The 144,179-nt window shown below is 40.9% G+C and overlaps 6 protein-coding genes across 12 annotated transcripts in view; 4 read left to right on the top strand and 2 right to left on the bottom strand.

The window, feature by feature from the left end:
• The window catches only part of ogdha (oxoglutarate dehydrogenase a), a 28,416-nt gene extending 15,178 nt beyond the window's left edge, over positions 1-13,238 (bottom strand). Inside the window, exons 1-5 of one of the 3 annotated variants that reach the window (XM_058635368.1) lie at positions 13,141-13,238; positions 8,546-8,943; positions 6,068-6,259; positions 3,955-4,057; positions 641-685 (exon numbers count right to left, since the gene is read on the bottom strand). In XM_058635368.1, coding sequence (XP_058491351.1) covers positions 641-685; positions 3,955-4,057; positions 6,068-6,259; positions 8,546-8,785 — 580 coding nt within the window. In that variant the 5' untranslated portion in view covers positions 8,786-8,943; positions 13,141-13,238. Of the gene's footprint in view, positions 1-640; positions 686-3,954; positions 4,058-4,405; positions 4,500-6,067; positions 6,260-8,545; positions 8,944-13,140 lie in introns of all 3 variants that reach the window. The other 2 variants (XM_058635370.1, XM_058635369.1) reach the window with 2 other exon arrangements.
• A 30,014-nt stretch (positions 13,239-43,252) lies between these two features.
• LOC131464266 (protein FAM163B) lies at positions 43,253-49,606 on the top strand. The gene is made up of 3 exons (XM_058636668.1): positions 43,253-43,544; positions 46,353-46,468; positions 47,956-49,606. The coding sequence occupies exons 2-3, from the start codon at positions 46,376-46,378 to the stop codon at positions 48,397-48,399; spliced, it is 537 nt and encodes a 178-aa protein (XP_058492651.1). The 5' UTR covers positions 43,253-43,544; positions 46,353-46,375; the 3' UTR covers positions 48,400-49,606.
• A 1,653-nt stretch (positions 49,607-51,259) lies between these two features.
• Positions 51,260-80,729, bottom strand: adamtsl2 (ADAMTS-like 2). Its single transcript, XM_058635277.1, has 19 exons — positions 80,588-80,729; positions 68,723-68,841; positions 68,144-68,286; positions 67,773-67,848; positions 67,385-67,487; positions 66,161-66,306; positions 65,633-65,756; positions 65,455-65,535; positions 65,208-65,383; positions 64,174-64,477; positions 62,984-63,338; positions 61,925-62,028; positions 60,710-60,836; positions 60,382-60,595; positions 59,934-60,089; positions 56,764-56,934; positions 55,911-56,087; positions 55,197-55,341; positions 51,260-53,996 (listed from the first exon to the last, which is right to left on the bottom strand). The coding sequence occupies exons 2-19, from the start codon at positions 68,825-68,827 to the stop codon at positions 53,869-53,871; spliced, it is 2,835 nt and encodes a 944-aa protein (XP_058491260.1). The 5' UTR covers positions 68,828-68,841; positions 80,588-80,729; the 3' UTR covers positions 51,260-53,868.
• Positions 80,730-103,627: 22,898 nt separating this feature from the next.
• Positions 103,628-108,381, top strand: mymk (myomaker, myoblast fusion factor). 2 transcript variants are annotated; one of them, XR_009241147.1, is made up of 7 exons: positions 103,628-103,923; positions 104,617-104,731; positions 105,480-105,628; positions 105,774-105,890; positions 106,091-106,231; positions 107,256-107,579; positions 108,153-108,381. XR_009241147.1 is itself a non-coding variant. In XM_058636503.1 (6 exons), the coding sequence occupies exons 1-6, from the start codon at positions 103,789-103,791 to the stop codon at positions 107,448-107,450; spliced, it is 852 nt and encodes a 283-aa protein (XP_058492486.1). In that variant the 5' UTR covers positions 103,628-103,788; the 3' UTR covers positions 107,451-108,381. The 2 variants fall into 2 exon arrangements, 1 of the variants encoding a protein (XP_058492486.1); XM_058636503.1 differs by having other exon boundaries at positions 107,256-108,381.
• A 12,730-nt stretch (positions 108,382-121,111) lies between these two features.
• Positions 121,112-132,437, top strand: slc2a8 (solute carrier family 2 member 8). The gene is made up of 10 exons (XM_058637011.1): positions 121,112-121,472; positions 122,584-122,746; positions 123,085-123,291; positions 124,187-124,286; positions 127,269-127,480; positions 127,612-127,761; positions 128,596-128,704; positions 128,854-129,012; positions 130,680-130,825; positions 130,916-132,437. Exons 1-10 carry the CDS (start codon positions 121,393-121,395, stop codon positions 131,060-131,062), a joined length of 1,473 nt encoding a protein of 490 aa, XP_058492994.1. The 5' UTR covers positions 121,112-121,392; the 3' UTR covers positions 131,063-132,437.
• Positions 132,438-132,565: 128 nt separating this feature from the next.
• Positions 132,566-144,179, top strand: part of LOC131464149 (protein HIRA) — a 21,315-nt gene continuing 9,701 nt past the window's right edge. Inside the window, exons 1-17 of one of the 4 annotated variants that reach the window (XM_058636489.1) lie at positions 132,566-132,853; positions 134,227-134,289; positions 134,917-135,027; positions 135,207-135,297; positions 135,398-135,492; positions 136,276-136,371; positions 136,753-136,913; positions 137,040-137,207; positions 137,308-137,421; positions 137,597-137,667; positions 137,876-137,981; positions 140,340-140,561; positions 140,837-140,922; positions 140,998-141,204; positions 141,322-141,465; positions 141,540-141,756; positions 141,935-142,042. In XM_058636489.1, the coding sequence (XP_058492472.1) occupies positions 132,817-132,853; positions 134,227-134,289; positions 134,917-135,027; positions 135,207-135,297; positions 135,398-135,492; positions 136,276-136,371; positions 136,753-136,913; positions 137,040-137,207; positions 137,308-137,421; positions 137,597-137,667; positions 137,876-137,981; positions 140,340-140,561; positions 140,837-140,922; positions 140,998-141,204; positions 141,322-141,465; positions 141,540-141,756; positions 141,935-142,042 (2,097 nt within the window). In that variant the 5' untranslated portion in view covers positions 132,566-132,816. Of the gene's footprint in view, positions 132,854-134,226; positions 134,290-134,916; positions 135,028-135,206; positions 135,298-135,397; positions 135,493-136,275; positions 136,372-136,752; positions 136,914-137,039; positions 137,208-137,307; positions 137,422-137,596; positions 137,668-137,875; positions 137,982-140,339; positions 140,562-140,836; positions 140,923-140,997; positions 141,205-141,321; positions 141,466-141,536; positions 141,757-141,934; positions 142,043-144,179 lie in introns of all 4 variants that reach the window. The other 3 variants (XM_058636491.1, XM_058636490.1, XM_058636488.1) reach the window with 3 other exon arrangements.

Here is a 144,179-nt window from a genome sequence, read left to right as displayed (position 1 = left end):
TTTACCTCAGAGTTTGAATGTGTGATGAACACTCATCACACACACACACACACACACAGTGCTGCACCAGACACACGGTAGCAAATATAAACCAAGCTTCAGAGACCTACACTAGTTCACTAGGAAGAGCAGGACACTATCAACAGCTGGGAGCTAACAAAGCTGACTACACTGGCCACAACACACAAGAGACATTCAGAGGAAGAAGCAGCACTCTAATAAACAGCATAATAAATTAACACAAAAAACAATTGTCTTACAAACAAAACTTAACAGAAGGGAAAGAAAAATTATATTTTTTATTATATATTTTAGTGGGTTTCCTCTGATGCCTCCTGTGTATTGATGTCTTTTAGGGAAATGTTATCATACTTCTGAACTGTGTCAAACATCCCTCTCTAACCTCTCTCATCCTTCCAATGCTTAGACTTGGACAGGAACTCAGGAGGTAAGAGGTCAGAGGCGGATCCTGCTGCAACTATAATCGCTCTGCAGGCTGCAGCATCTGTTGCCCACCTCCTAGAGCTGCTGCAGATGATCCTGCGAACTAATGACAACACTACTACAAACTACTGGCTTCATAGCATTGTGCAGTGACACAACAGCAGAATTATTGTCATTGCTTCTCAGCTTGTCATACCTCCAACTGTTAGGACACTCAGCCTCTCCTTGAAAACCGCCACGTCTGGAGGGTCACCAGCAGGAAGGAGCAAAGGAGAGAGATACCTGGACACCATTAATTATCTATGGCCCATATAAATCCAACAAACAAGTCCAGTTTACAGAACTAACAGCTATAACAGAGCAAAACACCGGCCCCAGCATCTCAAAGTCTCCACCACCTTATAATTTATCATCAAGTCAACTACTTGGTTAGAAACAGTTTGAATGTGGCCGAAGGTGGTGGAGAAATACGGATGAAGTTAACACCATGCTGAGGTTACTTAGTCCTCAATAAAGAAGCAACACACAACGTTCTCCCAAACAGGAAGCCATTCTGCACAGGTCACCATTACTACAGCAAGGATGGAACTTAAGGTCTGTTCACATCAAATGTGACGCAAAGTTTTGCAATAAGAGAGCTTTTGTACAAAGTATAGTCCATTCATACAAACATATAAATGGACATGAAATTCATGTCAGTCTTGTCAGGCAACAAAAATCATGCAAGTCCAGCAGAAACTGAGCGAGGACCATCCGGTAAGTAATAAAAATGTGTGTGTCACTTGATTCAAGGTACTGGTCAGAATAACTATGAACATAGTAAGCTCAAGCATTAGCTACAGATGGTCCAGGGACCACAGTTAAGCACATAACTTGAACTGGAAAAAATATATAATTATTGGTGTGAAAACATTACACTGTTGGTTTTCCGCTTGTCGAAGCGGACTTCTTCCCTGCTTCAAAAAGCAGGAGTCCATGCAATAGCGCAACTTCATATGAGGCACCACACAGGACGTAACACTGTAGTCTGCTGCTGTAAATCTTTGCAGAAGTAGAAGGGGAGGTGACGTTAAGGGGGATGACCATATGGGGATAGCATCACATCTTGATGTGGACACTGGAGACTCATGTTAATACCACGTTCAAATGCATGTGGTAATGACTCAGATTTAAATGCTACTTAGTCATTAAAATTTTTGCCAATGTGTAGTGGGTATTTGTGCAGTCATACTGGTACTTGTGGTCCTGTAGGGGTGTAGTCATGCACACCAGTGTGACTCAACCTGTAGCTGCATCTTTAATTGTGACCAGAACATTTTGGAGGGGATTTTCCTGGACTGCCTTCAAGCTTTTATTTCACCATGCAAACTATGCTTATTTTCAGATGTGATTATTTTAACGTATTTTTATGACATAATATCTTGAACTGCTTGTTCTTGTTGGTGTGAGATGGAGATTTACGACCCTGTACTCGCATCTGAGATGCCTCCTGGGTCAGGGTTATGTGGATCAGGCATCCAAGATAATTTAGCTGGAAGTGTCTTCTTCTTTTACCACATCACATGTCAAACTCCTGGGTGGCGAATAAATCAATTAATGTAAAATACAATTTTTACTTGCTTCATAGCCAGTCTCTTTTCAAAAGACCCTCGCCTTTACAGTGTAGTAGAAAGAGAAAGGCATTAGTTTTATGATTATAATTGAGCCACAGTAAAAATTACATAATTTTTAGTCATACAGCCCAGCAATACCACTAGACATTGCTTCTATGTCGTCATTTTGTTATGCCGGCCTCCAGCGTGTCAGGGAAAAAACTGACACTGGTTCAGTGATTGGTTCATTCAGCTTTCATTTCATGCTTTTTGTGAGAGATATGCAGTCCCAATTGAAGCATTTTCAAGCCCTCGATCCAAGCATTTCAAACTTTGACAACATAATATGAAAATTCAATCACCCATATTAATCTTATACTTATAGGTGTCAGTGAGCCTTCATGTCTCAGGCTGGTTCTCTGCGCCTGGGGTGCTCAGTCAGCTATCACTTTGTGTGAGTACATCATACAACCACACTTAAAAAGAGACACAGTCTCAGCAGCAAGCAGCCAACAGAAGCAAACTGACAAACAGACAGCCATGGCTCAAAGCCAAGAGCTAAACCCGTCAGCAGACTAAAATCAATCAAATGTTACAAATGTCAGCGCAGCTACTTTTCTAATGCATGAACATCAAGGTTGACATGAAGCTAGCAGCTCATCAGTTGAGCTGTACAAATAGTGACCAACAATGATCACCATCACTGAGGCCTGTGGTACCTAATCAACCTCAAAACAGTACAACATATTTCATCAAGAATAATGTTTCAAGGTTTAAATTTAGGTTAAAGTCTTGTGACACCTGTTGGTGTTTTTCTTCGAAGGCAAATCTCATGTTCAGAGTCAAACCATTACATTGCAGTAGCACTGACTGTGAATTAATCCATCACTGGGACTTTGTTGTATAATAAAAACATTTTTCAATAATTGTGGGTGTTTTCGAAATCTCCATATTGGACTACACAATATGTTTAGATTATTTTTGACAGATTTTGCATCTCAACTGTCATTTTTACTTAAAACATGTTTTTCAAAGCATATAATTTTTTTTTTTTCTCTCAACAAACAGAACACTGCAAGAAACTGCAGTATTTTTAATTAATTGTGTAGCCATAATCCAACAATTCAGGTTAACCGTAAATGTTAAAAATCTGTGTACCCAAATTTAACGCTGTGATGTTGAGTTTATATATATAAAGTGTAAACAAATAACTCTGCTGCTATCAGCTGCTGTAAAAGACTCATCAATATCTATAGCTTCCTCTTTTTGAAACCGTTTTGCCAACCGTGTAAGAATGTACTGTATATCTTCAGTAGGAACCAAAGGCCTAAGAGCCATAGCCAGACATTACTGACTTTGTTAGCTTGGGTCTGAACATTAGATTTTTTGACAACAAAATTAAAATAGTAAACCAACACCAAATGTATGACAAGAACCAACCCTACTCCTTCCTGTCCTTTTAAAGCCAAGTAAGAAAAGAGGTTTTCAGGATAAATGTCAAAGGATATTTCATGGGACATTTCTATCCCTGATGGGAACTATTTTATGTTCAATCCAGCATACTGGATTCAGGTTCCCAAAGAAAAGGCAACTCCTGAAACTTTCATGTACAAAAGAAACAGGAAGATTTGTAATACCATTTCAGATTAATTCATCATCCATTAACTTGATATCATAGCTTCTGTTTCAGGTAAAGGCTTCAGCTTAATTTTAAGAAAAGGTCATTGAACAGAGCTAAGTTAAAAATATCTCCCAATACAACAAGGTTTGAGCTGCAAGACAGTTTCTGAAAAATTAAATGTCACCCGATTATTTGTCATTTTAAGAACAGGTGGACTGCGAGGCAGATATAAGGGAAACCAGGGAAACAAAAATAAAAATAAAATGACAGTGGTTTTCTGAGGGATTAGCACCTCACCCAGTTTATCCGAGGAAGTTATAATGTCAGTGGGGACACAGGAGTCCAGATCAGCGTCCATAATGCCGAGGGGGTCCAACTGGGCCACATGATGCCCTCGGATCTACAGAAGAGTAACAACAGTACAGAGCCACCCAGGACAGGAGAAGGAGGAAGAGCAAGAAGCATGACGTAACAAAATAAGCGAAAGGGAGTGGTGGAAGGATGTGGAGAGGTGGGTGCATGAGAACAGGCCGGAAAAAAATACAAAAAAATCAGGATCAAAATGGGATTTTGCATCAAAAAAAAGAAAGAAAACGAAGGCGCATCGGACAACAGCAGGGCGAGAGCATGAAAGAGAGGGAGAGGAAGACACAGAGAAGGAAAGAAGCGAAAAAGAGGGTGGGTGGGAGGAAGGGAAGAGCAAGATTAACACCACAGGCTTATGTTTGTTTGTTAGTTCTGTTCTCACCAACATCTTGGAAGCCGGTATTGACCGGAGAATCATCAAAATTCACACAGTTGATTCCCAGAGGATCCAAACGGGCATTATGATGCCCCATCACCTACACACACGCAGGCACATCAAGACACACATTCACCTGGTTATCATATCACAGACAGCTCTTACACCTGGAGACACCACTGCTGGCTGGATATCGAAGAAATTTGGAGGCCACTAATGTGATGTCTGGCTAATAAGTACGACCATTTAATAATCTTTATTGTTCCAATTATACATTTTAATAGCCTGTTACCCAGTAAATGTGAAAGACCTTCCTCCTTTGCAGCAGGTTGGAACTGAACAGCAACTTAAAATCAAGCCAATTCTGGTATGCACCAAAAAAGTTAACATCTAGGTAATGTGAAATTATTAATTATATTTTAACAATTGATCACAGGTGATGTAACACATGATGGTAACAAATGACCAAGCTTATATATAGTGTATATAACTTAGGGGTAGGTAACAATTTAATAACAATACAATTCATGATTTAACGTTCTACAAAATGCAACACAGACTTGTCTTTACCACATATGTTTTTCCTCAGATATATGAAAAGTTTTTCTCCTAAAGAAGTGGTTAATTAATGTAATTATACTATAAACCTTAACCAAAATGTCAATCATATTAAAAATGTGACCAGAGGGACTTAATCCTCAAGTTGAGAAACACTCATAGACTGTAAAAAAACAAACAAAAACACACATGTTACAGGGGGCTCTGCAGGAAAAACATCAAGAGTTACAGGATTAATCAACAGATAACTTTTTAGGGATTAGGAGCCAGAAAATATCACCAAATTATAAATGTTTTTCAGTTTTATAAATCAATTTTTAATTAAAAAAGCAGGATCAGTAATTCCAGGGTAAAGTTCTGAAAAAATGTAATTAAATTTATATTAAACTTTTGTCAATCATCCAGCAGTAGGCAATTGCATTGTTGTAACCTGCTCAATGGAAGCTTTCACTAAATGTAAACCATACACACACACCATAGGAATTTGATTATTTATGGCCTCTTTTGTCATTTCTGTCAATTGAGATTCAAATGAAAGCTCTGAGGTAACAAGCTAACAAAAAGCATCTGTCCATTTTGAATTTTTCAAACTGAAGGGAAGCTAACTAACTTGACTGTTTTATAGGCAATATGTATGGCGATTTGTGCAGGCACAGTGAGAAAAAAGGCAATCACATTGGGGAATGGAGTCATGGCTGTTTCAACTGATCTGACATTTCTGACATGTCAGAAATACACCATTTGTTCAGGCATTCCAGTCCAGCCTGTACAGCAATTGCCCAGCCTTAGTCACCTCACCCCACGTAGTGGCTGTGTGTGTGTGTGTGTCTGTTTGTTTGTTTGTGCTTCCAACTTGCACTTGCCAATATGACCAACAGAGGCTGCCAGATGCTTGTTGCGTGCATGGGGTGAAGTTTGCCATCTCTGATTGCCTTGTTTGTTCTGTGATGTTTCCTGCTCGACTTTTAAAATGTTTTTCACACTATGAGCTGCACAAACTACACTCCTACTTATCATTCTAAGGTGGAGACACCTAAAACCACAACTATCCGACTGAAGGGGCCACTTATACAACATCATTTTTAAGCGAGTCAGACTGTGTGCTTGTACCTGGTATGCCCTGATGAGGGACTGGACTGCCAGGTGATCTTCCACCAGCTTCTCCACATTGGGCTGAGCACCAACCAGAGAGGAGAGCTGTGGAGCGACAAGGCTCGATGATGCAGAGAGACCCAGAGGAGAGTGGTAGGCAGCACCAGGAGGAGCACCGGCATTAGCGTTACGGAAAAAGACATCCCATGACTGGAGCAGGAGGAGAACAGCATGGGCAGCAGGAGAAAGAGGAGTAATAAGAAGGGACAAGGGAAGGAGAGAGACAAAATAAAGAGATATATTAATAACCACTTGAATAAAATAAAACAGTAGACAAAAGCCAGAGGTTACTGGGTGTTGGTGGGATTTCTGACCAGTTGAAAAGAGGGCTGTGAGCTTCAACTCCAACAGCTTTGACATAGTACTGGGTGGTACTGTACATACATTTTCCATATACTGCAAGTACAATTTGTTTTTACATTTATTGAATCTTAACTTTCAAAAGTATCCTGAGCATAACCTGAAAAAGTAATGTGAGTTTCTGACAAACTGTGGCTCAATTGTAATCATAAAACTGAAGCCTTTGCTTTCTACTACGCTGTAAAGGTGCAGGTCTTTTGAAATGAGACGGGCTATGCCAATAAAAACTCAAGCCACGTAAAAACTATTTTTACATTAAATCGTTTTTTTTGTCATCTCTGTTAGTTCAACATGAATGATGTATGTGATGTCGTAAAATTGAGGTCCACAATGAAACTGAGCTGCAGTCTTGAAGAGGACACTCCCAGCTAAATTACCTTGGATGCTTGATCACATAGCCCTGACCCAAAACACAACATCTCAGATGCGAGTACAGGGGTCATTAACCTCCATCACACACAAACAAGAATAAACACAGCTCCACAATTATGTGTCGTAAAAAATACATTCATATAATCAGATAAAGTCTGCATGATGAATTGAAACTGCAACTGAACTCAATGTTTAGACAACAACTCTTGATATCATTTTCTCCCACTTGAAAGCAGCACAGGAAAAATGCTCTGGTAACAATTAAAGATGCAGCTACAGGATGAGTCACACTGGTGTGAGCATGACTATTCAGGACCACAAAAGTATGACTGCACAAATACAACTCAGTTCACCATTGGCAACATTTTTACTGTAATAAAAATGTCACTGTATTGTGTCATAAAGACACAATACGTGGTTCAGAAGTGATTTCTATCAACACAGACAAACCTCTGTATTTCAACACAACAGAATAGATGTTTATTTCTATGCTTGAAAATAGGGTTGAGTGATATCAGGAAATCATTCAATATGCAATAGCATTGTTGAATATTTAGATGAAGACAACTTAATTTCTTTTAATATGTATCGATATGCTCATATATGGGAAAAGAAATTCCCCATGATTAAGAGGAATTATAACCATAATAAAAACAACTTTAATAAATTAATATTAGTAATATACATATGTGAGCAATGCCAATTGGTAACCAACATTTTCTGTTCTTCCTTCTGGTCATGTGGTGTAGCGGTTTGTGTGTAACTGTGGACATAGCACCACAATTCGGGGAGCGTGTAGCTACAGACACGATGCTGCTGCTTGTGGATGACTACTTTTCAAATTCATCTAACAGTGCAGAAAATGGAAGTAAAATGAACATTTCTGATATCACAGATTCTGTCCTCTGGATGTAAACTACATTGAAAGGTGAAAAGCAAATGCACATCGTCTCCCGGTCAGTACCCACCAAGAGCTTATTACGTCGCGCACACCCCCTGGATTACACATGATGTACGGCATGGCAATCAACATCATCTGCCGCTACATGTGGCGATACGCAGACAGCCTTGTTGAGGCAACAGTGCCGTATGATAAAAAATCTAAACATTACAAAGACATAACTGAGGCAGTGACTTAACACAGAGCCAAGGACATGCTTCCAGTCAGCATAGTTGAGACGTTTGGTTTTAAAAAATCTCATGAACATGCTTGACATTACCATTTTCTTCTGTGTGGTCTGATTGATAACTTTAGTGATTTAAATAAGAGGAAAGTTTATGAGTATAGAATAAAAGTGTTATAGAAAAAAAAAAAGTTTTATAATTATTATTCATTTTTAATAGGTCATGAAAAATGTTTAATAACTATCGATATATAGGCAGCCACTGCGCAGCACCCGGGGAGCAATGGGGGTGTTGAGTACTTTGCTCAGGGGTACCCAAGCCCTGAGCAAGTTTCAAAAGATCAATAATATCAGTGGTCTATATATTTCCCCTACCATTAATACACTTGTTTGGTGTATGTCTTTAACATTTTTCTCATTAGATGCTTCTCAAAAGTAAAAATGGATTTACATTAATGGTAAAAACAGGCGTACATGTCAGCATTGGTCAATGCACCCTTGCTGTACCTCTCCACTGAGATGCTTTTGCATGGTGCAAACTGTTATGTAATTCTCCAATCAAGCAGTGGGCTGTACTCACCTTGTGAACACTCTTTGGGTTCTCCAGCCAGGCGTAATACATCTCCTCCACGTAGTTGGAGCTTGTCCCATTAAGGAATGGCTCAGAGGCCACTGGTGCCGAGTAGCACCTGATTGGCTGAAACGTCCTTGTGCCACCTATGGAGGCGACTGTGATAGGCCGTTGCTGGCCAACAGTCTGAGCCGCCTGAGAGGCAGTAAGCGGACGCAACCGCGCCGCACAAGTCCTTAAACGATGCATAAGCAGTCCTTAAAGTATCACACACACACGGAGGTGGTGGTCAGTCCGACAGGCCGGACGTTCCTCAATGTCAGAACCACAACAGGATAAAACTCCAATGAAGAGAGAGCCAGGACACAGAGGGATGAAGGAAAAATGTCTACTGAACCGTCTGTCCACTGAGAGAGAGAGAGAGAGAGAGAGAGAGAGAGAGAGAGAGAGAGAGAGAGAGAATATGTTAGAGAGGGAGTTAGAAAACAAGGCTGTTAGAAATAAACATTGAAAACTTGTCTAGAAGGTAGCCAAAATTTATATTTCTTCATGCGTATTTTTTTACAATGATCATTAGAGACAACAACAGAAACTGAGTCATACTGAAGATAAACGTTTATTTATGTCTGATGTTCATATTTAAACACAGGTAGAAATCCTAAAAATGCAATGGTTGCCGTTTTTCTGGTGCCACAGGTATCAAATGTGATTCTTCGAGGAGTGACAGGCAGATCAACAACCCTACAAATGTCCAACAAAAATTAATAAAAGAAGCAAATGGAAGAAAACCGATAACAACAGTAGTGTTTGAAAATGCAGCAATAGCTTAAGGCAGTACTTCTCAAATAGTCGGGCGAGGTGAGGTGTCGAGAGAGGCAGGGCGGGACAACTCAATAAATAAATCAGGTTCTGAAAAAACTGAAAAAAATTCTGACATCTCGGGGGGCATGACAGAAAATACTTGAGAACGACAGGCTTACGGGGTTTAAAGCAGCCTCACTAAATCATCAGCAGCCAAAGGAACTTACCCAACCTCACTCTTTGCTTAAGCCTTTAGAATATGGCTGAACGAGTTAATAAAAACAACCAAAATTATGATAAACACCAAAAAACACGCAGTAAAGTAAACACACCCAATCGCTCAGTACAGCTTAAGTGTTAACAGTTAACAACTGACCTGAACTTGGACTGTCACTTCAATCAAAAATCAAGTTTGAACAAATTTACATTACATGTCATTTAGCAGACGCTTTTATCCAAAAGTGACTTACAATGGAATTGAGTACAATCAGCCAGGGGTGGAGTCGAACATGCAACCATGATGTCTTTCGCACACAGGGTACCGTTCTTAACCAAAAAGCAAATGGCCCAACTTTATTTCTGATCTATATGGCTGCAGGACTAATTTTGAACAGATCATTACAGCTCAAAGATGAATTTTACAGCCCACGTTCTTAATATTATTAAACCTGAACATGTCAAAACATCTTAAGATGTTTGATGAGTCTTCAGAGAGACATCTCAGCAAAAAGACCAGACACCAAAAGCATTGCTCTGCTTGAGACAGAAACAGAAAAATGTATCAACGCGTCAGTGTAGCAAAGTCTTAAAAACAAGAGATGAGATTTCTGTGATGACCCAACTCATACAGCACTACAAGTAAAGTCAGGTGCTTTGAAAATTAAATGCATTAAAAGGTATTTATTTCTCAGTGAACTTCATCCAAAACATCATTATTTGCTGTCACTCCATCCACTTTAACCTATCTAAACAACACTAAATAAGACCAATAATCCTTTTACCAGCCATCTCCATTAATCATCATGTATGGAGTGATGCAGAACAAAATCTCATTTCTACCATGCTGGAAACTTAATTCGCGTATGTGCTGACTTCAGCCACCCCATCAATTCAGACCAGGATGAGGTGACAGCAACTGAAAGCCCAAGAGGAATACAACATCAGTTCAGACAAAGGAGGGAGAAGGAAAATTACAACATCAAGTGAAACAGATCACAGAAAACACTGGAATCATACAGGTTAAGAGGTTGGCCTGTAAACAGTAAACAGAGTTAATTTAGCCAGAATGTGCCACATAATTTGCTGTGTCACTTCTCCATGTGTTTTTTGTTTGTTTTTTCAGGAAAAGATGATGGATGAACCACTTCACTGGTACATTTAGGGTGAATTGAAATGACTGCAATAAGACGTCTGACTGATCAGACTGAAGATTCAAAGCATCTTAAGAGTCCCTCATCAGATGTAAAAATACTATACCTATAAATTGTAATATTACAATAATATATAATATAACCCTAACCCAAGCATTATAAAATAATAGAATGTATGGTTATCCTTAAAGCTTTAACTATACATGTATGGTCACAGCCCCAACGTTAAGTACATGTAAAGAAAAAGCAGAGTTTCTACTCTTTATGTTAAAAAATAGTGGCTGAGAGTCCTTAAATATCAATTGTAATACGGATCCAAACCCAAATTACGGCCGTATTTGGGCCGAGACCTGGTGACATTGCCCTGAAGAATAATGTTCATGGTGTACTGCACTTACGACCCTTTAGGCACACAGGATGAGCCTTGTAAAATTGAAGTTTATATCCGCCTATACACAGCAGATGTCCGAGAGAAGTAATGATCCACATAAAGCTAGAAAAGATAAGGCTCTGCGAATCAATTTGGAAGAAGTGGTCCCCCTTTTCAACTGTATTGGCGTATTTCCACCAGCTCGCCTCGCCACGGCACGGTTTAAGTAGCGTTTCCACTAGCATAGTACCTGGTACCAGGAACTATTTTCAGTATCTGCTCCGGGGAGGTTCCAAAAGCGTGCTGAGTAGGTAGTATGCGATGATTGGTCAGGCTGCTGACCACTGACTGACCAAAGTGCCGTCACAGGAAGAGACGTCCGACCGACACAGAACAGAACTGGACAGAAATCAAGCCGAACAGCACCGAACTAGATTAGTTAGCAGATCAGTTAAAACTACATGACAATCCTAAAAACTATTCTAAATGTAATCACAGGATATTGTATTGTACAGCTTCTTTTCAAGTGTGTGTAAAAAATATGGCTTGATGATGCCATAATTGGCTAAAAAAAACTGTAAATGTATAAAAATCCATATATCCTCATCCTCCGACTTTTTTTTTTTTTACCATTCACTTGTAACTTCTCTTGATCCTACACTGATGCCTTTGGTTTGCTAACTAGCCGAGATGTCTCTGTCCTGAAAATGTGTTTCACCCCAATGCAAAAACAAGCAGAAAAGCTCCGTCACTCCTTAAGAAGGGCACACTTGCACCAACAAACAAGCTATTTGATAAGAGAGCATTTAAATTATAATTCTGTACAAACACTGATTAACAGTGAAGTGCACCTTCTATGTGCCAACAACAGAGCCTGAGCAGAAAATCCCACAAAAAGTTAGTTGGCAACCACTTTATTGATTACATAATCAATATTGATAATTGTAATTATTTATTTGGGTTAAAAAAGTTTTTAGTATATTTTGTATCAATCCCAAAATTAAGTCTTCTAATGTGTACTACTGTAGTAACTAAACAAGACATTTTAAGAGTCGTTTAGCATTTTCTTCCATTTTAGAGACGAATTATTAATATGAAGTTAGGAGGAAATTTGCAGATAATTAAAAAAAATAGATTAAGCTTCAGTGCAGTTATGGTTACACCTGGAAGCCCCCGTTTATTGTGCAGCGAATTCGCCAAATATTACTATAACATTTCAGTGAACCCCTTTTCTCTGTCCCTGCAATAAGTGGCGTGTGCAACGAGGGTCAATGGGACTGAAGGGAACTCCTCAGAGAAACCAGGACTCTGTCGTCGATTCTTTGAAGTGTGGAGGGGCAGAGTAACCTGAGTCTTCACGTGTCTCCTCAGCTGTGGTTTCTGTGTTTTGACCTTGTTGAGTCTTTCCACTCCCAGGCTCCATTCGCCGTTCCTCTGCCCGCCCTACATCTTACTACCGGACCTACCGATTGGCTGAGTGAAAGAAACTCCGCCCAGAAAATGATCACCACGGGATTTAATTGGCCAATTCCATTGTCAGTCAACTTGTCCTTTCCCGAGTCATAAGTTCTCGAAAATTACTGCTTCATCAAAACATTGTAAAATTACCTCACGTGATTATATGATTGCTTGCTAATTTTAAACTATATGGTTAGGTTATATGCTATGCTACATAATAAGCCAACTAACTGAAACGCCTCCATTTACTCTATACAACTGTCGATATTAGCACGTTAAGCTAGTGGCTAAACGGGTGCTAAATAACTTCCCTTAAGACGAGCCACCTCAATAAACTACATTTAATCTGTTTCTTCAGTTGAGTGAGTCGTGATTTTCACTAAAAATGAACGGTTGTAGTAAGTGTAATGACAGATGACCTGGCTCACGCTACGTTTGGTGTGTTAGCTAACCCGCGACTAACATGCTAACACGTTCTTTCTTTCTCAAATTCCTCAAAATGTCTTTTTAAAAGGTTTGGCAAACAAGAGGCATATGCTGTATCGTTGTGGACGCGCAGAGCACAGCGTCTCCCTGCGGAGCTGCTTCAAATCCCGGTTACTGACCTCGAGAAAAGCGTGTCCTCCGCTCCCGACTCAGCCGGTGTGCCCTTCGTTCCTCCCGGTGAAAAGATGACAACCCGAGCGCATAGACTGGAAGGGAGGCCTGCCTGGAAGTGACGCTTTCCTGATGACGTCATGTCGTATTTTGTTGTTATTTTTAACGATTAAAATATAATTGTAGTAACACATACGATATAACACATACTTTTTTGAGGGGCTTCTGAATGGCTTCAATAATGGCTTAGCCCTCTCTATAAATGTAGTGATTTTACACAATTAATTAGAAAATGTACTACTACAACGAATAATAACAACGATATTATTAGTAGTAAAATTCGTATTATTGTTGTTAATATTATTGTTGTTATTATTATTATTACTATTATTAGTAGTAGTATTATTTTAACAATAATAATAACATTTAATATAAAATTGGATTCATGGTATTTTTACAATGTTATATTTAGTATTTAGTACATTTGTAGTGGCTTTAAAAAAAATGTACATCCGCCTCATCATTTCATGGGTACATACTTTCTGATAATAATCAAAGTATTAATGTATAATTAAATGTACTTATTAAAAATAATCCTGTAAACTGTGAAAACCTACGAAAAATGCACAGTATGGAAAATGTTTCTGTTAACTGTATGTTTATTTGACATCATCAAACTTAGTAATAAGTAAAAGTAAATGAAAGTAATAACAGGTAAACACATTTTAAATATTTATAGAGTTTTATTGTCCACAAATAACAGGGGTTTTATATATTATTGTAAAGAAAATAATGGAAAAAGGTACTTTTTAAATAATTGTACAAAAACAATTCCAGTGCATATTAATCGCGAAGTTTACAAATAAAGCTCACTATTATTATTATTATCATTATTGTTATTATATGAATATCACTCTTACATTGATAATGATAATATAATGATCATAAAATATTAAAATAAAGTCAGGCCAGAAAACCTCATGATCATATTATTAGGAACAATAACAATGTGTTAAAAGTAGTTTTATAACTGGTTTGAAACAACACCACACACACTTGTATGTCTCTCTCCCTGTGTGTGTCTCTCTCTCTCCCTGTGTTTGTCTCTCTCTCTCCCTGTGTTTGTCTCTCTCTCCCTGTGTGTGTGTCTCTCTCTCCCTGTGTGTGTCTCTCCCTCTCCCTGTGTCTCCCCCCTCTCGACCACCCACCACATCGACGATCCGCATCAGCTGTTTTTTTCTGTTGATCCGTGTAGTATCAGCCGCCACTGGTCTTATGTGACTGATTGTCTGTCACCTGACACTCTGATGAACTTTGGCTTTAGCTGCTCTTTAGTCTCTAAATAACTGCAGTCTCTTTTCTCAGGAGACTGCAGTTATGTTTCCTCAGCAGACCAGAACAAATGATCAACTCCACAGAGGAGGGGCGCTCAAACCTTTTGGGACCAAGGACCTCTTATTATTGGAGAAAATCTGCCAAGGATTCCCTTATAATCCTCACACAGATTAAAACATGGGGTGATAGGAGGAGTACACCCTGGACAGATCGCCAGTCCATCATAGGGCCACAAGAGACAAACAACCATCTATTCTCACACTCACACTTATGGTCAATTTAGAGAGTCCAATTTACCCCCATATTTTTTTAATCTTCATATTGCATGTTTTTGGACTGTGATAGTAAACCGAAGTTGTGTTTAATCAGCAGAATATACTGCAGTTACAGGTGAAATTTGTTTCAAGAACTTCTTGAAAAACATTTTTTATTGCCTATTTATTTTTCCTTACCTTTTTCTTAACATTGGAAACTCCTGATCAAACTCCAGTCCAGAGGGTGGCGGTAATGCTCCATATAAAATGGTTGCCGCCCAGATTGGTCCTGCTAGAGAGGTTATCATCTGTTCTGACTCTGCAGCTGCTCTGGAAGCCTTAAGAAGGGGGAAATCGAAGGCACGACCTGATATCGTTATTGACATCAGGGAATGAGCAGGTGGATCAGATTGCAAAACAGAGTTTGAGTAGAGAGGTATATGTCCATATATCCTGGGGGAGAGTGGAGTTGAGAGAAATAATTAAGAGGGCTTAACGAAGGAATGGCAGAAAGGGTGGGAAAAAGAAAGCAGGGGTAGACACTACTTCTCTTTACAACCTCAAGTCAAAAAAAGATGTACCTGCACTTTTCAGTCCTGTAGGGACTTAGTTGAGCTGTGTAGATTAAGACTGGGTCACTGTGTGCTAAATCACTATTTGTTTATTGTAGGAAAACAGGTGTCTGGTTTATGTGAGTGTGGGAGTCCTGTGACAGTAAAACATGTTTTTCTGGAGTGTAGAAAATACAGAACAGAAAGACAAACATTGCTTGACATACTGTTAGGACTTGGAGTACAGGCTTTTTCTGTCTTTTCTTAGCTTGGTCACTGTGGGAACCAAATTGATCTCAAAGGCAATTTTGCAATTCCTGCGCAATACAGGACTATATGTAAAAATCTAGTTCATCATCGGACCTGTGGAGGGCAGTAATACGCTAAACAGCGTCTAAACTGCCGGAATTGGTCCTGGGCGGGGAAATTCAACAGAAGAAGATCTTTGACCTGCTGTTGAGAATGCCTCTGAAGAAAAGTTCAGTTATTGTTTGCTCTATTGTTGGTTGTAAAAACCAATGCCAGACGGTTCACAAGCTCCCGTTCAATGGAGATTAAAGAGCTGAGTGGATATCTTTCATTTTCAATGGGAAAGTCCCCGCAGAATTTCCTAAACATCTCCATGTTTTTTGTTACCACTTCACAGTGGATTGTTACACAAACTACGGACAACATAAAGCAGGACTCAGCGCAAAACTGCATCTGAAGGACGGAGCAGGGCCGACAATCTGTGATGAACCCGAACCCGAAGACAGGATGGTAATAATAACAGTGTACCTCCACTGTCTTGTTGTTGTAAATATTAGCATTTTAGCTCAATAGCTTTAACCACAATTGTCAAAAGAATTGAGATCCATAGGAAGGAGCATTCACAAAGCAACACACAGGCCAGTTACAAAGTGAAGACTCCCTGTCTTGGAGGAAACACATGGTATTTATCTGTCTCAATGGGTCTGCTATCACCCTGCCATAAGGTGCAGACCCCCGCCTCTGTGGGTCTGTTATCACCTTGCCCTAAGTCGCAGACCCATTGTCTCTATTCACAAGTCACATCAAACAGTTCCTAAACAATCCAAAGGGTCAATGGTCACAGGTCACATCAAACGGTTGCATTGAACATTTGTCTTCATGCATTACGTGAGGTACATAATTCCCATAACAACAATATCTCTGCTTTAAATATCTCACATTTTTATTTTTGAAAACAGGAAGTCAGTACACGCTGTAGCCGTCTTCTATATCTGTGTGTTTACTGTAAATTCTGCAATACGGTGCACTTGAAATGTTGAAGTGGCTTGCTCGGAGTCGCACTGTACACGAATACACGAGCGAATGTCTGTAGAATGTCTGTCGAATGTCAAACTAACTTCACTGCAATGGTTACATAGACTAAAAGCTAATTGCTACACGAGTTGGAGGGAAGCCTGTGTGTTTGTTTTGATTTGTATGTGTGTGTCTGTGTCTCTGTGTGTCTCTGTTCCCGGTTATTGAAGATTGAATGACTTTATTCCTCCCCCAGGGGGGAAACACACAAGAATACGTGTACGCTCGCTAACCGCTGATTGCAGCGTGGGGGTATGGGAGTGTGTATTATTTGTTTATTATTTGTATTATTATTATTAGTGAGTAAACAATGTCTTTTCCAAATGTGTGTATTTAGTGATAAGTGATACTTGTGAATTACTTGTGAATTTTTCACAAGCAAGATCAACATTTCTGTTATCTTAACTAATTACAGTAGAATTAATACATTTATACTGGTATTTTATAAATATTTGTTGTTACTCAAGTGTCAGTTGCACTCAACAAGGTTGAAAAGATCCTGACCAACAAGAGGGTCATCAAGGATTTGGAGAGGTTGAACCACGACCAGACTTCTTGGGAGGAGTCCTTCCACAGCTTAGTCCCGCTTTTTGCTCCCAAAAAGGTGGTTTTTCCCTAAATTAGGTAATGCACAAATTAACTTTTTGGCATCACAACCAGTGGAACAAAATTAACAAACTAAATCGAATGAAGTACTGGCTCATTGATCTCATATTAATGCTCCAATTAACGCTGCGTTTGTGTGTGTAAAGGCGTCATTACCTCGTTTATGAATCCCTAAAGCTTCAGAACAAACAGTTCAGCCACTGCTGAGAAAATAGGGTTTTATTGTTTTCCTGGGCTCTGCGAAGCGGATCGGCACTTCCCTATGCTGATGATGTCATCAGAAAACCTCACCACTCCTCTCACCACCGTAGCGCCTCCTGGTGCGGGCACTAGTCCGGGCACATCCGGTTGTGTACATTCAACCGCAGAAGAAGAAGAACTACTCTCGTTGTAGCTGCTGAGATGCAGAGTATCCACCGTGCCAGAGGGGGAGCTGTGTATCTGAGAGCTGGCCTACCAATTACGTCACTTCCAGGTACCTGGCCAATCACAGGAAAGTGGGAAAGCTTTCGTTGGCTGGCCAATCACAACACAGTCCACGTTCTGGGGGTGTGATTTTGGTCTGAAACAGCGCGGCGTCAGTGAGGAGATATTTCGATCAGCTCGTTTGCAGCGACTAGGAGGTTTTTAACCATGAAAACAAGTTAATATATGTAAGTAGACCTCCATAACTAACATATGTGTGCGAAACATGCATTCGATGTTGGTGTTTTTAGCATTTGAGAAGCGAAGCTGTGGCTCTGAGAGGGGGCATATCAGTTAAGACATGCTCTCTGTAGCTGACCAATCACAAGATATTGAGTGTTCTGGGGATGTGGCTCTGAAAAAAAAACTTTATTACAGTTGGCAAATATAAAACAACGATTTAACTAAAATTGAAAAAAAATATAAAAAAAACCCCCCAAACAAAATAGTGTGTTACAAAACTAACTGAAACCAACAAAATTGTAGCAAAAATGTTCTTGGTTTACGTCATTGTTAATGTATTTCATACATGAAAACTTTGGGTTCATATGAAGTTTTTTTTTATGGTTGTATTTGTGACAGCCTTTAAAAAATAAAAAATAATTAATACAAACTAATTTGAAAAACAAAGTCTGCGAATCGAACCTATGACTTCCATACCGGATTGGTCGAGGCCCGGGTTAACAACGACCGCCATTGGTGCCGATAACCTACAGGGTAACAGTGGAAATTTGGCTACTGTGGGTCGAAGTCGAAGGAGGAGAGGAGGAAGGCGGGTTCAGAAACAGAGAGAAAAGAGGAAAGGCAAGAGTCTGGGACTGAGAGTAGGGACTTTGAATATTGGGACGATGACGGGAAAAGCTAGAGTTGATTGACATGATGCAGAGAAGGAAGGTGGATATACTGTGTGACCAGGTGGAAAGGTAGCAAGGCGAGAAGCTTAGGTGCAGGTTTTAAGTTGTACTACTATGGTATTGATAGGAAGAGAAATGGAGTAGGGGTTATCCTAAAGGAGGAGTTTGTTAGGAATGTCCTGGAAGTGAAAAGAGTGTCAGATAGACTGATGAGTGTGAAGCTTGAAATTGATGGTGTGATGTTAAATGTTGTTAGTGGCTATGCCCCACAGGTGGGATGTGAATTAGAGGAGAAGGAAACATTCTGGAGTGAGTTAGATGAAGTGATGCAGAATATAGAGTGGTAATTGGTGCAGACTTCAATGGACATGTTGGTGCAGAAGAAGGTGATGAAGAAGTGATGGGCAGGTTTGGTATCCAAGACAGGAACACAGCGGGACAGATGGTGCTAGACTTTGCAAAAAGGATGGAAATGGCTGTAGTGAATACTTTGGGTGACTTATAAGAGTGGAGGTAGGAGCACACAGGTAGACTACATCTTGTATAGAAGATGTAATCTGAAGGAGATCAGTGACTGTCCCACGTCACTCCCAGATGGATAGGATCAGGAATGAGTCAATCAGAGGAACAGTACATGTTAGATGTTTTGGAGATAAGGTCAGAGAGGCCAGAATGAGATGGTTTGGTCATGTACAGAGGAGGGATAGTGAGTATATTGGTAGAAGGATGCAGGGGTTGGAATGGATGTAGTGAAAAGAGAACATGAAGTTAGTTGGTGTGAGAGAGGGGGATACAGAGAACAGGGTGAGAAGGAGGAGGTTGATTCGCTGTGGCGACCCCTGAAGGGAGCAGCCGAAAGGAAAAGAAGAAGAAGAAGAAGAATTTGAAGAACAATGTAAAAACTACATCTCATGAAAAATCCAAAATTATTATAATCTTGCTCTGAAACTTCTCAGCCAACGGAGACAGACAGAGAGGAGCAGTAGACTTTCTTTTTCACAAAAACAGCTGATGTTTGTAAGAAGACTTCCATAAATCACATTTTTAGTTTGAAAAAGGCCATTAGACCACACCTTTAATATCTTATGTGTAAAGTTATAGCAGATGATTTGTGTTGGTATCGATCCATATACTGCCATGATGACCTGTAAGCTCAAAGTCAATTATTAAAAATCTACAATCCGCAAAAATATGAAGGCACAAGTTTATATTCAATTTTTGATCAGACTTTCATGTGTCACAAATGCAGTACATTTTGTACACATTGAACCCTCGTCATGTCCCAGATGATGTTCACATCCTTCCTTAAGTCCTTTCTTAAATTCTTGATTAATTGTTTCTGAGTAAAATTGATAGAAGTGACAAAGACTGGTTTTTACAAAAGTGGAAAAAGGTACAAACACAATGTCCTATTACTGTAAATTATTTTTATAAAAATGAGAACCACAAACAGATGTGTGTGACATCTGGCCTCATTTCACAGTGATTCCTTTCCTTGTTTCCTGCTTGTCTCCTCATATGGTGCGTTTCCCAACGGCTCAACACCTGGTACTTTAATACCTGCTCTGGTGAGGTTCCAAGCGAGCTGAGTAGGTACAATGCGTGACGTCGCCAGACTGCCAGCCACTGATTGGTCAGTGCAGTCACAGGAAGATACGTCCGACACAAAAATCAAGCCGTACAATGCCGAACTGTGGCTCTGTTAAAAACACCTAATCTTAAAAACGTGGGTTAATCTCCAACTACCAGAGAGGAGTGTATTTAGCGACAGCACTGCTGATCATGATCGGCATCACAAACACTGCCGGTGTATTTCAGTCCAGTGACTGTCAGTTTGTGAGTTTTTGCTCCGGTCATGGACGAAGTACTGAACAAATATTTTTAATTAACCGTTTTTAGTGATTTGGTTCAGTTACACTGAAAACAACTGAAAGTCACTAGTCACTTGTTTGTGTGTGTGTAGAAACACATAATCCAACCATAATAAACTTAGTTCTATGCCAAACATTTCCATGTTAGATATTTGGAAAATATGCAAATGTGCCAAGCTTAAAGATTTAGATTCACTAAGTTTAGTAAAAGTTTGATCTGGATTACATTTTTATGTGTTTTTAAGTTTGCAAATACTGCTGTAAATCTGGTTAAAGGTGATTTAAATAAACTCACACCATTTGTTTTGTCATTGTTTGGAGTTAAATGTGGCAATATATTGCTGTTAAATTCACGAGAGCAACTTTACAAACAGTGCTTTATAATTTAAAACACTTTTTTGCTGTATGTGGAAAGTGTGGCCAGACCAGTTTTTCTATGTGGGTTTATGAAGGTGATGAGAGAGAGGTGGTTATACAGTGAGAGTGTGGAGTAACCTTTGAGTCCCCGGGGAACGTCTGAACCCAGGATGTCCATTCAAAGGAGAGTTTGCTTGATGAGGTACTCAGACCAGAAGCTTCAGTGAAACTATGTCGACAAATACAAAAAACCTGAAATGACAAAATCAGAATGTAAATAGAAGCAAAACAGAAAAAACACAGACCAATTTCTTTATAAATTATAAATGATTAACCTGCTGATGTAAACAGAGGGATAATGATTCTGTAACAAAGGTGAGAAAGAGCACAAGTTTTCTTCTGTTGAAACCATAAAAAAGCACAATTGTTGTTACTTCACCCCACTGAGTGGGAGTCAAGTATTGATTTTGGTGGCTCTGTCTGTCTTGCTTACACTATGAGCAACAGAGGCTAGTGAGAATTTGTGATAGACACACATGTTGACCCTAACGTGGAATCGAACATACATCCTTCTGATCTGGAGGCAGACGCTCTACCATCGTGGCACAGAGTCTGTTGCACACACACGACAGAGGCTTGTTGCATGAATGGGGTGCAGTCTGCCATCTTTCATTGCCTTTGGTTGAAGTAGTGTAATTGTCCCTGATAAAATGAAGTGTCTGCACCTGCATCAGCACTTTACAAATCCACACAGAGTTTTCAGTGTGGCAGTGTTTGTTATGTTATGCTCTTGTAAGTCAGCAGGGGGCAGCAACACACTGGCAAATTAATCATAATGCTGCGTTTTGATACATACATGTGTGTCTTTTATTGTGTATCTACTCCTTTTATTGAAATGGATGTGACTGAGACTGTGGTAGGGCAGAGGGTGATCAACTAACTACAATTCAGCAGACATGTCCTTTTGGAGCCCTGCATGGGCCAACCCACGCTGAATGGGCCCACATTGGATTATGGCGTGTTTCCACTGGCTCTACTCGCCTCACCATGGCACGGTACTATGGGCCCGCCTCGCCTAGGCACAGCACAGTTTAGGTTGCATCTCCACTACAAAAAAGGTACCTACTCAACATGGGACATCTCTTCCTGTGACAGCACTCTTCCTGTGACAGCAGTCTGACAACGTCACGCATTACCTACTCAGCGCGCTTGGAACCTTGCCAGAGCAGGTACTAAAAAAGTACCTGGAACACCGCTGATCGCTGACCGGCATCACAAACCCTGCTGCTCTCCAGTTACTGTGTCAGACAGAGTCTGTGCTCTGGAGACACCTGACACAAGAATCAACCTGAACTGAACTGTAGACCATTTTAAAAGACAACAATCCTAAAAACGTGGGTTAAGCCATGGAAATGTCTAAAACAAACAAATACAAACAACTGCTTTAGAGTCACTAGTCACTCATTTGTATCCACTTTGGGCTCGCCTTGCCTCAGAACGGCACAACACTGTTGTGGTTGCATCTCCACAAAAAAAGTACCTACTCAACGTGGGCGGAATCATCACTGCACGGCTGCTAGAAACTGTGGTGACTTTGTTTTACACACAACACACAAAAGGGCCATTTTATTTCATTCTTCCTGACCGCCAGAGATGGTATGAAATACCTGGATATCCATCTAAGCACATGTGTGTAAAAGTCACGTGACCTGGGTGACGCAAGCGACCTGTATAAAGGAGGCTGGCACCCAGAGATCGTCTCCTTTTCATCTTCTCCCCTTTAGCGCACGGATTGTTGCTATTTTTTGTCGCCTACGCCAGTAGCCTCATAAACTCACTGGTTGGAGCTGCGAATTCGCCCTCCAGAGGCTGCGTAGCCGGCTCTCATCCCTGCTGTGCGGGTTTTCCAGGTGAGTATTGATTTCCCTCGCCAGCGGTGTGATTCATTCCCACTTAGCCTCTCCACTCAGCCCTGGTGACGAAGCACGGGTTTACTACAGTGTGCTGATGGAACTTTCCAACTGCTGCTGCCCGGTCTTGCGGAGATGCCTCCGCCTCTCTCACGGCCACGTCGCAGACTAGATACGCAACACGCGGTAATGTGGAAGGTGAGTGTTGCTGTTATTTATTTATTTTTTTGCTTGTCCGTAACTGAGTGTTCCCGCTCTGTTGTTATGTTGTTCACTTGTCTGAGCTGTGTTAGTAGCTCTGCGGTTGAAGCATCGTTCTCTTGCTGTGGCTGAGTGCTATCTTGCTCGTTGCTACAGCGTTAGTTTTGTTTTAACTGAGGGTTTTCTCGATCTGTTGTTACGGCATTAACTTTATTGCAGCTGGGTGTTTCTCGCCCTGCCGCTACGTTGCCAGCCTTGCAGTCGTCGGATTAGTCGGACTTGGACAGCCTCTGTTACTATGCTGACTGTTTGTACGTCCTGCATGGCTCCTCTTAGTCCAGAGGACGGCATGACAGATGCCCTTCATGTCTTGGCATTGAACACCTAAGGTTGGCACTAACTGAAGATGCTTGCATTAATTGCTCCTGCATGCCATTGGCAGAGAGGACTGCAATTAAACTTGACAGTAACTTTGCTGAGGCTGGGTCACCGCCTTCGGGGACACCAGCATATAATCCCCCTTCGGGCTCCAGGCGCCTGAAGCATGTACAGGAGGACGTTTCTGTCTCAAAGAAGAGACGAGAGGGTGCTGAACCCTTAGCTCTTAAAGTGGACACTTTGGCCTCTGAGTTTGCCCAGATTAGGGCCCTCCTTAACTTGCAGCCTGGTGGTCCTCCCACTGCTGGCTCTGCTGCCACAGTGCCACCACTCAGGAGCCAGTGTGAGAGCGATAGTCTGGCCTACCTGCATGATGATACTAGCCAGCATGATGAAGACCTGCTGTCAATTGCTGCTTCCGGGAAGGAGCTGGAGAATGTGACAGGACCAAGGGGAGGAGACCAGCGACAACACCACCTGGGGGAATTTCGCCCCCAGGAATTATAGAATAATATCGAAGGGCAACACAGATTCGTTGACACACAGGACAGAGAGCGGGTTGTATGTTACAAAATTGAATTTATTTTATTTAACAACATATAACGTTATCCTAACACAATAAAAACAATGCTTCCAAAGGCACAACCAATAATCAATATAAGAACAGGACTGGGGCTTACCACGGCGGCAGAAAATCAAAAAGGGAAAATCCAACACAACACCACCCGTGACACAACACACCAAACACGGACTCGTGAAAAGATACCACCACCAGGGAGTTGGGCATGTGTCGACCCACAGCACCTGTTAAACAAAAGAGAAAAAGGAACTAAATTACTAAAAAATAATACTGAGAAAGTGCATGCACAAACAAACCAACAAACAAATAACAACCAAACCCCAAATACATAAACACTTAAATCACAACATGACAAATATAACACATCTTGATTTACATCCAAAATAATCTAATAACAGAAAATTATAACCGCTAAACAAAAGTAAACAAAACCAACTAATAAAGATCAAGCAAACTCAACAAGAAATCCGAAAAAGAAAAAGACAAAACAAATACTATAATCAAGGAAAATAAACACTGGAAAACAATACACTGTATTAAATGGTGGTGCCTGCTGGAGCTATTAAAAACAGTAGGCCCGGCCAACAACAGTGAAAGGAATCGAAGGCGGCCCAGTGATTACTCCTACGGTCATAAACGGAGTAACGGCTGTACCAAGCCACATAATGAGCAGGTGGCTTTACATCCACTAGAAGCGACACGATCCTAGGCTAAAAACAGTCGGACCAAAACAGCAGTTCTGTTCCGGACGTGGCGGCCGATGACTGGCAAAACCCCGGGCACAGCTGGTGAACAGAGGTGCAGCCTCCAAGACAGCGGGAGACACAATCAGCCCAGCCCACCGCTTTTCTGTACAGCAGAACAAGACATCTCAAGTAACAGTTATGGTGTAAACAAACTAACAGCTGATTGACAACGAGCGGCTTACCTCACAGAGAGTACACTGTCACCCAGGAAGCCCCCGACACAGACTGCACAACAGATGTTCTTCAGGCTGTCTCAGAGAGAGTCTGGTTCACAAGCGTCGATCTGAAAGATGCTTATTTTCATGTGCCAATAGCACCCCACTACAGGCAGTCCCTTCATTTTGCCTTCGGGGGTCAGGCATACGAGTTTTGCGTGCTCCCATTCGGACTTTCACTTGCTCCTTGGATATTTACCAGGTGCATTGCAGCAGGACTTTCACCTCTGCAGAGCAGCGGTGTTCAGATCCTTCCTTACTTGTGTAGCAGCATGGATGTGCTCCATCTCATGCAGTATGACGGCCTTAATTTGAACACCAATGGTAGCTACGCATTGTAGGTGGACAGGACTATTAATGCGGCAGATTCTACCGTGTCTTGTTCTTTGCACTCCTGTACAACACGTCACTTCCGGTCGTGTTTGGCTCTCGAGCGGCTGGGCTTGCACGCCACCCTCAAGGTGCGCTGTCTCTTCAGCTTGCGGCTTACTATCTTTAATTATTCTGGGGAATTATATGTAAGTTAGTTTTAGTAGTATAATTTGCCCAGTCGTAATTCTTTGTTTGAAAAGTATCAAACTCAAAACGCAAGTAGCTTTGTGGGTGAATCTCGGGCACTGTTGCTATTATGCCGTTGGGATAAATGACTCTTGCGCCCAGCACAAATCTAAAATGGGTTGGTCTGAAGTAGCTACATTAGTCATAGTTTGTGGTTTGGGTGTAACGAGCAATAAACCAATCAGAGCGTCATCTCACATTCCCTTTAAATGCAGGGGCGCTTGTTCCTTGGCGGATTGCTATTATAATGGTTTCCTCATTAATCATTATCCACATGACATAAATGTAACACAGCCATACAGTAAACCAAAACAATGTAATGCAGCTTTGCAGGAAGAAGACCCTGAAAAATCCATGAGGTTGGAGACTGAGGAGGATGTAGGTGGGAGAAGAAGCTGGAGATGATGACTGAAAGAGGGGGAATCAATTTTATTTAGGTTCCTGAAAGTTATTGTACGTTTTGGTTTTGTGTAGGGAGATGGTAGGGGGAGTTTCATGTTGACTGCCTGATGGTCAGACACACCAGTGTCATATACATGGAACTCAGTGACTGCAAGGGAGTCGGTGATAACTTGGTCCAGGGTATGGCCTTTATTGTGGGTGGAGACATTGACATGTTGGGTGAGGTTGAGGCAGTCCAGTACTTCTTTGAATGCTGTGGCTAGTCGATTGGAGGGAGAGTCCATATGAATATTAAAATCACCAATAATCAAAATGTTTTTGTAGGATGTGCAGAGTGAAATGAAGAAATTGTGTATATCTATAATAAATGTTGGTTGGGATTTTGGAGGACGATAAATAAGAGCTATTGTTACATGAAGAGGGTGTTTGCATTTGAGTACCAGATTTTCAAAGGAACAGAAATTTGGGGAAGACAGAAGGCTCAATTCAATGTCACTGTGGTGTAAAACAGCGAGGCCACCACCCCGGCCAGTTGTACGGGCTTTGCTCAGGTAATTATACCCAGGGAGGCAAGCCTCATTTAGAGCTGAATAAACTTCAGGCTGCTGCCACGTTTCTGTGAGGCAGAGAATGCCCAGCCCCCCCACTCCAGGTTTTGCAGTGCGCTGGCTCATATCTGTGCTCGTAGTTGTCATGCTCTGATGACGTGCACCGTGGTGTTGCACGACGGGACGTTCAGCTGACCACAGGGATGTTATGGAGCTGTGGTCGCCAGGTGAGGACAGATTGAACCTGCGGCCAGACCCCCGGTGGATGTAACAGGGCCGACGAGGGAGTTCGAGGTGTCTGCGCGGATCCCTGCTGGTATGGTGACGCTGGAGTTCCATTGAGCTGCCAAACATGCCGGTGCTCGAGTTGCCGGTGTTAGCTGATGCTAACGTTAGCCAGGATCCTTGCCACCAACAGCGGTGGATGACGGTCAGACCAGCCAAGATGATCCAAACAGGAGAGGAGATGGTAGTCCACATGTGGGCCTTCGTTTGATGGCAGGATACATCCAAGAGCTGAATGGCTTTTGCTTCGTCTGGGCCCCCGGCTAATGCCAGAGCTGCTGTTAGCACATTCGCAGGGGTGCTGGGCTTGAAACCCCCTGTGCGGAGTCAGTCGCCCAAGGACACACAGTTCAAAGAAACAGCTCCACCATTGTGGAGACTGTCTGCACCGGCACACGGCAGGGACGATCCTGTCCCTCAGTGCAGAAATGCGAACAACAACAGCAGTTCTGTGCGGCTTGGGTGCAAAGAAGCGGCGAACAGTCAACGCCAGTGTCCTCTCCGCACCCATAGTAGTGGTGACCATGCACAGCCCTCAATTAGTTCTTCTTTTTAAATCTTTTCAACAGTTTATTTTCCGTTTGGATTTTTTATAAAAAAAAAATTCCGTTTGCTATTGATTTTTGTGTTTGACAAAATGTAAATAAAGAAATGTCACTCACTGAATCACAAGGTTATGAATGCATGGTGATATTTTTGCAATGTAGTCTAACATTAGACCGAGATTACTTTGCTTATCTCACTATAGATGACGCAGCTCTTCTGTCAAATAAGCTCTCCTCTCCCGTGCTGCTGCTGTGGTATTTGGGTTAAATGGCATCGGCACATGCAGTTCAACATCATGTCTCCTGAAGTCCTGTAGTATTTCCTCATTTATGTCATCAATACATCCACAATTCATGTTTGCAAAAATGGGAACGGCTTCCTTGTAGATGAGAGAACCAAAGTGGATGCACGTTGTGCACAGGCTACATTATGGCCAAGTGTGCGCCCTTAAAATAGCATCTGAATAAGCGCCACTGACTTTAGACTAGGTTTTTCCTGGTCTGTGGCGGAATTGTTTTTTGAAACAGCAAAATAGCACCAGGGAACGTTTGTGCCGGAACATGCCTCCTCTTTTCACTGAACCGCCCCCGGAGTGCAAGTTCATTCCCTAATTTAGGGTCCTGCGCTTGTAGAGGGAAAATTCCAATGTGCGTCGAAATAGGAATTGTACAAGCGCCAGTGTACAAAGTTAATTGCAAGATAGAGCCCCAAGTGTCTTAGGCCCATTTTCCATTTCTTTGACATCCTTGACATCCTAATTACCGAGCACACACATGCATGCACACACATCTGTTGGTCTGGAGTATCAGGGATGGTTCCATCCAAGGCAGGCGGTAGATGGTGTTGTGTTCCCAGAGAGGGTTCTGAAGGTCCTGTAGAGAGGGAGCCTTGGTCACTTCTTCTGGCAGCCGCCTTTGCTTCTTCTGCTAGGTTGTCGAGCCAGTTTTGTGCTTTGTCCTTGTGGAGCAGCTTGTTACGCTTGGCGTTAAGATGTCTTCGCTCCCTGTGGTTTTCTTCGAGGAGACAGATCACGTTTTTAACAGGGTTTTTATTGCCGATGCAGCTGTGCCGGGAAATAGCGAGAGCCCAGGGTGAGAGACAGTGAGTGGGGGGATACTGGCAGGAGCAGACTCACGATGGAGAATCGAGACAGGGAAAGGTTCCAACGGCCGAGATGTGTCGTGGGGAATCCGGAGCTCTCGGGGAAGCAGGAGGTGTGGCGACCTGAAGCAGAACAACAACGATGGTGAGAATTCCGGGAGTCAGAGTTTCAAAGATTAAAGCAGAAGTCATAGTTACCACTAGAAGAGCAAAAACAATCTGACGCTGGTGACTGAGACGGCAAAGGCTTAAGAAGGCTCCTGATGAGCAATCAGGAGCCAGGTGAGGATGAGCTGCCGCAGGTGTTGCTGATCACCAGCGTCATCAGTGTTAGTAGGTCAGCCACGCCTCCTGCAGAGAGGGGAGAGAGGGAGAGAGGGAGCAGCACGGAGGAAAATAACAAATAAGGATAATAGTGGTGGAGGAGAGTGGGATCGTGACAGTACCTCCCCCTCAACGGGCGCCTCCTGGCGCCAAGCCAGGTCTCCCAGGGTGGTCCCGGTGGAAGTCCCGCAGCAGGGTCTTGTCCAGGATGAAGCTGCGAGGAATCCAAGACCTTTCCTCTGGACCGTATCCCTCCCAGTCGACCAAGTATTGGTGGCCTCTACCTCGGCGGCGGATGTCAAGGATGCGACTGACCGTGTAGGTGTGGCCCCCGTCGACGACCCGGGGAGGAGGGGGGGGATTGGTCGGGGGAACCAGGTTGGACTCAGTGACAGGTTTGATCAGTGACACGTGGAAGGTGGGGTGAATGTTGAGAGCCCGGGGGAGCTTGAGACGGACGGCAGTGGGGTTTATGATTCGTTCGATGGGGAATGGACCAACGAAGCGGGGAGCCAGTTTCCGGGATACGACCTGAAGGGGAAGATCTTTGGAGGAGAGCCACACTTTTTGGCCTGGCTGATAGAGGGGGGCGGGGGTCTGGTGCCGGTTGGCCTGTCTCTAGGACTGTTGGGAGGAGCGTTGAAGGGCAGCCCGGACTTGTCTCCACACTGACTGGCAGCGGCGGAGATTAGCCTGAACAGAGGGGACAGCGATTTCCTCTTCTTGAAAGTTAAACGGGGGGTTGATATCCCAGGGAGGCCATGAATGGTGACATGCCGGTGGATGCTGACGTGAGGGAGTTGTGTGCATACTCGACCCAGGGCAAAAACGTGCTTCACGCAGCAGGGTGTCGTGCCGTTACGCAACGCAGTGCGCTCTCCAGACTCTGGTTGGCCCTTTCTGTTTGGCCATTTGACTGAGGGTGGTAGCCGGAGGACAAGCTAACGGATGCGCCCAGGGTGGTACAGAAGGCTTTCCAGACTTGTGATGTGAATTGGGGGCCACGGTCAGAGACAATGTCCTGGGGGCAGCCGTGAAGGCGAAAAACATGGGCCACAAGGAGGTCCCCCGTCTCGGTGGTAGAGGGAAGTTTGGTGAGGGGGATGAAGTGAACCGCTTTCGAGAACCGGTCTACGACTGTCAGGACTGTGGTGTTGTTCTGGGAGGGGGGGAGACCGGTGATGAAATCCACAGCTATGTGGGACCAGGGACGTCGTGGGATGGTCAGGGGGTTCAACAAGCCTGCGGGGGGCGGTTGGAGGACTTGCCCCGGGCACATATGGGGCAGGCAGACACAAATGATGTGACATCCTGAGACATGGTGGGCCACCAGAAGCGCTGTCTGAGGAACTGGAGGGTGCGTGCGGTTCCGGGATGGCAGGCGAGCTTGGAGGAGTGTCCCCACTGTAGAACCTCAGAGCGGACGGGGCTGGGCACAAAAAGTCGATTGGGGGGACCGCCTCCGGGGTCAGGCTCTGCCCGTTGAGCCCTCCGGACGCTCTCCTCTACCGGCCAGGAGGCCGCACCAACTATACAGGTGGGGGGGACAATGGGGTCGGGCTCAGAGCTGGGTGGTTCAGGGGAAAATTGACGGGACAGGGCGTCAGGGTTAGTATTGCGGGAGCCGGGGCGATAGGTGAGGGAAAAGGTAAACCTGCTCAAAAACAGTGCCCACCGTGCCTGCCGAGAATTGAGGCGCTTGGCGTTCCGGAGGTAGGCAAGGTTCTTGTGGTCGGTCCAGATGATGAAGGGTTGAGAGGACCCCTCCAGCCAGTGTCTCCACTCCTGCAGAGCCAAGACGATGGCCAACAGCTCACGGTTCCCTACGTCATAGTTGGCCTCTGCAGGTGATAGGCGGCGGCTGAAGAAAGCACAAGGGTGGAGTTTCTGGTCGGTGGAGCTCCGTTGGGACAGGACCGCTCCTACCCCGATATCAGAGGCGTCCACCTCAACTGTGAACTGGAGACTGGGATCCGGGTGAGACAGGATAGGGGCGGTGGTGAAGAGTTTCTTGAGCCTGACAAAAGCAGTCTCGGCCTCAGTTGTCCATGTGAATCCTTTAAGGGGGGAGGTGAGTCTAGTGAGTGGCTCCACCACCTTGCTATAGTCACGGATGAAACGGCGATAAAAGTTGGCGAAGCCAAGGAAACGCTGGAGCTGCTTACGAGTAGAGGGGGTGGGCCAGTCTCTTACAGCGCTGATCTTTGTGGGGTCAGGAGAGAGCTGGCCTCGCTCAACGATGAAACCCAGAAAGGGAACGGATGTGGTGTGGAAGGCGCACTTCTCAGCCTTCACAAACAGCCGGTTCTCCAGAAGGCGCTGGAGTACCAAACGGACATGCTGGACATGTTCCTCCTTCGTCTCAGAAAAAATGAGGATGTCGTCTAAGTAAAAAAAGAGGAACTTGTCCAGCATGTCACGCAGCACGTCGTTGACCAGGCTCTGGAAAACGGCAGGGGCGTTGGTCAGGCCGAAGGGCATTACCAGATATTCAAAGTGACCAATGGGGGTGTTGAATGCAGTCTTCCATTCGTCCCCCTCACGGATCCGGACCAAGTGGTAGGCATTGCGCAGGTCCAGTTTTGAGAAAATCCGTGCTTTATTGAGGGGAGTGAAAGCTGCATCGAGCAGGGGCAGGGCGTACTTATTTCTGACCGTTATTTCATTCAGTCCCCGGTAGTCGATGTAGGGCCTTAGGGAACCATCCTTCTTTTGGACAAAGAAAAATCCTGCTCCGACCGGGGATGATGATGGGCGGATGAGGCCGGCAGCTAAGGACTCGTGGATGTATTTTTCCATGCTTTCGCGCTCAGGGCGGGAGATGTTATAAAGGTGGCTGGAGGGGAGGGTAGCCCCGGGGAGCAGGTCGATGCCGCAGTCGTAGGGACGGTGGGGAGGCAGGGAGAGTGCGTGCTGTTTAGAAAACACTTCGCCCAAGTCATGATACTCACAGGGAACAGAAGTGAGATCTGGTGGTGCAGGGGGTGGCTCCGGACCCAAGGGAGAGACAGGGAGAGCGGAGTGGAGGCACTGGGAGTGACATGAGACGCTCCAGTTGGTGAGCTGGCATGTAGACCAGTTAAATTGGGGGTTGTGGCGAGCCAACCATGGTAAACACAGCACGGCAGAGGTAGAAGAGGACGGAATAAGAAATAATTGGATCTGTTTATGGTGGTTACCAGAAAGAATGAGAGTAATGGGCTGAGTTCGATGGGTAACTTTGGCCAGGGTTTTGCCGTCCAGGTCCAGGATGGTCTTTGGTTCAGGGAGGGGGACAATAGGGATCCTGGCTTGGTTGGCGATCTTCAGGTCGAGGAAGCAGTCATCTGCTCCGGAGTCAACGAGGAAGGAGAGAGGGAGAGACTGTTGACCCCACATCAGCTTGCCGGGGAGCGTGATCCGACTGGGTGTGGCACAGGAAAGGGCTCCGCTCACCAGCACTCCTGCGTGTGCTGGTGAGCTCAGTCTTTTGGTCGGGAGGGACAGGAGGTGATGTAATGGCTGGCCTGACCACAGTAAATACAAACTCTGGCGGTCAGCCTCTGTTGTCTCTCGGAGGGAGTCAGGCGAGCCCGGCCCAGCTGCATGGGTTCAGAGGAGTCGGTGTTGGGGACTGAGAGGAGTGAGGGACTGGGCCGATCGACGGGGGGTGTGCCTGGAGCGAGTGAATGTGAGAGGGATGGGAAGCGTCGAGCCTTGGCTCTTTCGCGGCGTCTTTCTCTGAGTCGATTATCTAAGCGAATAGTCAGCTCAATAAGAGTATCTAAATTTATCAAGTCATCGCGGGTTGCCAGTTCGTCCTTCAACTCCTCACATAAGCCCTGAATAAACACTCCCCGGAGTGCCATGTCGTTCCACCCAATCTCGGCTGCGCGGATACGGAAGATAATTGAGTAGTCGGCGACCAAACTGTTACCCTGACGAAGGCTCAGCAGTCGCGAGGCGGCGTCATTCCCATGGGGGGGATGATCAAATACCCTCCGGAGATCAGACGTAAAAGTATCGTAAAATATGGGGTTCGAGGAAGGATTATTCAATATGGCTGTGGCCCACTGTGCGGCTCTACCTGAGAGAAGGTTTACAATGAAGGCTATCTTAGCATTGTCGGAAGGATATGTGGCAGGTTGCAAATTAAAAACCAGAGAACACTGAAAAAGAAAGCTAGCACATTTACCTATGTCTCCGGAGAAACGTTCGGGGATGGGCACATATGGTTCACGTGGTGCAAGTAAGGGCGCAGTTATTGATGGTGATGGAGGGCTAACCACATTAGGAACTGAGGTGACCGTAGTTGACACGGGCGCAGGCTGGTGGATGAGTCTAGAAAAGTTGGCTGATAACTCTCGAAGTGAAGTGACTACCTCCGAGAGGATCTTATCGTGATTACCAATTAGTGCGCCTTGTGCGGATAGCGCCTGACGGAAACTGTCTCCGTCTGCCGGGTCCATAGCTGGTCAGATTGTTATGTTACGCTCCCGAATGAGAGCGGTTTGACTATGTATAGGACCCGAAAATGCAGAGGAGACAGATCACGTTTTTAACAGGGTTTTTATTGCCGATGCAGCTGTGCCGGGAAATAGCGAGAGCCCAGGGTGAGAGACAGTGAGTGAGGGGATACTGGCAGGAGCAGACTCACGATGGAGAATCGAGACAGGGAAAGGTTCCAACGGCCGAGATGTGTCGTGGGGAATCCAGAGCTCTCGGGGAAGCAGGAGGTGTGGCGACCTGAAGCAGAACAACAACGATGGTGAGAATTCCGGGAGTCAGAGTTTCAAAGATTAAAGCAGAAGTCATGGACGTTACCACTAGAAGAGCAAAAACAATCTGACGCTGGTGACTGAGACGGCAAAGGCTTAAGAAGGCTCCTGATTGCTCATCAGGAGCAGGTGAGGATGAGCTGCCGCAGGTGTTGCTGATCACCAGCGTCATCAGTGTTAGTAGGTCAGCCACGCCTCCTGCAGAGAGGGGAGAGAGGGAGAGAGGGAGCAGCACGGAGGAAAATAACAAATAAGGATAATAGTGGTGGAGGAGAGTGGGATCGTGACAGAACCGTCCCACCATGGTTGAATCTGGCAGGAGCAGGGGGGAGCCATTGCAGGCAGGCCTGCAGATTAATATATAATCAAAAGGGGGAATTGTAATGCTGAATGGAAACTAACAGATGAAGCTGTATGTGAAACCATCATTGCTGATGCGCGTGCACGCGTTTCACCCACACACAATTCATGGATCCAGAAAATTTGCATTGCCTTGTACACATTGCAGAGAATCAAGACAAAATTTCAGAAGCAAATTGGAATGAACACATTGCTGAGGTCATAAAGTCACACACCGTATGCTGGGACTCTCATGATAGCTTTCTGCTTGTTGATCCTACATCACAGATGGCGCTGTTTTGTGGTTTTGAGTCAACACCACAAATTTCTCGACATGAGCATAGTGAGTGGAAAGATTTGGGTTTGAAAGTTTCTAATGCTGAACATGCAAATGATTGGAAACCAACTAATGCATATGGGCTGCAACATTCTGTGTCATGTGACCTTTTCAAAGCTGCATACACAATTACAACAGACACAGAACGCAAACTCAATCTGATTTCAAGTGAAATGAATTCGATGTCTCATTCATTCCTCTCACAAGAGGAAGCAAGTGCTATTCCTGCACTGAAAACGGTTCCACAATCACTGTGGGCAAAACACAAATATAATGTTGGACTGATTAATAATTGTGATCCTGTCATTATTATTCCTAAATCACATTACAGGCCATGCCAACAGTAGTATCCTCTCAAAAGAGAAGCTATTGAGAGAATGAATACGCCCCCCAGTGGTATCGCAACCCAGAGTCATTGCAGCAGCCGTTGTCTGGGGAAAACCACTAGGAGATTAGCACCCTGACTTTAACCTCAAACATGCTCCAACTTATTTAGCAGTGATTTGAATGATATGTAAAAAAAAATCCTTTGCTATGGCTGCTCCTAACCTCTGGAAAGGGTTACCCCCCATTTATGTTCTATCACTGACCTGGGAGTTTTAAAATGTAAACTCCATGACTTTTAAAATTCAGTCGCACTGTGACACTTTCCCTCTGTTTCTAATTGTATTGATTCTTATTTTATTGGCTTTCCTTGTTGTTTTATTCCTGCTAACTTACTGAGTGTTTTTTACTCTACCTTGCAGATATTGTAAAGTACTATATAAATAAACATTGATTGATTGATTCCTCCACCACTCACTTCCAAAATGAGGCTTATCATTTATTAGCTGAGCCTTTTTTCTGTTTTTCCTGCTGGCAGCCAGCCAGGGCTGACTCTGTGATGTCATCCAACCACAAAACTGAAATGTCCCTTTAAGACCAAAATAAATATTAATCAATTAAAAACATTAAACAAGTCAAAACATACAAGAAACTAAATCCAACATTATATTTCTATGTGTTAAAACAAAGTTAAACCTGCATTTTTTGAGATATCTATATAAAAAAATACTTGAGTCTCATCTCCAGGTCATTAAATATTAACATTTTGGAATGAAGGCTTTTAGTCCCGAGCTCATTTCACCAAAAGAACATGGACAAATGCAAGTGCCAGATGACCCGAGGCAATTTTTCCATCTCCACACATATTAACGATTTATTACATTTATTAACTACATGTATTTATTTATTTATTTAGAGCATAGGTGGTTGTTACCAATGGTGAAATGGTGGCTTGTCCACTGAAATGATGTGTCGATATAGCTGCTTAGTAAACGAGCCAATAGGAGGTGCTCTCTGAACTCTACATGATTGGTCGAATTCCAAATTGGCCAGATTTCCCTGAGACTCGACCCAGAGTGTAGAGGAGGTTCAGAAAACAAGTTTTCTCTCAGATCACTTGATGTATATTGAGGAATCTTACTCACAAATATAGTGTATCTGGAGCCAGTGGAGGGATCAGTTAATGCAGGTCCGCTTTGCTGGACTGATGGTTGCCGAAAGGTCCATTGGATGACAGGTCTCATGTCATTTAACTGTTTTCCTGCTGCTCTCACTGCCACTTTACCACAAATGAATAAAACAGACTTACATCTTTCCCTTTGTCCATCACACACTCACACACACGCATGCATGCACGTGCGCACACACACACGTTTCAGACGTATTATGATCATAAGAAACTGAATAAAATACATGTTGACTGATTTTTCCTTGCTCACATTAACACACTACAATTTGTGGCCCAGACACACAAAATCACCACAGTCTGATAAAAAAACCACATATATTAAACTTCAGTGAGGAGATTTCTTTGTAAGTAGGTCAGAAATACAACTGTGCACCAGGAGCCGATTAAGATTTACTGCATGGTGGTGCATGACATACTACCAAAGCTGTAATGTATTATGTCAACAGGAAAGTAGTCCAGTTACATGGCATCAGGGCCTTTTCTAGCTTTGTGGGGGACCTATGCAAGATTCTGTTTGGGTTCTCCGAGTTTGCCAAACTACGATGAAGAGATTCTTAACCTGATCCACAAAGATGCCACAATCTGTTACAATTCTTGAGCAAAACAGGCTACGGTCATGATAACCTCTTTATTAAAATTAAACATCTTACACTGAGCAACCCAGACAAGTTAAACTAATAAAGAAAATGATAATTAGAGATGCACCGAAAATACGGCTTTTTGGTGGCCGAATTTTCGGCCAAAAGACCTAAAATACCAAAACAAAACGACTGAAACAGGACATTGTGATGACGCATGCAATAACTGCAGCCAGCATGCGCCTGTCTATTCCTGCTTAGAGTCTGTCCAAGATCAGTGTTGAACACCAATAAATCAGTTCCAACAAGATGTGAGTACACAGTGGAACAATACCTATTAAATGCTGGAAAGTCTCTTTGCGCAAAAGTGAAAGTTAGCTGCATGCAGTGCAGATTATGAACTCCCCGCAATGTTGTGGGGATGTGCACTATGTGCACTTCATCGCGACCGTACTCGATCCTTGTCATAAAGATCATTACTTGTAATGAGGGGATAAAGCAGCGCGTAGACTAATGATCCAGGCTGCGTTGGATACAGAGAGCCCGCTTGGAGATGGAGAAGTGCACAGTGCAGCTATGCGCAGACAAAAAAGGCTTGTCACACAGCAATCCTCTACATGTCAATAAATAAAACAGATATTAAGTGTTTTAAAAAAAAATACTTAATATCTGTTTTATTTATAAAACAATAATAAAATAAATGAAATGGGCCAAGCCCACGATCAACAGAAAGTACATTAGGTTATTACTTAGAGTAAAAAACAATGAGCCAGCATCCATATCAATGTGCAAACAATAAAAACAAAAAACGTTATTTTTTTAAACTAATGTGGCGTTATAAAGAAAATGTAACACTTCAACCCCTTCAGGACCATTTTGGATCTGTTGTGTTTGTTTGGTCATTGCACATTATAAACATAAATCAACATAGACTGCCTATAATAAATAAAAATAATCATTTTGAGTTAACAATAATCCACTCAAGCCACAATAGCCCACAATAATCAACATTAGGCCTAATATTTATTAGTCACTTAATAAATAAATAGTGTTATTTATAAAGCAGCAGCACACTTCCAATAAGATGCCTATAAAATTCACTCTAAACTGTGCATGGAAATGTACTGGAAGCAAAAACTCATAGACATAAAAAAACAGTTTGCATGCAGATGCAAGGCTAAAGGCCAAAAGAACAGAAGAAGCTATGTTTTTTTTTTGTTTTGTTTTTTTTCTTAAACCCACCAGTGTCAATATGTGGACAAGGTCTAAGTCCATCCACACTCTGCTGCCAGGTCCTGCTGCCTCCTCTGTGACCTGTACACCTCACTGACATAATGAATGCTTACCTGCTGTCGCCCCCAGACTCAATCTGCCCACTCCTCCCCAGCATCATCTGATTCATCTGTTCCCTTCACACTGACATTTCTATCCCTGGCTATGCTAATATCCTGAACAATATGGTGATGAATATTCATCAACTGACTGGACAACAGATGAGAACTGGCTTTAATGTCACTGGAGGAACGGTACGACTGGAACTGTGACTGCTATGTCTAAACTTCCTGTCAGAATGAGTCAGTGCATGACTTGGGGCAGTTACTGAGATTGTTGGCTTGATTTCAAGAGAGAAGTCACATTAAACTTTTTAGGATTAATGTTTAATGGAACAATACGTGAACTCCCGACCCTGACCTCTTTCACCAAATATCTCAAAGCTTGGCTATTGGAAGAAAAAACACTGCTGCCATAATCATGCCTAAACGTGTATATTTGTTTAATATTAGCTAACTGTTGGGGTACCTTTCACTACTTTTACCTTTTAAGACTAATTGTTCTACTTGTCAATGTTGTCTTATTAATCCTATGTAAACATCAACCTGCCGAAGGGACTAAAGATGTAAATTAGCCTACGGCTAATTTACATGTATATCTTCATTAATCTGTATTGTCCCTATTTTAAATGAATAAACTCTAAACTCTAAATATTCATGGTCCTTGGAGAATTAATTGTAATGAATTCTGTGATAACATGACTTTTCAAACTTGCTCCAGCAAACCTGATCAGGGAGCAGGGAAACATCTAAAACATGCAGGGCAGTGGATCCCTAGGACCAGGATTGTGAAACCCTCATCTAGCACCACCAACAAAATCTTAAAACTCTTAACATCCTTTTTGCTTGTACCGGCAGTGCAAAAACAAACAAAAAAAAAGTTTTTTTCCTCAGTGGCTTGTTTCTGTAACCTTGTCACTGCAAGTCTGTTAGGAACGGTGAATACACTGCTTGGACCCAAACACACGAGACAGGAGATACGATGAATGATTCAAGAGTCTTTATTATCTCTTGAGATGGCAGGCAAAAACAAAATCACTTCTGTGATTTTGTCTCTGAACAGAAGAAAAAAACCTAGACTATACTAAAATCACTTCTTTACAGAAGGAAAACAAACAAGACTTGACTTGACGCTGACGCTAAGGCGAAACAAACCTGGGACCAGACCGGGCCTGACCTGAACTCTGAGCATAAACGACACACTGGCAAAAGGCAAAGGAACTGAGAACACTATATAGGGGAGAGGGAATCAAGGGCAGGTGCGAGTGATTACTTAAGGATCACCAGGTGAAGTGCATGAGGGAATAAGGGGAGATGTGTCAAAACAACTGAGGAACCTAAGAGACAGGAAGACATGAAATTTACCAAAATAAAAGGGGAAGTGAAAATCATCACTGAACTTAACGTGACTATAAACCTAAACTAACACTATAACTACACTAGGCAGAACAAAACACGAACAAAGCTTACACTTCGTGACAATCTCTTTGGTTTGTAAACATCCATACAAAGATGAAAATGATGTGAAGAAACAAAAATTGTGAAAACAAAAATCACAAGAGAAATTTTGGAACATGAGGAAAAGATTCATGTTGGTTGTGCACCCATTAGTAATACATTACAAGATGCAATACTCAGGGGCAGTGCAGAGACAATATAGCCACTGTTATAATGTTGTTGTTTTAAAAGTCTCACATATTGAGCCGTGATCTCTTTTTCTTCCATAATCTCAGAGATAATCTAACTCTCTCCAGTTTCACCAGAGCTTTTACTCACAAATTGCAAATTCAGTTGCAGTTATACAGCCTGACGGTGGTGTGAATGTGAATGTGTATATTATTTAAGTATATTTCCAGCCAAATGTGATGTGACAATTTGCTTCATACATACACACATCAACTTTTACCTAGCATCATCATCAAGTGCACATTGATGCAATCTGTGAGTGAAACAGAGCATGACTGATGAAGTGTTTTGACCTTCACTTTTATGCAAAATGTATTTAAATGATCACATTTTTTTTTTTTTTATCTCACGTGGACCTAATCTGCATATGTTAACCTTGGCTCTGACATCAGTTTTCACCTTCATTTGAGGAGGGAGGTTTTTGTTTGTTGACACAAGGGTAGAAGAGAAAATCTCATCTTCATAGTTCTCACTTTTTTGTCTGAAGCAGATGCACGTACACCTGAAGAGATGCAGTTTAAGTAGAACAGATCAAATCCTTGTGTTTTCTATTATCCGAATGTTTGATCCACCCTCTATGGTTTTAGTGGGAGAGAAAAAAAGGCTGAGATAGCGTAGGGAGACGAGGGCTGTCTTCATATCCAATAACAGCCTCCTCAATGGGAGATGCTCTCTGCACGCATCAGTGGAGACAAGCTGGACTATTCCATGAAAAAAGCCTTTTTCTTCTTCTAAAAGTGGGGTCACTGCATCACAGTGAAGAACACACTATCAAATAGAAATCTTTGTCTTTCATTATTAATAGTTCTGTTTTGTGCACTGCAGCACGGGGAGAAAGTCACTAAAAGCTCCTGACTGAGACACAGAAACTGAGAAATGACTGCTTATGCTTCTGTGTTATTATCTGAAACTTTGTTGAACTAGTTTATGAAATAAAGTTTTTCAATCTGGACTGTAATAAAAAAATCTCAGTTGACTGAAGAACTCAACTTTTGAGTAAAATAAGATTATTTTTCATAATTTTGCGTATGAATGGTACTGACCTAGTCAACACTGACTGGAAACTGAAGTAAGTGTCACATTGGAAATGCTGTCACCATCACTAAGTTCAATTGTGTTATTTTTGTGATTTCTGTGTTTAAAACCTTGGTGACACAAATTTAGCAAACAAGGCAGCAATAGACCAGCAGCTCCTGTATCCCAGTGAGCTAAGAATGCTGACATTAGTGCAGGGAGAGTGAGTGTTAACAGATTACATTTTTATAGTAGTAGATTTTTTGTTTTCACTGAGAGCAAATGTAATGGCACTTGTCTAATATACAGTTCTAGCACTACTCTACTCAGTTTGGTATCAGGCATGTTGTTTTCCATTACTATAGTACCTACTCAATGTGGGCGGGTCGGCATAGCACGGTTGCACAAACCTGTTGTGACGTTGTTTTAAACATGACACACACAAACTAGTGAAGAGCAAAGCATTTCATTTCCGTGTACTGGAATCAGTTAAACAAAAAGATGAATTCAGTACTTCCTGCATGACCAGAGCACAGACTGCATCCGACACACTCACTGAATTAAAATACAGCTGACGGTTGTGATTTTGCTCACGATCTCCTGCTTTTGGCAGTGCTGTTGCTAAATACACCAGACTCCTCTGCTAAACATGATTTTACAAATGTTTTTAACTTTTTCTTTCTCGGCATGGTTCGGTTTGATTCCTGTGAAGGACGTGGCGCTCATGACTTCCAGTGACAGTCAATGTCAATCTGTCAATCAGTGGTCTGGTAGTCTGTTAATGTCACGTTTTAGTATCAGTGCAGTTCACTTGAAACCTCACCAGAGCAGGTACTAAAAAAAGTACCAGGTACCGGGTATTATTGCTAATGTTAAGTTGAGCCGAGCCAAGCCGTGCTATAACTGTATGGAAAAGTGGCTTAACTGTCAGGTTCTTTCCTCTGTCTGAAGCTCCTGTTCATTCAGGACCACATTTTCCTGTCCTGTGGTCTTTTAAGATGATCCAGCTAAACCTTTACACCGTCCAAGATTCTAACTGTTGGGGAAATGATAATAAATCTGCTGGGTGCCAGTGGGTGGCTCCCTTCAGACTAAACATCAGAGAGGCCTGGAGACACCTGTTAGCTGACAAAGGGCAGACATCCAGCAAGTGAAAGACATGCTGTGAATTGTGGGTAACATTGGGTAAAAAATCTTGTAGTGTGTCCCCAGCTTAAGGAGGTTGGCTATAGATTCGGGTAGGCCAGACAACTTTATTTATTGACTTTTCATAACTGAATGAATGGTTGTGTGTTGATGGTTCCAGTGAATTTGCTTTCACTGAGTCGAGGTCTGATTTAAGGCTCCTCTGATTGAGTTAACAGTTTCCAGTTTCCTGCGGGAGCAGCTGGATACTGAAGTGTTGAAACACAGCAGGAGCAGAAAAGAGGAGAAATCACCTCTAATGTCTTCACTCATTAATAAATTATCACAAGCTCGTGTCTGTGGAATTTCATCCTGCTTTTACCTCTAAATAATTTAGACAATAAAATCTTTCCTTTCTCTGCCTTTCTCCCTCACACTCATCTTTTTTTGGTGCTGCCTTAAGTGGAGTAATGGAAGTGAGTGAGGAGACAGAGAGAGGTTGATTGTGAACTGAGATATGGGAAGAAAAAAGAGCACTACACGAATCAAAAGAAAAAGAGACAGCTGAAGTGAATTGAAGTGGTGGGTGATCGATTAAAGATCAGACATGATGATCTGTTCAGAGCTGTGTGTGTGTGTCTGTGTGTGTGTGAGAGAGAAAGACATACACACAGGTCAGTCCGCTCGGCTGTGGATGGTCTTTGGGCGCTAATTTTTGAGCCCCGTAATTTTCTTATCTTTTGTATTGGAGGGGGGTTTAGTGCGCATGCAGCATTTATAACTAGTGTCTAGTGTAAAGATTTTTGCACCCCAAAGGAACAGGAACTATGTCACTTGACTGATCACTCGCTGTAAATGAGTGGGAACATCTTTAACCTACATTTAAATGCAGATTACACATGGCACTCACGGTCCGTATAATGCAGTGGTGCCCAACCTTTTTTCCTTGAAGCCCCCCTTACTTGTGTCCAGGACAAACCAGGGCCCCCCCGACCTGAACCCCTGTCCAGGGCGCGCACACAAAAAAAAATAAAGTAAAAAGTTTAGATTTTTCTTCCTATTCTCACAGTGTATATGGATAAAAACTGTCCTGTGCTGCCAGTTTTGCCAGTTTAAAACAATTTTGTCAAATTGTTTTATGTGATTCCTATCTTCTTCTTCTTCTTGGCTAAATCTGATTATACTGGCTTCTTTCATTCTCACTCTCTTCCCCTTGCTCTCTTTAACTTTGGTGATCAGGTTCGAAGACAAAATTAATATCAACAGTTTAAAGTTCCACAATCAGCTCCAACAAGTTGAAGAGTTATGTTGAACTTTAGATCAATTTAAAAGACCTTAAAGCCATTAAAAAACTTTGTTCAGTGCCAAATGTTTGCAAGGAAATTTTTCAATTCTAGGCTTCTACATGGAGTTTGGATTGTTTGCCATAAGTGACAGCATTTCCTGTTCCTGAAGAGATTATTATAGATAATCACCATTCAGATGTGTCATCCCATACACAAGAACTAACTATGCACTGAGCGTCACTTACAACTTCTGCTAAAATATAAGCCAGTTCTTTAACTTTCAGTTGAGTCAGTAGGTAAGGGCAAACGTGTTGATTGAAATTGTGTTTTATAAGTTAGTCCTGGAGTATTTTACATGGCCTGTGGTCATGGCCATAACTTCTGCTGACTACAACTGAAGAACATCTCTGCATTGTTGGCTGACACACTACCGGAAATAACCAGGAAGATACCGTACACTTAGCAGGTATGTATTCAGTGTGAGCTTTGACTACATTTTGGGATTATTACTCCACTGCAGTTTGCACTTTAACCATGTTCCCACGGTTTGCTATTACAAATCGAGATTATCGGCATATCTCAGGATTCAATGAGTGTACAGTATGAGATTTAATCCCCAAATCACGAATATCATAAATTACTACGTGTAAATGGTGGAAGCAACTGAGCGCGCGCTGCTGTGACGCGCATCAGTTCATCATCGTCAATGAACGCACTGCAGCGCAGACTGGATGAGACTCTCCGCGGTGCGCACATCATAAACCAGAGTTAATTGGAAAGTGTCCCTCCTGCGGGGTCACTGTGGACTTGGAGACAATATCAAGAGGATTTGACTAAAACAGAGAACTCTCCGTGTATCAGAGAGCTCCGCTCTTAGATTACAGAAAACTCTAAGAGGGGAAGTGTGAGGAAACCGTTGGAGAGACGTCCTCTGTTCTGTGGATGTACAGCGCTGCTGCTGAAAGTCGACTACTCCTGCCCACCACCTCATGTGCCGCGGGACACGCCATGGGACAAGGCAACACTGATGTGATGGGTAAGAATATGAGTTTTATTTCACGAGTCCATGGCTGACGAGGAAAGCAGGTCAGACTTCAGCCATGGCAAATTCAGCGCTGTATACCGCGTTAAAGGACTATTGTGATTATAAACATCAGCTAACATAAGGGTTTCAAACGTATGTTAATATATTTATCAGATGATGGGTAGCTGTCGTGACTGTGACGTTTAAAGGATTAAATGATGTTTCCTGCAGAGAAATATTGTATATATATTGTAATAATATAATACGCGTAATTCACGCGTAAAACTGGCATACAAGTTGATATTTTATGTCTTAATCTGTTTTCTGAAGCAAATCAATCATATGAAGTATTAACTTGTGTTTAATTATTTATCACAGGTCAAGTCACTGTCAGGTGTTTGTTTTATGAAATGTGAAGTAGTACACACACGCGCCAATGTTGTGGGGACCTAAATCCGTTTACACAGTGTAAACGGATTTAGGTCCCCACAACATTAGTAATACCGGTATGAGCGCACACACACACACGCGCGCACACACACACACACTAAGAGCAGTATAGTAAAACATGTCACTTTGGTTAAAAAAAGAAAAAAAATGTTTTGATGTTTGAATTTAAAAGTGTTTGTGTGTGTGAGAGAGAGTGTGTGTATATGAGAGAAAGAGAGAAAGTGTTTTTGTCTGTGTGTGTGTGTGTGTGTGTGTGTGTGAGTGAGAGAGAGAGAGAGCATTTATGTGTATTTGTGTGTGTGAGATGCATGAGTGGTTGTGAATGTAAATTACTCTGTGCTGATATCCAGAGCTCCATCACTAACAGGGAACACCTGTGCACTGATGAGACGAGTGGTCCTAAAGATGAATATGTTCACAGTATGTCAAAGGAGTTAGACTCAGGCATCGTGAACATTTAACTATTGAGTAGAGACAATAGAATCAGAGAATCAGAAAACACATGTATACGTGTAAGAAAGGATGTTTGTTGGCCTTTATAGAGAATACTAACCTGTCATTTCACCAGGTTTACACTGAACGTGATCAGATTAAAATCATTCAACCATTGTTTCCAGGAAGTTATTTTGTTTAAGTATTATTAACATAAAACAAACACAAATTAAAGACATTTAGATAGAATCTGAGTCTGTTAAGGTTATACACACAGGGCTTTCACTGTTGTCGTCCATGATTACAAATAACTGGATTAAAAACCTGATTAAAATAAAAAAAATGCTCCACTAAAACACACCAATGTGAATACTCTATTCGGAAAAGAAATTTCATTCCATTGAAGATGGGTGGTTTATGCCACTTAGGACTGAATGATTTTGAATAAATATCTTATAAATGATACGATTATTTTGCAATATGATTCGCGATATCAGAGGGAATGGAAATTTTACATCATTATTCTCATTTTCATTCGAAAAACATATTCAAAATGATTACTGTGTGATATTTGTGCAGATCTGTGAGAAGAAAGATGTCTTCTCTTCAGTCTGCAGAATAAGATGTGCATAGATCAAGACAATAATTAATCTAAAATGATATTTTGACACACATTTTGGCTTTAAAAAATATTGCGTTTTGAAAATTTCAGTAGGCTGTGTTGTGATTTTGATAACATTTCGATCCATTGTTCAGCCCTAATGCCAATTGTCATCTGATCAGTATTCATGTACAGAGTTGTTCCAATCATGACTTCCTGGTTTGGATTATCATATGTAAATATGGATCTTACGTAAATGTGACATATTTCCTCTTCTGATATTGATAGAAATGGATAGAAACATGGAGTTGACACAGTTTTCTTTTTAGAAAACTTCTAAAGAACTCTCGATGTACTGTTCCCTGTTTATCAAACACAGGAGGAGAAGAATTACGGAGCCCAGAAGAAGTGATAAAGGTCTATTTTCAAAACAATAAACATAAATAAAAGTCACAAATGTGAGAAGACAAAGGCGTTGTTTTACCTCAAAAACAGCTTCCTACTTTGCTTTTCGTCAGATAAAAACAATTCTGTTCTAATCAATATCACAGTCAGATCACTATATCTAAGTGAAGAAAACAAAACAGCTGTGAAAAGTTATAAGTGCAGGATTTCTGTTTATTCACAGAGACCAAAGTGCAAAAAGTATATGTACTGAATGTGGATGGAGCTTTCTCCGCCATTATCTCGTTGTGAACTCTCTCTTGTTCAGCCAGGTAACTTTTGCACAAGTTTTCCTCATTCATTTGAGCACCACTGCCACAAGGAGACATCAAGTATAGCGACCCCTGGCGAGTTTAACGGGAACGGACTGTTTACTTTAGAGAGCCTTCATTTGTTGAAATGTCGATATTTGCCCGATAGTATCGATTATTGCGTTGCATGAGAAAGGACGGCGATCTATCACCAAATCGATATTTTGACCCACCCCTAAATGATTTGCTAATACACATTTAACTCTTGAGACCAAGTTTGGTGCATTGAACATGAAGTTTGAATGAATAATAAAACACAAAATGTCTCACTCTAATGTTTCAATATAATTTTAAAAGGATTAGACATTTAAAAATCGTCTTCCTCACCTCTTGTCTCATTTTCTTTCTGTCTTGCCTCATGTCTCTCTTCTCCTTTCTCCAACCAATCCACCCTTACGCCCTCATTATTGACATTTCCTCCTCAATGTCACTTCCTCTTTCTCTACTTTCTTCTCTCCTCCTGCATCCTGCATCCTGCCTCTCTTCCTTTCCTTCTTATTGTCCATCTCTTCCTTGTTTCTCTTCTCACTTCCATCCTCCTCCTCCTCCTCCTCCTCCTCCTCCTCCTCCTCCTGACTGCAGGCTGTTGATGGAGAAGATTTCGAATGTCAGCCGGGACAGTGGTCATCGCAGGAGGAATTCTGGCTACAGTCATCTTACTGACCATTGTTGCTGTACTGTGTATATGTAGGTTACAGGTATGACTCTTTTACTCTCTACGTCATGTTTAACAGACAGTTGTTAATGTTCACTTTTGTGTCAAGGATAATGAGAATTTCCACATTGCGCTAATAGAGTGTTTTTAATTAATCATAAGTGTGTTTGGTGTAACAGACAATAAACCAACGTCATGTCTTCCATCTCCTTCAAAAGCCAGATGAACTTGCACCTTGGTGGACTGATATTTTTGATGCTTTACAGACAATTTACAATGACACATTGCTCTTAATTAGAGTTCTGACTTGCAAACGCAGGGCATATTGGAGCTTGTAGTTAATTCTGAGATCACAGCAGAAAAATGGTGGTTCCATTATGGCAATAGCCTTACATCCTCTACACTTTCCTTGTGGTCCTCTTATTCAAGAACCAGAGAGGCTGTCACTTTAGAAATCATACCAGCTCCCTAAATCATTATTTTGCTTACTGAATTGGTCTAAATTAGTTCTGTATTCCGACAGCTGTTACTTTGCTCAGTAACATTAGTCTTCATTCCTGCTGGTCAAAATTCCCGGGTTTAACAGTTTTTTGTTGTTGTTTTTTTTAACCCAGTGGTAATGTGTTTAAACAGCACTTAATCTCGGGTCAAACGACTATCATCAGTGGAGGCATAAGACCCAGATTAACTATTTTTGTCAGAGATTTGTAATTTCTCACATAAAGCTACAATTGATCTTTTGGTCGTCAGCATTGCTGTTAGCATAGCATAGGTGGCAAGACCATGACTTCACAACTCACGCATGGGTGACGCAAGGGTGAAAAAAAGCACAACAACCAGTGGCAACGCTAATTTTGCCTGTTTTACCAGATTCTACTAGGTTCAAATAAGGGTATACAGTACCTGCTAATTTCTGCATGAAAGGGGCTTTATTTTATTTTAAACAGATCTACATTTCTGCATTACTCTTGGATGTGCTGATTCTATTCAGTTTGAGTGGTTGACTGCAACTTGCCGTCATGTTCACTGTGTAGCATGCAACACATTAGCGCTTATGGCAAGCCTTTTTTAACATTTAATCGCCAAGTTTGAATTACCATTACAGATATCTTTCTAGTCAAAACTACAGTTTCGGAGATATCTGTAATTCAGTTTTTACTAGTCCACTTGTTCCATTCATGTGTATGGGGTTTGTCATTATCTACAATTCCAGTTTCAGATATTTGCATCTTCATTGTGACTATCTGAAACTTAATCCAAGATATCTAATACGGACAATGTAGATGAGGATAATTAAAGATATCGTTGCAGATATCTATAATGACAAACCCCATACACATGAATGGCAAAAGTGACATCATTATGACTAGTAAAAACTGAATTACAGATATATGTAACTGTAGTTTTGACTAGTAAGAATGAATACTGATGAAATGTTAAAACAGCTTGCCATAAGTGCTACCACAAGTAAAACCATATTAACAGTGACTCAGACCTACAGTTTCTCTTCCCTGTGTTTAACTGCATCAGTATTACTGCTGTAAGAGGGAGGAGTCTGAGAAGGGGGAAGAGGAGGAACCAGAGTTTGTCACCATGTCGCCGTCCCACCCCCTGGCTCTTTGTGCTCCTCCTACACCTCCCACACCAGAGCATTACATCAACGAACCTGAGACCTACCCTCCAACCTTTCTCACTGAGGCCAACGGGCCCATCAGCTACTCCCCAACGCCTCCACCACGCAGGTGCCAGCGCTCACATGCCTTCTGCCCATCCTGCGCCCGCTGCTCACTGCCTTTTTACTTGCAGCACCCGGAGAGGCTGTGTGATGGCAGGCGCAGGATAAGCTACAGGACTGTGCAGCAGCAGGACCTGGAACTGCCCACAGATCTGGACAGCCTTTACCAGAAGCTCAACCTCATCCGCTCTGTCTCCATGAGGGAGGTGGTGACCCACAGTGTCAGCACTGACGTCTAGGAGTGGGCAGGACAATGGCAGTGCCACCTTGCTGTCCTGGAGGACACACTGGTGGACATGCTGCTGTCCTGACAGAAAAAATCCAGTGCTGTCAGTGGACACATGATCTGAATATTGTGCTGTGGTTACAGAAGACACTGTATTGTCCTGTTAAATAACATGAGGGCTTCCATGTGGCAGCCATGTTGGAGGTCAACATCTCTAATAGAATTTGAAACACACAAATCTGATCCTTTTAATCCTGACTTTTGTGTTTTAGCGTGTAGAGTACCTGACCAGTATATTTGTGTGTTGAATACAATAAAATATGAACCTGCTAATTAACAAATTGAGTTTTTCTACTAAAGTTAAGAGAAATTTTGTTTTTGTTGACTGAATTCACCACGAGACAGAAATTAGTGTAAAAAATATTTTAATTCAGAGGTAGGTGTTTATTTGCCTTCAAGGTTGGGTTGTCTTTTATGAGACATATTCATATTTGCATCATAAATGGAAAGAGTTTACACGTTTAAAATTTTAAGTTATTTTTGTTGATGGATTATAAGTTAAGTTAAGAAAACCAAAGCAGAAAACAGAGCAACAGATGGGACTGAGACATGACCAGACAAACCACACAAACCAAAATGAACCAACAGAGACGCTGGAGAGCACAGAGACTAAATACACTGAGGAGGCAGGGACAATCAAACACAGGTGAGACCAACAAGACACAGGTGAAACACAGTAGGGTGGGACAGACAGTCAGGGAAGGCAGGACAGGAATCCAGACTGGACATACATGGTACACACATGGAAAATCTTCAAAATTGAACAGGAAACAAGGAACTGAAAACCAGACAGAACTAAAAACATTGGGTAAAGAAAACGGTCCGAGGGTTGTGACAATTTTAGTTGAATGGAATACTTTTAATTTGTCTGAAGAAAAGTTTACACATTATTATTATTTACCTTACCTGCACCATAGTAGCTTTCCACAATACTATTGTTGCAACTGTGCGAGCATATTGTGTTCAAACCTCCCATGTCATAGACACAAGTTCCCGAGACCCTTTTGAAGGCACAAATACATTTCTAGAGTGATGCACTGCACACTATATGATGTAGTCTACACAGTAACACATTAATAACCTACAGTGGAGGCTCCTGCTCAAATAGTATGAAGAAGGATCATCTGGTAGAGGCGCTCAGTGAGGCAACTGTACGACAGCCTCAGGTTCAGTGTGAATTTCCTAATGTATATATATATATATACGTATATATATATATATAAAGTACGTATATATATTCCCAATGTGATCCGTCAAGATGTTTGCAATGAAAAAGACCTATTCAGAAGTGTTTTGCTCAAATTACTGAGTTTATTATTATTTCAAATCCCTGTGCCATTAAGGTGAACTTTACATACATTTCAATAGCAGATGCAACTAAGACTTGATCTCAGATCGAGAACCACCAGAGTGATGACACTGTCGGGATGAGACTGTGTCACTGTGTGAACTCACAGTGACACCGGAAACATTTCAAGTGTTGTATGATCTAATGAGACAACGCCCATGTGTCCTGATGACTGAGGCTGTGCTAAGCTATTGAACTTTTATCATCACTTTTTTCATTTCTTCATGATGGTAAATTAGATCAGTTTTTTGGAAATGACAGCAATCTAAACATATGCGTGATCAGTGCTGTGTTTACTGCCCCACTGTTTCCTCTGACATGTATTATTGATGTGTGTGTATGTTTTTTAAGTAGTCAGGTGTCCTGATGATGCAACATTTTTCATAAGCATCATAGATGGACGGATGAACGCATGATGTGTTGTTTCCACTTTGTCATGTTTGTAAAACAGCAGCATTTTAGTTTGAAAACATTGCATCATGGGCAAAACATCAGGTCACATGACTGTACCTTCATTTGTGAACAAACAGAATAAATCCAACTTTGAATCAGTGTTGAATGAATCTGTAGCTGTTATCTACACCAAAAGTGCTCATATTGACCAGCAGGGGTCATCAGCAGCTCTTTTCCATCCTGTGTGTGTGTGTGTGTGTGTTAGCTGTGATGGTTAAAGTTAGGGTAAAGGGCATTATGTAAAAATGCATTATATCTATGAGTGTCCTTACCTAGGATGCTGTCCAAGAATGTGTGTGTGTGTTACTTCAATTAAACTTTCATTCATTCATTCATCGTCTACCGCTTTATCCTCCACATGAGGGTCGCAGGGATGCTGGTGCCAATCCCAGCTGACATAAGGCGAAAATCCTGCACTGCTGAATATAATTATTGTTGTTTTTTTTATCAGTTTGCATCTTTGTTAATTCAGACACTTCAGACACACATCAGTGTAATTAGATTAGATTAGATTCAACTTTATTGTCATTACACTTGTTCAGAACAATGCAACAAAATGCAGTTTATTAGATTGTTTATAACACAGATAAATATAAATGCATCTATATTTATTTAGATGCATTTAGATTTATAATATTTACATTAGTTACATTAATTACATAAATTTAAATTCTATTGAAAAATAGAATTTAAGTGTCACAAGTGTCACAACTGTGACGACAACTGTTATCACATTTACAGCATCTGAACCCTCAAACAACCTTAAGTTTATGATGAGCCGCCAGGATTGTCACAACCAGGATTGAGAAACCCTGATCTAGATTATAATTTTAGAGTTTAACATCACAAAGTCATATGAGATTTACATATTGAATTCCCAATGCTGAGTTTTCCCACAGAAATTGAGACCTTTTTTTCACTGCAAACCTTAGAGCTGGACAATTTTTTGCAGTCGTTGACAATATGCACGTATGTGTATGTACAGTAAAACAACAAGGACACAACAAAGACACTCATTTGAACTGTTATTTATTTAAAATACAAGTCAGTACCATTTGTTTTTCAGTTTATTATCATCAATATACAATTTGCATACTTTTGTTTCGTAAAAAGAGGTATCCATATAAAAACACAGTACACATTAGTTAAACATGAGACATACATGTACACGTCTGAATACATTTCATACTTCAAGTGTCAGGACTCTTTATCTGTGTGTGTGTGTTTGTTCGGCCTCTCTCCTCTCACACACACACACATGCACACACACAACAACTGGCCTCAGCTGAGCTGATGAGTAACCACCAACTGGCATCAGGAGCGTCAAGATAAATGAAAATGTGCTATGACTAATAAATATGGTAGAGGAATGTAAATATATATATATACACTGGCTGGTCCAAAAAAATGTCGCCACCTGGATTTGGCAGATGAAGTGATGCACCCATTATGCCTAATGCTACTGTACAAGCCTGTGACGGCAGTGCTATGATCTGGGGTAACTGCAGTTGGTCAGGTCCAGGTTCAGCAACATCATGTGCCCAAAGAATGAAGTAAGCTGACTTCCTGAATATACTGCATGACCAGATTATTCCATCAATGGATTTCTTCCCTGATAGCACGGGCATATTCCAAGATGACAATGTCAGGATTCATTGTGCTCAAATTGTGAAAGAGTGGTAAAGGGAGCATGAGACATCATTTTCACGCATGGATTGGCCATTACATGAGTCCAGACCTAAACCCCACTGAGAATCTTTGGGATGTGCTGGAGAAGGCTTTGCTCAGTGGTCCGACTCTCCATCATCAATACAAGATCTTGGTGAAAAATGAATGCAACACTGGACAGAAATAAATCTTGTGACATTGCAGAAGCTTATGGAAACAATGCCACAGCGAGTGAGTGTAATCAAAGCTAAAGGCGGTTCAACCAAATATTAGACCACTTTTTTTTGGCCAGGCAGTGTATTTTCGTCTTACTTCCTGTTGGGCCGTGACAGACTTCGAACCCAAACACAATTAAATAAGATTAAATGGTATCTGCATTATATATCCTAACCATGCATTATGTTCAGATGAGAAATAATTTAATGTATCTGGTGACTCCACTGTGTCCCCAACTCCCCATGATGTCAGAGGACAATGTTCAATCAGAGCTGAAACACTAATCAGCATTTCCTGTTATGGTTCAGATGTGATGATCAATGTCATGATGAAAAAAAAAGAAAAGGTAAATTCAGCTGTAACTAAGAACTGTTGAGGCCGGGACACACCAAGCTACATTAAGCTTAGACTTTTGGAGAGGTGAAAGTGGACATATCATCACCAAATTTCTTATGGACATACTTAGAGGTATCCATGAGATGATCGATCGCTGTTTTGGGACATTAAACTATGTTAAGCTTTTTCATGTTACGCGTTTTAGACGTCCCCACGGGAGAAGAAAAGCAGAAGCAAGAAAATCAAAGAAAGCTCAAAAAATAAATACTCCCACAGGAGGCATTTTTCATTAATCACCTCAAGAAAAAAATAAAATAATTTTTTTTTAATAATAATTATACTCATTTCTTTTTTTTTACCTGGCATTTCCAGACTGTTCTTTCTTAAGTTACACTATAGAACTATGGCTGCAACAATTATTTGATTATTAATCGTTAGCTATTTTGATAATCGATTAATTGGTTTGAGTTCTGTTTTAATTATTGAAAAAAACAGAACTCAAACAAAAAGTTCTCTGATTTTTTAAATACTACTCAAATGTGAATAATTTCTTGTTTATTTGCTCCATATAACAAAGCAATTGTTAAAACTGAATAATTTTGGTTTGTGGACAAAAAAAGACATTTGAAAACATTATCATTTCCAGATTTGGTAAACTCTGATCAACATTTTTCAACATTTTCTTACAGTTTAAGGACATAACAAGAACATGATTAAATGAGAAAATAGTCGACAGATTCATAGATTATGAGAATAATCGTTAGCTGCAGGTCTAATCTGAGCTTAAGTGTAGAGCTGTTCTAAGTGAAAAACTGTTGAGGTCAAGCAGTGGAACTGTTAGTGACAGTGATGTGTCTTTGTTCCTGCCATTTGCTCTGTAGCAAGGTTTCTCTTTGTTCTACCAGTTTATCTTTTTCATGTGATGAAAACAGACTACTGCCACCTACTGATTTTGAGAGTTATTGCATCTCAAGCTTATAGAGAATGGTATTACTGACCAAAATCGACAGACAGCGGCAATGAGACACATTTTCTGCAGTGGCCTTGGTGTGTCCCAGGAAAAACTAGAAGTACTGGTAGTTGATGAAAAAACATTATGCGTTATAAAAAAACCCCAGAAAATAAGAAAATAAAAGTTCAATATTTGTTTTTGTTTGAAATTACTGAGGAACATCTTACCATTCACTCCAAATCAATGTGTCAACATGTGTTGTTTCAGATCAGATTTCATTCATTTAAAATATCCAACTTAAAGTGGGCAAACATAAATACAAGTTACTGGAGTAAGCTTTATAAAAATGGATTTTTAGCTCTTTGTCTTCCGCATTATTCACAGTAACTGCTGTACAAGTAAACATAGCCATATATGTCTTCATGTTGGAGTTGGGTGGAGGAGCTGGACTAGGAGGGTGGAGGTCGTATGGCACGGCACGAGTGGCAGCATGCCTTGCTGTAGTACCAGTGGCTGCACAGGTTCACTTTGAGAGCAAGCAGGCAGTTGGTGGAGGGGCGATCCTGGCAGCTCTCATCTGGGATGCAATCAGAGGGAGTTAGTCAAAATAATTCCTTTTCTTTCTATGATTGTGTTAGTTACTGACACCTACCTTACTTTAACATAAGAACATTCAATTCCCTCTTTGTTTTTTAAGTGAACAAAAGAAACATTTTAGCTTCTTCAACCAATCATTTAATTCTGACCACATTAACCAACTTGTTGGCATACCAGTCTGTCAATAACAGACCTGTCTACCAGCACACACCCGGCCTGTGCTCTCATGGTGCATGACAACAAACCAGATGTAGCTGAAGTCGAGAGCCAGAGGAGAAAATGCATCATTTTTCCCAGTGGTCTGAGGTCTGAGCTTTGACAAGAGGGCCAATGGGAAGGGGATGGGATGTAAGGGTTGCATTTTTATATAGTATAGTCAACTATTGGTAGCTGTTCCACAGTTACAAAGAGAAAACAGAAACGGACAGAACCCTCTATCCATATTTATTTGGCTAATTTTGTTCCATTTTAGCCTGTTAAAGTCAGCTTTGTTCACACCCCATTCCCACTGTTTACAAAACCTAATTAAGCCCAAAATGAAATGGGTTTTAAATCATTCACTCTCAGGTTAAATTACTTTGTACTTCCTTAGGATTGTATCAGCATAACTTTGACCACAAGGCCTGGGAGAACATGCTATTTAGTCCTGCATCCTTTTCACCGCAACGCTACAATGCACATTCATTTTCAACCATAAGCGTAGTCATAAGCTATGAATGTTTGTGGCAAAACTTACTTGTGACAATATTGGACAGTGCTCGATTTTTTTAAATTTCATCAATCAGATCAGTGGGAAGAAGGTGCAAATCAGTAACCACACCTGAATGGTGGCGGTAGTCTCTTTTTTTCTCCAGCACATCAAAGTCAGAAAAAATACCACAGAACATACTAAGCTCTGGCAGTAAGAATGGTGTTAATTTATTTTATTTTTACAGTGTATATCTGGGTTTAGTAAAATCCTGGGTGTACCCACTAATTTTAGTGTGAAGGAGGCTGTACTCACACCAGCTCTAAATTTCTATTAAGTGCTGCACTATCTTCATTCATTGACACGAAAAGCAACGTCATACCTCGATCTTTTCAGGCATTCGGTCCATCAACAGCTCATATTGTTTCTGTTTGTTCTAAGTGAGACACCTTTGGCTGTGTAGGAGAGAAGGGAAGCTCCCTATGTTGTTACCTGGAGGCTCCGTGGGACAGGCCTGAAGGGTGCAGGTCTGTTTGGCCACTGGTTTGGTGAGGGGGTCGCAGCCTCGGACCAGCTCTCTGCCCTGGTAACACTTTACGTCCCTCATCCTCACTCCAACACCGCAGGTCTTGGTGCACTGAAGACACACACACACACGTTCGAAGATGTCAGTGTCCTATGTTCCTAAGGTAATGTTTTGTCAAAGCTGCTATGTCCTCAGGGTCCTATGTTTCCGTTGTCTTATGTTCTCACAGGTACTGTGTCCCCAGGGTAGGATGGTCCAAGATATATTACCCCCAGGCTGCTATGTTCCCAATGTCCTATGGTCCACTGTCATATTTTCACGAGGCAATCTGTGATCAAGGTTGTTGTATGTATGTATCTAAGTTGTATGCATGTTGTATGTTCCCCAGTTTTACTGTATAGGCCAGATAATGTCAGATGTTCCTTTGTCCTGAAGTTCAACTCATGGGCTCTCCACGAGTTCTATATTCACCAGATTTATATGAGCCACTCACTAAATATGATATTGGTTGTTAAGTTAACGCATCAAATGGGTTTTCTGTTCCCTGGTACATGATCACATTTGTTTAAGTGTAAGAGTCTTGTTAAATTATTGTACCTGGACAACACCTGGATACTATTCATGAAAGACACAATAGAAAAGGAATCCTGGGAACAATCGTGTGCACTTTGTGACCTCACCTCTGACCAGGGAGTGGTGTACCATTTGAAGCACGGTCTCTCAAAGCAGGTGTTTTCCTCCTCTGGCTTCTCGCTCCCTCCACACGCTTCATCGTCAAAGATCTGAAACTTTCCTCCATTGATGCCGACACACATGACGCTCCTTTGCTTCACACCACGACCACAAGTCGTGTTGCACTGCAGAGGGAAAATTAAGGTACTGACTATCATATCTGAATTAGAAGACACCAACAATCAATCGAGACAATCAGTGACTGTATATAAAAACAACCAACGATTGCAAACAAAGATGGCTGACACAGTTCCACCCTCTTCCCACTGACAGTATGTAAGATACAGGGGGTGACATTGTTATCTGTGCAGTAGTGATCGTAGAGTGGAGCCATGGTATCGTGTTCCCATCTATACATCCACTAGACCAACCACGAGTCAGACTCAGGTGTCACTAATAACATCAAAAAATTCAGATCCACGTCTCATCTGCTATCGTGAAGGGCCGATAAATCCATCTTTATCTACAATCATTGTGTTAATACAATATAAAAACATTAAACTGGGAGAGAAACCAGAGATTCATCGATGGGTGACATGTCAAAACTGTGGGAAACACAACAAACAGCAAATGAATTAACTAAACAGTTTAACAGTTTAGAATTAAATTTAAATATATTAAGGCAAGGTATCTTACAGAGACAGAATTGTAAGACACCAATACCTCAAATTGTAATCAAAACAAATGGTCAAAAAGGGTGTAAGAAAAATGTAAAGTTTAAGATTTAGAGTGTAAAAACGGGTAAACGGAATAAAAAAGGAATAAAATCTTAAAAAGGTAAAAACATGATTTGGGCCTCACCCTCTCCCAGTCTTGGCTGAGCCAGTGTGGAGCACAGTCTCTCTCCCCACAGGGATGGATGGCCAGCGGCTTGTTTTCCACAGAGCACTGATTCTCAGGGACCACACGACCGTCCAGAGCCTTACAGTACACATGACGCACCATCTTCCCCTGGCCGCACGAGCCCGAGCACTACAGCAACATGTGGTCAGAGGTCAGAATACATTACTCAGGAGAGGACATTTTTGATTATGAAGTCAGAGCGGATCACTCAAGGCACTACATGAAATGAATTCAAAGACAAATGTTCCTTTAAAACAGCAGCACAGGTCAGTCTTTTAAGCTTACACATTGTTATAAGACAGGATTATTTCTAATGGACAACACAATTGAAGTTTTTATGAGAGCAGTGTCATTAGTTTTGATGTTCAGTCTTAGATTCCTCATGACCTGGCTCTCCGAGCACGAGAAGTTTCTGCATATTTACGTATTTCTGGTGAAACAAGCTGCGAGGGAAGGTCTTGTTGCCACTTGGATTGGTGTTTAGAGTAGTCAGTAAGGCTAAATGAGGGTTACAGCTACAACACAGCTACTCATGGTTGTGGAGGACTTATCACCATGTCAGTCACCTGCATTCATTTCTTAGTTTATTAAACAGGGACCATGTACAGCAGCATTATATCACAAGAGAAAATATTCTTTCTTCCAGATTGTAACTCTCTAAACTAATTTCAATCTGCAGTCCTTGAGACACAGTCATACGTTACACATAGAACAGTATGGTAAACAATTCAGAGCATAGATGCAGGTAACAATAGTACAGTATAGGATAGTTCTCCCCATGTGTGCGTGGGGGTTCTCCGGCTTCCTCCCACAGTCCAAAAACATGCAATATGGGGATCAGGTAAATTGGACAATCTAAATTGACCGTAGTTGTGAGAGTGAGAGTGAGAGTGTATGGTTGAATGGTTGTTTGTCTCTTTATGTGGTCCTGCGATGGACTGTCCGGGGTGTACCTCACCTATTGTCCTATGAGATTGGCAAAATTTATTTTAGAAAATGTATGTATGTATGTATGAATATACTGTTCATATATATATATATATATATATATATATACAGTATATATATATATATATATATATATATATATACTGTGCTTAATTTGATGGTAATTAGTCAAATACAAGCTGAGCCATCAAAAATCTAATGGGAATTCTAAGCATTTAAAATCCAGTAGGAATACTGGAAAAATGTCTCTTTAGATATAATTAGGTTGTATATGGGTGTGTAGCTGACATTTCAAGCAAAATATATGATTAAAGCACTAACATGTGGGACTTTGTAACATTTGAAAAATTACATTACATTATTTGAAGTTACAGTTTGTGGTATTTCTAGGGTTATATTAGCAAACATCTAATTCACTGTCCAAACAAAGGACACCAGTGTTTGTACAGGAGCCTGACGTGGACAAACATACATATGTCACGCTGGGAGCTCCAGCAATGAACAAGAAACTGTCACATGACAGAGAGGGAAGTTGTGTGAGAGAGAGAGCACTGAGAGAAGTTAAATACGGCATGCCACATTTTTGAGGATGGAGGGTCATATTTATTATGCTGCTGAAGAAAGAGCACCGACACCTGAATCTACGTCATGAAAGAAAATAAAACACGGCACCGAAAACATGTTTCCTGGCAGACGATGGACGATAACAAAAAACATCGCTGTTACCAAGTGTGATCACTGATGAGGGACAAATGTTGACAAACTGACAGTGACTTTCTGCTGAACAGGTCATTTCACACACTTATTTAAATGTTATGTGTAGTTTTATATCTGTAACTAGAACACAGGGCAGTGTTTGTGTTTGTATTTCATGGGCATAGTTGCTAAAGCACATAATGTGAGCCAGTATTTAAATTAATAATAAAGTAATTATATGAAGTTATTAAGTATATAAGTATTTTATTTTTAATTAATAACCTTCTTTTTGCAGCTTATATCAAATGATTATCGTAAAGCTGTACATGGAGGAGAATATGTTTACTGACCCTGTAAACAATGTGTAAGTTTGGTGTTATTTTACAGCTATAGTTCTCTGAACACTGTGTCCTTTTGTTTTATGTCCTGTTTACCTCAATCATGGCTATATTTTACACAGTTAAACTGTTCAACTTTACATGTACTATATTTTCTTGTGTTCTTTTGTTTTGTTTCATTCAGATCAAATGCTTCGTCTTCAGTCGTCCAGTGTATGAAGACAGAATTCTGCTCGCTGCACTCGACTACAAGGTCCGCTGGAACAGACCAATGCTGAAAACCAAAGAATGTTAAAATGTGTCTTTACATTTGAAATATTTCCCGTCACTCTTAGAGAGAGTAGAGTTGGTTCTGTGTCGGCTACTCTGCAGAGGTCTGCAATTGTCTTCATCCACTCATGACCCAATGTATGTCCACCTGGACCACAGGTGTTGACTGGACTTGCATAGACTAATATGTTTTTCATGATGTGGATGAACTGAACCTTCAAAATAGAATCATTTCTCTTATATTCTTGGCTCATTAAAGGATACAGATGTGTTTTATCCCACTCACTAATACAATAGACACAACACTACAAACGTCTATCAATAAAAAAGTTTTACTACACTGCTGAACATAACAAACTGGTATATCAAAGTATAATAGAAATATAAAGTTACATGTTTTTACAGTTGGCAATTTCATAAATAATAATAAAAAAGTGTTGACCTAACATTAGCAGTTGCAGTGGGAACAATTTCACAGCATGTGAGGAACATTTCTCAGCTGCTCGGGCCGTTTGCCTCCACACGGTTGTAAATTAGACCTTAAAGTTTCCAGACTTTGACTTTGAGTGGAACATCACAAACTACATTTGTCTGTAGAAGACAATAAAAGCTGTAAATTCACACTGTGTAGTACAGACAGCTGTGGACAGGTGAAACTATCAATCTTACAAACATTAGATGGAGGAAAACGCGTTAAGAACACAAGGAATTTGTTTTACTGAATGACTCAGACATGGGTTATGATAATAATCATTAAATCAACATAACTGTCTTTTCTTCACAGTGGAGGAAAAAAACACAATTTGTGTTTGGATCAAAATTAAAATAACACACAAATGATCTGTATGTGTACTGGTATAGTGTACAGACACTTACAGGTCCCCACTCAGACACAGTCCAGTGGCGTTCACAGGGCGGTCCTGTGCAGTTTTTGATGATTGGTGGTTTGGTCATCAGGTCACATGGTCTGGCCTCGTCAGAGCAGCGCACATCACGGGTCACCTGGGCCTTTCGGCCACATTTAGCAGGACACTGGATGGAGAAGCACAGAGACAATTTAAATGTGTTTTAGTACAGTAAACATGTACTGCAGCTTCAGATACCTGAAGAGGAAACAGGTTCATCACTGGACATTACTGTTAGAAAGCGACATCCACCTCCTCCAGTTGACCTTGTTTTGAGTTCATACCTATGTCTGATGCTTTAAAGTATTTAAGATGATAGATAGATAGATAGATAGATAGATAGATAGATAGATAGATAGATAGATAGACAGACAGACAGACAGATAGATAGATAGATAGATAGATAGATAGATAGATACCTCAGTCCACTCGGCCACCTCCCACTGTGGCCCACAGGCTGGGCTTTTGCAGGCTCGTCTCTCCATGGGTCTCTCCAGGTCGACTATGGTACACAGGTCGCTATAGACAGAGCTGTCCAGGCCCGGAGACAACATCTTCCAACAGCGAACCTGCCGAAACTGGAAACCTTCCCCGCAGGTCCTGGAACACTCGCTCCAGCTGCTTGCCTCCCACCTAAACATCAGATCAATGCAAAATAAGGTTCTGACACACACTGTTTGGTAAGATAAGTAAAAACAGCTTAATTCCAGTGGATTTAAAGTATTTTTTTACTCCAGTGGACTGTACCTGGGCTGACATTCTCGGCCAATACAGAAGTCGTGGACCGGCTCAGGTCTGGTCAGAGCATCACAATACATATCGTGCACCTCGACACCATCATAGCGAATACATGTGACAAAAGACTTTGAAACTCCTGGATGGAGAGCAACAATTGATTAGATACAAAAAGAAACCACACAAAAGAAAAACAGTTACACTAAACATAATGAAATGTTTTCATGTGATGAGAAAACATTATTAGCTCTAGCACTAGCCTGAAGTGAGTCCACACCAACTGCAATGTGACTGAAATAGCTTTGTATATGGCTGTCGTGTTTCTTTTCCCTGTGTGTATGTGTCTGCATGCAGGTGTGCGATGGGTTACAGGTGTGCATGTTTGAGTGAATGAAATGTGTGTGAGAATCTAGGTGGATCCTGGGAGCTGATTGGTCCTGCACACAGAGGTTCTGGTATAAGAGGCCTGATCATCCCAGCTGCAGTGGACTTCCTTGAACCACTCACAGTCAGCAGACATTTCTGTGCTTGTTTTTAATAAACCTTTAAAATGGTTTGTTTAGTTGGTTGCTGGTGGTTCTTTTGGGAGTTGGGAAGAGGGAGTCTTCTTAGTATTGTTACAATCAGGTTTTTCTCCTAGGCCTGCTCGTAACAACGGCGTGAATGCACAATAAGACTAATATTAAAAGTTTGTTTTTTTTTGAGGAAAAGTTACATTTATGTAATGTTACAGAAACCTGCAGAACAATAGTATCAACAGTATCAATCCTGTGTTGAATGATGTGAATTCCTGTGATGCCGGCACCATCATGTGGGGCAGGTCTTTCTGAGAGCTCATCCACTGCATGTCCACCTACTAAACTTGCAACCATGCTGGAAAAGAAGTGAGCAATGAGGGAGCCCTCAAGATTCCCCTGCTTTATTATCATTTACAAAATAGACCTCATGTTGTATTGAAAAAACTGAAACTAGTGATTGGGACCATAAACTCCTCAAGAAAAAGATCATTGAATTTATTAAGCTTTCAAGCTCAGGACCCAGAGACAATGTCCATTTCAATGTCCATTTCTATACAAACAGTCTAAGATGCAGACACTTAGATCTGTATCTACTCCTAACACTAGCCCTGTGGTGGGTTTGAGGGTTAATCAGACAGTTATGAGACTGTCATGGAAATACAACTTAATTATGTAACTGCACATATAATTTAAGTTTGTTTGAAAATACCTATCGAGCATGTCATGCTGCATGGCTCCTGAGACGAGAGTTTCCAGCGGTACATGTCCGCAGCGCTCAGTTTCAGGTTCTTCTGATGGAGCCTCTGATTCCCCCTGACACACACATGCACACACACACACACACATACACACACACTGTATAAGGAAAGGAAAACTGTGTAGCAGAATTTATCTTTGTGACACATAGGAATGTTGGTGAAAACGACTGGAACATGCTGAGGTGATTCCATGAAGACCCACCCTTTAACACTGTGACTAGATTCACCCTGTTACTACACCAGCCAACACACTCCCTTACTCGCTGAGACTGTCTCAGCTGATTTGCAGCCCTCATCCCAGCAGATACACTTTTTTTTCATTGCATAACACTAAAAGTCCTGTGGACATTCTTGTCGTGAGGATTGTCATTCTCCATCTGCCAGACATTTATTTGAACAGCTCTTTGAGTTATCCCTCGCTGCCGCCTTTTCCTCCCCCAGAAGTGACTACAGTCTGACAGCTCACTTTCCCCTTCGCATCATGTTTTACATATTTTTGTTTTTAAATCAGGCATCAGGCATCACTGCTGTTCTCAGAGGACAGACATGTTATTGGTTTTATAGTGGCTGGCCACCAAACAGTGAATACATATACAGTACATATAAATGTAAAGCCTGAACAACAGTATCTATCTTTCTAACCTGTACAGTACACCCAAAGTACCTATACACATATTTTATTGCCCATCTGGCTCACTGCTTTACTTCCTGTCAGTTAATCTGTCGTCCTGATTTACTGTATCTCTTTCTGTTTGTCTATTGGATGACTAATGGCGGACTGTCTCACTGTCTATCTTCTCTCTGAGGACACTTTCAGGCTATGGAAGAGTTTCCACACTGTCCATAGCCTGGCCTGGAGGCTTGTCTGAACACAGAGGACTGGTGTGACCTGAAAACATTCAGAAGTAAAAAAGCCTGAAGGAAACCAAGGAAATCTGTTCTATATAATTTAAAATCTTAGTTTAATATGATGACCTGTTCTGTTGGATTAGTTTGTCTTGTTGGATTACCTGGTTCTGTTGGAGCGGTTGGAGCTCCTCCCACCACCCTGCACTGTTTTGTTCTGGTACAAAGTGTCTCCACTGTCATTGCGTTTGCGGCCCAGCGTGTATTCCATTGTCTCATTGAGACCAAAATCTCGCTCCAGGCTGCTTAGCTCTGCCTCTGGTGGACCCACCTCTGGCAAGAACAGGCTGCCGCCCTCAGTCAGCAGTTGATTAGTTGAAATGTTAATGAGTAGCTCATCAGGGCTGAGTTGGCCATCCAGCAGGACCCTCCAGATGAGATTTGGGGAATCTGGTCCTGTGTCCAGGGCTTCAACAGCTGCAGGGTTGGCCGTGCTGCCTGTATGACTGCTGTTTCCTTCTGATGGATCAAAGTTGCAAAAATCAGCTGTGATTGGAAACAAATCAAACAAAATCAATCAAGAACAATGATGTAACTATAATCACATCAGGGAAAGATTGTGACTTTACATACAAAACTCTAGCAGTGAAAGTTAACATTGAAATTTAGATTTTGCTCAGCACTCAGTATCTGTCATGTGATGACAGTGTATGCTGATGCAATGGGCCATCTCACAAACATGCAGAAAAATGGAGAACCAATACAGTCCAAACAATGCAGATAACACATTTAATCTATAATATGTGGGACATTTAAGGTTTTTTGAAGGTACTGACACACAGTCAGAGCTGAGTGACTCCTTCGTTAAGAATCTGGGTAGCTCGCTCTCACTGTAAGTATAGCTAGTGGGAACTGTACAGGTACAATTTTTGCTACTCAACAAAAAGCTCATGTAATAAAATCTGTGCCATCTTAAGAATATGCTGGAAAATTGTCTTTATCTCATCATTAGACAGCTTCTTCCAACTAGAGACTGACATTTGTGTCACTTTACAAACTAGTCAGTCTCCCTGCAAAGTGGTGATCCACTGCTGCCTCCATCAATAAGCTCACTTGTGTTATCTTGTGACTTTGGTGTTTGAAATCTTTTATTTGGAGTCACACAAGCTCACCAAACAAGGCACCATTAGCCCAGCAGCTCCTTTGTCCCTCCATGAGTTAAAAATACTTACTTAAAATTATAATTACAAACTTCAGCTTTCAGTTAGAAAATGCTTGTTGCAAGATCACTGGTAATTAAACTCCTTAGCAAAATGTTTACTGACATGATAGACAGGCAGTCTATGATCCCTACCTGTGAATTTTGGGGCAGCTGCTCCATCCTGGTCACAGTCAATGGCTGCCGTTTCCTCATACACCTCATTAGTCTCTGGACCCTTCTGTCCGTCTGTGCCTCCCGGCTCGAGCTGGCCCTGAGGACTGGACTTGTCGTAAACACTGCTGTTAGGAGACAGCAAACTCCCCAGCTCCACAGACGCCTCACCAGCTGAGCTGTCTGATCCAGTGTAGACAGGAGGAGGTGGGATGGGTGGCAGGGAGTCCCGCAGAACAGTGTATTCGTAGGTGATGTATGGAGTACGACCATTCTGATTCCACACCTGAGCAATGAGAAGAACATGAGTCAAGTCAAATTGATTTCACTGAACAACAATATGATGCAGAGTCCTTAAGAAACAAATGTGAAGAATGGAGGCACAGCAAGTATCTTTCAGGATCTTTGGGTTCCAGCATCCTGCAAGAAGCGCTACCAAGCATGGCCTATGACATGGATTTATGGTCACTGTCAGAATCAAGGCCTGTTCTCGATCAGCCTATGTGCTCAGTGCTGCGTCGCCGTCTCAATCACGTCTGAGACATTTCACAATTAAAAGTCAATACTACAGATTTGACTTTCTGATGCAGGTCAGGTTCTGAGCTGCTGCGTCATCAAGACTATAATCACAGATAAGCATCTTATTGCCAGGGAATAACTGAGTTGTGAGTCAGTAGTCTTTTTCACAGTGATCTTTTGTGTAAGAGTTAGGCCTGGTTCACTCTAGATGGGTGGTATTTGCGTCGCTGCTGCGTCCAGTGACTTGTCTTCAGTATCTGATTTATCTCCGAGACGAAGAAAGATAGAGAGATAGAGAGAATCTGCCCTTCACCTGTAATACAATGATTACAGCTGCTAAAATAGATAATGTTCTGGTGCAATTATGAAAGCATCATTACAATGGTTGTATCACATTTCTGCTGATAGATCCACCTGAATTCTACACACCGGCCCTTTAGAGAGGCGGCGTGGCCAGTCATGGCATGTGTCATAACATGTGCGCGGAAGAGTCATACCAGGATATTGATAGCCTGATCAATGGGGCCTTTAGCAACAATGTACTCGATCCCAGTCTCGTACACGTCCATTGGTCTGCGGTATTTGAAGATGGTGCCAGCAGCATGAAAGTTTTGGGGACTGTCCACTTTGTAGGCCCCATTGAAGAAGAAGTTTCCAGCCTGGTCCGTCACAGCTGTTCAAGAATCACATTAGAAGTTTGAAAATAAGTGTTGTTAATCTTTTAGACAGCAAAGAAGTACCCACCCAGAACGTCAGCCGATTTCTTCCTCTCAATGATCTGAATGTCCCATGATCCTTCAGGTATTTGAGTTATGAAAGAGTAACCTTGATGGGAGGGAAGCATTGGTGAGCTTTACCTGCAATCCACCCAGTTTATTATTTTTGTTTCATTATTTATTTATCAAGAAAAAAAGATGCTCACCCAGCGTTGTGGCCCCACGCCGGAAGTTTCCTGTTACTCTGCTGCAACTGCTGCCATCGCCCTGACAGACCCCACACTTATCCAACGTGTTGGAGGAAAACAGCACTCCATCGCATCCGATTGGCTAATAAATGGAAGATAAGAGGTAAAATCTATCTATCTATCTGTCTATCTATCTATCTATCTGTCTATCTATCTATCTATCTATCTATCTATCTATCTATCTATCTATCCATCCATCCATCCATCCATCCATCCATCCATCATATGAACAAGAAACCAGTAACAGTGATTTAAATAATAACAAAGTGCACATATTTATGATGTTTCATCGGCAGAAGGAAAAGCCCACTACAGTTGTAACAGCTTATTAAAAACATATATTTATTGATACTTTTATTGGCCACTGCAGTAACTATTAGTGTTTATTTAAGTTATTTAAAAAAATAAGCTGCTTAGGCATTGAACTGATCTTTAAAATACCTGAAGGAAACAGTGAATACAAACTAAATGAGAAGCTGGACTCACCTCACACTTACCGTCCACGCAGACACCATGGTAGCTGCTGTACTTGCAAGATGTGCCATCCCGTGCAGTCACCATTAGCTGCCTCTGGCCATCGGTCGTGGTGCAGTGGAGATCACATGGATTGCTTGAGATGTGTACGTAGTCATCTATGGAGGGGAAGATATTTTAAATAGTGAACACATTTTTGCTTTCACTTTAATGATGTTGATATCTTTGTCTGACATAATGTGGCGGAGATACACAACACATAGAGACACAGAGAACCAGATGCCTTGTGAGCATAGTTGCTCACATCCAATATTTGCTGTGCACTATGCGTATACTACCTATGTTACTGGAGTATGGAACTACTAAATGTATTATCTCAGTCTAAAAATGAATGTTAAATATGCACTGCTTCAGCCTCTGTGTTGCTAAGTTTCTTAAAACAACATAGATTTTATATTTAAGAGTAACATATAAGGTAAGGAGTTATGGGTGGGGGTAATGATATCCAGCTAGCTAACACTGTTCTGCCATGTCAACAAACTTTGTGACTACAACAGAAAATTGAAATACTTACAGTGTCTACTGTGTAGGCTACAACTAATCACATGGCATGTATACATGTTGCAGCGCTTCAATGTGCTGCAACTACAAACTTGCACTTTGTAAATAAAATCATAGCAATACTGAGGGAGGTTTACGTCTCATATAGTGGAAACTACTCTTCATTTGAATATGGCATCTTGTGGATTTATTTCTAAAGGGACACAACAGTTCACCACATGGACACAGGATATAGAGCCAGGAAGCTTCAATTGGAGTACACACCAACCGACTGGTTTCAGCAGATTTTTTATGACGACTGAAAGACTGGGGATCACACATTTAACGAGAGAGCTTGATAAGGGATGACAGACTGCATGATTTGAACTGACTGAAGCCAACTAAATGCTTCAAACTCTCGTGAGATCATGTATACGAGAGCGAGCAACAGTTTAAAAGGTAAACAAACAATCGGCACTTTTGTTTTGATAATTCCATTTCGTCTTCTGGCACCTTGTCCTGTGTTCCACCTACTTTTTTTCATTGGCTATTGGCAGCATGTATTTGCAGTTGGGTCTGTAATCAGTACACACTACTCGAGTGCGCCCAGAGTCGGCTCAAACAAACATGTTTGAATGACTGTGTCTGAGGTCGGTCAGGTCTGTAACCTCACTACTGTTCAAGGAGTGTTATTACCAGGATACAGAGGTTTCCACTGATAGTTCCTCCCATTGTAAAGCTGTGAGTTGAAGGACCAGCACTGCTCCTCTCTGAAGCTCCTCCCACTGGTAGGACATTCCTGCATGGCAGAGAAACAGCACAGGCTGTTGAGACTCATTACAGTTGTACAGTGTGTCACAAAAATAAATTCTGTTTTAAATGTTAATTTGTTTGTTTTCTGAGCATGGACGATCACTCTGAGCCCTGGATTTCCTTTCAGACAGCCACATGCAGTTACGCCTCACAGCTGCTCACTGCAGTCACAGCTGCTCACTGCAGTCACAGCCTGCTGCGGTCAGCTGCTCATGGTTGGCTCTTTTTTTAATACAGAGGAGTAATGAAGTGTTGAGAGTCTGTGACTTACTTTAGTGTTGCACAGGTGATACTTCTTTGCAGTGCCTGTGCAGGTCATGTTGTTTTTACCAGTGGCAACTTTCTTTCTTTGGACAGAAGGTAGACATTTAAGAAATTAAAAACAAGGCAAAGAGATGGCAGACTTTCACCCCATTCACGCAACAAGCCTCTGTCGGCCTCTGTTGGTATTGGTAAGTGTGGAAACACAAACAGACAGACAGACAGACAGACAGACACAGAGCCACTAAAAAAATACTCCGTGGGAGTGAAGTAACAATAATAATTGGTGAATATAATCATGTTAAAATTAATGGAGGCCAATACATAGTCCTAACAATAAAGCTGCACAACTGTTTATGTGTGTATGTGTGTGTAGCTGACCTCTGTTTGAGGCAGTGCCTTTCCTGTGACATCACTCCACCTCCACAGGTACGAGTGCAAGCGGTCCACTTGGCCCACTCTCCCCACCAGTATGTCGTCACCTCCAGCTTCTCCTCCAGACTGTTGGAAGCCACACCCTCTTCCTACACACACACACACACACATATTGCTTGTTGTTTCTGACTATCTCTGACTAAGAGACAGAATCAGAGTAAAAGAGCATCTGAGTATTTTGTTCTACAGCTCTAACTAGGACGGTCAAGCATTTCACACATTCCCGATGTGCAGGCACAGCATTAATTCAGGCCAATGTCTGCTTTCCTTCATATGGACAGATTCTTCAGAGTGACTGCTGGAATGTGCACTGAGCTTCTTGTGAAAGGTGTGAGACAGAAGCTGTGAGACAGGGCGAGAGACTTTGGAAATACCAGACAGAGAGTGAAAGACAAGAGAGAGAGAGAGAGAGAGACAGACAGACAGACGGACAGACAGACAGTGTATATATATATATATATATGTATACATGTATAAATCCAGCCAATGAGTGAATAGTGATGTCGACATTTGTGAGTTTTCTACCGTTGTCCCCCTGGTAGACAGGTTCCCAACTGACACTGCCAGTGTCAGGAAGCCCAGCAGGACCACACACATCTCCCCATATCGTTCCTGTGACGACAGCCTCATCCTGGTGAGTCACACTGAAAAGAAAGAAAATAAAAAGAAAGAAAGAAAAAGAAAGAAAGAAAGAAAAAGAAAGAAAGATAGGTTTAATCATTTTTGACAACAAAGAGAAATACTTGGTGGCGGAAGAAACTGGTATCAGTTCATCACTGCAAGAAAGAAAGTGAACCTTAACAGGGTCAAGGTGAGTGTAACTGGCTGGTTTGTACAACTATATGGTTTGAGTATGAAGTATACAATAAGAATATTAGGCCGATAACTCTGGACTCACTTGTGTATTGGAGGCTTCAACTCTGACTCTTGACTGGGGTGACGTTGCACATTGCCAAACTTCATTCGGCTGATGTTGACAAACGTTCAACTTACTAAGTGGCACCATGAGCACAACGATTTAGCAACATCTATAGGTGAAGTTGCATGTTGCAGCTGAATGTTTCTAACCTCACCCTTTCCTTCCAAGCATCATTAACTCAAAAGACATGTAGTTTGTCCATTAAAAACATGGTGGTCCTGTAGAGAAGACCTACTACTAATGTAAATATAAGGGCTGTGGTGATAAAAACAACAATTTATACATGTAGGTGGTTGCACACTCAAAAAACACAAGTATTATTTTATTTCCCATTTCTTTAAGCACAAACGGTTTCCCATGTCGCCTCCATTTTGTCAGACAGATGGCGGACACTAATTTGCCATCACTTTTCCAATGCTGCTAGGAAACACAGTGTCCAGGCTAAAGATAAAACTAACTATGGTTAACTGTGCTTGCTTAAGAAGCTGTTGACATCACTTTTGAAAATATCTATTTGATGTGAATAAATATGAGACAATGTCGGTCAAGCAGCTGCCACAGAAGTCAGTCCAACCCATTCTTTAGTATGTGTGAGGGGAAAAATGATAAATTAGGATTTATAACCTCCCTCTACAGTGGGAATATTAACCAGTGTTGGTATTATCAGTGTAATCTGCAGATGATACATCACTGACACAATGGACACAGAGAAATTAACATTATGATGAATGGAGAGAGTAGCTAGTGATGAGTCTTTAACAAAAGGCTGAAGGATTTGAAAGGAAATATCATGACCACTAATAAGTTCCTGTGGTATTTAAACCCATGTTCGGGGACTTGTGGTGAGTTTTGGGTGAATGCATACTGCTGAGACTTGTGGGTGTTTTTCCATGCCTTCTCAAAAGCTCCAAATTTAAACTTCTCCAGCTTCCAAACCCACAGAAGGGCCTGATGTTTGAGTTTATTTAATGCCACAAGAAAGCATTTCATGGTGTAATATTTCCTTTCAGACTCTTCTGTGAAATCTCTCACCTTCAACAACATCTGTGGGTGTTGGGGGATAAAATAGACTCAGAAAACTGATTTTTTTGACATAGACTTTCGCATGAATATGTTTTGTAATCTTGCCATTTCCATTTCTGACTGGAAGTGAAGTTTGCGTTATTTCTCCCACCACAAAGTTTTAAGAAAAGAAAAAAAGAGTAGTGTGGGCAATATAAGTGGACACCCCCCATTCTTAGTTTGTATTACGTGTGTACTAAATTCTCATTCTTTTTATTTATTTGTTATCTGACATTTGTGCATGAGGCCAGCTAATATTTGCAGTAGTTTTAAATGTGTATACAATGAGTAAAACTCTCACAGGCACTTTGAGGCAGCTTAAAAGGGTCCTTGAAGTGAGGTGACAGTGGACCCCCCCAGCCAGCCTGCATGTCGCGATGTGATCGTGATGATGTGCTTGTGTTTTTACAGGTGAGCTAAAAGTATGAAGTTATGACTGTGTAATAATAAGATACTGTGATGCAAATGTGTGTTTATGTTCAAGTGGAGTGAATGGATTACAATATCAAAAGCATAACCTACTGTGATAAGAGTTGTGTGAGTGTGCCAAATGTGTGTTAGCTAAGTGTTTAAGCACACGCTCATAATTATCATTAATGTTAGTTTGGCAGGAAACGGGACTGGTTGGTTTAATTCATTCATTAATACGATACGTGGACCCCCCCAGCCAGCCTGCATGTCGTGATGTGCTTGTGCTTGTGTTGATGTGCTTGTGTTTCTGTGTTTCACAGAAGTAAAGGATTTGAATGTCTTGCATGCCTGAGACTATTCCTTTGTGCAACAGTAGCTTGCGGTGGACAGATGAGTGTTGGTCTACTCTTTGTTTGATAAGGTGCAGGAATGAATAGTTCACAAGCAGAAAATTGCACACACAAAACAAAACACTGATTATAAATGTATGTTTGGCAGCCTGGTAAATAAAGACAATACAAATAAACCAAGCTTTACCAACAGTAAACCTCTTTTCTTTCCTCCAGTTAGCCGTTTATATTATATATCCACAGTGTCACAGTGCAGCTCAGAATTTCTTCATCTGTCAATAACAACATTCCACGCACAACATAAACAGAGCAAAGTGTTTACAAAGCAGTTATCTGTCTCACATCATTGCCTTAATTGCATCAGATATGTATTTTGGAGTGTGTACTAAGATGTTCTCAATTACAGCATCAGATCAGATGTAATTCAATATGCACTGTCACACTTCCAAGCACATCAGAGCGAAACAATGTCATGTTAAGCTAAGGGCATTTTCTCAGACAATGCTCACTCACGCCAGCATCAGATACTTTAATGTGCTGGCAGTCCACACTGTGCTGCTGGCAGGTGGAGGGTGACACAGACAGACTGTTGAGAGCCCACAGGTGCTGGAGAAGGGGAGCTGGATGGCGGAGTTAAAGTTAAACAAGCCTCAGTATGCTGGAAGGGGAAAGGCAAGTTTCCTACAACTTTACACAGGTGGGCCTTTGTTTGGCTGTGCTATATGAAGGCAGACAGTAAGGAAGTGTAGATGTCTGCATGTAAAGGTTAACATGAACAGGCACAGACACACAGGAAAAGGAGTGTACAGGTCTACACAGGAATTTATAGACTCAGTGAAGCCTTTGATTCACAGGAGAGTCTGCAGAGTGGCTCTTCTGTGTGGTTTGGATTCACAGTAGTTTCAGGAGACAGAAAACAAATCACTTTGGATCACGCTAAATGTCCAATATGCAACATGTAGACACAAAGTACTGATGTGACATCATATTCCTTCTCTGTGTGTTGTTAATGAGCCTCTGTTTTAGTAGCTGGTCTACCTATTGGTGTCTCTAGACCCGGTATATAAATATGCTGCATTCGAATGGAGTAGTTCACCATGATCACTAAACAACATGTCATATTCACCACCTCTTCTGTGAAAGCTCTGAGTTCATGATGTCCTGTAAAAAACTAACCACATTGCAACTACGAGTTCACAAGTTACACTTGAATGCAGCAATTGATGCAGCAGGCAACACGCTGCTCTGCAGAGGCTTCAAGGTGTCCACATGCAGTCCAAAGGGATTTTATTTGTTGTCTGATTTTATGGTCTGTTTTCCTGTAGGCATGACCATCACACCAACACACAACACACAAGCATGATCACATTTGTTTTGTTTGCTCAGTTGTGAATTTTGAATTTTTATATTTGTTCCTGACACTTTTAGTTGTTTACTGTATATCGCACAATATCACATGTTTGAATTCAATCCAGCCATCTTCAGGATTTCTACAGTTAATTATTGAGGACCTTCCACCAGACAGGGATGGACAGATGCACATGCTTCATACATGATAGATGATCACTCAAGATAATCTATCCATCTCTGAGAGGCTCCACCCACACTATCATTTGTTTTAGCATCTCTATTGTTCATTTATTGTTTCTACTTTGGATTATTTCCCCCATTTTTTTAGGTTTCTTTACAGTGTAGGCCAAGGATGTCAAACTCATTAGTTCAGGGGCCACATAGAGTTTTTGTGATCTCATACAAACAAGAACTCCAAATTGTTCCCTTTGTTTTACATTTAATGAAGTATCTTTTTACAAAACACATTATGATCAACATGAAATTTCCTGAGAAAAAAAAGTGCAATTTCAACAATATCACGCCTAAGTTTACAATTTACACGTGTTACATAACAATTTACAGATTAGGGCTGGAACAATTACTCTTAATCGATTATTAAATTATTTGTCTAATATTTTGATATACAATTAATCGGCTTTTTTCATGATTAAAACAAGATTTCTGATTTTTCAGCTTCTTAAATGCGCATATTTTTTTCATTTCTTTGCTCCATAGAACAAAGAAATTCAAAACTGCATCATTTTGGTTTGTGGACAAAACAAGACATTTGAGGACATCATCATTTCCAGGTTTGACAAACACGGATCAACATTTTTTTATGTTTTCTGACATTTTATGGACCAAATGATTACTCGATTAATCAAGAAAATAATCGTTAGTTGCAGCTCTATTACAGAAATTCATCGCATGGGCCGGATTATACTCTATGGCGGGCCAGTTCTGGCCCATGGGTCGTACGTTTGACACCCCTGGTGTAGGCAGTTGTTACCAGTGCTGGAACAGTGACATTTTCACTGAAGGGACATGCACATGCAGATCATTTTCTTTCTGAGGGTTAGGGTTAGGGTTAAACCCCTCTTTCTTTCTGAACTGTGATTGGTCAAAATGTCCGGTCATGGGCCAGATTTACCTAAAACTCAAAACAGAGTCAAGAGGAAGTGCAGAAGTTGATTTTGATCATGTCTAGATGTTAATTACCACATAATACCCCAGCTAACTATCAAGAAAAAGAAGTGTGACCATATTTTCAAACCTGAAAAGTTTGACCTTTCAGTGTACAAATGCACATTTGTGCTTATGCATTCAATAAAGTGTTTTATTATGAATTCATTCAGCACAGAGAATGTGTTTATTTTGGTCAGATGTGATTAATATAATCCGTGATATAAAGCAGCATTTTCATTATTTTAGTTCATTTAACTTTTCAGTCAAATGGGTAATTATCCTGGTGATCATAAGAAAAGGAAAATAAGGAAAACTGCAACGCTTTGCTTCAAGAATGACGACAGACAAACACAGCTTGAATTTGTTGATGTGGTTTGTTTGTTTATGTTTTTGTATTGGTTATGTAAAATTGGTTTATGTAAATGTAATGTTGTTTAAATAGGTTTAAAACATAAACACACAAAAAATAATATTAATGAATGATTAATATTAGAATAATATAAACATTACAGAAATCAAACACTTTACTGCATTAGTAATAATAAAAAACACACAGATATGGGTAATCTATTGGTACCAGAACTGACTGTCTATGTGTAGTCAATCACATCAATAAACATAACTATTTCAATCATAGGATATACAGTATTATCATGGGTATATACTGTAGTCTACATGCATGTCATTTACAGCACTTGCCAAAGGTATTCTACCCCTATCAAATGTATTTAGCCTACATTTAACTACATATTTGATTTTTAAAGTAACACATATATAACAAATATAACAAACATTTCTTGATAGAATTTCCTGTGACTTGTTCAAAATAACCAAATCACCACCACCAACAGTAGTTTGAAGTAAAAGCTGTGGGGAAGTCTGGACGGTCAGTGTTTATGCCAGAAAAGGTCCTAAATAGGTAACAAATACAAGAACACACACGCACACAGAGAGAGACAGACAAAACTTCTAGGAAAAGGCTCATAGTACATCCCGTGTCCTCAGCTCCAGTTAGCCAGCTTAGTTAAAATAAGCAAACATCTCGTCTCGCCCTGTTTGCAGTCTGGCTATTCTGGCACTAAATATTGGTGACAGGTGTCTTAAAGCAGGCGCTGCCGCACCTGGATTTCATTATCCAACCAGACGCAGCTGGAGCCCAGCCAGCTGCCCCACACACACACACACACACACAGTCTGACGCAGCTTCACATATGCAGGCATTTTTTTGGTCAGTGGCGTGAGTGACTGCACACACACACACACACACACACACACACACGCGCCACACTCATGCTCCAAATGAAGCGTTTTGTGTGGGAAGGGATTTGTGTGTTTTTGGTTTTGCGTCATTTTGTTGCAGCATGTTTCTGTTGATGCATGTGTTTTGCTTTCTGCAGATCATTTTTCTTTTGCAGCGTGTTTCTCACTTTGAATTTGTTTGTGCTTTTGAATCTGCAGCGTTTGTGAATATGCAGCTTGTTTCTCCTTCTGCATGTGTTTTGTGGCATTGCAGTGCGTTTGCCCCTGATCGTATCGTACAGGTATGCAAACAGCATGAATCTACACACACACTGCTGCTCACGTACATTTAAGTATATGTCTTCATTCGAAAGGACCGTCATAGACACGGCGTAGTATTTTGACTTAAACACACTAAACCTGTATCTGGTCAATGTGAAATTTCACATAAATTAGGGTATTTTGCTGCAGTTTGGAACTTTTTAGTTTTAGTTTTGCTTTTGACAGATACACATCTAACCAATCACAATGCACAACTGGAACAAACAGGACAATCTTCAATTTATCTGACCGAGATCCTGAAGTCAGTCCTGAAGCTGTGAAGTGGCACAGTTTGTTCTCTCTTCTTCAGTGTTGACTGTGCCCAGGTATTTCTTTTCTTTTGCTTTTTATTCAAGGGGCTAAATGAAACTTCCAAAAATAGTGGAAAGTGTGTCTGTAAGTGAACTGCAGCCTCATCCCTGTGAGTGAGCATCCAGGGCTCCAGCCAAAACACTGACAATATGTGCACTGATGAGGTTTTCACTCGACTCTAGATTCCTCCCTCTAGTCTCACTCGATGTTATTCACATTGCTCTTTGGCCCCTTTTGCTTTTAATGCTTTTATGGTGTTTTTGTTTCTGGGTTTTTACTGAGCCGCAGTGTGATACAAAAATCTTGAGAAGAATTTTATTGCTTTTGAGTTTTTTCTTTTCTCTACACCTGCGACTGTGCAGCCGCGTCTATGTGCGTCAGAGTGAAGCAATGCTCACACATGAGAGACAGCGGAGAGTGATGGTGGACCAGAGACCTCGCCAGTTGTTTATAGATATCAGACCACTCATTTGCTGAGCAAACTACAACTAATTTGCTACTCACAGCCACTGTAACAGTGGGCAGAAATCAGACACTGATGTTTACCTAAGGCATACAGAAGGCATGTCACTCCATTTAGACTGTTGCAAAAAACCCTGACTTGACTCCATTTCTTTATTTCTATGTCGCGTCATGATCTGTTGGCAGTAAAAAAAAGTATCATTGCATGAATAATCTTATTACAGCGCCTTTCAATAAATTAATGCTGACCACATCTTTTTCTTCCCATGACTTCAGCTGCTCTTTTAGTTACAATGTAACATCCAGATCGGTTTATCCTTTTGTCAGCTTGTTTATTTCTACTGGATTTTGCTGCTTTTCTTCCTTTAGCTAATGGATAGGTATGATTAAAATTGCTGCGTTAACTGAAGAATAAGACATTTTATACTTACTGCTGATGAGAGGGCAACAGGTGGTTTGCATCGTGAAAAGAAAAGACGCACTGACAGCATCAAACTCTTCACCCCACTTTTCTCCACCTCTACAACTCATGCGCAAGCCTGGAAACAACCCACTCACTCCACTTCCACACTTATTGGTAATTACATTGTGAGGAATGCGAAGAAAATATGTGCTGAGTTTTTGTTATCAAGGCGCCGACATCACTGTGAAGACCTCCAGCAACCTCACGGCTTAGCCCAGGGGTGTCAAACATATGGCCCGGGCCAGAAACGGCCCACCAGAGGGTCCAATCTGGCCCACAGGATGAATTTGTGAAAAATTCACATTACGATTACAATTTAAATGTTATGTAGAATACAATATTTATCACTTCCAGATACCTGTGACTAAATCTTTACCTTTATAGAACCAGTGTGACGTGTAAATGGAAAATTTAGGCATGATATTGTTGAAATTGCACTTATATTTCTCAAGAAATGTCATGTTTTGTAAAAATATCCTTCATTAAATGTAAAACAAAAGGAGAAAAAAAACAAAGGAGTTGTTGTTCATAGGTTATTATGCTATTATTTTACTGGTCCAGCGCACTTGAGATCAAATTGTGCTGTATGTGGCCCCTGAACAAAAATGAGTTTGACTCCCCTGGCTTAGCCCCTCACTTGGAATGTCACCATCCATGTCACCTAAGGCAGAGTTCAGATATTCAAAAAGAAGACTTCAACATTCTCCTGGACTCAAAGGAGAATGTTGGTGCAGTCACCTTATCCACATACCCCTTATCCTAAACATCCACGAGGACTTGGTCTCTGGCTTTGTCTAAAACCTTGAATCCTGTAGCCCCTCTTTTACAAAAAGTCAACGCTACACAATGGGTAAATAACTTGACCTGTGCCCTCAACTGTGCTTGTAGAAGAGCAGAGCATAAATTGTTAATGGACAAATTACAAGTATCTTATGAAATCTTTAAAAGGCACCTAGAAACTTACCATGGTAAAGTAAAGAAGTCTTAATCCCAGTACTATTATAATCTAATCAACAACAGTGCACACAGACCACAAATTCTATTTAAAACAATTAACACCATCTTGAGCCCCACCACCGCCACAGTGTCCTTCTCTCCCAAATACGTGAGGTGCCCAGCTGACACATTTCCAATGCACCTCATTAAGGAGGTTTTCAGCATCATTTGCCTTCTTACATTAGCCATAATTGCATAATAACTAGTCTTAAACCACAACCTACTCACTGGAACTGTCTGCTTGAACTAGTTTCAAGCAGACAGTTGTAGAAGAAAAAGAAGTGATGTTAGTAAAGGTTTTCCATCTTCTACAATTGTTATGCAGATGACATTTTCTACAATTTAACAACAAAACTAAAGTTATTTCATTTGGTCCTGTGGCCACTACCTCAAACGTGCTTTAAATGTGCTTTACAAATAAACTTCACTTGACTTAAATTACAACAGGGAGAAAATGTTTTGGTCTAGAGAATTACGTGGTATAAGATGAGTGAGTGATTGATCACTAAACAACAAAATATCATAACAAATGTGACTTGAAAATTCTAGAAATGCACAACATGAAAAAATTTAAAAATGCATCTTCTTCCTGGCTCTCAGGACAAAAGTCAAAATAAATAGTCCTCCTCCCTCACCACTGCTGTCCTCACCCTGACAAACCCGTGGGGCCTGGTCACACTGATGTTGTTGTTGCACTGGCAGCCTCAGACAGACAGACAGACAGACAGACAGGAGGAGTCTGTCGTTCTGTCCAGCAGACACAGCAGATTCATGATTGCGGCTCTGATTGTATGGTATAACCTGGCTTCACTGTATTCTGAATATTGCCTCTGTACACACACTGTGAGCCTTTTTCAAAGATGGAACAGTAATAATTCATCACCTCATATTTTCTACAGAGAACTTCAGAGCAAGTGGGTTGCCAAATAAGTGTCCTGGTCTGTGTTCAGGGTTGTCACTTCATTAGGAGGAGCCAGTGACTCCACATGCTTAACCATCCACTCACTGGACTGGAGACACTTTGGGGATCCCTTGTGAAGACATGAGATGAAGCCAACAATAGAACCTTGTCAAAGTAAGGAGTAATTAAGTAATTAAATAAGTAATTAACTACTCCATTTATGTCATTTATATGGGACCAGAAGGAAGCCCTCATATGCAGTTGAGAGTTGATCAGATGGATTTTTGATGTGATATAGGATTTGTAATTTATAAAGTTCTATTCTATTCTACTGACAGTATTTACTTATTTATAAGCATTTATGACATAAAAAGACAACTGTCTTCCTTCTATTGCCTGAATGTGGCGTGGTTGCAGGTGGACTCATGTTCCATAAACCAAATGTTTCAGTCTTTTCCCTCCGTGGCAGTAGTTTCTCACATACAGTGCAGAGTGAAATGGACTGAGGCTGTCCTCAGCCTCTAATGTACAAAAGAAGAAAACAGACAACATACAGACAGAGGACAGGGCAGCTGGACAAAAAGAAAGGGAGGATGGATTATGGGAAAGAGACAGAATAAGGTGGAGAAATATGTATAAACTCTGAGGATGAGAAAGTGAGGCAGACTGAGAAGTTGAGTAGAGTTCACTGGTGTTTAGTTGCTCCTGGGGCAAACAGGGGCTGAATGTGTTTGCTCAGACTTGAACTCTGACTTATTTATTGACAGGCTCTTCTTGGCTTTTCCAAGAATGCAACCTCTCTCAGTAAAATAAATAAATACACAAAAACAAGATACAGTTCTACACAATGACCAACGTCATCATGTAAGAACTGAGCTAAGTGTCATCAAGAGTTGACAGAGAATCCAAACTATTGAGAGGTTGACCAGAGAAAGCATGGCTGCAAGTCAAAATGTATGTTTTGTCACTGTGACAAAACTGTGCTGGAGAAAACCTCCTGCTGTAGGAAGTGCATCTCATGTTCATTAGAACATTAATTTCACATTAACATTAATTCAATAATCAATTCAAAAGTGTAATAATTAAAATGAAGGCTGAGATGAGGCAACCTGATGGGAGAAGGAGGTGCACACCACATGGGAGCTAACACACGCCACACTATTTTCTGTCTGTAACCTCCCCTCGCAGCCTGATTCCACTAGAAAATAAAGATAAATAAAAAAACGAATGCATAATAAATAAAGGCTGAGCCCAAGGATGGATGTTCTTGTGACTCAATGGAACCTGATGATGACAGGTCAGATCTGCCAAGCAGCAGAACACAGTTGAAGGCCATACATTGTGTTTGTTGTGGTGTGTGAAAATACTAAATCTAAACACATTCTTAACAATGAAATTGTTATTGTAACCCATATTTCTGCAAAAAGCACCACAACCTAAAACATGTTGATAGTACGACTAAAAAATGTGCTTTTGCAGAAAGTGCACGAGCAGCATGTGATCCAGGAGACTGGATTGTTGTGAGATGATGAAAAGCAGGTCACATACCCTCATTTACAACAGTGAAGGCAGAATAAGCCTGAGTAACACCTTAACAGGAAAAACACTGTTCGACTACAGCTTTTAGATTAACAATGAGCTGAATTAGCATCTCTCATACAAAACTGAAGATTATTGCAGGGCTGCTTTAGGTTTAGTTTAACTGACCTAAAAACATAATAAAAACTTTACAAACAGGTTAAACTCAAACTTTAATCTTGATGACATCAAACTGTTTGGCCTGCACATCATTAAGTCAGAACACTCCGCAGACAGAGGACAGGGCCTCTGGAATTTAATACATCCAAACTGATCACCAGCTTTAAAAGGGACTTAAACTACACTTGTCTTTTTGTGTTTGTAGATTTTACAGTAAAAGAGGAAAACGTTCTGAAAGTGAAACTTGACACTGGACCTAGAGATTTTATCCTGTAATTCTCTGCTGCACTTTAGAGCCACAGAAACCACAATCCACAGTTTGACAAGTAGCACTGGCACAAACATTCACTCACACACACACAGACACACACCCATGCACACACACACACACACACACACACACATGCACACACACATGCACACACTTTTGAAAGACAGTCAGCATTATTTTGTGGATTTGTTTTGGTCTGGTTCAAAACACAAGTCTCATTGGCTCAAGTGTGCCTCGTAAACACACACAAACACACACACACACAAACACACAGCAGAGAGAGAGAGAGAGAGAGAGAGAGAGAGAGAGAGAGAGAGAGAAACTGAGGGAGGGATGGAGGGAGAGGGAGACAGCAGAGGCAAACCACACCAGCACATGTAGACATTAAAACAGCCAACACACACGCGCGCACACGCACAATCTGTCTCAAATACTCACAGAGTAGGTTTCAAATATTTACTTACTCACCTAGCCTGCAGCAGTCCAAGGGCGTCTCAGTCTGTTATGAGGATGCCACTCAGTATGTGTGTGTGTGTGTGTGTGTGTGTGTGTGTGAGAGAGTGTGTTTGCACCAGTGACAGAAAGTGGTGTGTTATGGTGAGTTGGTGAGTAGTGCTGCTGTTGCTGTGGAGTGAAGAGGGAGACACAGAGAAGAGGGAGAAAGAAAGAGGTGAAGGGAGGGAGGGAGGGAGGGAGGAAAGGTGTACTCTCCCTGCATCCCTCTTCCTCCTCCTCCTACTCCTCCTCAGTCAGCAGGAGTAGCAGAGTGGCAACTGATGGTGAAGTAGGGAGGATCAGAAACCTAGCTCACATACATGTTCACATTATAACAATGAATGCACATTAAAGGGATAGTTTCGGTTTTTTGAAGTGTGGTTGTATGAAATACTGACACAGAGTCACAGCTGACTGTGCCAACCTGAGACACAGGTTATTGTCACCCTTACATCTGCAAAAAGCACCACAAGCTAAAACACTATTATGTTGATATGCTCGTCTGTAGGAATGTAAATGCTGTAAATCACGTCATTTGTGTTCTGCAAACTCACATGTATCTGTGGTTTTGCAGAAAAGTGCAAGAGCAACATGTAATCCAGGAGACGGGATTGTTGTGAGATGATGAAAAGCAGGTCACATAGGGAAGGGAAGGGAAGGGAAGGGAAGGGAGAATAAGCATGAGTAACACCTTAACAGGAACAACAACTGTTCAACAACTATAGCTTTTAGATTAACAAAGAGCTGAATTAGCATCTCCTACAAAACGGAAGATTATCGCGATCGTTAAACTGATCTAAAAACCTGCTTAAACTTAAAAAAGATAAATAAATAAAAATGTTCACTTCTCTAACAGGTTTAACTCAAACTTTAATCTTGATGACATGTTGTTTTGTCTGCACATCATTCAGATGTCAGAACACTCAATGTGAACAATTTGGGGTTTTACTGCAAGAGTGCTAATATCAACAGAGGACAGGGCCTCTGATATTTAATACATCCACCAAACTCATCATCAGCTTTAATAAAGACATAAACTACACTTGTTGTGTTGATAGGTTTTTACAGTAAAAGAGGAAAAAAAGTGAAACTTGACACTAGATTGTATGCTTTTATCTCTGCTGCTGTTTAGGGTCCTTCTGTGTGGAGTTTGCATGTTTGCTGTCCAGGGTGCACCCGCCTTTCACCCTATGTCAGCTGGGATTGACTCCAGCTCCCCTCTGACGCTCAAATGGAACTTGAATAAATAAAAATAAAAATAAATAATAATTAAAAAAAAGGAAGTTGAAGTGGTAGAAATTGAATGGATTGATTGACCTAAGTGACGCAAACATACCAAACCAGGCAGCAGTTGACTTACAACGCCCATGTCTGTGCAAGATTAAAAACACAATTTCCCACAATGCTCTGCTCTCTCTCAGTCCAGAGATGGAACATCAGTAACCAGGAACTTTTTCCTTTGGTTTTCTTAACTGATGAGCAACTCATTTTCAAGAACACATTGAATCCCAGGTTAAAGTGGGTTTTCATCAGCTTCAGCTCCAATCAACATTAGTGGAAACACCGGGTAAACACGCTAATTTCTTTTTTGTCTGCTTCATTTTTAGCAGTGACACAAATTCCACGATTTATTTGGCCAGTGCTTGAGCTACTGTATGTAAAGTTGAGCTTCTCTGAACTCATTACATGTTTGTGTTATTACATGAACAGCTCTGAACCCCTGTTCAGGCAAAGTGTATGAAATTGTGTTCATTCAGTTTGAATGAATTTATCAACCATTTTCTTTTTTTTCAGTGATGATAACTTAAGATAAAATAGCCAATGATAAGATAGCATATACTACAGTAAGAATACATATGGGCATATGGTAGAATAGTATTTTATAGAATATGATGGATATATAGGAGGAAATGATATGGATATTATAATAATATATGATATATAATATTCTAAGACAATATAGCTTATGAAACTATCCCTATAAGTTATAGTGAACTAAGAATCCTCTTCTCAAATGCGGATGAAACTAAAATCAGACAAAGGACTGAGATCAGAAGTAAACAAAGAGTGAATGACGAGATGAGGGCGAGTGGACGTCTGAGGACCACCGTGTCTGCCCATCAGGTCGTCTTCCCCTCTTTTTCCTCATCTGTCTGTCTGCCTCCCTCCTGCCCCCTCACCCTGCCTTGTTATTGTGATTCCTCGTCTTCACTCTTCATGTTTTCATCTTCTGCTGTTATTTCTTAACCCTCCCTCTCTTCCTCTCCCTGTTTCTCTCCTCTCCTTTCTTGACATCTCTGTTTCTACAGCTGTCTCGCTGCAGTTTTGCACTTGTTCTCTCTGTTATTCTCTCGTCTCTTCTCCTTTCCTGTCACTTACTGACCTTCATCAGCTCAATTTACAACACATCAATGCATTTGTCTTCACTGGGTAATACTGTCTACGTCGGTGTATCAGTGTGACTTGACTACAGTGCAACAATTTCCAGTCCATCTGGTGGCACGATCTTGTTTTCTTAAAAGATGCACTTGAGTATAACACTGAGTTTGCATCCACACAATGCTAGAGTGATGGGAGTGATGGGATCCTGAGCTTTGTTTTCTTTGACCGGCAGTGTGCATCTGCTGAGCGTCACATCTTATCTTCCATATCTCCCACTTCAATACAGAGTGTGTATGTGTGCTATTAGAGAGGGCAGTCATGTTTAGATGCAAGACATTTGTAGTCATGAATGTGAACTCTCAAATCTTGATTTATATACAGAGTATATCCAGTAACTGTGCGAAAGCTTCAGGGCACCACCAGCTTTGTTGTTTTTATGTCAAATTCTGTGATCACTGTGAATATTAGTCACTGTATTAACTGACAGTTGACAGTTGAATATAAATGCCTTGAATAAAAAAATGCCATAATAGACCTCAGCAGATATTTTATAATATAAAACAGTAGAACAAAAACAGGTTTTTATTGAGAAATAATTATACTGTATGATAATTATAGCTCTGTGGCCCTCATGTGGAGGATAAAGCAGTAGAAGTGCAAAACACAAACAAGCAAACAATATATCTAATATTCAGGGCTGTTGCAACTGGAACTTGGACCCAATTGCACGACTCGGGAGACGAAGTAAAAAATAAACAATCTTTTATTTTGAAAGTGCAACGAAAAACCACTCATAAGAGTGAACACTACTAACAAAAACAAGGTCTGTAGCTAACAAACAAAATCACTCTTTCAAGGAAAGCTAAAAACAAACAAAAAAACACTCTTTCGAGGGAAAACCTACTGGCAAAAACCAGGGCTTAACAAAGTAGCAAACAAAAGTACAAAACCTGCAACAGACAAAGGGAGACGCAGACCATACAAGTATATACACACGGTAATGGGAAACAGGTGGAAACAATCAGGGCGGGGAAGACAGGGAAAGGGCAAGTTACCTGAAACAACAAGAGAGAGAAATTTTAAAATAAAACAGGAAACCACAAGACAACACTGATAAAAGACAACAACTAAACACAACCAGCTTTCTTGGTCATGACACATCCTCCATTTCAGAGGAGGAATTGAAGTCGGGTGCTGTGTGAAATGAGATGGTTTAGCCCTCACTACTCACTGTTACATCACCAGTTCCCCCTCTATACTCTTCCTAATACATTCTGGCAGTTGTATAGTATTTTTTAGTTGGTGAGTTTTGTGTTGTACCAGTTTCCTTAGTTTTGTTATTATTTATTAGTATCAATGGACTCTTTTATTTCATAAGCAAACGTTAATAAACTGGAACATGATTTACAAATTTATCTCCGCACAGATTTCCAATTTGGAACAAAATATAGAATTTGTACAAAAATAAAACACAACAGATTAACACAATAGTTTAAAAACAACATCCTATATGTAAGTCAGCTATTAAACCAATGAAGTCAATTCTATAATTATTATTAATTATTCCTAGCAGATCATATTTGACATGAAGTAGTAAAACAACAAATAGGTTTGACCAGATAAAACAAATGTGGCTAAGCTTCTTCTTCTTCTTGCACATTTTTTATCCACAAATTTAGATTCCTGTTTAAATAATATGAAGAATGAGTTGAAATGACTTAGTAAGTCCGTGTTAATGTTAAATGATAAAAATGTCATTTATTGCTCTGCTGCTGGTGTGCAAAGAATTCTGGGATATGCTCCTTCACGGATGGGCACACATTTGAAGGAGCCAGTTATTCATGTGACAATTTTGACAACATCAGGAACAGGAAGTGGGGGACAGAGGTGAGAAATCAAAATAAAACAGGAAGTGCAAAAAAAAAACCACCTTGTGATTAAAATGAGGCAGACCCAGACCTTATCCTGGTTCTCAGGGGAGCTCCGGCAGCATTGACACTGTGTGTTAGTACCTCATACAAACGCACTTCCAAAAAAAATAAAACATTAATATGCTCCTTGACTTTTTGTTTTGGTTGCCAGGTCCAGGAAGGAATGTCCTTTATGATTTTATTCTCTGTGTCTTCATGTCTTAACTTTCCTCTGACTCATCTTCATCCATGTCTCTGTTTCTTCTGTGTCTGCTGCTGGAGAATCTGCTGGTCACATTAGCTGGCGCTCTGCTCCATTTCCACATTTACAAGCTGATAGACAGAGTTTAGGGTGGTTGCCAGACTCCAAAACCCTGCCCACCAACACAAATTAAAGCCTTGCCACCTTCCACACTGTCAAAAGTAAATAAATAAATAAAAGCTGTGGAGAAAATATGTTGCATAAGGGCTTACATGTGTTTGTGTGTTACTGTGCCCATGTGCAGCATGCCAAACAACGTCTGGAGTCATTAGGTTCAGTGCATGCAGACAAAAGAGCAATTAAAGGACTTATAAAACACACCCACAGAAAAAAAGGGGAAAAATGAAAGTAACTTTTCTCTGAAACGTGTAAAACCACTTTTTCCTGAAAACAGATGAACAAATAATCAAAAAACTTGGAGGTGATTATATCCTTAACCTAATCATGATTCAAACCATAGTGCAGTTCCTCAGAAATGAGGTTCTGTCTCATTAGGACCAGGTTTTAGTCTCCATAAGGACTGCTGGTCCTGACAAGGTGGTTTATGCCATAAAGTCCTACAGAGATAACAAATACACACACTCAACTGAATTTACTTAAACAGTATAAAAGGGTATTTTTTGGATGTTTTGTCGTTGTTGATTGCCTTTGTCCCCAAGGCAGAATGAATCCTGGGTTAAAGTTTAATCTATTTCTGTCACTTATTCTCAAATAGAATTGAATGGCTGACAACTTGTTTGGCACCAGAAAAGAAGGTTTACTTCATAAAATCCACACCTAAATAAAATAAATAAATCAATACAGCTTTTACCAGCTAAAAACTGAAGTTTGTTTCTAGCTGTCAGGTTTCCTGTCAGGTTTTCAAGTGGGTTCCTTGCATGCTTGGTATAGTTAGCACTGTCTAAGTGTCAGTACCACTTTAAAACTATCACTTTAATTATCCTCAATAATCATAATTATCCTTAATAATTTACTTAAAGTGATAATATAATAAAATGTTTCAGATAAACCATAAAGCTGCTTTTTTGTAAGATTTCTTACATGAAATAGAAAGTGTTTGATTTCATTCTAATAGCACATCTTTTCCAAAGACTCTGCGAGCAGCTGTTTCTGAACGTCCTTCAAACGACATCATCTTAGATCAAAACAAGGCTCAACTTTTAATTAAATTTTGCTGAAAGAGTAGAGGAGAGAGCCAACAGTCTCTGTCAGGGAGACTGTAGGAAAGATATAATTTCCTGCTTATTAAGATGTTTAATATATTTAAAAGAGTAAATACAGGGAGGGGCTAGGTTACTGGAATTTAAGACAAAACAAAGAACGACACTCAAACATCTAATGATTACTGACAAGGTAAAATTACGCTCATACTGAATCTCATTTGTCCTAAAATGTAAGCTCTGCCCTCCAATTATTTGTAAAAAGGGTCCAGTGGTCAGAGGTCACAATTATTTATTACTGCATCAAAAGGAAGCCTGGTGTTTTTTCAGATGTGTTCAGGAAGTCTGCTCTGGATTCCCACACGAACCCGCCATGTTTACATTAAGGAGTCGTGAGGTGAAAGTCACAGAAGACAAGGAGAACAACTGAGGATCCTCAACAAAATAGAAGAGAAAAAAATAAATAATAGGAAAGCTGCAGTGAATGAGCTTTATTTTTAGTGAAAATGTCCAAATCATGTCAGGGATTTGTGGAAAAGATTTCCTTTTTAAGGTGCAAAATGCAAAACTGTGTGTGAGCATGTCATATATTAAACAAATGGGAACATAGACACGTGAAGCCGACAAGAGTATGGACATTATGTCTATGTCACAGGCCCCCGGCGCGAGTAGTGCCTGTAGTCAGATTTTATTTCTGTTCTGTAAACAGGCAACAGGTCATGTGCTTTCGTCCATTGCTTCCGTCATTCTTTAATAATACACATATTTTTATGAGATATTAACAATATCTCCACTTCACATTTCTCACCATAAACATACTTTTCCTGGTCACATCATCATAATTCAGGCAATCAGATCTCTGTATGTCACACATAATAGCATTAGCACTGTATTGCTACACAAATGAAATAAAATACATTTTTAAAGATTATACTAGTTACAAATGTACTTATATTGACAAAACCTACAATGGGAAAGCCTATATAAGAAAAGACTTTGTAAGGATAAAAATTAAACATTAAATTCAAGCTAGCTCATTACTGTAGCATTAGCATTTGCCTACGTTATCTTACAGCTCTCAAAATAAACAAAGGACAGTTCCAGTGCCAGCTAGGCAGCATTTACCTTCACTTAGTGATGGAACCTTTTTTGATCCATAAAAGTACAGTGGACGAGAAATCACTACAACATCAAGAGAAATCACAATGACATTAAGAGATGAGCCAGTACTTCCCGTCACTGATTAGACGCTTTGCCAATAACAACTGGTCGCTGATTGGACAGAAGTGTACTGCAGGAAGACAAAGGTGAAGATGAACTACCATGGATGTATTCTAAGAACTGAGAGAGAGCACTGCACCTTTAGCTCCGTTCATTCCTATGAGTTGCTCACCCAGCGACTTCAGCCCATAGAGCATGCGCAGTAGTGGTTCTCCCATAATGCCTCTCAGTTATGTCAACGAGCCGTCCGCGTTCTCGACTTGCTTGGCATGAACAGCGAATAAAAATAAAAATAAATGTAGTTAATTTTATAGAAACGGTATTAACTTTGTTATTATTTTGCTTTGACAAATTATATTGAAATAACATGAAAAGGCATATTCATAAGGTATATCCTGTTTTTTTGAGGATTAAAGTGATTCTTTTTCCCAGTTGTCTGCTGTGTTGGAGCAAAGATCAATGATATATTGTAAGATCTTGTATGAGCTGAGAACATACAACTATTACAAGTCTACTAGTGAAATGCTGTCATCCTCCACAGTGAATGTCCCTGTATGTTTTCCCAGTAGAGCTATATAATAAGTCTTGATATTACTATTTAGACTGCATTCTTTTACATTAATTGTATTTTCCCACTATTTTCTGATATACAAATAAGGTTATGTATTCCTTAATATTAGTCACTAGTTCATATTATGTGACTATAGTTTATATTTTAATGAATACAAGTGAACTGACAAGGTAATAGGCAGGTTAATAAGCATATGCTAGTTTGCTTTATATTATATTAATTGCAATTGCTGTATACAAAAATGAATAATGTGTGGACTAATGTATGCATTTTCATGCATTCATTTTCCTTTAGAACATTTTTACATTTATTGGATCTTTATTTAACATCAAACATGAGTAACAGGTAAACACATGTTTCACTGTCCACACATTTTTATTTATTTATTATTATTTATTTTATTGTGCAAGAAAAGTACTTTTATGATGATTAAGAAAAACAATTCCATTGAATATTAACCATGAACAGGATTTTTTGGTCTCATTGCTATGATTTGTATTTTGGTTTAAATGTCAAAGGTTTTTTTTGATAGGTAGTTTACAAATAAAGCTAACTTATTGTTATAATAACTATTATGGTTAATATAATGTTCATAAAATAAAGTCAGGCCAGAAAACCTGCAGACTCATGATCATATTATTCGGAACAATAACGTGTTAAAAGTAGTTTTATAACTCAAGATTCTTTCATTCAACATGTTTATCTTCAACTGTAATTCATGTGTTTATAACATTTATCAGTAACTTTATGAACAGATTGTGACAATAAGACGAGCAGCCTCCCCGCGAATCACTGGTGAAGTGAGCGGCGGTCACAGTTCCACAGTCCACACCGTCATCTGTGTCATGATGTCCAGGACTGAACAAAGTGATAAAGTGCAGCATGTCAGTCTCTTCTCCTCAATGAATCCACACAGCAGCTCATTAATACATCGATAATAAGTTTGAAAATAAATCCTAATGAGCGATGAATAAATAACCAAAACCTGCTTTGTTGTAACACTTTAAAAAATGGAAAAGAAAACCCATCATTGCCTTCATTTATTCAGACATTTATTTATAGACAGTTTTACAGGCATCTCTTTTACTATTGTGGTCAATGGAAAAATTGCTTTTTGGGCCGCATGAGTATTTTTTGTTGCAGTACCACGAGTGACCACCATGACAAAATCTTCAAGGCAGAGGGGGCGTTGCTCTATCCAGTTCTTATAATACATCAATGTGAACTGCCGATGAGCAAGTCCACAATTGATGCTTTACATTTGAATTAAAAAGATGTTTTGCTCTCATTGTGGCAAGAAGGTCGTCAAGGGGATACAGGCAAAATTTTAAAAAGTTAATGTTGTTGTGATTTCTGTTAATGTCATTGTGCTTTCTCGTAATGTCGTTGTGATTTATCTTGATTGCGTTGTGATTTGCACTTCTTGGCCACCGTATAAAAGTGTAATTTTTAACAGTTACTAACCTGTAAAGAACAGAGAAAGGATGAGACAGGTAATGTGCTTTCTTCCGAAGATGGGAGCTGGCTACAAGCCATACCAAGCCGGCTCACTGAGGAGGTTATGCCCCCTTGTGGCAAAAGTTGGAATGTGAAGCTCACCACAGAGAAAAAAATAGAAATGGCTCCTGACATTTGGGAGCATCTGCCATGGCCTCCTCTCCCTAGTTGACCTTCTGACCTCAGTGGATGTGTGGGACGAAACCTTTCTTCTCCATTAGGAAGTAAGGTTCATAACCTTCACTGTCATTCTCAGGTGGTCAGGTGAGGTAGTAACTGTGTCACAGATTCACTGTCTTTTGATTTTTATCTGCACTGGCTGGGACACTAACATATCTGTCTTCACGAACAGGTACTTGTACATGTCTGTTTTCTTTTCAGAGGCCAGATTCAGCTGGACCTCAGCAAGTAGGTGATGATTAGTGTTCTCTCTCTCTCGTGTCTTTTCTCTTTCATAGGAACTCTTGACCAATAACCTGTGGTATTCTCATCTGAATCAAAATCTCGTCTGTCACTCTTTGTCTCTTTGGTACATGTTCAAGCCTCAACAGGTCTTGCGTTTGTCTCCCGCCTCAAGCTGGTCTCCAGGATGCAACACAGCACACTTATAGGAATACTTCACCGATTTTCATGTGGCTTTGTATTGCTAGAATAGAAAAAAGTGCTTCCCTTCCTGTTTTCCACTGAGTTGTAAAAAAAATCTGTTTTTCTGTTTCCAATTTTGCCCTACACTGAGTACTCAATGAAGCTTGAGACTCTCGCGGGACGCAGTGCATGCTGGGAGTTGCTGTCATTCATCTACATGAGCCAAAATTAAATTTTTCTGCCTTTCTTAGCCAAGAAGGCAGTTGCTTCAAATATTATTACACATTTCTACTACATAGATGACCCAGTTTTAATAGACATTCATCTTTCCAACTGTGAAATATGCCTTTAAGTCTCTTGACTCGTAGAGTCCCAAAGAGCTAATTTTCAAACTCACAACCCTGGCCTTGATGTAACCTTCAAGGATATCCACAGCGTGGTATGAAAGATGCGGTCAGCTGCTGTCCAGTCAGATTTGTTTTTAGTTGGATATGCCTGAGTGAACCTTGTGAAATGATCCACCACATTCATATCCGCCTCGGCTGGGTTCAAGATGGAGGTAATCTAGGCACACAAGGTCCAATAGCGAGTTTGAAGTGATTGAGCCCATTGGGGCACAAACATGTTTAGAGGGTTTCTTTTGTTTTATACAAGGACATTTCCTGGTAACATATTCCTCAACTTCCTTTTTCATGTACGGTCAGTAAAAAGTTTTGTTCACTTCATTTCAGTCCTACATTTGGTTCTTTAAGTTTAATGATCTCTCCTACTGCTTAATTTTCCCTTTGAGTATTTGCCAACTACTCATTACTGATACAGTAGATGGAAGAGGTGCAAGGGGTTCTTGGTTGGCATTTGTGGCGAGAGCCAGGGCAGCGGCCCAAGCTACATCCTGTTCCTGAGCTGCTTTGGTACTATTCCAGGTAGCTTGTACTGCTTCCAGTGACAACTCCTCAGTACACTCCCACATACTTATCAATGTTAAGTGGTATACCTCGCATGCGGGGGGCAAGGCTCAATGGAGGAGTAGCACCTTTCAGGATTAGTGAGATCTGAGTCCTTAGTCTCAAACCAACACAGTAGGCGGTAGAAATCTGATTCAGTCGCTCCACTCTTGGACTGGAACAGAAGAGTGGCTCAGCAGCTAACTGTGCGACTGAGCAGCCCTGTTTAGGATCCACTCTGCTCACACCTGGATGGTGTGGGGGCTAGAAAAGGTGCCCTAAAAATAGTCTGTTTCATCCTTCCCTGGCTGGGTTACCGCGCCCAGCAGGATCAACATTATTGAGGTCAAAAAACCAACAAGATTAATTTCGGAACATGGAATGTACACACCCTATTAGATGATACTGGAAACTCGGACCGTCCCGAGAGAAGAACTGCTCTTGTATAGAGGGAACTAATCCATTTTGATATCGACATCGCTGCACTTCAAAAATGAGAAGAGCCGGATCCGGACAGCTAAAGGAGACTGGTGGAGGCTATACCTTCTTCTGGCAACGTAGACCCAAAGGTCAGCCAAGGTTCCACGGCATCTGCTTTGCTATCAAAAACGACATAATCAATCACCTTAGCGAGCTCCCACAAGGCATAAATGAACGCTTTATTACATTACGCTTACCCTTTCTAGCAACCCTGGTCAAGGTCAAGGTCAAATTTATTTATAAAGTACATTAACAACAACCATCGTTGCCCAAAGTGCTGTAAACTGGCAATACAAAATGTCAACAAAGTTAAAACACGTAGTTAAATTACAAACAATAGCAATAACAATAACCACAAAATAAAAATAAAATCCTGCTCCTGACTTTAACGTGAGGGTAGGCAGAGATAGCGTGCTCTGGAAGGGCATAATTGGCAAGGATGGTATTGGAAAGTGTAACCCCAATAGATTACTGCTACTCACCCTATGTGCCGAGCACCAGCTTGTCATTACCAACACTATGTTTCGCCAGAGGAACAAGTACAAAACAACTTGGCAGCATCCTAGGTCAAAGCACTGGCACTTGATTGACTATGCCATTGTTCGCTCCTGTGACCTGAGTGAGGTCAGATTAACAAAGGTGATGGTAAGTGCTGAAGACTGCTGGACTGACCATCGACTCATTCGAGCTGTCATGTTTCGCGAGTTACAGCGGAAAAGGTGGAACGTGGCGAAGCTAGTGCGTCGAAGGCTTGACGTTGGGAAACTGAAAGACCCGGAAAAACGTAATTGCTTACAACTGTCTCTCCGTCATTCCCTCACTTCTGTTGGCGGCGATGATGCCATAAAATATTGGGAAGACCTCAAGAAAGCCATTATCTCCAGCTGTGAAAAATCGATTGGTTACTGCTCGCGAAAACATCAGGAGCTCAAAAACATCAAGCAATCTTGGCTTGGCAGGGAACCGAACAGTTATCGCCCAGATGAAAAATGGTAAAGCTCCAGGCATCGATGGAATACCAACTGAAGTATTCAAGCACGGAGGGTTTGAGCTAGAGCGTTGCATCCACAAGCTTATCCTTCTCATCTGGGAAAAAGAGGAACTACATTACATTACATTATGTCATTTAGCAGATGCTTTTATCCAAAGCGACTTACAATAAGTGCATTTAAACATTTGGGTACAAATAAGAGCTAGAAGTAAGTAAGAGCCTCTTAAATGCCTCTTATGTTTCTATCGATGCCTCTTATGTTTCTATCGTGTAACATATTTTGGAGCTGCTGAACTGTGAATTTCTCTGTGAGATGAATAAAGTATCTATCTATCTATCTATCTATCTATCTATCTATCTATCCATCTAAGAGCTTCAAGTAAGCCAAACTATTTTTTTTTTTGTCGCTGTCGTTTTAGTCGAGGTAGAGTCGGAAGAAATGTGTTTTAGTCGGCGGATGTTGATGGGGAGCTCGTTCCACCATTTGGGAGCTAGGACAGTGAACAGTCTAGAGTTCTGAGAATGCCTCTGCGATCCTCTTAGTGAGGGGGGAGCAAGCCGGTTTGCCGATGCAGAGCGGAGTGGGCGGGCTGGGGTGTAGGTTTTGTTCATGTCCTGGATGTAGGCTGGACCGGATCCGTTTGTCATTGCTCAGTAGCAAAGCCAGAGATGAACTCAGTCTTGCGGGTAGCTGACTGGCAGTTCCACAGGCCCCCGGCAACAAGGTGTTGGATGTGTGTGGAGCGGGTGGGATAGATAAGTGAGGACAGATTACGGTGATGCTGTGAATGAGTGTGAGGTTTGTAATATCTATGAGAAGAAACATGAACAGGATGGAAAAAGTGCACATATGTGAAAGGTAGGAAACAATTGCAACAATTGACAGGTACTTAGCCTCATTAGCCTCCTTGTTAGACTCCGGTTTAGACTCCTTTGTCTTTGTCTTCCTGAGTCTGTCGCTGAAGCTGCCGCTTCAAAGTGAGTGCTGATTTTTAAAAGACACCTGATTAGGTGCTGATTGGTTGAAGCTGTGTGGCCACTCCCTGATTAGGGGATGATTGGTTGCAGCTGTGTGCCACTCCCTGTAGCCAATGAAACTTCAGTGAAGCTTTTTTTTTTTCTAAAAGAAAACACCTGATTAGGGGCTGATTAGTTACAGCAGTGTTGGCCACTCCCCTGTAGCCAATGAAACTTCACACCTGGTGATGGTGATGGCTCAATAGAAACTTGGTCAAAACAGCAACCGACTCTACCTCGACTAACGACGACGACAAAAAAAAAAAATAAATAAATAAAAATAAAAAAAACTATATATCGCACTTATGACTAGCACTTCATAGTTTGATTTACTTGAAGCTCTTACTTACTTCTAGCTCTTATTTGTACCCAAATGTTTAAATGCACTTATTGTAAGTCGCTTTGGATAAAAGCGTCTGCTAAATGACATGTAATGTAATGTAATGTAATGTAACAATAACAACTTTCTCTTTGACCTAGCAGACAAAATATCAACAACAAACTTTCCCCTTAACTAAACAGACAAGTCAAAAGTCAAGCAACCCAGCTAGATACAATAGCAATTAATGAAATAGCAACCAAATAAGAAAGACCTACAGAAGTGATACTTAGCTTAATTCCAGTAGTCCTATGAGATACCCAGAAAGTCCAAATGCACACTTTAAGATCAATGAGTCTGTCCTGGAAAAGTTTCCTCTCCGTCAAAGCAAACATTAATGACAAGATCCAGCGTCGCCTACGGGCCGCCAGCTATGCCTATGGAAGAATGCACGAGAGGGTCTTTGAGGAAAGAGGCATATAAACTGACACCAAGGTGAAGATCTACAAGACCTTGGAGTTACCTTCTCTCCTCTATGGCTCAGAATCCTGGACTACCTACAGGCACCACTTAAAAACTCTTGAAAAATACCATCAGCACTGTCTGCGCCACATTCTAGACATTAGCTGGATGGATCACCGAACAAATAACAGCGTCCTAGAGGAAGCTAACTGCACAAGCATAGATGCCATGGTCAGGGCATGTTTTCAGAATAAACAAAACGCGTCTTCCCAAGCAAATTCTGTACGGTGAGCTCAGCTCTGAGCGGTCGCGATGAAGAGGAGCAATTCATGAGGGTGTTGCGTCCTTTGAGTTTGCCAGGCGACGTAGGAATGAGGAGCCAAAACCGCAAGGAGTGTGAAAGGGCCCCTCCTCTAACGACCTCCTCCTTTATCTGTCCGTCTTGCCAGCAACCCTGTGCCTCCTGTATTGGCCCTGTTAGTCACCGAAGGGTGCACAAATGAACTCTGCGGACAATCTTACTCAATGTCGAGGGATTCCTGATGATGACCGCATACGAGATGCGAGGTTTTGGCATGTATGTTTGTCTTTTCAGGTCTGTTCTTTACCAAACCGGAAGTCGGACAACTCTCTGACCCAACGATGCCCGACAGCGTCGAGCTTGGCAGTACTAATATTTACTGGATTATTATCCGTGTAAATGGTAAAGTGTGGAGCATAGTAAAAATTATCACAAAACTTCAAATAACAGTTGTTTGTGCCTTGTCGTTTGAGGAATAGCCAAACCAGTTCGATATGACAGAGGTAGAGGTGATGAGGCGGACTAGCCAATAGTGGGAATTGGCTGAGGAAAAAAAACCTTATGTGTCTGTGCAGAGCATAGAATAGCAGTGTTTAGAAAGTGCCATAGGCGATACTACAATCTCTCCGTTTTGGCAGATTGTCAAGACTTTCAAATCCTTCACAATCTAATATTGTCATATCGGCCACCCCTATGAGTGAGTCTGATGGGTAGAGCTGAGGTGGTGTCGTTTTTAATCAGGCTTCCTTCTTCTTACGAATGATAGGTGATGAGTTGATGGTGTAGAAAGAACCCCTCTGACACAAGACTCGTACCGAACAAAAGGGATTTTATTTGGTTAAGTCATGTCTCAGACTGAGCTCTGCAGCAGCTCGGAAGATTGTTCTTGCCGAATCTCCGAACAATTCTGCCTGCAGGTTCATACTTTTAAGGGTTTCTCTTAAACCCCACATTTGACGGTTCCTCCTTTTCCTGGGAAACAAGTTGTGTCAGCTCATTCTATACATTCTCACGATCGTACATCTTACATCGTACATCATACTCAGGTTTTGACATCTGTGCCATTCAGCCAACACAGGAAGCATCTGCGCTTCTTTGACAAGCATTGTTTTTAGGTCTGGCATACAGACTTCTGTTGTACCCAGATTGTAGGTGATGCAAAGTCAACACTCTCATGAGGAAGCTCCTGTTTACTTCTCAATGCACATCTCTAACACAGTCTAGACAATTTAGCTGAATCAGATACTACAGTGGCACCCTACATCCAGGTTACACTACCTGCAGGGATTACTCATCTTTCTGCCCTTTTATCAAGTACCCCTGACATACAGTCATTTTGGTCTGTACAAAGTGTACAATAGTCTTTGCTGTGTCATTAGGGATGGACGTGGCTCCACATAGAAGTTGTTAAAGTTAAAGTGGGGATTCATTTATCTTGCACAACTCCCACCACACTGAAACCAATCAGTGGCATTTCCAGGGATATTGGACTCACAAGGAAAGGTACAATGATTGATAAGTTGGGTTCTTCATTTCCTGGCAAGTTTACCGTAATGATAACCCAACTGTCAAAAGGAATGACAGCATCCACAGCATAAACATCAACAACAAGTTGTTTTTCATCCTCCAAGAGTTCTATGAGCTCAGAAAGTAGATCAGGTGAGTACTTTCCAGGACCTTTACATTATGTTGACTTGGGCTCTGGTTTCTACAAGAGCAGTGACAGCCAGGCCATGGAGGCACTTAGTTTTAAGCTTTTCTGCCTATTAGTTTGACAATTAGGTAATTGCTGGAAAGCTGGGGGTCTAGTGAGGATGTCACAGGGGTTTTCTTGCATCCACTCTTTTTGTTTACTTTAACTATCTCAGTCATGGCCGGCTCGAGCCTTTAGGGGGCCCTAAGCAGAATTTGATTTGGGGGCCCTCCCTCCATCTATGCGGAGTCACCTGTGCTTGACGATTATTGACACATCACACTATAATGTTAAATTTATCAATTGTATTAAAACAGAAGAATTATGAACTATTCTTCCCTTGGGCAACAATGCATAAAGACCACCCTATTTGTTCAAGAGTGGGTGCATATGGGAAGGGGGGGTCTGTTTGAATCTGTTAGATGCGATTTCCTATATTCTGGTTGTCATGGTGTGGTGGGATTTTTCGAGGGGTGGGGCACGGTGCGAATTCAAAAGGGAAACTTACGTGATAACGGAGACAATGAAAGAGCGATATTTTTTTTACCGTAGGAAAAAGAAGTAGAAGAAGAAGAGCCTGCTGTGTCCTCCCATCCCCACTTCCACAAACACTTCCACAGCATCACACATGCAACATAAAAGTAAAACATTTTTCTCTTCATGTGAGTAAGCAGAGCCATATCAGCATCCTCACTGTAGTAACACAAACAAACACGAACACGGCCAAATAAAACCGCAAGTGTACAACATGACAGGGCCGAGCGAGGCCTAAGCAGCCGCTTAGTTTGCTTATGCCTTGGGCCAGCTCTGATCTCAGTGGTTGTGGTTTGCACATTGTTTCCACTAATTAGTTGACTGTCTGATAATGCAGCTTCTGCATTTGTAAGGTGGTCCTGCGGTAGTTTCACCTGCAGGAAATTCTAAACTTCAAACATTTAATGTTCATTACTAGGACACACAGGTTCAACAAAACCACAAGGGCAAAAGATGGTCTCAAATTAAGGAAATACTTTATTAAACAAAAATAAGTAATTAACAAAAGTTCCCACACACCAGTTACCCACAATAATAATGATAATCACATAAAATTAGCACCAAGCAGGAATAATAATCAAGGGAAAGGGCTGGAGCTTACCAGGCAGCAGGGACAAATCAAAAGTAGAAGCGTCCCGTACTTAAAACACCCTTGACACTGCACAAAAATGGAATTGTGAAGGGAACCACCACCAAGGACTGGACTGCCGCCTCTGGGCCACAGCATCTAACCAAAAACAAGAAACAAATTAAAACATGCCTAAGATGCTACACTGGACCGGTAGGGAGGAAACCAAATGAATTAACTATACAAAAATACAAAAAAAACAATAATACATAGTAATGAACTACGTAAAACACATGTAGAACAACAACAACACTAGATTGCCCCTTAAGCAATCAGACTTATAACTATTCACGTTCACTCAGAGCGGGACACGTCATTAATAGCCCACACGGCTATATATCACACGAGCTGAAGTCGTGACGGCGAGTCCGGAGCATCCACAAATTAAACAATACAAAAACAGCATACATAATTTAGTGCTCATATACATACAATTACAATCAACATCTTTAAAAAATAAACTTATACATATCACTCTGCAAGCTACAGTGACGCCCCAGAGAGACTATTTGTGCCGCGGGCCAATCACCCAGCTACACCAAAAAGATAATCAGCTGGGAACTGAGTGACAGAGCCACTAAACGGCAAACAATTGAGGACCTAAGGAAAGGAGCGGGCAAGCGCACCCAGGAAGGGCTTCTGGCGGAGATCATGTCAACAAAACCCATTTTATGCACACATGAACAATGGCAGACTGGCAAAGTGCGTTCCCTGAACGGCGAGGATTGTGCACCCACAATGGCCTCGCCAACACCCACACTGAACAGGCCACAGTCACCGGAGGGAAGCGGAAGAAAGAGAGGGGGGGCAGGTGTGTCTGCACCTCTAAGGACGCATTGCACCGAACCTCAATCAATATGGAGGAGACGACCTGTCACATTAGTATTAGCGATAGTCAGCTACAGGCTAAGCTACACGTGTTCGCTCATGTTCCATTTGCATGTATGTGTGTTTATCATCTCGTTAACCACAACGTTATCCAAGCTACAGGCATCCTGCAGCAGTCTTTGCGATGGAGGTGGTTCACTTGTCACAGTGTCTTCTGACTCTGGGTCAGACTCAGGATCAAATGCATAAGGGATTACATCGAGGGGTCGTGACTGCTTGTATTTTTGAAACTTTTTGAAACTTTTGGAGTTTGTGAAGCTTTTGGAGTCTGTAGAGCTTCTAGACACACTGTTTTAAATCAACTTGGAGACGAAATCTGCAGTTTATCTGCGTTAGCTTGCTAGCACAGTGGCCAACTGGTGGGTTGGCTGACAGCTGAGAACTGAAATCTTGAAGCCGAAATCTGCAGCTAGCAGCTGAGCGGCTAACAGTTGATGCTGCTAAAAACAACTAGCGACAACAAACAGGCATTACGTCACCAACTCAACTTTTATTTTGAGGTAACGAGTAACAAAGATGGTTAAGGGTAATGTATCGGAGTAAAAGTACACATTTTATTTAGGAAATGTAGTGGAGTGAAAGTGAAAGTTGTAAGAAATATAAATAACAAAATACAGATATGTGAAAATTCTACTTAAGTTATAGTTACAAAGTATTTGTACTTTTGTACATTACAACACTGAAAATCAGCTTCACTGCAGGCATTTTACCGTAAATCCCTTTGTAATTCAGCCGTTAAAATTCAGCGTCAGATAGTTTGACTACAGAGAAATGAGTGTCAGTTACCTTGACCGCAGTCGGATAACCTCTTAATAAAGGTATTTTAATAAAGTAAGAATTAAGTAAGTCCCAGAGTATCGTAACGGCTGCTCGTAGAGCTGCATGACAACGAGCACTCCCACAGATCCGAGCACTCCCGTTTTTGAATATGCTTGGGTTTTCGCTCCTGCTGGTGTTTTGGGATATGTGTGTGTTTTCGGTGTTCTTTTGTTTTGTTTTTGCAGCGTGTTTCTGTAGATGTTGATGTGTTTTGGCTTTCTGCAGATCATTTTTCTTTTGCAACGTGTTTCTCACGTTGCATTTGTTTTTTGTTTTCGTTTGTGCTTTTGAATCTGCAGCATTTGTGAATAGCTCGTTGGTCCTTCTGCATGTGTTTTGGGTCATTTCAGTGTGTTTTTCCCTAGTCAGCCATCGTAGTTGGTTAAACTACACTTGAATGCAGATTGCACAGTAGTCACGGCAACATTGGCTTTCTGCATTTACAGCATCTGCCACATTCTGTCACTCTAAACAAGAGCTTTAATCAGGCCTTAAAAGTTAGGCCCGACAGCGCCCGAGCCCGACAGAATTCGTCCCGAGCCCGACAAGTACCTTTTGATTGACAGCCCGAACCGTTTACAGCCCGACATTATTCAAATGTGTACACGCACAAAGCTCTTTTGCCTTTTGTCAAGAATGAGTCATTTATACATTTACATAGCCTCTTGGAAGTTGGAACAAAGAAATGAAATAGGTCCTCTGTTAACATCGTAACGTCTCAGCACTCTAAATGGGCCTAGGAGGAAGAGTGGGTTCGACTTCGGAGAGCTCTGGGTCTTGACTCTCCACATCTGGTGCACCTGCAGCCATGGCTTGCAGAAGAGTGCGGGCTTGTGCACGTACAGCATTCCTGAGTGTGACAACATCCTCACCTGGTTAAATTCTGGCCAGAGGAATGTTGCGATCTTGTGGAGGTCCTGTATTATCACTTTACGCGTGAGCCAGTCTTTGTGCCGTTTACGCGGATTGCTGAGGGGAGTCCAGGGCGTTGGGCTGACAGTGGTGTTTCACTTTCTCACATCAGAGACACACGATTCTTGTCTCCCTCAAGTTCCCACTATGCTTCATAGAATGGCTTCAGAATGTCTATCAAAAAGCCCATTGTGTTTGGGGCCTCCTTAGCATCCACTTTTGCATCTTTATCACCCAAATCGAAACACATCACCTGACCGCTCATTTACCGTGCAAGCCAGAACGCAAGCCGGATTGCATGCTGGTGCGCCATCTAGAGGCAAAAGCCGGAGCGCAAGCCAGAGCCCGTGTAAAATGATAGAAATTAAGCCCAAACCCGACTGAGCCCGTCGGGTCCCATCACTGAGGAGTGTCTTATTACATATCTTTGTGACTCTCTTTTAGACTTTTTCCTTTTTTTAGGTTTCTTTTCAGCATAGGCAGTTGTTACCAATGCTGGAATGCAGAACACTCAGGCATCGAACCCTTTGAACTGCTGACCCCCAGGTCTCGGGTAAAAAATGGGGTCATCTAAGTTCACCTCTCTCCTGCCTCCACACTGTAGCAAATTACTTTACACTCACAAGTGTCTCTTCTAAAAGAAAGTGACAGCAAGAAACAAGTGTGACCTGAGAGTGACCTGCAGCCATAGACTGGCCGATCATTATTCCACATACTCTCATGCTGCAAGACAGATAATCAGCTTCAGATGGGAAAACATGTTTAGAAATGCAGTCCATTTAAACTCTATATAAACTATTAAAATGTATGTAATGGCATGTTCATGTTCAACCTTTTAAAGCAGACATATGCCTGATTTAACAGCGTTGGAGTCATTGTGATGGTTGTGATGGATCTTGTTATAGGGAGATTAGGGGCTGTCTCCACTCCCCTTACTGTCTGTTCAGGGCCACTGACCCAAAGTTCTCAGAATCAGGAGATCTTGAGAAGTCTTGGGTCTATACCCTAGCCAGGTACTGGCTATAAAATGAAGGCAGCAATAGCTTTATTGTAGATATACATCATGGCAGCGCTGGCAAAAAAGAAGCAGAGAAAACCATTGTTAGAGGAAATAGAGAAGGGGAAATGACTGTCTGACCAAGCGAGGGGCCACACATGAGTAAATCATGGATCAGCTTTTTTTTGAATGGCAAGAATTGAAAATTGAAAAACACAGAAGCATGCAAAACAGTATGAACATGGTTGCACGGCTAGTCTTGTCTGGGTTTTTATGACCATGAGAATAAAGCTGTGGACCATGGATGAATGTTTACCAGTGACGTGCAGTGAGGTTTCATGACTGGGGAGGCACTCGTCGGATGTACAAATATATGAACCCAAAATAGAAGCTTATATTTCAATTTTGACCTTAATTGAAACATTTAGTTGTTTTAAAAGCTTTTAATTATGCTTTAATCAATTCCATACTGTTCAACAATACAATAGAAAGAAAATATATATACATTTATTAAATTTGATTTTTTAAAATTCAAAAGGTTTTTTTTTTTGGCTGATGTCTCTTTTCTCTTCTTACATTTATATGTATATATATTTTAAGTCCATGCTATAAAACTTTTATCGTGACCATGCCATTACATTAAAGGCATTTTAAGGAAGATAAAGCCTTGGTGTTTTTGTATGGGTCTAAATGTTTTCCAGCTCCCAAAGAGCTCTTGTTATCTGTCTACTATGAGTCAAGAAAGCGCTTATACCAAAAGAAAAATATTTCTATTAATAATAATACAGCAGGGTAACAGTTTCTCAGCAGAGGGCGTGGTTAGAATGGTTAGAATGGTCGAGTGTGTGACTTTGTTTCTTCGGTGGTGGCTCTGGTTACTGAGGCACTCTGGGAAGGCGTGGGGTGAAAGCCTTCAGCAATACTGCACCCTTTGTATTGCTGAGCAGGTGCAACAGCTGAGAGCCGGGTGGAGGAGGGCAACTGCTACCTCACTGCCATCGAGGGATCAAGACATTCACACAGACATTCATGAGAGCAGCAGCACACAACACACATTTACTTTATATGGCACAAGAATGCTGATTTCACAACAAGTGATAAACCTGCTGCTGTTTTTAATACATTCAACTTTGCTTTGAAGGGTCACTGGTTTACTGATATGAAACATAAGATATCCTCACATACCAAACGAGGCTGGGTCCCGTCTGTAGTGTGTTTGTTTGTGCGCACACTTTGATACCTCTTTACCTCCTCTTTGTTTCTACCCTTTTCTGGCAAAACACTGACCTTGTCAGGCCCAGTAGTCCTCATGGAGACCAAAGCCTGGTCTTAATGAGGAAGAATTTCATTCCTCAGTAACTGGTTAAGTTTTGCATTGTGGATAGATTAAATTTAGGGTTAGACATGAACTAATTATGATTAAGGTTAGGGATAAGGCTTTGTCCAAATAAATTGAATTGAATGCAGTGGCCTAAGAAGAATAGAAAATTAAATTAAAATAAAATAAAATAAAACTCTGTGTGTTCCTTTTAATCATATAAGCACATTTTAAATTATTAATACAGAAACAATCTGTGTCCAGAGGAGAGTCTCATCTCCATATCAGAAACAATCCATGTCCATTTTACTTCACCATTCACCTACACTGCGCATGCAAGTGCAGGTGTTAACATTTGTTATAACAACAAATAACAAATAACAACAACAATGGTAAAAAAAAAATTGAGACTGATGATAAGGTGAAACTTGAAATAAAAGCAAATGTTAGCAGTAGACAGCTGACATAGTGCATTACAGTTATCTCAGAATTTGGGAATGACATGAGTTAAGTCCATTTCGTTTCCACAGAACTTCACAAGTTGGATAGTTGGTTGTCAATGGCAGCATTACAGTCAAGTAGCTCTCGATAACAACTAACTACGTCATTTCAAAAGGTCTTAGTTTGTGCCCATCCAGACCAACTTGCAACTTCAATCTTTTCAAACTAAATCTTTCCTTTCATTTTGTGCATGTGTATTATTTTCCTCTGTCGTGGACATTGTTTTACTGTCCTGCAGTGTGATTGGACAACAATATTTTCGCCTTGTTGTTTTCTTGTTTCAATGGATGCACTTTAATCTCTTGCTCTTCAGTTATTACTACCAATCAGGATGGTACAGTGTAACTAACAGATGCAGCTGGAGAATGATATGTGGTTACCATGAAGAGAACTTATACCTTTTGTAGAGACATAATCATGCTACTCTTAGTCAGGCTGTACTGTAATCAGACAGAGTAAGACTTTTTCTCTTTTCAACCACAGCTGCTTGCTAACTGGCAGTGTTGCTGAAAATGTTTAAGCCCCTCCCAATAATACTGGTGTCACTGGTATGCAAACAGTTGCTGAGCGATGACACTGCACATACAAGCCTCTGCAGACCAGCCGGGCCTGAGGGCCATTTAAATTTAAAGGGCCACACTGGACAGCTGTGTCTGTGTGTATGACTATAGGACGTGCATGTTCCTGTTTCAATGCTCGCACTTCATCTCCTTCATTAGATCAGTGTAAAACCTGCAGGACTTATTCCTCTTATTGTCATCTGTGTTTTATTTACTGTCATTATGGGAGCATATATTGCCAAGATGCTGCTTCCCACAGTGAGCAGCCTGGTGTTCCTGCCCACAGCAAGTGTGGCCGCCAAGAGGGGCTTCCACATGGAGGCCATGGTCTACTTCTTCACCATGTTCTTCACGGCGGTGAGAATGAAATTATGATTCTAAATACAGCTGGGAATTTATTTTTTTTACTCATTTGAAATTATATTAAAAAAACATTTTTTACTGTTTAACTCACCACTCACACAGTTTTTGAGTGTCAGAAAAGTTTTAATATTTATTCTCTGGATCCTTCACTCAGGTGTTGAGCTTTAGTATCAGATCCAAATACAATCTTGATTAATCCTAATTTAAAAAAAGTACTGGAGGGAAAATGAAAATACTGACCAGAACTGAAGGTTCACAAGATGCAAGGATAGTGTGCACATTTGTTACAGGTTACACTTCATATGAATGTTGTCATGGATTTTGGATCAGGATGTTAAATTAGAATCAAGGATGAATTGTGCTGTCATTGTTTATTGTGTCGCCCTTCACTCACTTTATCTAAGTACGGTATAATGTTGCACAATGACAGTGTAAGTATGATAGATTGTGTATGTGTATATGTATTATGTATTATGTTGAAGTACTGCTTGTGAAGTTCTGCTCTGCTCATTATCATCTCAATGCTTTGGATTTCAATAATTGTATCTATTATGCAAACACAACTTTTACATTCTATCTCAAATTGTTGGGATTTGCAGGGTTGTTTATTATGACGTGAAAATGACAATTCGACTTTGTACTATTGTTTTGTTTGTGTTTGAATTGAACACGTGTGTCTTGTGGCAGATCTATCACGCATGTGACGGACCAGGTCTCTCCATCTTGTGTTTTATGAGATACGACATCCTCGAGTACTTCAGTGTTTACGGCACAGCACTCTCCATGTGGGTCACACTAATAGGTACAAGAAAGTGGTTTTATTGTTTTGTGGTTGTGTGTATGTGTTACCTCTTAAGGGATCATTTCTGGCAAAAATACTGACCTTGTCAGGACCAGTAGTCCCCATGGAGACTAAAACCTGGTCCTAATGAGGCAGAACCTCATTTCTGAGGAACTGGTTAGGTTTAGGACTAAGATTTGAATTGTGGTTAGGTTAAGGTCAGGGTTGGGCATTAAATGATTATGGTTAAGGTTAGGAATAATGCTTTGTTTAGGATATCCAAATTAATAGAAATGAATGCATTGTCCTGAACACCAACAACCCAGCCTGCAACAGTTGTTGGTAATATACATTTTTAAATGTGTTCATATGATGTGCATACTGTTGGCTTCCCTTTCTCTCTCTCTCTCTCTCTCTCTCTCTCTCACTCTCTCTCTCTCGCACGCACACATACCCACACACACACACACGCACACACACACACACACACACAGACTTGCTGACTAGTTGTAGAATCATAAAGCTTGGGTAGGCAGCATATATTTAATATTATTGATCAATAATTCCATTATCCTCTATCATCATTTTAATGTCCTGGGGTTGAACTCAAAAATCCACTCAATCCTGCAGCTTTAACTTTTACCGTCTCAACTAAATGTCTAACCTGCACCTAATTCTAACCCTAAGCATAAAACCAAGTCATAACCCTAGAAAAAACCCTTTTGAATTTGCGAGGACCTGCTAAAATGTTTAATGACCCGTTTTCCAGCCCTGGGTGATTTTGATGAACCACAGCGCTCCACTATCACCATGTTTGGAGTGTTGACCATTGCTGTGAGGATCTATCAGGATCGCTGGGGCTATGGGATATACTCTGGACCGATTGGATCTGCCGTCTTCATTATCACTGTCAAATGGGTGAGTGACCTTAAAACTGGCAGCCAAGGTTGAATCTGGTATTTTTGACCCTCCTTGAACTATTTAATTTCTGCACTCGTGGTTGCCATCTTGATTCCGGTGTTCTGTTGATGTGATGATGAACCTAGTGTGCCCTGATATTCAGCTGCAGAAGATGAAGCAGCTGCGGGCAGTATTTCCAGAGAAGACTGTGTACACGCAGCAGGTCGGTCCAGGTTGCTGCTTCGGTGCCCTTGCTCTGATGCTGCGTTTCTTCTTTGAGGTGAGTCATCAGAATATACCTTACCTAAGAGATAAAGATCATAAAGTGATGAGATCATGATTTCTTCATTGGATATTGAAATAGACAACTGATTAGTTTCTACATGAAGTTTCTGAAGGGTGAGGCAGCTGATGTCCTGATGTGCTGAGATTGAACTGAAGTCAATCCATGAAGGATGTAATGTTTCCTCTTCCTTGCAGGAGTGGGACTACGCCTATGTTCACAGCTTCTACCATCTGTCTCTGGCTGTGTCCTTCATCCTGCTGCTGCCAAAGAAGAACCGTTATGCCGGGACAGGACAAAATGCTGCCAAGCTCAGCTGCTTCACTCTGTGCTGCTGTGTATGTCGCTTTTATTATACTAAATGGGAAAAGGGAAAAAAGGGGATTAGGGTCAAATGTGACAGGCCATGGATCTTTATAGTCTTGGTCCAATCTGTTTGATCAGATTTGCTTTTACCACGTCTGAAATCCTCAGGTGTCATTTTTATTATTTAGTATTATTATTATTATCATCCAGTTTTTTGTATGAGGTATTGACACATAATCACCGCTCATTGAATACATGGTTATCAGTGAAAAACCAAGCAAAACAGATTTTTGCCACTTAACAAAAGGATAACCTGATTAAATCAATATCTATGTAAGTCTATGATATCTTAATAATATTTTCCCTGATATGTTCACTGACATGTTCCCTGATTTATCTATTAGTTAGCTTTTTCCAAACGTTCTGTTTGTGTGGCTCTGTAATCACTGATACTCCCCTACAAACGCTCATGTCCAGTCAGAAAAGGCTGGCTAACAAGATTTTATGAAGAGAGCCTATTGTTGAGTGGCTAAACTCTTTCCTCACCTTTTTACTTTACTTTGATTGTGTCCCCTTTACAGCCATGTTTTCAGTGAGAGAAAGCTCTCATGAGTGAAGCTGGTATAATGTTGCCTTCACGTGCTATCAGAAAGATGATACTTCCAATTTGTGAAACCGGAACTATGAGTGTGTTTCTTTCAAGTTCTTGTCTTACTTTCCACCATCTTGAAATGTCAAAGATTATCTTCAGTTCGGTATCAGAATTATCTCCCAATTTCCCACTGTAATTCACAACGTGAGGGGGCGTTCATGTGCATTTTGCACATTGGGAACTCATATTTACCATAATTCCGATAGCACATGAAGGCAGCATATGGCACAGGGTGCACACAGCACTCTCAGCACTGACTTTGTTTCAGTATCTCATACAGCCACATTTCAAGAAAGCTAAACCATCCAAAATATAGGAGGTGAAATGATGCAACATCATATTGACAGGCACTGAATCTCAAACATCCTTCATCTCACTTATACTCTTTCCTAACTTTCCTCCAGACCATATCCCCGGGCACTGTTAAAGACAAGACAGATAAGCCAAAGAAGAAGTCTTCTCGCTCTGTGTGGACAATCCCCACTGTGAAGCCACAAGTGTGCAGCACCTCCACCCTGCCTCTGTGCAGCCCCCCACCCTCCATACCTGTCAAAGGCACTAGCATCAGCAAGCTCAAAGAGATGAACGGCTGGAAGTGAAGCCAAAAAACATAACAAATGAGGACTTCATCCCGAGGAGCAGGCATGGACAGTGGTCGGCTACGAGCACAGAATGGGAACATTACCAAATAACTGTCGGCCAAGTGCTGATAAACTTGTACATGGCTGGTAAGTTAATCTACTTCAGCAGGAAACCAACCATCATGTGAATGTTTTGACTCCAAAAATTCCACCTTGGCCAGTAGAATGTTTAAGGTCAGCAGCGACTTTTAGGAATCTAGCAGCCGTTGTCACCAGGTAAGAAAGATCACATCAAGGCAGTGGTGTGGTTATAAACTTTTAAGGGCAACAGCCAGAAGGTAAAATCAGCCTTGTGGTGCCCTTAAAGACCTGATAAGAATGCAGAGATCTAATGCACTTGTCCAAAAGCTGAGGACAGGCAACACACTATGCAAGAACACACACAGCACGAACAGGGAGACAGTGGCTGAGACAAGCCAGTAAAACTGACTGGGAAATTTATGACAAGAACAAACAGGCAGATGTTTTATCTCTCCAAAATATATAAATTGTCTTTAGAAATGTTCCTCAGGGGACACCCTTCGTCTGCTCGCCTCTGTCTGCACACCCCTCCTCTTTCTCTTTCCCGTCTCTGTCAGGAAAAGGAACCACGCGGCTCAATTCACTTATGAGAATTACAAGACTTTAAAGCACATTTTACCGCTTTTATATGTTCTCAAGGTGCCAAATGTGTCAAGTGAAGCATCAGACATCAGATTGAGGAGCAGCGGCGGCCCAGACATCAGTCTGTGACCAAACTGCAGCATCTTGATGCATTTCTGGATCAACAGGAGGACTTCTCTTCTCTCTGTGGATTTCTGTCCCTAACATTTATGGTTCAGACTGTGTCATGTTTCTGGTGAAAACTTTTATAAACTTATTATTTATTACAGAGCAGAGTGATTTTTTACTATAGTGTGCATTGTGTTTTTTTTTTCTTGTTTTAATAATTTTGTAATGTTAAGGAAATTAAATTAAAAGTTGTGATCCTGTTTTGAACTGGTCTTTAGGGACAGGGTGGATCTTCGGGGCTTTATCATTATGCAGTTGTATGAACTTGCAGAAGCCAACCACTGACAAAAACCCTGACTGGCACATACTTAAGACCCACTCTGGTCTTGCAACACTGATCTGTCTCCAAACCCAGGCATACCATTTCACTTTCACTTCAGGAGAACAAGGAGTTGTGCGTCCATGCACGTCACCTGCCCAGAACACTACCCAAAGTCTACAAATGTATTCCATGGCCAAAACCTGAATGAACCTCTCCTCCACAAGAGAACGTTTTGAGCTGGGGCCAAGCCACCAGCTCCTGTGCCCAGAGAAAGGTGTTTTTGTCTGGGCTCAAGACCAGGCTGGCTGAGCTAGTGGCACCTCCCAGCTGGCTGCACCTCCCAGTCCTGACAGACCGGTAACTCGAGCCTTTTATTGCTCAAGTGTGAAACACTTCTCAGCTCCTTTATGACCACTGTCTATCCCGCACTGCTCTGCTGAAGGGCTGAAGCCCACACACATTCAGGACTGTGTTTCTAAGGTTATGAAGACTCTACTGTTTCTGTGGAGTGAATAGTACCTACCAGTACAAGATGAATCATGATCTTCCCATAATTCAAGCCCTTTCCTTAAAACAGCAAATGAGAGGACCCAAAAAAATAATAATTCCTCCGTGTGATTAATTCAAACACAGAATCACACACTGTCTGGGCCTGTCCCTGGGCCTGTCCACCACAGGTTGTATTGGGCGGCCACACTTCTCAGCAGACATTGATAGTGTCAACACAGATAGCATTGATGGCAGTCGTCTGTGGTTGTTTGCACCCACATTCTAAAGCAGCGTGGAATTTGTGTGAGTATCGAAATATGATAAAGAAAATAAGAAATACATCTGAACAAATAAAAAAATACTTCTAGAATAGAACAGACAGTTTTCTCCAGAATTTCACATGTGGTGGCTCATTCAAGAAAGGTAAAGGTATCTGTTTTCTTTAAAGCCAATTAAGCACCGGAGTAGATGGTGTGGTGACTGTGACAGACTCTGGTATGTGTGGATATGCACTATGGCGAGACAGCGGCTCGGGTGTCACAAGTCCGTCCTGTTGCCACAGCTGTTGTTAATGCTGCAAGGTTAGCTGACTTTCTGAGAACACAGCTGAGGTATACAGCTACATCACATGTTCACAGCTGAGACTGATCACCAGTCTGCCAATCAGATTTGAGATGTCTGTCGAACTTAGCAGTGGGGATGAGTTTGGGGTCAGTGAAAAGAAGTTATGTATTGTCCTTTGAGGCAGGATTTAAACATTTCATAGATATCAGTTTAAGTGGCATTTAAATCTATTTGGACACTTTTTAACCAACTTTCTGATTCCACTTTAGCCACTGGGGAATTTGAGGGGTTATTGATTAGGCAGTTATTGGTTACACAGTCAACCCTGAATGCATGTGCATGCACCATGCGTGCCCCCCTTACCTAGAACCCACATGCAGACAGACAGGTGACTTTCTCCGAAAGCTTGACTGTGGGCAGGCACACAAGGAGATTTTAGTCACTTAACAAAAGGCTCTTCTAATAACATCTGTTATGTGTATGCTATCATAAGAACATTATCACACCTTGCCCCAATCTTGTCTGACTGATAAGTCTGTGTCGCTTTGTAATCTGTAACTGCCCGCACCAAAGTCTATAAAGAAAATACACAATTTTACATCACAGCACACAAAAGTGGTTGATACACTACTGCTTCAAATTGAATTTTTTTTATGTATTTGGGCATGGCTCCACAGCTTGTGTTTGTGTCTGTTGAAAACGAATGAACATGGCCAAGACTCTCCTGCACCAAAGTCCATAAAGAAAAGCAATGTTTTTAGTTTGCTGGTCTACTGCTCCCTCCTTCAGTAAGAGTGTGTCCAAATAAAGGATTTTTAAAATGTTGTTGATACATGTAGAAAAGTGTACTATTGTGTCGTCCTACAACTGCAGAACCTGATCTGTGATTTCATTTCCAGGAATCTGTCGTCACTGTCCTGGAGACACATAAATACATAGAGAACTGAGAGTTTATCCCAAAGATACTTAGAAGTGCAAGGGTTCAGCATTCATTTTACATGTTAATGTGTTTTTCAGTTCTCCCTGTTCAGAAAAAGCCAGTCCTCTTGTGTGGCCCGGGCTCATCACTCTGTCAGACAGTTGTTTCCTCTTCCTCACTTCCTCCAACAATGGTTTTCTTTACCTCTTTTTGCCAGCTCTGCCATGGTGAAGGACTAAAATAGCACTATTGCTGCCTTGATCTTATAACCGGTACCTGGCTGGGAAGTGACTTTATGAGACCTCTGATTTCAGGCCCTGATCTTGCAAGGCTGCTTTTCTGTTCAAATATGGTAGGGGGAGTGGAGACAGCCCCCAATCTCCCGCAACAAGACATTTAACATTCACAATGACTATGAATCTGTTAAATTAGTGTACAAATCCTGCATAGTTCTGCTTTAAGGAAAAACTTAATTTGTCAGTTCTGAAACCATCTTCTGGTCTTCTGGTCTAATACAATAGAGACATAACCTATCCAAGAGTTTGGTGGTAGTTTTGTTGGGGCCTTTGAGAGGAGACTGTACTCGTATCAACACTTTTAACTTCTACCACACAAGCCTTGGCACACATATTAACATACTGCAGCAGCTCAGGACTCAGTGATGTTATCTTCTGTATAATAATGAGGTGACATCATCTGAGACAGTCACAGTCCCACACATGTGGTCTGCTGTGGATCTGAACAACCACAACAAGACCATGAGGTCAGACAGGGCTAGTTGTCTGAGATCAAGCACTACTATCATGGACAGTAATTCAGTGTAAAGTATACCGGAAGTATACAGGGGCCTTTATGATATTAAAATGTATCAATACCCACTTCTTATTTGATTTCACATCATTTATGTAATGACACAGTAACCAGGGTTTTTTATTTTCCATGTTACTTTTTATTCTGTATTTTCACTGCAGATTAAAAAGAGATTAACCTCATAGTCAGTCTGTTCCCTCATGACCTCTTAACACTAGATGTCTGCAGTCAGACACAGCAGAGCATCCCCATTCCAATGACTAAAAATGCATCTCTGCTGCCACCTACTGGTCCCCCGAACAGAAAAAAACATCTATCTATAAATTCCAGGAACGTCTGTCTGTCTGTGTCTGTTATTATTTTTCTTACATAACAACAACAATAATTAATTAATTATTATACTACATTATATTATACTTTATATTTAAAAGAAAATCTCAATGTGCTACAAAACAATCAAAAGGAGTTAAAAACAGGCAAGAGTAAAACAAGAAACAATTTTAAAAAAAGAGTTTTTAAAGTTAGGTTTAAAAAAAGTAAGCTTTTAAGACTCTTTTTAGAATAAAATGGGTGTGATATGTTCGTGTTTATGCACTCTCAGCAGGATCCTAGCGGCACTTTTGAATGTGTTGTAATTTTGTTGGATGCTGTTGCTGGGGATCCCACTGAGAAGTGTGTTACAGTAGTGCAGTCTGGAGGAGACAAAGGCGTGGACGAGCTTCTCATCTCTTAAGGTGAGAGTGGGCCAAAGTCTGGCTATATTTTTGAGATGGTAAAATTATATTTTGCAGAGAATTAACTATCGATTTTCGATTAATCATTAATATTTTTAAATTAAAAATCACTATTTTAAAAATGCAATGAAAACCCGCACGCACCTGCCACCCGATCATCGTTCATTGTAGTCGCAGTCTGCCTACGTATTATTCATTTATTTGTTTATTTATTTCAACCATGACCTGACGGCCGATCCTCCCTAAGAAAGTTCTGAAGTTCTGCTTGGATGCCAGCCTCGCATTGTGTGGTATAGTGCTCCCCAAGGAGTTGTGTCATAGCAGGGACCTGGGAATGGGAGGCTGTGACTCCAGTGTTTGCGCTCCCCTCGTCCCTGTCAGACAATGCAGGCTCCTCGTCGACGCCGTGGTTGGTGACTGTTAATGATAGAGGGATGTCATTGCCGGAGATATTAATACAAGGTATGACGGAGTTTCGGATTTGATGAGGGGAACCAATGAGGATGGCTTCAGTTTTCGAACTGTTCAGCCAGAGAAAGATATGCTTCATCCATGTCCTTATCTCCTCCAGACATACAGTGAGCATGGATAGAGGTGATGTTTTCGATGGTGTTGAGTGAGTGTCCATTCTCATGTAAAGTTGTGTGTCATCTGCATAGTGGTGGAAAGATAGCCCAAAATGACTTTGTTGAGGGGGAGCATGTAGAGGGTGAACAGGATGGGTCCGACCACCGACCCTTGTGGAACCCCGTAGCCATACAGCATGTGAGACCTTGATCCTCCCACAGCGACGTACACTGACCTGCCAGTGAGATAGGACTAAAACAAGCTCAGTACTGTGCCACTGAGGCAGTATATGATGGTTGACCGTATCGAATGCTGCAGATAGGTGGAGGAGGATGAGGAGGGATGGTGAACAGGAATCGGCTGTCATCAGCAGGTCATTTGTGACTCCCACCAAAGCTGTTGCCGTGCTGTGGGTGGAGCGGAAGCCAGAGTGGAACTTTTTGAAAAAGTTATTGTGTTGGAGGTGATCCCGAATATGGCCAACAACAACTTTCTCTAGGACTTTGGAGATAAATGGCAAATTGGATATGGGCCTGTAGTTTGCAAGAATATGGGGGTCGAGGGTGGGTTTCTTGAGAAGTGGCTTGATAATGGCTATTTTTAGATGGTATATGGCCTGTCTGAAGAGATTTGTTTATACTGTGGTAATCAGAGGACTAAGGGCAGATCTGTTGCTTTCAATAGGCCAGTAGGAAAAGGGGCAAGGGCACAAGTGCAGGGTTTCATCTGATGACGTCTTGTACATCAAGCTGACTGATGTCTGAAAAGGAGCATAGGGTCATCGTGATACCAATCTGTGGGTTGACAGTTGGAACAGACAAGGAAGAGGGAACAGAGAGGGAGGAGCATATTGCATCAATTTTGGCTGTGAAAAAGTCCATGAAATGATTGCAGTGATCTTCTGTAGTTCCTGTGAGTGGAGGGGTTTGAGATTGAAGGAGATAACTTATGGTGGAGAACAACTGCTTTGGATGATGTTGGATTAGAAATATGACCATGCATCTTTGAGGGACTTTTGGTGGTCCCGCTGGCCAGTTTGTGGACAGTAAGTCTCGAAGCCTTGTATCGCCGCTCAATTGTACCAAATGCTCTAAAATACTGTACATAGGGTTCTTATTCTTCATTCAGGTATTATAAACATCTTTGACATATAGGATTTTAAAGATTGTAATAGCGTTATAGAACATCAAAAATAATGTCAGTTACTTTGCTGAGTAACTAATTACTTTTACAATGTGGTAACTGCAATTACTTTTTGGGAGAAGTAATTTGTAACTATAACTAATGACTTTTTTATAGGTAAGATGCCCAACACGGCTTTCCACATAGCGACATCCAAAAACAAACAGACCTGTTATTTATTTAGTTATATGTAATTGAGGAGTTGTGTTATTTTTTAAACCTGCTGAAATGTGTAGTTTGAATAAAGCTATGGTTTCATTTTCTTGTCAGTGGCAGTGTCATTTGTCAGATAGAGGATTCAGTGACTTTTTGTTTCATGTTTATCACCCTTTTTTATATTGGCAATTTTGCAAGTGATGGACAATGTTAGTATTCACTTTATAAAGTTATCATGGAAACAAGCTGAACAAACAGCAGTAGTTTGACTCTATACATCAGAGTCATAATGTCACATTTAATATCTTTACTAGATTGTATAAGAAACCCTGATGGAGAATAAAGCACCTCTACATCAACACTAAAGGAATGCAAACTACATACAGTAGATCATCTACATCATCTCACACTGCTTCACATTGACAAATAACTTTGTCTGTTCTTAATGGTGAATGGCAAAATGCTGTAACTGTGGTGTGGATGCTTTGGTCACCTGATGAAACCGTCGGTGTAGTCGGGCTCTGAGAAGATAAAGGTCAGAAGTGGGACCATCGGACACCATCCAGTCATTGACCGTCTTCAGACAGTCAGCATAGTGACCTGCAGCCGCCAGACAGGCCAGTCTGAGACACACAATACAACACATGAATACCTATTAAAGCTGGGGAATGCAACATATTCTTGTCTTTATTGATCAACAATTTAATAATAAACCCTTTGGGATATTGATATGTGAATCAAGTGATCTGAAAGAGAACTAGACTTCTACACCTAATCTGTCCCATGATGAGAGATTGTTGCTATTCCAGCAGTATAACTTTAAAAAAAGGAAAAAGATGATGTCACACAATAAACACTTTCAGAGACGGAGAGATTACATTGTGCATCTGTCACGTATGACACATGCATGTGATCCTGCACCACTGTTGGGAGGAGCTCAGGACAGAGTGCTTCCAAGTTATATTTAACCACTGTTACGACCAGGCCGAGGGCAAAACCTGATCACAACATTGATAAGGAGACTCCCAGATCCACTCACTCAAACATGCACACCTGCAACCCATCACACTCGCATACAGACACATACATACAAGGAAAAAAGCAGTCATGACCCTGGGGTCATAACCCCACCTACAGTTGAAACTGTACAATCAATAGTTTTTCTTGTAACCCTACCACAGATTTAAAGAGATAGTTTGTAGTTGTTTTTTTTAAGTGTGTCCAAATGAGGCAGCAGCAGACCAGTAGCTCTCCAGTGTCTCCAGAGTCAGTGAATAATGTTGATTTCTCTATGGACTTTGTGTGGGGGAAAGAGTGGCATACTTCAGTTTCCACCTAAAAAGACTCACTTAAGGTGAGATAAAGTGGCGAATTCTTAACTTTTCATGTTTTCAGTGAGAGCAAGCCTCCATGTTCAGGGCTGACAATGTGTCAATACTTTATACAAACACATATCATCAAACAATCTGACATTTTAGTTTGCTTTACCTTTGTACTGCATGGGCCTTGCAGCTGGGCTTCAACTCAGCTCCTCGACTGAAAAGCTCCAGAGCATCTGAAAACAAGCCTCGGTCAAACAAACACTGTCCCTGAGGGATAATGGGAAACAGAAAAAATAATGACAAATAAATAAAAATACTTTAATGAACAGCAGAATTATGCTAAATGACAATGATGCTCACTGACACAGTCATAACCTCACAGAGGACGCTAAGAAGCAGGAGCATTTATTGGATTTAGTGGGCCCCAAACAAAAGAAAATAAGAGGCCCAACATCAAACCAAACAGTCCCTCAAGAAAATGAATGATAGCAAATTACATCCAACCTAATGTGTATAATGTACACAATCATCCAGTGATCAAAATAATGATTTGAGGCACGGTTTAGGTTTTCCACTACAAAATAGCACCTACTCAATGTGGGCGGAGTCATCATTGCACGGCTGCATGAAACTGCCGTGACTTCGTTTTACACACGACACACACACACACAAACAAATGACTAGTGACTTGTAAAGCAGTTGTTTTCAGTATACTGAATCATTAGAATCAGTTAATTTAGCTGTCACTAAACACACCAGACTCCTCTGTAAATATTCAGATTTTGGACATTTCCCTGGTAATTGTTGGAGATTAGCCCACGTCTTTTTAACTGATCTACAGTTCGGCATTGTTCGGCTTGATTCTTGTGTCAGATGTCTCTTCCTGTGACAGCACTCCACTCTAGCGACGTCATGCATAGTATCGCCTCAGTTCGCTTGGAACCTCGCCAGAGCAGGTACTAAAAACAGTACCAGGTACTATGCTAGTGGAAACGGAACTTAACCATGCCATGCTGTGCTGGTGAGGTAAGGCGAGTTGAACACAGGCTACTCTTCTAATCAGCACCAGCATCTAATTGCCACTTCAATCAGTTTTCTTGCTGCTGCAAAATACATTTTTACCATACCTAATTTATTCAATATAACACAACCTCATCCACCACTACATTGTTTTCTTTCACTTTCCGTTTTGACTCCCTGAAGCATAAGTGAGAATCATTATACATACTATGTCATACTATGACCTGGAGATAATAGATGAAGGCCAGGTGGCCACTGAAAGTTCCAGGTTCCAGGAGCTGGGCCTTTTTATAGCAGGTTACTGCTGACTGGAAGTCACACAGCTGCAGGTAGGCCTCTGCCTGACCCACATACATCTGAGTCTACAAAACACACAACAGATGAGGTCATCACACCAAAACAAATATTCAGACGTTCATTACCAGGTCGTGTGCCATTGTATAGACATAAAATATTGATGCTTTGATAGGTTAAAAGGGACATTGTTGTATTTTCTCTAATGTGTATATGGGAATATAAAAATAGGCGGGGTACACCCTGGATAGTTCGCCAGTCCATCGCAGGCCCACACACAGATAGAGACAAACAACCATTCACTCTCACACTCACGGTCAATTTAGAGTGTCCAATTTACCTAATCCCCACATTGCATATTTTTTTTGGACTGTGGGAGGAAGCCGGCGAACCCGGAGAGAACCCATGCGCACACGGGGAGAACATGCAAACTCCATGCAGAAAGGATGGAATTTGCCCCATTTTCAAAGTTACACTTACAATTTCAGGTTGAGAACTGCAATTGTTCAGATACTACTACTAATAACAATAATAATAATAATAATAATGATAATAATAACAACAATAATAATAATGATGATGGACTTTTCAGTTTATGAAAACTTGATCATTCATCATTTAACTCACATACACATGACAATAAAAGTGACAATGTTCCAAAATTAGCGTATAACACAGTTACTACATCATTTAAAATATTATGACATTTAGTACTAACTAACATTATATACAAAATGAGACATAAACATGTAAACAGTAGAATAAACAATAGGCCAGACAAAAGCACGCAAGCAACATAAATAACTTAAAACCATAGAAACACATAACTTCCGAGTAAAAGCCTAATTAATCCGGCACTCATTTAAATTCAAGTTCAAACGTTAAACATACAATTTTAAGTTTTATTGAATTTACCTTAAGGGCAATTGTCTCCTCAGAAGTGTCCATTGTGGCGCTCATATAAAATATGTAAGTTTTGTGTTTGCTTGGTAACTTTTTACTTTCTTTTTATTTCCACTGCAATTGCAACATGTTGGTTAAAATTGGACGTCTTGTTTGTTTTCCTCCCATTTTTCCGGCGCTAGTAAAATAGCGTCGAGACACCGCAGTGAAATTAGTTTCAGGTTGGATATATAACGGACACGGCACCGTCCTCCGTTTCCACCAGCCACGATCACGGCTTGTTCAATGTCCGACTCATCGCGCTTGACTGCCGCGGTCTCATTTAGGGACCATCAACAAATTACCGTTTGAATGCTAACATTTATATACCAAACATATATGGAATAAAAAGAGGTGTGTCCGGATCAGCCAGTTCAGTAATATGGTCCTGCACTCATTTGGAGTCTTTAGGTCACATGACCTAGAAGCTATTGAGCTAAAATTATAACATTTACATTAAAAAAATTATCAAACATATGTGAAGTATTAAAATGGAATAAAAAGAGGTGTGTCCTGATTAGGCAGTGTAGTACTATGGTTCTGCACTCATTTGGAGTCATTATGTCACATGACATGGAAGCTATTGAGCTAAAATGCTAATATTTACATAACAAAATTATAAAAAATATGGGAAGTATTAAAATGGAATAAAAAGTGTGTGTGCTGAGTGCAACATCCTGTCAGATGATGTAGTTTATGAGAAAAACATTACCACTGTCCTGGTATCATTGATGTGCTCATGAAAACTATATCGGGGTTTTCCCATTGTGGAGTGGCTTTTTGTTTGGCAATCTGTCACGGCATGGAAAAAGCAGAACTTTTGATTTTAAAAAAAGACAACAAAGCCAAAACAAGGGATATCAACTGCCACGCTGAACTGTGGTTTGGTTTGGCCAAGCACTCCACCCTGTAGAAGAAAAGGTACCTGAGACCAGCAGAGTTAATTTCTAAAATGTTTTCCTCATTAGGGGGAAGATAGAGCACATTGACCAACATAGTCTGCCAATTCAGATTCTAGACAAAAACCCTCAAACCCTGAGTTCAAGCAAGCCAGATGACAACCATGAAGAACAGTGGAAGAAACAGCTCTGCTGGTCACTCAAAGTCATTTCAGTACACCTTAAATTACACCAGGTAATTGAAGGCCTGTTTCATGTTGCTGCCCATACCTTAAACATGGTGGACACATCTACCTCATGAACCCATACAGCAGGTGGAATTTAGTTTAGCCGACAGAGCTGAACTTCCCCGTCACAGTTTACCAAAGGTATGTGTGTAGTACTACACTGCCTAATCACGACACACATCTTTCTATTCCATTTTAATACTTCACATATTTGTTTTATCAACTTTTTTATGTAAATATTAGCATTTAAACGGTAATTTGTTGATGGACCCTAAATAAGACCACGGTTGTTAAGAGCGATGAGTTGGACACTGAACAAGCCGTGATCCTGCAGCTGTCACTGGGTGGAAACGGAGGAGCATGCCGCTAGATCTGGAGCCAATGTCCGTTGAATATCCAACCTGAAACAAATTTGACAACAGTCGTTGAGACATCATGTACCTGTGTTGTAAACTTTAAATATTAACATATATTTGTGATTCTAGTCACTAAGTTAAACTATATATCCGTCAAGTTATCTGTAATAACTGTGCAAAGTGTTACATGCAGCTTGTTTCTCATTCTGCATGTGTTTTGGGTCGTTGCAGTGTGTTTGTACAGTGGCCCTGACAGTCAAAACACAACAACATTGCAGAGAACACAATAACATTTCAGAAAACACACCATTTCAGAAAACACAACAACATTTGAGATTACGGAAAGGTATGGACTTTGTTTCTGATTGTTCCAGTTTCTACTCTGCTGTGTCCGTGCACAAGTTTTAAACAGCGTTGGAAAGAATGGAGGATGAGATGGTGATAATAGAGGGATATTTTGAAAGAGGACAAACAAATAATGTCATTCTTGATATGCTTTCAACCCATCATGACATTAACATGTCACTCGGAACCCTGAAAGCATGGTCGAATGAGTTAGGACTGAGGAGATAACTTAACAAATTAAGTTAAAAGGGCATTAATATCAGAGCTGCACAGATTTAAACAAAGAGAAAAACCAAACCTATTTTTACTTGAATGAATAAAACAGATCAGTGATTGTTCTATTATGAAAATAGAAGGGTGGTCATATAAATGGGGCTTTACATTTTCAGTTAATAAGACAAAGACAATGATATTTACAAATAAAATAATTAATGATGGAATAAAACTGGAATTCTACAATCAGGAATTGGAGAGCGTGAAATACGCTGTCCCTAAACCTTTAGGGATATGGTTTGATTTAAAATGAACATGGAAGGTACATATTCAGAAATGAATGGACAAATGTAAGAAACTATTGAATGTAATGAGATGTTTAGTTGGTCGAGAATGGGGAGCAGACAGAAATGCTTTAAGGGCTAAATATAATGGCTTACACTGAGTTCAGTTCTAGATTAGGGTTGTTTGGTATACAGACCCTAACCACATTAAAGCCATTTTCGGAAAAGGAGAAAGCTAACAAAGAAAGCTTTGGATGGACAATCAATCAAATAGCATCTGAACTTACCGTAGATCAATACAACATTAGCCCAACATCACTGTCAATAATACAGCCATGGATACTACCAGATGCCACCATAGACCTTACATTGTTAGAGAGGAAAAACAAAGGAATGTTGAGCTATAATCCATATTCAATTCAAGCCTATACTGACAGTTACCAATACCATAGTTACATTTAGATATACACAGGTGGATCAAAAATCCATCCCAAAAACGTAGGAGTAGGAGTTTTTGTGTGAGAATTTCAAATTAAAGCAGGGAAAGGTTAAGTGATAAGGTGTCGGTAAATACAGGCGAACTAATTGCAATAGTATTAGCAATACAATGAGTTGAGGAAACACGGTCTCTGAGAACAATCATCTGCTCAGACTCAAGTTCATCACTCACATGCTTACAGTTCAGTCATTCAGAAAGCAGACAAGACATCCTCATAGAAATACAGCCAACACTATGTAGAATTCAGATGATGGGACTTATAGTTACTTTCTTATGGATACCAGGCAGCACACATTGGGGTTAGAGGATATTAAATGACAGACAAGGTGGCAAAGGCAGCAACAGGACACATTAAGATAGATTTTCACAATCCAAAGGAAACCGAGAGAGGTTAGGAACATGGGGAAAAAGCAGGGAAGATGAAACTGTCATATCAAAGATTAGATTTGGTCATACATACCACACCATTGTATACAAACACTGTGAACAGGAGGAAACAGTTCAACATGTACTGACTCAATGTCATAAATATCAAAGAAAAAGAGAAATTATGATATGCATGTATGTGTATATGCGTGTTTATATATATATATATTATGATATATATTATGATTTTTGCAGTAGTACTACATTTAAATCCTCGTTTTGATCCACACTCCATACCAGATGGTGGCGGTAATGCACCAAATCGCTCTTTGCCAACCGCCATAAAAACTCAACAAAGAAAGAAAGAACAAACGGGCCAGTAAGCATAGCCGGTAAGGCTTTTGTTTTGAAACGATCAACCCGGAAGCGGCGTGCACACTCGCTGGTCAGCTAAACGAAATGTTGACAAAGCAAAGTTGACCGGTGCCGGTGCAGGAACAAGCGCAGACTAGAGTCACGGGTTCGATAAACTACCTCACGGTTCTCCCGCTTCTCCTGCTCAAATAGCAACAGTTGCTGCTGTTGTTTTTGTTTTATCCGGCTTTTCAGACGAACCTGTGACAAACGCAAACACAGTGAACACGGAAGTCGGGGTGAAATATTTTGTGCCGTCGCAGGTATGGACGTAGACGACGAGAGGAGAGGGCTGCTGGACGAGGATCTGACAGGACTCGTGTCTGAGCAGGACGCGTATCTAAGGTCGGTGATCTTGCACACACACACACGCACACGCACGCACACACACGCAAACAACTGTAACCACTTAATTCCTAACTCTTATTTATCATAACGTCACTTCACATTGAATCTTAGCCCTAATCCTTTGTCCCCACGGGGACGAGATCACTGACAAGATCAGTGTTCAAGTCCTAAAGAGATAACAAATACAAGTACACACACTCGTGATACAAAAGTCCATCAATCATGGAGATAATAGTTAGCCAACATATTTGGGACACGAGTTGAAATGTAACACTCACAGACCTATCATAGCTGGTCAATAGAAAGAAACATGTTGTCCTGCAATTAAACTTCCTAAATTAATTCAAGATTTACAGATGTATTTATTTGAAAGATGGTATTAAGTTGAAATGATTATTTCCCAAATGGCCTGTTTTTATAGATGCCATTTTTAGTCTTGATGACATCTTGACATTACAGTTTCACCATTCACCTATTCACAGCATGTCCATATTAACCATTCATTCAAGTCCATCACATGTGCAGCAATTTGGGGTTAAGTATGCTCTCCATGTATAGCAATCTATATTAGAAAAACACATTTTGTTGTTTCTTTGAATGGAGTGATGTAACAATCAATTGTGTACAACACCTATTGTTACAGCTCTCAGTGTTTCAATGCATGTGCCTCTGTCTTTGGGGATATGTGTTGCTTGTGCCCACTGTTATCTTTTTTCAAAAGTGGCATTTATCCTGCCTTATCTTGCATAGAAGTAGACCGGTTGGATCCTTTGTTGCTTGGGGATGGATAGACTTATTTGTTAGCAGGATTTTAAGGGGCAATGTGTCTTCAAAAGAGTGCATTTAAAGGAGATGGGGTCTGAATTGAGACCCCAGAGCAGGAAATGGGGCCTACTGTGATGACACAATAAGTCAAAAGGCCAAGCATTTAGAAATATGCATACTAAAGATACTAAATCATACTAAAAAATCAACACAGATGTAGTAATTGACATTATTTTATTTTTTAAAAATACAAGCTCCAGATTGTTATAAACCATTTATGTACATAAGTAGCTGCACCATCATTTCAAATGACCTCCTACATTCTGTTCCCCTTTCTCTGCAGCAAAGTGAAGAACAGGAATTTATACCTGGCCACATTTGCATCCGTTCTGGGTCCCATGAGCTTCGGCTTTGTGCTGGGCTACAGCTCTCCTGCACTTCCTGAACTCATGAATATCGCTGACCCACGGCTACAGCTCAACAACATCCAGGCCTCCTGGTTTGGGGTATGATGTTGGCCACATGATGATTCAATGTCATGTGCTGTTACGTGGTGTGGTTTTACCTCATCAGCAGTATTATGTCATTATTCGTCAGTTTGGAGTTAACTTGACATCAGAGTTTATTCAAGACACAGAACTAGTGGCAATACTGCCATGGAAAGAGAAGTTAAAGGCAGGCAATATTAGAACTTTGGTACTTGCATATGAAATTTGCCATCTTTGAAACTAAGCAGATCTGAAGAAAAATGTCAATAATTTATCATGTATTTATCAATATATATTATTGATAAATGCATGTAAAACACAAAGGTAAAAACTGTGTCATGTGGTGTGTCTGTCAGTCCATTGTGACAGTGGGAGCAGCAGTGGGTGGCTTGCTGGGCGGTTGGATGGTGGAAAAGATTGGCAGGAAGCTCAGCCTCATGTTCTGCTCGCTGCCCTTCGTCTTTGGCTTCACTGTCATCATCGCAGCACAGAATGTGTGGATGCTTTATATTGGCAGAGCGCTCACTGGCCTTGCAAGCGGAATCACATCGCTGGTCGTCCCGGTAAGACCCTCTCCTGGTTACACTCCTGCATCAACATCTGACGGGCTTATGATAATTAAACTCACAATGAGAAACATAATCTATGATTAATATTAACAGCCTTTCTACATGTTATCACTTTTTGTTAATGAAACAAATGAGTTAAAGAAGCTACTTTGATCAACAAGTGATTTAATGAGTTGAAGTGTCAACCATTGTCAGATTTTTTTCTCAGATGTTAAGATTTTTTTGTTTCTCGGGTATCATTTAAAAATATTTGGGTTTTAGAAAAAGAAAAGATTATTATTATTCACACAAACAGCCTAATAGTGCTTTACAGGTGCCTCGGAAATTGGAATGGGGAATCAGTAACACGTAGGTTATGTGCAATCCAGTTCCAACCGTAGCTCAACATTTGGATAATATTGGTTAATGTTAGTGCTATAGTTCAGTTGGCTGACTGGTACACTAAACCAGTCCATTAGATAAACACAAGTATTTCCTACATAAAAACACCACAGCAACATGTCCCCAGACACCAGTAGGACATGACTGTATACAGCTTGTTACACTGGACACAATGGGACAGAAAAACTACAGCTAATAATAATAATAATTGATGCTTGGAGCAGACATATTGAATCATGAACTCAGGGCATGAGGAGTATGAACAAGTTGAAGACTTGAATAACAACTAAAGCCGGTGCTCCTGTTTAAACTTCCTGCTAATGACTGGAATCCACTATGGCCTCATTAATGGAGTGGACCATCTCTTTGTGAAGCCCTAGATTCTGACGGAATAATAAAAAATAAAAAAATGAAGAAGCTTTTTAACCAGTCTTTGTTATGTAACTGGTGAATGATTGTGATTCTAAGGTCTAAGATGTTCTGGTACATTGCTCTTTTCTTTACATAGCTCTACATCTCTGAGATGGCGCACGAGCGGGTCAGAGGAACCTTGGGCTCTTGTGTGCAGCTGATGGTGGTGCTCGGCATCATGGGAGTTTATCTTGCAGGTACATCAGCTATGATTTTTTTCAGATGTTTGCAGTGTTATTGCTCTTTTATTGTTCTGTGAATCCCATTTTGTTAGGTTTGATTACAGGTTGATTAACTTACCATAAAGAGAAAAAATGATTAAAAATCTTGCTATTAGACAGCCTTTGTGGGAGTTGTTGATCCACTGCTGCCCCAAGTTCCCAAGTTCAAATGTGTTATTTTGTAGTTTCTGCATTTGAAATCTTTAGTTTAGCTTTACCTAATTGATCCAAACTTGTCATATAAAGGGCTCATTCTCAGGTAAACAAAAACACTACAGTTCCTAATTTTCATGTGATCTTTGAATGAAAACACAAGTTTCAATATTGTATTAACTTTCTATTGATGGAACATCCTTAAATTCCACACACTGGACTTTTCAAAAGAAAAAGTAGAATTTTTTTCCTGGCATGTTAAGCACAGAGACTGCTCTCTGCCTCCTCAGCCTCAGTGACAGTAACTGCAACACACACTGTGCATTTACAGGTTGTGACATGATATATCATTGATTTTTATAACATGCACATGATTTCTCATCTGAAACTGTTTTCCTCTGACTCCTCTTGTGACTCAGTTGTTTAAAAAAGCTTTTACTGAGGTTGTGGCAAACGCCAGGCCACCACAGGTCATGTGATTGATCTTTGACATGGTGAGATTCACTAACTGCTCACTCGACCCGTAGCACTGGCACAGTGACTTCTCTTTCTAACGTTATGCCTCTAACGAACGGCATGCCATTCGCATTTTGTCAGTAGAAACTGGCGTGTCATGTGATGCACGTCTTCTGGTGATACTTAAGATGCCTTGGATGTTTGGTTGTTTGTAAATAAATATGTGTGTTTGCAGGTCCAATGTCATTGGATCAAATCATAATATGAAACAATCAATTTGTGACTTAATGCAAGTCAATAAATTTGACAGAGAATAAATCAGCCGCTTTTATGACTTGCATCTCACAAATTCTGGATTATTGAGTTTATATACTGTATAGTATCAGTTGATATCTATATTATGGTGTCACATGGAAATGATATTAATGTAAACCTGGAATTAATGAGGGAGAAACATTGACAGTGGTTACAAAGGTCAACTTAACACCTAAATGTCTCTTAAATCCTAGACACCGGTCCTTAAAATTTGTAGTTGTCTTAATGGAAACAGTTGAATGTTGAATCTCAGCTCCAGGTGGTTAGATGGAGTCTAGAGGGTAGACTGCAGAGGCCTATTGCTCTCTCAGATCACATGATTTATATAAGACTGAAAGATTATTATAGAATTATTATAATGACAAAATATGTTGCCTACCCTAGTTTTAAGTATGAGCACATGTGCCAATTAACAGACTAGTGGTTGTTGTATGAGACTCATTGTCCCAGTTACCAGGATAATTAACTTTCCCTCGAACAAAGTAAAAACTGTCTATTCACCACTTCTTCCATGGCCACAGGACAGGAAAAATGTGTTTGTTGCTTTGAGGCTTTTGGGATAAATGGCCCTTAAATGTGTGATTTATTTGAGACTGAACCATTTGTTCACTTACTGGTACATGTATGTATGGGGTACTTACTTCTTGTAGTCTTGTTTTAAGAGGAGTTTAATTTCTATCCAGTATCTGTTCAGCCCAATTAGTGATTAACAATATCACATTATAACAATAATCACATTAGCAACAAAATCTATTTTTAAATGCAGCTGATGCAGGCATTTGTGAAGAAACCTGGATTTAACAAGGCTTCCCTGTTTCCTGCGTTTCCTGTCATCGATTCATGGTCATTAGACAACCAGTCTGTGCACGTTCATAATATTAATTAGATTTATTAATGAATATTTCAAAGGATCATTGTTTTTGTATTTCTTAATAATGTAACACATTGGTTGCTGTGATACAGAAAAGAGCCCTAAACTAAATTTTCTCTAAAATAAAATTTGCAGAAGAACACATTACAAATAAGTTTGTGGGCTCACTTAGTGTCCTCAGTCTCCATGACATTTTATGGCCGGGTCCACATCATGTAAATGTCATCATCCACCAATGTCTGCGATGGTATGCATGAACCCTTATGCCAGGGTCTCAAACTTGAGGCCCACACGGCATATGTGAATCAATTTCCTGTGGCCTGCCACTTCATATCATGTCACAATATCATTACATCTCAGTATGCTGAGGTGATAGAATATGGACAGATAATAATACTAAAATGTTTGTTAGCTTTATCATAATGATATATTCATTAATATTTATTATATTATTAAATGTATTAAAATGACATATGTGTGTTTAGTTTTTGTTATTGGGGTTAGGGTTATTGGGGTTAGGGGGCTGGTTAGGGGGCTGGGCTTTCTCTAGCCCAGCCCCCTCTTGACTAGACTAGATGCTCATTGGCCCTCAGGTCATTTGAGCCAAATTTACACAAATTTATCATTCAAAGTCAATGCACAGACGCAATATTATACGCGGTGGACACATTTGGTGCGCAGCAATGCAACTAATCACGTTCCGCGTGAACGCAGCAAAAAACTTGTCTCATCAATGGTGACAGTGAAGCAAATGCAATGACCACCAGGGGAAAAGTAGTTTCTGAGAAAATCTGTCCATATCTTACTTGATTTATAATGTCAGTAAACATTTTCCTGAAGTTTATGCTTTTAATCACTAGTCTTTTAGTCTTTTTCAATACAGTATGGCGTCTGTTTTGTAAATTGTGGTCCTATTTAGAGTCAATTCAACACTAAAGTGGGATGCTTTAGGGTGTGGCTATGGCTTGATTGACAACTAGTATCACTAGGTGCATGGTTACAGGTTTATGTTGACATGCAGAGATGATTTTTCAGTCAGGCTCCACCCCTTGTTGTTGAATTGTTAATTCTGGTTTCAAAAATTAAAATCGTGCTAAACAAAAACTCAAAGTGTCAAATTGTCAGTTCATAAACCTGTAGATGGGTGTGAACTTTTTCTGCAGGCCTCTTCCTGGACTGGCGGTGGCTGGCGATCTGCAGCTCCATTCCACCAACACTTTTAATGGTCTGTATGTGCTTCATGCCGGAAACACCCCGCTTCTTGCTGTCACAGGGCAAGAGGCAGGAGGCTGTGGAGGCACTACGCTTCCTGCGAGGGCCAGATGCCCCCGTTGAATGGGAGTGTGCTCGTATCGAGGATGCTTGTGACGAGCGGGTGAGTCCAAGGGGGAGTGGGCAGTGTGAGTGGTCACCTCTGTAGAGTGTTATAATCTTTCCCTAACAGCACTGTTATACATTTAATAAAAACCTGGTGAACTGTGGCGTGCCCTGTCTGTCTTTTCCCAGGGCTCAAATTTCCAGGTGTCTGACCTGAAGAACCCTGGCGTCTACAAGCCTCTGATGATTGGAATCATGCTGATGGTGTTTCAGCAGATGACTGGGATCAATGCCATTATGTTCTATGCTGAGAACATCTTTGAACAAGCACATTTTAAGGTGAGATTTTTTTTGTGCGTTTTGTGACATTTTATTTGAATTCTTAAAATACGTTGAGCTTCAAAACTGTTCCACAGATTTTTCTTATGTACATTTAATTAGTTACCACCAGGATTCCATATCAGAACACCTTAAAGTGATAATTAATGTTTTTAAGTGTGGTTCAGCACTGACCTTAAGAACCCAGCAAGCTCATTCTTGGTGAAGAAATGGCTACCAACTGCTCACAAGGAAAAACACCTTTAAGCCGCTTAATAAAATCTACATCAGTTAAGTCTATGTTATCTGAAGAATATGACCATTGCTTACTTTCACGGACTGGTAAATACAAGTTGTGTCACTTTGTCCATAGATTATGCTGGTTCTCGATGAAGTGTGTGTGCACAGCACAGTCTACGCTGACTATGTGTCAGTACCTAAAATATCTACACTTCAAAATTTTTTACAGTGTTGACAGTAATTAACAGCTCAACATGACTCCTCCAGCCTACTCTGTTAACTCCTTGCCACCACCTTTGCCTACCCCTGTGTATGTACTGATGAGTTAGACAGCACTGTGCACTAGTTACTGACAGAATTCATTGGCACAAGGAGGAGTTCAAAATTCCAGAACGCTTTATGACTGGAAGCAGAATGGGCACACACCACTAAGTGTGGATAGGTCATCAAATACTTGAAACACAAAAGACAATGATCTACAAATACTCGGATGTTTATAACTTCAGGAATAAATCCAGGGACATGGCTTTTTAAATTAATGGAGAAATGCTATATTTATACTACAGTGTTTGTGTGTGTGTGTGTGTGTGTGTGTGTGTGTGTGTTGTTTTCCAGGAAAGTGACCTCGCATCAGTGATCGTGGGTTTGATTCAGGTCATCTTCACTGCAATAGCAGCATTGATCATGGACAAGGCAGGAAGGAAAATCCTGCTCATCATCTCAGGTATTTTCAGTCACAGGTTTTACTAATAAATTGTATTTACTTTTTTACTTTGAGAAAATGTTTACAAGATGATACGACTCTATAACAACATCACTCAACTCAAAACACACAGTAGTGTTATAACAGTTCTCTCTCTAATAACAATCAAGGTGTTGCCATGGTAATCAGCACCACTGCATTTGGGGTTTACTTCTACCTGATGTCCAGTGGAGCCTCGCTGGACCTTCTGCTGATGGACGCTGCTGGTGAAAAACCTCATACTGACCTGGCCTGGCTGGCCCTTGCAAGCATGGCCATCTTCATCGCAGGTGAGCTCACCTGTCACATGCAGCAGTGACTCTCATTCAGTCCCAGCATGAAAAAAAAAAATGTACACAGATATTTAGGGAAAAAAGTTGTATTGAATTGAATCTTAAGATAAACAGTGATAAAAAATGAATCAACTCTTGTGTCAAAGTTGTTCTTGATTATACTGTATGAATTTGTCACAACACAGATCTGTTAACAGAGAAGATTCTTGGTAGATCTCAAGTGCAAGTAGCCAAAACAAAAAAATAGAACTGCAATAGCACAATTTAACTTTATACTAATTTGGGTAAAGATGAGTCTAGGTCAACGGAAGTCATGTCAGGATGAGTATAGACTGTCGATGTCCATATAGGATGGCACTTTAAGTGAAAACCCAATGAATCCACATTTTAAACATTCCCAAACCTTGGTTAGTCATATTATATTTCACGTATGTTATAAGAGGTACTAAAATACCCTTTAAAGATATAGTTCAGTTTCCTTTTAAGTAGGGGTTGATGAGGTACTATCTGTTTTTTTGATGTGAATGGTAACAGCCGAGAAAACATGTTAAGAAAAATCATGATAGCAGCATTTTTACTCCTATCATGAACATTTACTGTGAGCTATATTTTGAATATATTTAGGGGTTTACCATGCTGTCAGACAGTGAGCTGTCCTAGTGGAAAGGGAACTTGGCTTGTAACCGTATGGTTGCCTTTTCGAATCCCGACAGGTCGGGGGGTGGGGTACCCACGAGCAAGGTGCCCAATCTCCCATTGATTGGGTCAATTGAACACTCTAAATTGACCCCAACTGCGGGGGCCATATCTAGTGTACTTCTAGTGCCAGTCCCAAGCCCAGATAAATGAGAGGATTGTGTCTTACTTACTTTGCGTCAGGAAGGCTTAAAAAATCAAATATGCTACCTCGAAAGAGGGGAAAAAGCAAAAAACATGTCAAACAGCCCTTTTCTTTGGCACTAAGGCTGAGGCTGTGTTACGATGCAGTCAATCAGACCTGTCTTGCAGGATGGTAAATCACTGTATTCAAAATATACACTTATACACTTTACACTATTGTCGTGGTTTTTTTTCCAGTTTGGCGTTTTCTGCCCCCATTCATATCAAACACTTCTCTCATCCCCCTCTCTAAACTGGCAGTGCAATGAACTCCATTGTATGCAACACACTGACTATGCATAAGAACATTATACATTATACAAAAAACTCTTAAAATCTGTTTAATTAAACCATTTAATTAAAATCTGTGTTAAAAATCTCTATATTCTGGTAGCCATCACTGGACTAGCGTGTTTGCTTAGTCACGTGATACTCTTATGTCTGCGACAGTAAATCTAGGAAAATGTTTTCCGGTATCCCACAACACTTTATCCAACCAGAAGCCAGAACTTCACAAAGAAGTAGTCCTCTTTTTGTGAGGTTGGGCTGCAAATAAATTCCCTGCCATCTCACCAAACTCATTTAGAAGTTATGTAGGGAGGGGGATGCTAACAGCACAGCATCACTGACAGCAATGAAGTCAAATAATTAACAGCATGTAAAAATGTTGTGTACGTTACACTTCATTCCTTATCTCTTCTTCTCTGCCTGGTCTTGACCTTATTATTTTTTTTAACTAATGGACATTTGCAGGTTCTCTGAGTTTGATCTTTGTGTGTTCTCAGGCTTTGCTCTTGGCTGGGGTCCAATCCCGTGGCTTGTCATGTCAGAGATATTCCCTGTCAAAGTGCGAGGGTTTTCCAGTGCCATATGCGTACTGACAAACTGGAGCATGGCGTTTCTCATCACCAAAACCTTCCAAGACATGATGGTGAGTCTCATCACCACATTGGTACAATGATACAGTGAGACTATGATTACACACTGAGGCATCCATGTCTGTAACTGTGACTTCTTGCAGAATCTTCTTACCAGTGCTGGAACCTTCTGGTTGTTTGCCTGCATGTGCATTGTGAATGTCATCTTCACCATGGTGTTCATCCCAGAGACAAAGGGCAAGACACTGGAGCAAATTGAAGCCATGTTCAGAGGAGCAGCAGGTCCATGACGTGAACTGACTAAACAACCTCTCAGCTTTAAAGTTTCTGATCAATGCACTTCAATGGAATCATTTGCAGTTAGGGCTGTGCTGAGAAACAGCAGTATCTTCTACGAATGACAGGGAAACTCTGAACCCTGGTGGTGAAGATGAAGCATTCATAAAACCAGGTGTGCTAACTTCAGTTACACAACTCTACACTGCCCCCTCGTGGCCGCACATCTGTAAATCACCTCTGAGTCGACACTGATGTCAGTGAAGTTCTTCTGATTTTTTCCTACGGTGTTGGGACGGTATGAGGATTGTAAGGACATTTTAAAATGGAATTTGTTAACAAAGCATTTGCTGCTTTCTAGTTTAAAAAGTGTATAGAGAGTCTATGCGAGACTATGCTAAGCTAATTAAAGGCATCATATTTTAATGGATTTAATGGATGGTGCAGAATTGTACTTGTTGGGAAAAAATTATTTTATATTTTCCTCATCCATTTTCACTCTAGTTCTCACCTGTTTTGGTTCATTCAGTTTACAAAACATGATGATACACAACATTGATCATAGAAGTAAATTACATTTTTTCTTGATTTTAATTTCCATTTGAGAGTGGAAATCACTTGTGCATTGCTGAAGCTTGCAGAGATCTGCAAGGTGCTTCAGGAACTATACATGGAACTAACACAATAATAATGCCAGTAATGACTTTGATGACTTCTGCAGATACAAACTGATAAATTCTGTGGGAAGTAAATCATCATGAAGTTTGAGCACTGGACGTGCTGATATAACAGCTGCTTACATCATCGGATAAATTAAGTAAATCAGAAAAGATGAACACTAAATATAATCACCTCATTTAAAAGTTGTAAAGTCTCTGTGAAAGTATGTGTATGTGGCTGATTTGATTTTGTAATGATTTTTCTGTTGGGAAAAAGAAAATGTCTCAAACTTGATCTCATATTTGATTTCATATGTTTGAAGAAGTATATTTTACACTTGTTTGGTGTTTGTTTAGTTCCGATAATCCTTTGTCTGAAATATTTTGAAATATACAGTTTGACATCTGTCTTGATCCTACTTATGTACATTTATTAAATTAAATACGTGTTTACTTTATTATTAGTTATATGAACTGCTTATTTTTTTATCATAATTTACTTCTTTTCTATGTTTTTATAACGACATGGCACTAGACTGCAGCGCTGTGCCAGAGTACAAGAAACAAGTAATGGACATTTTAAATTTTGATTTTGCGCATTACGACGTACTTGAATTTTCAAAATAAAATATCTGTCAAGTGTATTTTCTAATTACGTGACAAGTTTGCCAGTTTCTTTGTTCCAAATTGAATAAATGGTATTAAACAAATTAAAACAACATAAAATCAACTTAAAAGATTGCATGTTATTAATGTCGTACGTTACAAGTGCACAACCTCGGAACTATTGCGACAGTTGCCGGGCACTTGTTTCCGGTCCGCGGTCAAAATAACGGAAACGCTTCCGAAGATACCCCGGTGTCACATCGCTCATCGTCCGAGGTGTCTCCTCCGCTCTGCCGCTACCGCTGCTCGGTCTCAGACGCGATGATGATGTTGCCGCCGCCGCCGTGGAGGTGATGGAGTTGAAGCACCAAAACAGCCAAGTGTGAGACAGAGTTTGAGACAAAAGGAAAGGGGTCGGTGTCCATTCTCCACCCCAGCCCGCCGTTGGACTGAGTTTCGTTGAAAATTATAACTGGAGGTGCTTTAAGAAAGTCAGGTTGAAAATGAAGCTGCTGAAGCCAAGCTGGGTGAGCCACAACGGTAAGCTTGTGCAGGAATCTGTTGGACCAAGTTGGGCTTTTGTTTTCAAGGGGTGGTGGGGGTCAAGTGATAGTGGTCGACACTTGTTCGAGTTATTTTTCACTAGCAGTCGCTCATAAACAGGATTTAACTCAACAAGTGAACAGTTACACACGCGCACCCCTGGTGTTTTTCTTTTAAACACTCTCCTCCATGTAAGTGTTTGCTAACCGGTGCTAGCTTGTTAGCTAGTTAGCCCCCCTCCTCCCGGCTAGCTCAGATGCCCTGACATTGGCTAAGTTACCTGCCAAAATGATCCGTGTCGAAGTTTCTGTCTGAAAGTGTCTTCATTTTATATCTTTCTATATAATTTGAGCAAATGTCTCATATAATTGACAGGAAAGAAGCGTGACACGAGCTTCAATATTATAAGAACGTAGGTGTATGAAACTGTCATTTTGGAAAGTTACCCGGCTGAGAAATGGCCTGAGTTCAGATTCAGGGCGCAGCTATCACAGTCACACATGAAAACTATTTATTTTATGATGATTTGTTAACTCCATGAAACATCCGTTAACTGCTTAAGTGTGGCGAATGACCCTTTAAGATGTAACTTTAGTTAACGTAATGAACTGCGATATGAAATGAGGACAAGCATATCTTCAAATACTAACACGATACTACTGCAACTACTTCTACCACTAATAATAGTGATAAATATGTGTTACGTGCTTAGGAACTGTACTGACGTGTACTGAGTATACCTGCTGTAAATCCAGCATGTTTACATCTCACATTGTGATTACTACTGATATTCTGTCCTCCTTCAAATGAACCAATAATATACAGTCATTCTATTGTATTGATTTAAAACATTTCTATAAATAAAAGTAAAGCTACAACTTTCCAATGTCTGTTTTTTGTTGATAACTAAACTAACTTGACACTGAATGCTCTAAAAGTAAATAAAGACTTTTATCATTTAGTAATCGGTAAATGATTAATCACTTTAATTCACCTAAACATCTGCATCAGACTGATATTAGTATACATAGATACACAGGGTTGTGATTTCACCACTGGACTAAAATGTGGTATCAAGCGATTCCTAATGTTGTATTGTGGATAGTGTGCAAAAGACATTTATTTCAGACAAAGAGAAAACATAATATCCATCTTTAAATTAATGAGACATTTAATTTACCATCACCTGACACGAAGACAAGGCTTACAAATTAATATTTTTGAAAAGAAACAGGAAACCTTTAAAATTAGCTGTAAATCCCAACAATGAGTTCCTAGTGATATTCCTGTTATGTGTTTAATTTTCTCGCTGTTTTTCGCTTCTTCAAGTCAACTGACTGTGCTGACTGTTAATTAATTGTGTTTCACAGGCAAACCCATATTTTCAGTTGACATTCACCCTGATGGGACAAAATTTGCAACTGGAGGACAAGGTAAGACAAGCAGTAAACCTGCTCCACAGAGCTGCACAAATATTGCACATTAATTCATTTAAATATGTTTTTTTGAATGAAAATGAGAATAATGATGCAAAAATTACCATTTATTTTGATCAATCGCATTTCCTGTCAAAATAATCGCAATTAGATTTTTATTCAAAATCGTTAAGCCCTAGTTGGTTGGACTTGTATTATTGTTTTGCTGTTTTGATCTCTCAATTTGGTCTCAATGGCTCCCATTAAAAAAAAAGAAGAAACATTTATGATAATTAATTTCACAAAACCAAAACATGAATCAAATGCATCATTTTATATTTGTATGATTTATTAGTAGAGAATAAACCGTATACATTTTTCTTTGAATTTTGCAATGTGACTGATTCATGCGTATGACCGAGTATTCATGTGTGCACAGCTGTCTCATGCTTCCATACGCATACTTTTTTTAATGATTGAGTGTGTTTGCACTGATGTATTAAGTGCTTGTATTTTTTTACTCCTCTCTAAAGTTGCTCTCTTGACTTTCACTTTCTAATCAACCTCCATGTTTGTGTGGTTCAGAAGGTTTAAAACGTTTGTAGTTTGTGTGTTTTATTTCTGAAATGTTGAATTTGTTTTCAGGAGAAGATTCTGGAAAGGTGATGATATGGAACATGGCACCGGTCCTCAGAGAGGAGGATGAGAAGAACGAGAATATTCCCAAAATGCTTTGCCAGATGGACAATCACCTCGGTAACATGCTTCATCTGTATGAGCTGTCATGTAGAAATGTTAAATTTACTGAAATTTGTTGACTAATACACAATAGGCTTCCAGGGAGCCAAGGATCGTGTTTGTCTGCTTTTTCTGCTCAGAAATGTTGTGCTTGAAACACAATAATAATAAAGTTACCTGTGCATGTATGTCTGCAGCATGTGTGAACTGTGTGCGCTGGTCCAACAATGGGCTTTACCTGGCATCAGGTGGAGACGACAAGCTAGTCATGGTGTGGAGGAGAGCAGCGTATGTACCCCCCCCCCCCCAAAATACAGATAAGGCATTTTATGTGTTGTGTTTTGTTGAGCTGCTGTTTTGTTTTAACCATGGGTCTGTTTGTATCCAGATTTATTGGCCCGAGCACAGTTTTTGGATCGAGCAGTAAACTGGCGAATGTGGAGCAGTGGAGGTGTGTCACGATTCTGAGGAATCACACTGGAGGTAAGACACACATACTAGGGCTGACACTCCGAAAACTATTTAAATGATTCAATTAATTTAAATGAATATAAATAAATTACTCCATTCCAGTACTGCTAGTGTTAAAGTTTTCATAACACTTCGTAGAGTAGGATGGAAGAAGCATTCCCTGAATGGGAAATTATTGACAACAGGAGGGGCTCTGACAGCTTTTAACTAAAATGTAATTTAGTATGTAATTTTTATCATTTTATTTGCATTAACCACAGATGAGAACACACGCTCAGAATGCAGAGATACCACTAGTGCACACAGCCAGCTTAGCGCACTTCATGTCTCTTCACCAAAACATTGGGTGCTATCTGCAGAGAGAGGAGTCTCCCTCATGTAGGCTTGCACCTCTAATGGTGTGTTTCCAGAGATGTCCGACACAGAAATCAATAAATCAAGAGGCGAGTAGAGCCGGTGGAAATACACCATAAGGTGCTGTCGCAGCTGGAAACCTTACAAGTGTCCTCTGCTAGAATATAAGGGGTATAACTTCAAATTGTCTATGAGACTGCAGCAAGGCATTTCAAAGAGGTCATTACAACTCAAATGTGAGGTGTGAAATTCAAAATTATTCAATAATTTTGAATTTCAAATAAAAAGTAACAGCACCAACATATACGCAGCATGTACACACACTACACATGCACACTGTAACATGCTGGGAAACACCTGTACTCAACACAGACCCTCTTCAGACATAGTAATGTCTAATGTCTAACATGTGACCTTGACTCAATTTGTCTGTGTGTGTAGATGTGATGGATGTGGCTTGGTCTCCTCATGATGTGTGGCTGGCCTCATGCAGCGTTGACAATACCATTGTCATCTGGAATGCTCGTAAATTCCCAGGTAAGAGACTCTGCTCTGTTAAAAACAAAATGGAACGATTCGGGGAAACACAGGTGTGGATCTGCCCAAATTTGAAATGTGTCTTCAGCAGTACAGTTCTACTTGATGATGCATAACTTCTTTTTTAATTATCTGAATTTGCCATTGCATTAGCTGATGGGGACAAGGGCCAGTATTTTTGAAGCTTCCTGTTTAGACAATTGATATCCAGCCAGAGACTTCAGTTGGACATTTTCTGTTTATTATCCGTTGAGCAAATTTACAATGGAGGTGCAATTTTTGTTCTTTATGAAACTTTGGTGGACCACCACAGTCTAGGTAAATACTGGAAACTTGTCAACCATGTTGCCTGTCTGTCTTCTGTGTCTTCTGTGTCTTCAGAGATGGTGACTTGCTTGCGAGGACACACTGGGCTGGTTAAAGGCCTAACATGGGACCCAGTGGGGAAATATATTGCCTCCCAGGCTGATGACCACAGTCTCAAAGTGTGGAGGACAGTGGACTGGCAGATGGAGGCAAACATCACCAAACCATTCAGCGAGGTACGAAAACACTGTTGTTGCTGTGTTGGTGCTGAGCCAGGAAAGAACTGATGCTGTCAAGATTACTACTCAGATACTTCCCCCCCCCCTCCTCCCTCTCTCTCTCGCTCTCTCTCCTTGTCTCAGTGTGGTGGGACGACCCACGTTTTGCGTCTGTCCTGGTCTCCAGATGGTCAGTACCTAGTATCGGCCCATGCCATGAACAACTCCGGTCCCACTGCTCAGATTGTGGAAAGAGATGGGTGGAAGACCAATATGGACTTTGTGGGTCACCGTAAAGCAGTCACTGTGGTGGTAAGAACATCTTTGTCTTGTGTTCATTCTTTGGGAATGTTGATTCTCCAAGCTAAAGACTCATCAGCATTCTTGGATATCTCAATTTGTCTCTTTGTAGAAATTTAACCCAAAGATCTTTAAGAAGAAGCAGAAGAATGGCAGCTCTCCAAAGCCCAGTTGTCCATACTGCTGCTGTGCTGTTGGCAGCAAAGACCGATCGCTCTCTGTCTGGGTCAGTTTGTTTTACACTGAATAGAAAATGGTCCAGAAAGTGATCATTTGTGGCTCCTGTGGTGAACTTGGCAGTGTGAAGATTAGAAGTGTTCACTTGTTGCCAGCTTCATCTCATTGCCTCATTAACATTCAGGGATATTGACTGAACTACCTTGCTCTATCTTTCCTCTCAGCTGACATCACTGAAACGCCCTCTTGTGGTCATTCATGATCTTTTCGATAAATCAATAATGGACATTTCCTGGTGAGTAATAGCAGTAGCTGTGTGGTCATGAAAGATGTATTTTAATCACCACAACGAAATAAACCAGTTCTTACATTTTCACAACTTTAATGCAAAAACAATTTTTTGTTGTTGTTTTAACACACTTGATATCAGATTCTGCCACTTTGTATGTAACACTACTGGTATAGTAAATGATGTAGTTTTGATGTCGGTCTGTGTGCGTCAGGACTCTGACAGGTCTGGGGATGTTGGTGTGTTCGATGGATGGCACTGTGGCCTACTTAGACTTCTCAATGGATGAATTGGGAGACCCACTGAATGAGGAAGAGAAGGTAAGACCTGGCTTGTACTTGCATGAGGTCACAAGTTATTAATAAAATATAAAATATAAAATAATTAAATAAAAATAAATGTATAAATGTAATGGTCCACATGCCAGAGTAGTGGCTAGCACTGTTGCCTCACAGCAATAAGGTTGCCAGTTCACATCCTGGCAGATTTCCTGCGCTCAAGTTCGAGCTGGCCTTCTATTGGTTGACAGCGTTGATGCACAAAAACTCTGAGAGCAGAGCAGAGCAGAGATCCGCGTGCACAAGTTTCCTGAGCACAAGAAGAAGAGCTTGAGCGCAGGCTCCAGTGCCCCCACTATTCCATGTGGTGGATAAAGCAGCAGACATGAATGAGTGATTATAATTGGAACTACGTTGTATTTTGTGAGTAGCAGAAAAAATGCTAAACGTGGTGACTGAATGATAAAATGACAAATAAGTGTCTCAAGCATTAACCCTTGAATACTGAATGAAGATTGTAAAACGGGACAAAATTGTGCTGGTCCAAGTTCAAGTGCCACAGCTTATGATGTCATCTGAGTCATGAGACTTGTTTACAAGCCTTGGATGTCTTCTAACTGATCAGGGTTACCCGAAAAGAATAAACTGATGTGTCTGATAGTCTATTAAACAGAATCATGAATACATGTTTTACATTAAGTGTCAGTATTGTTGACAAACTGCTGTTGTCACACCCAAGTCGTACAAATACAAGGTTGAAGAACGTGACACAGAAATAATGCTGAACACTTTCTGTTGTTGAAACCAAAGGCAATTCAGTGGACATTTTTTGTCTTAATTGCCTAAGTTATATTCTATATTATATCATATCCCAGCATAACATTCCAATTTAAATATGGATGGTTATTGAGAGGATAAAATGTCTGTCCACTAAAACAGTTTTCATGAAAACATAGAAACCCTGATGATTTACTTAATACTCAATGGAGGACATCAAGGCAATGGTGTACTTGATGCTTGGTCTGTGGCTGTTTTGCGGACAGCAGCCATGTATGCTCGCTCTTCACTCTTGCCTGTTTTTAGAAATTGCGAGTTTGATTCTTGATGTAAAATGGCACTCATGATTCTTCCAGTGATGACGCTCTCTGACCAATCAGTGGCCAGCAGTCTGTTGACGTCACATATTGGTATCGCTTGAAACCTTGCCAGATGAGGTACCAAAAAGGTACCAGGCATTATCCCTAATGGAAAAACAAACAAAAAAAGTCCAGTCGAGCCGAGTAGTGCTTGAACTGTATAATGGAAAAGCCCCATTAGCTGACCACTGCAAACTGTGGCTTTTGTAACCCCAAATGTCTTGGGTTTATGCTAAATATTGTTTAAAATGCACAAATATGCGTTATAAAAACCATATTGGGTAATAGTTCTCCAGACTCCAGACATATGTTATTGAGATAGTCGGTGTTTCAAGGTAGGGGTGTGCGATATTGATGATAATCAATATCCCGATAATTTTGGGATTATTTTGCAATCCTCAAAAATGTGTTTGGCAAAGCATCGAAGGCATGTTGTACCAGCTTGCTCTTGTTAATAGCATATTAGATGTTAATGATAATATTGACAAAAACAACTTGTTCAAGAAAAACAGGTCTTATTTATTAACATAAACTTACTTTATATAATATTGCACAACGACCAACAAAAACTATCATGAGAGCATTTTAAACTGACACCTCCCCCTCATGTAAACAATTCTCATCATATTTGAACTACAAGGCATTAACATGAGAACGTGGATACACATTTAACTGCGTTTTCTTGTATCTGGCCGGTTGTGGTCGACCACTGACTTTTCATATTCTTCATATTTTGTGCGGTGGTTAATTCACAGATGGTGAAACAAATTCATTGTCGAGCTTTCTTTTTTACGGCAACTGCTTTCCAACAGTTTGCAGATTGCCGTCTTTTTGAGTGACATCAGTGATTTTGCAGCCAAACCACCAACCACCAGCGAGTGAGGGTGATCCACATTTAGCTATTAAATCTAACGACATTGATTCTGAGGCTGGTAGAGTTCGCCGCAGCCTGTCCTACTAGGCTTGATCCTCCAGTGAATGTGTGGCCTCTCAAAACGTTGAAAATGATTTTGACATACTCGATATTGTGATTTTACATATCATTAAAACAACAATTAAGATTGTAGACGATATATATCGCACAGCCCTATTTCAAGGTTGGATTTGTTGTTGGCAGTGTGAGTTCAAATATTTGACTGATATTAAAAGAGGTTTTCTCATTTCTAAAACAGACCCTGGAAGTTCTAGTTTTACTTCTGGTCTCCTTCACTAGTACATATAGAATCCAAATCAAAATACTTTTCTTTGTCCCTCTGTGATACAGAACAGCATCCATCAGAACATTTATGGAAAGAGCCTGGCTATAACCAGCACCGAGGCTCAGCTCTCCACCACCATCATTGAGAACCCAGAGATGCTAAAATACCAGCAGGAGCGGCAGACCTCGGCCCAGGCCAATTCCGGACCGGGTGGCACCAAACCGGAATCCTCTACCCCTAAACTCAACAGTGTGATGAATGGAGAGTCTCTGGAGGATATCCGGAAGGTGGGAAACATAATGAATCATATTTGAGTTGAAAATAATTTGCCACTCAGTGTGGCAAATTAGTGACCAGCCACTCATATTTATCTGCTGCCAATTTTGTCTATAGTGGAAGATAAAATAGATGACTGAGCATCAGTGACAGCAGGTCAATTCACAGCATCACAAGACAGAATACATTCATACATGCCAAATGTCCTTTGAACTTCTGTATTGGACACATTTAAGATGTTGGCAAGTGATGAATGTCTTTAATGTGTTACATTGTCCTCACCTAGAACCTTTTGAAGAAACAAGTGGAGACAAGAACAGCAGACGGCAGAAGACGAATCACGCCACTGTGCATTGCTCAGCTGGACACGGGGTGAGACAACATGAAACAAATGCTGTCTGGGGGTCAGAACAGATGAGTTCCATTTACAACATGGCGGAGTAATAGGTGTCTGTCCCACTCTCTTTGCAGGGATTTTTCTCCGGCTCTATTTAACAGCGTTCCCATCCTGCCTTCGGGCTCCTCCATGTCCAATCAGCTAACCCCTCAGCTCAGTTCTGACTCAAGTCCTGGGCAGAGGCCCGGCCATGACCCCATGCTCACTTCATCTGCAGCCAATACTACTGCCAAAGGCCTGGAGGACAACAAAGATGGGTACGCAGGGGCCTACCTTCTGTTTTATCTCCTGTTTTTTCTATCCCATCTTTAATGGTTTTTGCTTCCTGTATTTTTTCCTTTGCTTAATCTTATTTCCTGGTTTTCCTTTTCCAGTGTGAGACCCAGTCTCTTGCTCACTTCTGCCTCCAAGATTGAGCCAATGAAAGCTTTAGACTCCAGGTTCACAGAGAGGTCAAAGGCCACACCAGGCATGACGGCTGCCATCTCCTCCACCACTGGACTTGTGCCTCTCGACAGGTAGTAAAAAAAACTAGACTGTTGTTTAAAAGTTGTTTCCTCATAACAAACAGATGTTTTCGTTTATCCAGCAGGCCCAAAGATGCCCTCTCAGTCTTGAAAGACATAAAATCCAAAGAAGAAACCAGCAGCGACAGCGAGGACAAGATGGCCACCATCAACAAAAACCTGGCATTTGCCAAAAGGAAACCAGAGCTGCTGATGGAAGGAGGAGAGGTGGTGGAGAAAAGGAAGAAGGGAAGGCCCAGGAAAGACAAGATGGCTGCCCCCATTGCCCAACCCTTCACGCAGGTAAGAGAAATTATACAGTTAGAGCTGTCAGTGGAGTGATCCATTTATTCATTGGTAAAAGTAAAAAAAAGTATTTTGATTTAAACTAGGTTTTGTTTAAAGAGTGCAGTAAAAGCGCTGTGAAGTAGATCCATGCAGCTGCAGACAAAGATGACTGAGTGCGTCTTCTTCCTGTCAGATCACTCCTCCAGCAGATCGGGAGCATAGTGGAACTGCAGCTCCTCCAGCTCCTGTGGCTGTTCTCAGACTTCCAACACCAAGTACACAGAAGGCCTTCAGTCTGCAGGTAACACGCCAACACCCTGTGGTATCTTCATCTCCACATCTGCATCTATTTCTTGCGGATAGACATGTCTCAAATGAGGCCATTTTTCCAGGTCCTTTTGTCGTGGGATGTTGATTCTATTTTTGTTCTTTTTAAATTATTTTATTTTTTTATATTATATGTAATTATATTACAGTCATATTATCACATGTCACATGGATGTAGTGTATGTGTATGTGTGTGTGTGTGTGTGTGTGTGTGTGTGTGCGCGTGTGCGCGTGCGTGCATGCATCCTTGTCTTGATGTGGTCATTAAGTACAGGATACGTATTGTAGACAACAACAGAGAAGATTACAAGAGTACATGATAGAACATTGTACCAGGTATTTACATCTGGATCTGATACACAACATAGAAGATTGCACCTTTTGTTTGAACCCATCCATTTTTCATGTGAACAATAGTATTGGAACAGATAGTTTAAAAAGGATTAAAGTGTATAAGACTTAATATTTAGTTTCAATAACTGCATCAAGCCAGTGACCCACTGACATCACCAAACTTTTGCATTCTTCTGCTGTGATGCTCTTCCTGGCTTTCACCACAGCCTCTTTCAGTTGTTTGTTTTGGGGGTTTAGTCCATTCAGTCTCCTCTTCAGCAGGTAAAATGTGTGCTCTATAGGGTTTTAGTGTGGAGATTGACTTGGCAAGTCTAAAAACTTCCACTTCTTGCCCCTGATGAACTCCTTTATGTGTTTGGGGTTGTTAACTTGCTGCATGATGAAGGATCTCCCAATCAGTTTGGTTGCATTTTTCTTTAAATTGGCAGAAAAAATGTTTCTGTAGACTTCTGAGTTCATTTTGCTGCTGCCATCATGTGTTACATCGTCAATGAAGATTAATGAGCCAATCCCAGAAGAAGCCATGCAAGACCAAGCCACGAGCTTACGATTATGAGCTTGTATCTTTGGGATCATGAGCAGATCATTTCTTTTCTCCAAGCCTTAGCCTTTCCATCACTTTGGTAAAAGTCTCTCAGTCTATTAAACTTTGGCCCAACATATTTGAGGCTTGTCTCTGTACTTTTGACAAATTCCAGCCTGGCCTTCCCTTTCTTTTAGCTAATGAGTGGTTTACATCTTCTTGCCTCTGTAGGTTTGTTCATGAGGTGTGCTGCGAACAGTAGATTGTGATACCTTCGCTCTTGCTCTGGAGGTTGTTGCTGATGTCACTAGTTGTTTTAGGGTCTTTCTTTACAGCTCTCACAATGTTTCTGTCATCAACTGCTGATGTTTTCCTTGGTCTACCTGTTCGACGTCTGTTACTTAGTACACCAGTGGTTTCTTTCTTCTTCAGGACATTCCAAATGGTTGTACTGGCTATGGCCAATGTTTGTGCAATGGCTCTAATTGATTTCCCGTCTTCTCTCAAATTCACAATTGCTTGTTTTTCACCCATAGACAGCTCTCTGGTTTTCATGTTGGTTCCACTTCTAAATGCAGTCTGCACATGCAAAACCTATCCTACCCAATCTGAAACTGAGCGTAGACATTCAGTGTCCAGATTTTTACCAAACTGATCCTTTCAGCTCAATAAACCCCTCTGGAAAGGGTTACCAGGACAAGTACGGCGGGAACAACTCAAGTGTCTTTATGAAGTTGTATTTCTCACACTGGGAAGTTAGACAGTAGTTAGGTTGTAAACCGACAAATCGTATGGGTTCTGATGATGATTAGTTAAATGTTAAACAAACTTTTATAACTGATAGTGTTATGATGTCACCAAATTCGTGCTTTGATGTCCGGCTAATGACAACTGTAGTTTCCTGCCGGAAAGTTCTACATTCAGTGTTATTTATTGTTTAATAAACAATGTAATAGGACACACCTGGGCAACACAACACACCTGTCAGTCACATGTTTCAATACTTTTGCTCACATGAACAATGGGTGGGTTCAAACAAAAGGTGCTATCTTCTATGTTGTGTATCAGATGCAGATGTAAATACCTGGAAGTAATTGAAATGTTCATCTTTTGTCTCATATTCATCTTTTGATGTCAAACCCAAATGTTTTCAGTCTATGGCAAAAATAAAGGAATTGGCCTCACTTTTCCAATACTATAGGAGGGTAATGTATGTTCCAGCACATCATTTAGG

Source organism: Solea solea, chromosome 8 (assembly GCF_958295425.1).
Source record: "Solea solea chromosome 8, fSolSol10.1, whole genome shotgun sequence".
Lineage (NCBI taxonomy): Eukaryota > Metazoa > Chordata > Actinopteri > Pleuronectiformes > Soleidae > Solea > Solea solea.
Note: the sequence above shows the minus strand (reverse complement) of the source record. Positions and strands in the feature narration are given on the sequence as shown.

What these genes read in the sequence shown, in the direction of transcription:
- LOC131464266 (XM_058636668.1), top strand. Translation starts at nt 46,376, where the DNA reads ATGTCAGCCGGGACAGTGGTCATCGCAGGAGGAATTCTGGCTACAGTC. An exon ending in TGTGTATATGTAGGTTACAG is followed by an intron (nt 46,469 to 47,955) that starts GTATGACTCTTT and finishes TAACTGCATCAG; the next exon opens with TATTACTGCTGTAAGAGGGA.
- adamtsl2 (XM_058635277.1), bottom strand. Translation starts at nt 68,827, where the DNA reads ATGAGGCTGTCGTCACAGGAACGATATGGGGAGATGTGTGTGGTCCTG. An exon ending in AGGCACTGCCTCAAACAGAG is followed by an intron (nt 67,849 to 68,143) that starts GTCAGCTACACA and finishes TTCTGTCCAAAG; the next exon opens with AAAGAAAGTTGCCACTGGTA. An exon ending in TCAGCCAAGACTGGGAGAGG is followed by an intron (nt 56,088 to 56,763) that starts GTGAGGCCCAAA and finishes TTCCCTCTGCAG; the next exon opens with TGCAACACGACTTGTGGTCG.
- mymk (XM_058636503.1), top strand. Translation starts at nt 103,789, where the DNA reads ATGGGAGCATATATTGCCAAGATGCTGCTTCCCACAGTGAGCAGCCTG. An exon ending in TCACCATGTTCTTCACGGCG is followed by an intron (nt 103,924 to 104,616) that starts GTGAGAATGAAA and finishes GTCTTGTGGCAG; the next exon opens with ATCTATCACGCATGTGACGG. An exon ending in CATGTGGGTCACACTAATAG is followed by an intron (nt 104,732 to 105,479) that starts GTACAAGAAAGT and finishes CCCGTTTTCCAG; the next exon opens with CCCTGGGTGATTTTGATGAA.
- slc2a8 (XM_058637011.1), top strand. Translation starts at nt 121,393, where the DNA reads ATGGACGTAGACGACGAGAGGAGAGGGCTGCTGGACGAGGATCTGACA. An exon ending in GAGCAGGACGCGTATCTAAG is followed by an intron (nt 121,473 to 122,583) that starts GTCGGTGATCTT and finishes CTTTCTCTGCAG; the next exon opens with CAAAGTGAAGAACAGGAATT. An exon ending in CATGGGAGTTTATCTTGCAG is followed by an intron (nt 124,287 to 127,268) that starts GTACATCAGCTA and finishes CTTTTTCTGCAG; the next exon opens with GCCTCTTCCTGGACTGGCGG.